This window comes from Lepus europaeus, chromosome 1 (genome assembly GCF_033115175.1).
Source record: "Lepus europaeus isolate LE1 chromosome 1, mLepTim1.pri, whole genome shotgun sequence".
Taxonomy (NCBI): Eukaryota; Metazoa; Chordata; class Mammalia; order Lagomorpha; family Leporidae; genus Lepus; species Lepus europaeus.
The window spans coordinates 114,550,585-114,694,763 of record NC_084827.1 but is presented as its reverse complement, the minus strand read 5'-3'; the positions used below and the strand labels follow the sequence as shown (position 1 = coordinate 114,694,763).

The 144,179-nt window shown below is 41.5% G+C and overlaps 1 protein-coding gene across 2 annotated transcripts; it reads right to left on the bottom strand.

Moving 5' to 3' along the window:
• Window positions 1-31,585: 31,585 nt before the first annotated feature.
• Window positions 31,586-97,121, bottom strand: DYNC1I2 (dynein cytoplasmic 1 intermediate chain 2). 2 transcript variants are annotated; one of them, XM_062187797.1, is made up of 16 exons: window positions 96,953-97,121; window positions 93,844-93,960; window positions 87,968-88,085; window positions 69,843-69,933; window positions 63,447-63,562; window positions 49,746-49,841; window positions 49,357-49,519; window positions 49,146-49,245; window positions 48,520-48,645; window positions 47,487-47,633; window positions 47,009-47,122; window positions 46,564-46,697; window positions 45,652-45,796; window positions 36,979-37,119; window positions 35,075-35,200; window positions 31,586-32,191 (listed from the first exon to the last, which is right to left on the bottom strand). In XM_062187797.1, exons 2-16 carry the CDS (start codon window positions 93,949-93,951, stop codon window positions 32,078-32,080), a joined length of 1,839 nt encoding a protein of 612 aa, XP_062043781.1. In that variant the 5' UTR covers window positions 93,952-93,960; window positions 96,953-97,121; the 3' UTR covers window positions 31,586-32,077. The 2 variants fall into 2 exon arrangements, with proteins under 2 accessions (XP_062043781.1, XP_062043780.1); XM_062187796.1 differs by lacking the exon at window positions 96,953-97,121 and adding an exon at window positions 96,709-96,852.
• Window positions 97,122-144,179: the final 47,058 nt, after the last annotated feature.

Sequence of the window (144,179 nt, the reverse complement as noted above, 5' to 3'; positions counted from 1 at the left end):
GAGCCAGGTGCTTTCTCCTGGTCTCCTATGCGGGTGCAGGTGCCCAAGGACCTGAGCCATCCTCCACTGCCCTGCCAGGCCACAGCAGAGAGCTGGACTAGAAGAGGAGAACTGGGACTAGAACCCGGCACCCATATGGGATGCTGGGGCCACAGGCAGAGGATTAACCAAGTGAGCCATGGTGCTGGCCCCCTTATTGTGGTTTTAATTAGCACAGGAAAGTATCAAATGAGACTGAATCTTTCATAATTTATTAACAATTTTGGTTTCATCTTTGGTGAATGCAGTAATGTGCTAAAACCTTTTTTAAATTTATTTTCAATTTTAATTTTTAAATTTATTTTCAAGAGAATTCTATACTACTTACCATTTTATGCCCTCTTCCCCAATGTTTTTGACATACTAACATTTAAAATTGTTGAGATACATTGGTATTTTCCATTTGGTTAGCTTAATTTTTTAAAATATTTATTCCCTAGGACAAAAAAATCATTAACATTTTCCTGTCAGATGTTTAAAATAGTTTTGCTTCTTATATTTTAGGTTTCATCCCATTTGAATCTGTCTTTGGCATATAGTACAAGATAATTGTTTTTGCTTCTTTATATGGCTAGACTATTAATGCCAGCACTGTTCATTGAAAAGACCTTCCTTTTCCTGTTGGTTTGAACACTTTGTTGTGTTAATTGATGTTATGTTTATGGACCTACTTTTGGCCTCTTTATTTTATTATATTGGTCTTTTCCTGTGCCAATATATATTCTCTTCAATAATCTATACTTCAAAAAATGTTTTGATATGTAGTGTAGCAAATCCTTTCACCTTGTTATTTTTCTTTTTTTTTTTTTTAAAGATTTATTTCATTTATTTGAAAGAGTTACAGAGAGATGTAGAGACAGAGAGAGAGGTCCTCCATCTGCTGGTTCACTCCCCAGATGGCCATATGCAATGGCTGGAGATGCGCCGATCAGGAGCCAGGAGCCTCCTCCGGGTCTCCCACGCGGGTGCAGGGGCCCAAGGACCTGGGCCATCCTCCACTGCTATCCCAGGCCACAGCAGAGAGCCAGACTGGAAGAGGAGCAGCCGGGACTAGAATTGGTGCCCATATGGGATGCTGGCGATTCAGGCCAGGGCGTTAACCCACTGCGCCACAGCGCCAGCCCTCACCTTGTTATTTTTCAAGAGTTTCTTCATTCTTTGATCTTCTACATACAAATTAGCTTATTAAATTCCACCATAAAAGTAAACAAACCAAACACACTAAAATTTTGATCAGAGTTGCAATAAATTTGTAAGCCATTTTAGGAGAATGTATATCTCTATAGTGAAACTTCTAATCTATTAGCATGATATATCTATTTAAGTCATTTTAATGTCTCAATAACATAATTATCAAAAATTATACAAAAAGATTGTATATATATTCATTCCTAGGCATATCCTATATTTGAATGCTATTATAAAAATATCATTTTTAAAATGTCATTTCTAGTATGCAGGAGCATGATTGAGTCAGTTCCCCACCACCACCATTTATTTTTAAAAACTTTGAAACCTATAGAAAGGTCTAAGTAGGTAAAATGAGTATCTTTCCACATGCTTAGAGACATTTGTGGTTCTTTTACCTATTTTTTAGTTGGACCTTGTCTTACTATTGAGTTCTAAGAGTTCTGTATACATGCTGGGTGTCGGTCCTACATCAGATTCATAATTTTTTCTCCCAGTCTGTTTTCTTAATAGTGTCTTTTTAAAAAAGATTTTATTTATTTATTTGAGAGGTAGAGTTACAGACAGTGAGGGGTAGAGAAAGAGAGAGAGGTCTTCCATCCATTGGTTCACTCCCCAAATGGCCACAATGGCCAGAGCTGCGCCGATCAGAAGCCAGGAGCCAGGTGCAGGGGCCCAGCACTTGGGCCATCTTCCACTGCTTTCTCAGATCATAGGAGAGAGCTGGATTGGAAGAAGGGCAGGCAGGACTAGAACCAGTGCCCATATGGGATGCTGGCACTGCAGGTGGAGGATTAACTGACTGTGCCACAGTGCTGGCCCACTAAAGTGTCTTTAGAAGCATAAATGTTTCAAAGTTTTATTAAGTTCAGTGTTTGTCTTACTCGTCATGCTTTTGGTGTCATCTTAAAAACTCTAATTACATTAAGGTCATGAAGATTTTCTTGAAAAATTTTTGTTTTAGCTCTTAGATTTATGATCCATTTGAGCTGATTTTTGTATGTGGTATTAAGGAGCAAAATTCATTTTTTGCATGTAGATATCCAAAGCTTTCAATATTGTTTAAGTTTTTTTTTTTCTTTAAGATTTCTTTTATTTATTTGAAAGAGTTACAGAGAGAGGGAGACACAGAGAGAGAGAGAGAGGTCTTTGATCCACTAGTTCACTTCCCTAATGGCTGCAATGGCTAGAGCTGGGCGATCCAAAGACAGGAGCCGGGAGTTTTTTCTAGGTCTCCCCATTTGGTACAGGAGCTCAAGGACTTGGACTATTTTCTGCTGATTTCCCAGGCACGTTAGAAGGAAGCTGGACTGGATGTGGAGCAGCTGGGATTCAAACTGGTATCCTTACGGGATGCCGGTGCTGTAGGCCAGGGCTTTAACCCACTCCAGCCCCTTGAGTTATGTGTTTATTCAGAGACATCCTCCTGCCCCTTCTGTTCGTTTACTTCCCAAATGACCAGGAGCCAAGAACTCAACCCAGGTCTCCTACTTGGGTGGCAGAGACCCAACTACTGAGCCATCACTGCTTTCCCAAGCCATAGCAGAGAGCTGGATCGAAAGTGGAGCAGCCGAGATTCTAACCGGTGCCCATATGGGATGCCTGCACTGCAGGCAGTGGCTTTAGCCGATAGCCACAGCGCCGGCGCCTACATTAAGTTTTGAAATAGAAAAGTGTAAATCCTTTAATTTTGTTCTTTTTCAATTGTTTTGGCTGTATTAGATCTATAAATTTAAGAATTAGCTTGTCAGTATCTTAAAAAATGCCAGCTAGTTTTTGATAGGGATTTTGTTAAGTGTTGAGATCAACTTGGGGAGAACTGATGTCTTGACAATCTTGAGTCTTCCAATCTACAAACTTGTAAACTCTGTACGATAGCATTTAAAATCTCAGGTATGTGTGTAGTTATCAGTGAATATGTGCACTTCTTTGGTAAATTTATTCCTAAATACATTATTTATGATGTTTTTATTAACATATAGCTTTAACTTCACTTTTTGTTAGTATGTAGAGATACTGTTGATTCTTATATATTGATCTTATGTCTTGCAACCCTGCTGAATTCACTGTTGGGTTTTATTTTCTGTCTCTTGTTGTTTGTCTATTCCTCCTTTATACTTAGGTCCCTTTTACAGCCTTTTTTTTTTTTTTTGTAAAATATATATTCTGTCATCTAGCATTTTTTTAAAGATTTATTTATTTATTTGAAAGGTAGAGTTACAGAGAGAGAGCGAGAAAGAGAGAGAGAGAGAGGAGTGAGAGAAGAGAAACAGAGCTCTTCCATATGCTGGTTCACTCCCCAAATGGCTGCAACAGTCAGGATTGTGCTAGGCTGAAGCCAGGAACAGGAGCTTCTGAACTCCCACATGGGTGCAGGGGCCCAAGCTTTTGGCCATCTGCTGCTTTCCCAGATGTATTAACAGGGAGCTGGATTAGAGGTGGAGCAGCTGGGTCTCAAATCGTCACCAACATGGATGCCAGCACTGCAGGCTGCAGCTTAACCCCTGCATCTACCATTTTATTTCCTTTGTTTAAACTGGTTTTGGAGTTATTTTCTTAGTAGTTGCTATGGGAGTTTTACATCTTAATTTTCATAAGATACCTGTGATTAATATTACTTCAAATAAAATATATTCCAGTAAAATGTAAAAACTTTTATATGTAAAAATAGGTCCATTTCCTTCCTTCTTTTTGCTATTGTAGCCAAAACCTCATAGTACAGTTTCAAAAGTATTATTCTTTACAATTATATTTATTTCAAATATTTATTGTTTAAAACTATTTATTTTTATTTATTTTATTTTATTTTTGACAGGCAGAGTGGACAGTGAGAGAGAGAGACAGAGAGAAAGGTCTTCCTTTGCTGTTGGTTCACCCTCCAATGGCCGGCACACCGTGCTGATCCAAAAGCAGGAGCCAGGTGCTTCTCCTGGTCTCCTCTGGAGTGCGGGGCAGTGGAGGATGGCCCAAGTATTTATTTGTTTTAACGATTTATTTATTTATTTGAAAGAGTTATGAGAGCCAGCCCTGTGGTGTAGCAGGTAAAGCCTCCACCTGTGGCACCAGCATCCCATATGGACACTGGTTTGAGACTAGCTGCTCCACTTCTGATCCAGCACCCTCCTAATGCACCTGGGAAAGCCGTGGAAGACGCCCAAGTCCTTGGGCCCCTGCACCCATATGGAAGACCCAGAAGAGGCTTCTGGCTCTTGGCTTTGGATCACCCTAGCTCTGGCCGTTATGGCCGTTTGGGGAGTGAACCATCAGATGGAAATGTTTTCTCCCTTTCTCTCCTCTCCCTCTTTCTGCCTTTCAAATAAATAAATAATTAATTTAAAAAATTAGAGATATCAATCTTTCATCCATTGGTTCACTCCCCAATTGGCTGCCAACAGCTGGGACTGGGCCAGACAGAAGCCAGGAGCCTGGAATCCATCCACATCTCCCACATGGGTGGCAGTAGCCCAAATATTTGGATCATCTGCTGCTGCTATTTCAGGCTCATTAGCAGGGAGGAAGCTGGATCAGAAGTAAAGCAGGGGCCGACACTGGTGTACCGGGTAAAGCCACTGCCTGCAATGCCAGCATCCCATATGGGCACCGGTTTGGGTCCTGGCTGTTCCACTTCTGGTCCAGCTCCCTGCTGTGGCCTGGGAGGGCAGTGGAAGATGGCCTAAGTCCTTAAGCCCCTGTGCCCACGTCGGGGACCCAGAGGAAGCTCCTGGCTTTGGATCAGCTCAGCTCCAGCTGTTGTGGCCATTTGGGGAATGAACCAGTGGATGGAAGACCTCTCTCTGTTTGTCTCTGTCTCTCTCTGTCTCTCTCTGTCTCTGTCTCTCTCTGCCTCTGCCTCTCTTAACTCTACCTTTCAAATAAGTAAGTAAATCTTGAAGATTTACTTAAAGAAGAAGAAGAAGAAGTGGAGCAGTTAGGACTCCAACCTGTGCTCATATGGGATGCCAGCATTGAAGGCAGATTAACCCACATTGCCACAACTCCAACCCATATTTATTTTTTATCTACTTGAAAGGCAGAATGAGAGAGATCTACTTTCTGCTGGTTCACTCCACAAATGCCTGCAACAGCACAGCCTAGAACTCCATCCAGTTCTCCCAAATGGGTGGCAGGGGCCCAAGAACTTGAACTGATGCCTCACGAGATGAATTAGCAGTAAGCTGGATTGGAAGTGGAACAGCCAGGACTTAAAACTGTCACATTGATATGGTATTCAGTCATTTCAAATGGCAGCTTAATCTGCACCACATGCCTGCACATATTTATTTTTATTTATTTCAAAGGCAGAGAAGCCCACTGACCATCTGTGTTCAGTCCCCAAATGCCTGCAACAGCCAGGGCTAGGCCTAGGCTAGGCAGAAGACCAGGAACCAAATTCAAACTGGGTCTCCCATGATGTGGATAGCAGGGACCCAACTAACTACATCAGTTGCTCCCAAGATGCACTGGAGCAGGAAGTGGGGACTTGTACCTAGCTACTCCAGTATAAGATGTGGATGTCCTAATCAGCATTCCCTTCCCTGCACTTGTGTTTCAAATCAAGATAAGAGAAGATAAAGCATAGTGTTTTGTACACTGTTATTTAATGCTATAACTAGTACTCCAACAGTATTTTTTCACTTTGTGTTGCTATGTGGGGGCAAACTTTTGAAATCTTTACCTAATATATACTAAACTGATCTTCTGTATATAAAGAGAATTGAAAATGAATCTTGATGTGAATGGAAGGGGAGAGGGAGCGGGAAAGGGGAGGGTTGTGGGTGGGAGGGAAGTTATGGGGGAGGAAGCCATTGTAATCCATAAGCTGTACTTTGGAAATTTATATTCATTAAATAAAAGTTAAAAAAAAAAGCATAGTGTTTTGTATTTATTTATGTAATTTATATTATTTATGTAATTGCCTTTATTGGTGCTGTTTATTTCTTCATGTGAATTTGAGTTATCATTTACTGTTAACTTCTTTTCAGATACTATTAGGACTTTCTTTAGTAATTCTTGCAAGGAGGGCTGGTTAGCAACAAATACACCGTCATAATTTGTTCCAAGATGTCACTAATTTACCTTCTGCTTTCAAGAGTAGTTTTCCTGGATATAGAATTCTTGGTTGACAGTTTTTTTCTTGCAGAACTTTGAATGTTCTCCTGGTTTATGGCATCTATTTTTCTGATGAGAAGTCATTTGTGGGTCACATTGTGGTTCCCATATAGATGGTAAGTAAGCTTTTCTCTTGCTGCTTTGAAAACCTTCTCTTTGTCTGTGGAGTATATGTCTAAATGTGACTTTTTTTTTTTCTTTCCTTTTTGCTCTTTTTGCTCTTCTGGAATTTCAGTTATGCTGAATGTTAATTCATTTTTTTCTTTCAGTTTTTCAGATTTTCAGGTTTTGATTAGTCCTCCTGAGGTCAGTTTTGTTAAATTTTAAGTTTTCCAGAAATTTGTTCATTTTATCTAAATTTTAAATTTTATTACTTCTAAATGCCTGTGGCATATCATATTCTATGTTTTTCATTTTCAATATTATTTGTGACTTCTTTCTGTATTTTAATGATTCTTACCAGAGGTTGGTCAGTTTTATTAGATTTTACAGAGACCCAAATTTAGCTTTGTTGATCTTTAAAAAAATTTTTTTAAATTTATTTAAAAGTCATTAGAGAGAGAAAACTGGGAGCCAGGTTCTCAATCCAGGTCTCCCACATGGGTGGCAGGGACTCAAGTACTTAAAGCCCATCTTGCTGCCTCCCAGAGCACACATTAATGGAAGGCTGGAATTGGAAGTGGAGTCGGGACATCTTGGTTGATTTCGAGTTTTGGCAATCACAAATAAACCTGCAATAAACATTGTGCAGGTTCTGGTGTGAACATAAGTTTTCAGCTCATTTGAGTAAATACCAAGGAACAGAGTGATTAGATTCTATGGTAAGAGTATGTGTAGTTTTGTAAGAGACTGTCAGACTATCTTCCAGAGTGGGTATACTATTTTACACTTGTACCAGCAATGAATGCGTGTTCCTCTTGCTACATGTCCTAGTGGTATTGGGTAGTGTCAACATTTTGATTTGGGCCATTCTTACCAATGTGTAGTGCTATCTCATTGTTTTAATTCACAGTTCCCTAATTACAGTGTTTTAATGAGTTTTTAAAGTTCCTGGTATATTTGGGATATACAGTCCTATATCAGATTTCTCTTTTGCAAATATTGTCTTCCTTTTTATGTCTTAACTTCTCATTTTCTTGACATTATCACAAGCAGTTCTTAATTTTAATGAAGCCTGCCTCATCAGTTATTTCATGCCTGGATCATCCCTTTAGTGTTGTATCTAAAAAGTCACTGCTGTACCCCAGGATCTCCCTATCAAAGGTTTTTTCTTCTAGGAATTTTATAGTTTTTGCTTTACATTTTGTGGGCATAAAGTTGTTCATAATATTCTTTTATTATAATTTTAATGTCTATGGATCTGAAGTGATGGCTCCTGTTTCATTTCTGATTGTGTCCTGTTTTTTTTTTTTCATTCTCTACTAACTTTCTGTTTGTAATTTCTGTTCTAATTGATTTTTGCTATAGTTTTCATTATGTTTTTTCTTCTTACTTTGGATTTTAAAAAAATAATTATTTATTTAAAAGATTTACAGAGAGAGAGAAAGGTCTTCCATTCCGCTGGTTTACTCCACAAATGACCGCAACTGCCAGAGCTGAGTTGATCCGAAGTCAGGATCCAGGAGCTTCTTCCAGGTCTCCCACACAGGTGCAGGGGTCCAAGGAGTTGGGCCATCTTCTACTGCTTTCCCAGGCCATAGCAGAGAGGTGGATTGGAAGAGGAGCAGCCAGGACTAGAACCAGAGCCCATATGGGATGCTGGCTCTGGAGGCTGGGGCTTTAACTCACTGCGCCACAGCATCGGCCCCCTTACTTTGGATTTAATTTGTTCTTTCTTTAGTTCTCTAAGGTAGAAGTTTATGTTACTGATTTTACATTTTTCTTTTCCATTATATGCATTCTTTTTTTTTTTTTTTTTTTTTTGACAGGCAGAGTTAGACAGTGAGAGAGAAAGACAGAAAGGTCTTCCTTCCGTTGGTTCACCCCTAAATGGCCGCTACGGCCGGCACACAGCATTGATCCAAAGCCAGGAGTCAGGTGCTTCCTCCTGGTTTCCCATGTGGGTGCAGGGCCCACCTCCACTGTCTTCCCGGGCCACAGCAGAGAGCTGGACTGGAAGAGGAGTAACGGAGTAACCGGGACAGAACCGGCACCCCAACTGGGACTAGAACCCCGGGGTGCTGGCGCCGCAGGTGGATGATTAGCCTAGTGAGCCTAGGCGCCAGCCCATTATACCCATTTGATGCAAAAATTTCTAAGGATTGCTTTCACTGAATCTCACAAATCTTGATAAGCTCTTATTTTCATTAACTTTAACACATTTTTAAATTTTTAAAAATTATTTATTTATTTGAAAGGCAGAGTTACAGAGAGATGGAATGACAGAGAGAGCAAGCAAGCGAGTGTGCACACGCGTGAGAGAGTGCTTCCCTCTACTAGTTCACGCCACAAATGGCTGCAGAGGCTGGGGCTGGGCCATGCTGAAGCTAGGAGCCAGGAGCTACATCCAGGTCTCCCACGTGAGTGGCAGGAGACCAAGAACCAGAGCCCTCTGCTGCTGTTTTCCCAGGTACATTAGCAGGGAGGTGGATCAGAAGTGGAGCTGCGAGGACTCAAACCAGCAGTCACATGAGATGTCGCCATTGTGGGTGGAGGCTTAACTTGCTGTGCCACAACACTGGCTGCTTAAATTTCTTTTAAGATTTCTTCTTTGACTTACATGTTTATTAGAAATATGTTGTTTATCATCAAGTATTTTGAGATTTTCACCTATTTTTTTTTTTTTGATAGGCAGAGTGGACAGTGAGAGAGAGAGACAGAGAGAAAGGTCTTCCTTTTCCGTTGGTTCACTCCCCAAAGGCCGCTGCGGCCAGCGCTGATCTAAAGCCAGGAGCCAGGTGCTTCTCCTGGCCTCCCATGCGGGTGCAGGGTCCAAGGACCTGGGCCATCCTCCACTGCACTCTCGGGCCACAGCAGAGAGCTGGACTGGAAGAGGAGCGACCGGGACAGAATCCGGCATGCCGGCACCGGCACTGCAGGCGGAGGATTAGCCTATTGAGCTTCAGCTGAGATTTTCACCAATTTGTATTACTAATTTCATTCCTTTGTTGCCTGAGAGCAGACATTGTATGGTTTCTTTTGCTTCTAGAGTGTGTTTTATGGCTCAGAATTTGTAATTGTTTCATGTGAGCTTGCAAGGAATGTACATTCTGCTGTTATTGGATGAAGTAGCCCATAGATACCCGCTATAGCCAGTTGATTAATGGTGCTGTGGAGTTCAGTAATGTCTTGCTCACTTTCTGCCTGCTGGCTCTGCCCGTGTCTGACAAAGTAGTACTGGAGTGTCTAGCCATACCAGTGGAATCATCTGTTTCTCCTTGCACAGATTGTTCTGTCTTCCTGAAGTATTCACCCTTTATCATTACATAATGCCTCTCTTTATCCTGGCAACTTTTTTGTTCTGAAGTCTTTTCTGTCTAAAATTAGTATGTCCACTCTTGCTTTCTGTTGAGTAGTGTTAGCATAACATCATTTCCCTCCCTTTACTTTTAGTCTTAAGTGTCTTTATAGTTAAAGTGGGTTTCTTGTAGGTGACATATAGTGGAGTCTTGTTTTTAATCCACTTTGACAACTTCTTTTAATTGATGTATTTAGACCGTTCAGGTTTACAGTGATTATTGATTTAGTTGGATTAATATCTACCATATTTGTTACTATTTTCTGTGTTGCCCTTTTTCTTTGTTCCCCTTTCACACTTTCTCAGTTTGTGTGTGTGTGTGTGTGCGTGTTTTAAAGTTTTTATTTGAGAGTTAGAGTTACAGAAAGTGAGAGGGAGAGACAGAGAGAAAGGTCTTCCTTCCATTGGTTCACTCCCCAAATGACCACAATGGCCAGAGCTGCACTGATCTGAAGCCAGGAGCCAGGTGCTTCTTCCTGGTCTCCAACGTGGGTGCAGGGGCCCAAGGACTCGGGCCATCTTCTACTGCTTTCCCAAGCCATAGCAGAGAGCTGGACTGGAAGTGGAGCAGCCGGGACTAGAACCGGTGCCCATATGGGATGCCAGTGCCGCAGGTGGAGGATTAACCCACTGTGCCCCCAGTTTGTGGTTTTAATTAAGCATTTTATATAATTTTCTTTTCCAGCCTTTCTTACCATATAACTTATCTGTTAGGCCAGTTAAAAATAATATAAGTTCTTTTTTTTTTTAAATAATATAAGTTCTTATCTTTACCTTCATCTATTCCTTCTCTGATTTTTTTCCTTTCTTTGTGTAGATCAGAGTTTCTGACCTATATCATTTTCCCTCTCTCTGAAGAACTTTTAACATTTCTTGCAAGGCAAATCTACTAGTAGTAAATTTTCTTAATTTTTAAAGGATAATTTCAAAGTGAAGAGTTCTAGGTTGGGGTGGGTGTGTAACATATTGGTTAAGAAATCAGTTGGAATGCCCATATTCCTATGGCGGAGTACTTGAGTTCAAGTTCTTACTCTGCTGTTGATTCTAGCTTCCTGCTAATAGGCACCCTGAGACACAGCAGGTGATGGCACAAGTGCTTGGGTCCCTGCCATCCACATGGAAGATTCCAATTGAGTTCTGGGATCCTGGCTTCAGCCTGGCCCAGTCCCAGGTGTCACGAGCATTTGAAGTGAACCAGCATATAGGAACTTTCTGTCTCTGTTTCTCTGCCTCTCAGATCAAGTTTTAAAAAAATAGGTTGGTGATTTTGTGCTTGCAACTCTTTAGATAGTTTACTACCTTTCTTCTTGTTAACATGGTTTCTCAGAACAAGTAGAGTTAAGTTTCATCTTGCTTCTTTGTGGGTAAGATATTTTTCTCCTCTACCTTCTTCTGAGATTTTTCTCTGTATGTTTGATTTTCTGAAGTTTGAATTTATTATACCTAGTTGTAATCTTGTTGGCATTTATCCTGCTTTGTGTTCTCTGAGTTTCCTGAATTTGTAGTATCTGACATTAATTCTGGGAAGTTATCAGTCATTACTTCAAATGCTGCTGTTTCTTCCCTTGTCTTTGCCTTTTGTTATTCCAGTCATTCAGATATTACACATTTTATAGATGTTCCATTCTTGGATTTTTTTTTTTTTAAGATTTATTTTATTTGAAAGGCAGAGATACAGAGAGAGAGAGGAAGAGACAGACAGAGATATCTTCTGTCTGTTGGTTTCACTCCCTAAAATGGATGTAATGGCCCAGTCTAGGCCAGGCCAGGCCAAATCCCGGAGCCTGGAACTCCATCCAGGTCTCCTGTATGGGTGGCAGGGACCTAAGTATGTGCTCCTGTGGGTTGCTGGCCTCGAAAGCAGCAGCTTAACCCACTGCACGACAACACAGGCCCTTCCCCACCCACCCCTCATCCCCCAGTCTTTTTCCTCTTTGCTTTTCACTTTTGGAAGTTTCAAACTCAAAGTTTCTTTTCTCAGCCATGTCCAGTCTAGTAATGAGCCAGCCCATCAAAGGCATTGTTCACTTCTGCTAGCATTTTTAATCTCTAGCATTCAAGATTTATTTATTTGCTATTTGAAAATCAGAGTTACAGAAAGAGAGGAAGAGACAGAGGGAGAGAGAAAAATCTTCCATCTGCTGGTTCACTCCCTAAATGTCCTCAATTGTCAGGGCTGGGCCAGGCCAAAGCTAAGAGCCAAGAGCTTCATCCAAGCCTCCCACATGGATGTAAGGGCCAAAGGACTTGGGCCATTCTCTGCTACTTTCCCAGGCCATAGCAGAGAGCTAGATCAGAAGAGGAGCAGCTGGGATTCAAACCAGCACCCATATGGGATGCCAGTGCTGCAGACGGTGGCTTAACCTGCTATACCGCAATGCAGGCCCCGATCTCTAGCATTTTTATGTTCTTAGAATTTTCATCTCTTGTTACATTTTGCATTCATCTGTTTCTGTGTGTTTTCTATTGTTTCCATTAATTCCCTTAGCATATTAATATTTTTAAAAATTCCTGTTTGATAATCCTGGCATTCTGGTATACCTGGCTCTGGTTCTGATGCTGTCTGTTTTTTTCAAATTGTGTTTGAGACCCACTTTTGGTGGCTGCTGCTTCTGCTCATCAAAGCCTGTGATGGGCCAGTGGGCTGTGCTGCCAGTATTCTGATTCTGGGGATAGGCTTCTCTTTTCCTCCTAGAAAAGTACCTCAGCCGGAACCTAGAGGTGTTTTCTGCTTCTCTAGCTCCGGTGGCTTCACCCAGCCCTATTCTAGGCTGGGTATAGACACTTCTTTAGGCCAGCTCTTGACCCATGGGTGGGGACAGAACATGCTCAATTATTTTTTATTTTTAAAAAGATTCATTGAGGGACTGGCGCTGTGGCATAGTTAAGCCATTGCCTCTGCCTATGGCACCAGTATCCCATATGGGCACTGATTTGAGTCCTGGCTGCTCTACTTGTGATCCAGCTCCATGCTGATGGCCTAGCAAAGCAGCAGAGGATGGCTCAAGTGCTTGGGCCCCTGCGTCCACGTGGGAGACCCAGAGAAAGCTCCTGGTTTTGGCCATTTGGAGAGTGAACCAGCGGATGGAAGACTGATTCTTTCTCTAAATCTTTAAAAAAAAGATTCATTTATTTATTTGAAAGGCATAGCAAAAAAGAGATAAAGGACACAGAGAGATCTTTCATCTGCTGGCACACTCCCCAAATGGCCAGGGCTGCACCAGGCTGAAGCTAGGAGCCAGGAACTCCATCTGGGTCTCCCTCATGGGTAGCAGGGGCCCAAGCACTTGAGTCATTTTCAACTACCTTGCCAAGTGCATTAGCAGGTAGCCGGGTAGGAAACGGAGCAGCCAGCACTCAAACCAGCACTCAAATATGGGATGATGGTGTCACAGGAGGCAGCTGAATCCACTGCGCCACAACAGTAGCCCCGGGACTTGCTTAACTGTTGTTTCATCCCTAATGAGTCACCCTGCCAGCACCCCAGGACACCCTCATGCTCTGTTGACTCTGGATTCCAAGCCATCCTCCTTTTGTTGTAGTAATATTTGCCTGTTTTGAGTTATGATTTCCTCGTTTTATTTTCCTATAGCTTCGATCCTGTTTTGTCTTTTTTAACGTGATACTTTAAAAATTTATTTATTTATTTGAAAGGCAGAGTTAGAGAGAGGGAGGGATGGGGAGAGAGAGAGAGAGAGAGAGAGAGAGGGAGAGAGAGAGAATGATTATCTTCCATCCTCTGATGTGCTCCCCAAGTGGCCGCAACAGCTGAGGCTGGGCCTTACCAAAGCAGGCGCCAAGAGCTGCTTCTGGGTCTCCCATGTGGGTGCTGGGTCCCAAGCACTTGAGTCATTTTCCATTGTTTTCCCAGGCACGTTAGCAAGTAGCCAGGACTCAAACCAGTGCTTATATAGGATGCCAGCATTGCAGGTGGCAGCTTAACCTGCTATGTCACAATGCCAGCCCTGATCCTTCCTGGTTTTTACCTTTCTGGAATTCCTCCAAACTTATATTCAGTTGGTAGCCCTCTCATTTTTCAGTACTGTAGCAGATTTTCTTCTGCTTTAGCATTTTATAGGATTTACGGTTGGAAGGAGCTAGTAGATACTTCTGTTTGCTATCTTAGCTCCAGTCTAATGCCACTTTAAAGCAAACAACAACAACAACAAAAAAAACACCTCTTTATCCTGTCCTAGTTAGTTTTCTTTGAAAGAACTAGTGTGTAAATGATTCCTGGGATGGTCCTATAGATACTAAGCCATTCACAGAAAGTATTATTTACTTTAAATCAAAATAGCAAGCCCCTTGTATCCTAATTGTGATGACTCTGTCAATACAAATAACCAATCTCTAGAAGGCAATAATACACTTAGGGTTCATAAAACAGTCTTCAGTGATCATTAATTTTATTTGCATTGAAAATACAACAGATTAAGGTTAGCATAGCTATCTTAAAAAAACAAACAAACAAAAAAAAACAAACCTCAGTTGACTTCAGGAGAACAGGCAAGCCCAGAACTGCCAGTAGCTGACTGACTGATTTTAGAGGACCTATTGAACCATGAACTCTGAGCCTTGGCCTTCTTGTAGTTTTGTCTTTCCCAAGGGACAGAGTCTACAGCATCAATGGGATATGGCCACCTGGAGCCAGTTTCATTTCCTTCTAGGTCATGGTCAAGGTGCCTGTGACTCAGAATTTCAGCTTCCAGGGCCTGTTCCCTATGTGCACAATCCCCAAAACTCACCCTAAGTTGAGAAGGTGGCCAAGGGGTGGCTGTTTATAGGCATGTGAACAAAACTTAGGCATGTATGCTAATGGGTCAGCAAGTGTCACTCTGAGGCCCTGCAGAGCACTGAGGGTGCTGATGTGAGCCGGCCAGAGGAGGACAGTGGGCTGCAGGCTGTTTCCCCTGGCTGCCGCCTTCTCACATGGAATTCTGAGGAGTCTGAAAACTCTAAAATCCAAGCAGAACTTGCACGTTGTTAACACGATAGCTTTTTACTAGATTTATAACATTGACATAGTTGGGCCTATTGCCTCAGTGCTTATAAACTTTAATGGAGAGCCAGGAAAGAGAAAGGTAGTGATTTCTCAGTGGGTTCAGACAATACACCTGTTAAATGAGATGCCATAACAGAGTTCTGTTTAGTTGTAGGTAAGTCACTCTGGCTACCACCGTCTTTTTTCTTTATTTTAAAGATTTACTTATTTATTTGAAAAGCAGAGTTAAGAGAGGCAGAGGCAGAGACAGACAGAGACAGAGAGAGAGAGTTCTTCCATCCACTGGTTCTCTCCCCAAATGGCCGAAACTGCTGGAACTTCGCCAATCTGAAGCCAAGGAGCCAGGAGCTTCTTCCGGATGCAGGGGCCTAAGGACTTGGGCCATCTTCTACTGTTTTCCCAGGCCATAGCAGAGAGCTGGATAAGAAGTGGAGCAGCCGGGACTTGAATTGGCACCCATATGGGATTCTGGTTGCAGACCGGGGCTTTAACCCGCTGTGCCAGTGCCGGCCCCACCACTGCCTTCTTTAGCCAGTACAAACTTATATCCTCAGATCTAGAGTTACTTTGTTCAAGTCCAGCATTATACTGGTCCTGGCTTCCACCAGCTTGGTGAGAGCCTGTTATATGTTTTATTCCCAGTTCCATGTTCACTGATACCACATGGGTAGTTTGCAGTTGGCCATTGTGAGAGCATTGTAACTATGGAAATTGGCTAAAAATAGGCCCTTGGAAATTGGTTTGAATGAGTGTTTTTTTTTTTGTTTTTGTTTTTTTTTTTACAGGCAGAGTTAGACAGTGAGAGAGAGAGAGAGAGAGAGAGAGAGAAAGGTCTTCCTTCCGTTGGTTCACCCCCCAAATGGCCAGCGTGCTGCGCTGATCCGAAGCCAGGAGCCACGTGCTTCCTCCTGGTCTCCCATGCGGGTGCAGGGCCCAAGGACTTGGGCCATCCTCCACTGCCTTCCCGGGCCACAGCAGAGAGCTGGACTGGAAGAGGAGCAAGCAGGACAGAATCCAGCACCCCAACCAGGACTAGTACCTGGGGTGCCGGTGCCACAGGTGGAGGATTAGCCTAATGAGCTGTGGTGCCGGCCTCAAATGAATTTTTTAAAAACACTTTTTAAAGAAATGTTTTGGTGAACATGTAATACTTAACATTTTTGTGGGGTCCTGTGGCTATAGCATAGACTTATCAAATTAGGTAATTAAACATTTCCATTTCCTTGTGTTTGGTACCTATGAGCTCCTGTTCTCATTTGTCATACATTTGAATAATACATTATTGTGAACTGTAGTTGCCCCACTGTGCTTTGCAACACTAGAACTTAACTACTTCTGTGTTTTGGACCCATTATGTATTCTTCCTTTATTTTTTCTCTAACTGTCCTTCCCAGCCTCTAGTCATCACTGTTGTAAGTTCAGATTGACTTTTTCCGTGTATGAGAGAGAATGTGTGGGATTTGTCTTTTCTGTGTCCAGCTTACTTAATGACCTCCAGTTCCATGCATTTTGCTGCAGGTGGTTAAGATTCCATATTGTATTTTCTTTATCCATTCATCCATCAATTAACACTAGGCTGACTTCATATCTTGGCTGTTATGGAATGTGATGAACTGGGAGTGCAAGTATCTCTTTGATATGCTGATTTCATTTCATGGGTCATAGGGTTGATATATTTTTAGCTTTTGAGGAGTTCTATCTTGTTTGTTGTTAAGATTTTATTTATTTGAGAGTTAGAGCCACAGAGAGAGGGAGAGACAGATAGAAAGGTCTTCCATCTGCTGGTTCACTCCCCAAATGGCTGTAATGGCTGGAGCTGGGCCAGTCCAAAGCCAGGAGCCAGGAGCTTCTTCTGGGTCTCCCATGTGGGTGCAGGGGCCCAAACACTTGGGCCATCTTCCACTGCTTTCCCAGGCCATAGCAGAGAGCTGGAGCGGAAGTGGAGCAGCTGGGACCTGAATTAGCACTCTTATGGGATGCCGGTGCTGCAAATAGAGGCCCAGCCCGCTATGCCACAGTGTCGGCCCCTTATACTATTCTGAGTAAAAGGTGAACTAATCTGTATTCCCACTAACAGTGTACAGTAGTTCCCTGTTCTGCGCATTCTCACCAGCACTTGTTGTCTTTTTGATAACAGCCATGCTAGCTGGGGTAAGATGACATCTCATTATGATTTTGGTTTGCATTCCCTGATACCTAATGATGCTGAGCATTTTTTTATGAATTTGTTGGTCATTTGAATTTCTTCTTTGAAAGATATTTATTCACATTGTTTGACATTTTTATTTGATTTTTTTAACTTGATTTTTCTGCTGTTGAGATTTTTGGTGCCTATGTGATCTAGATACTAACCCTTTGTAAGATGAGTAGTTTGCAAATATTTTCTTCCATTCTGCAGATTGCCTACTCATTGTTTCCTTTGCTGTGCAGAAGCTGCTTGGTGTAATTTAATCCTGTTTGTCTATTTTTTGTTTTTAGTTGCCTGTACTTTTTGTCTTACCCAAAAATCATTGCCTAATGAATGTCCTGAAATAGTTTCCCTGATTTTTTCTAGTATAGTCTTAGGTCTTGTATTTAGGTCTTTGGCCCATTTTGAATTCACTTTTGTATAGAGAGATAGCATGTGTCAAGGTGATCCATGTGGGTTGATTTTTGTAGAGTGACAGCTCGGGGTCAAGTTTCAACCTTTCGCATATGGGTGTTATTTTCCGACCGCCACTTACTGAAGAGGCTGTCCCTTTTCCCAGGAGTGTTTAGTGCCTTTTTTCAAGCTATTGATTGTAGATGTGTGGATTCATTCTGGAATCTCTGTTCATTGGTGTATATATCTTTTTTTTTTTTTTTTTTTGACAGGCAGAGTGGACAGTGAGAGAGAGACAGAGAGAAAGGTCTTCCTTTTGCCGTTGGTTCACCCTCCAATGGCCGCCATGGCCTGCGCGCTGCGGCCGGCGCATCGAACTGATCCGAAGGCAGGAGCCAGGTGCTTCTCCTGGTCTCCCATGCGGGTACAGGGCCCAAGCACGTGGGCCATCCTCCACTGCCTTCCTAGGCCACAGCAGAGAGCTGGCCTGGAAGAGGGGCAACCGGGACAGAATCCGGTGCCCCGACCGGGATTAGAACCCGGTGTGCTGGCGCCGCTAGGCGGAGGATTAGCCTATTGAGCCGTGGCACCGGCCTGTATATATCTTTTTTATGGCAGTGCCAAGCTTTTTGGGTTACTGTTACTCTGTAGTACGTCTTGAAATTAAGTATTGTGATACCTTTAGCTTTGTTGTTTTTGTTTAAGATTGTTTTGCTATTTGGGATCTGTAAAGAATGTCATTGGTATTTTAATGGGGATTGCACTGAATCTATATAAATCACTGTGGATAGTAATATTCTTCCAACCCATGAAAATGGATGGTCTTTCTTTTTTTGGTCTTGTTCAGTTGCTTTTAGTGTTTTGTAATTTTTTTTTTTTTAAAGATTTATTTATTTGAAAGGTAGAGCTGCGGGGTGGGGGGGGGGGGGGGGAGGGATGTTCCATCTATTGGTTTACCTTTCAAATGACTGCAACAGTTGGAGCTGGAACAGGCCAAAAAAGGGAGCCTGGAAGTCTAGGTCTCTCATGTGGGTTGCGGGGCCTAAGTACTCCAATTATCTTCCACTGATTTCCCAGGTGTATTAGCAGGGAGCTGCTTTGGAAGTGGAACAGCACTTATATGGCATTTATATGGGGCGCTGGCATTGCAGGTGGTGGCTTCACCCACTGTGCCACAATGCCAGGCCATGTTCTGTAATTTCCATTTTAGAGGCCCTTCACTTGGTTGAGTTTATTCCTGTTTTTTTTTTTTTTTTTCGTTGTTGTTGTTGTTGTTTTGTAGTCATTGTGAATGGGATTGTTCTTATTCATTTGTCTGTTGCAATCTGGGTTTTCCTTCATATAGAAATATGCATTTGCAACTGGATAATTCAACTCCCCTTTCCTATTTCATATGCCTTCTATTTTTTTCTCTTGCCCAGCTACTCTGATTCAACTTGCAGTACTATATATTGAATAAAAGTGGTGAGAGTGGACATCCTTGTCGGGTTCTAGATCTGAGAGAAGAAGCTTTTCCCAATTCAGTGTTTTTCTGTGGGGTCTGTCATAACTTTATTATGTTAACGATGTTCTTTCTATACCTAATTTGTCCAGGGTTTTTATTATGAATGGATGTTGAATTTTATTGAATGCATTTTCTGCATCTATTGAGATGATCATACAATTCCTACTGTCCATTCTGTTGATGTGACATGTTGATATGCATATGATCTCTGCATGCCTGGAGTAAGTCACAGTTGAATGGTCTATGTGCTGTTGCACTTGATTTTCTAGTATTTTGTTGGGAATATTTGAATTTATGTTAACAAGGGAAATTGGTATATAGTTTTACTTTATTTCTGTAGTGTTGCCTGGTTTTGGTATTAAGGTAATGCTGGCCTTATAGAATGAGTTTGGAAGGGTTCTCTCCCAATTTTTTTGGAATGCTTTGAGAATTAGTACTTTTAAAAAATTTTTATCACTTATTTTTTATTTGACAGAGTTATAGACAGTGAGAGAGAGAGACAGACAGACAGAAAGGTCTTCCTTTTGGTTCACTCCCCTAATGGCTGCTACGCTGATCCGAAGCCAGGAGCCTCCTGGTCTCCCATGCGGGTGCAGGGACCCAAGCACTTGGGCCATCCTCCACTGCCCTCCTGGGCCACAGCAGAGAGCTGGACTGGAAGAGGAGCAACCGGGACTAGAACCCAGGGTGTCGGCGCCGCAGGCAAAGGATTAGCCAAGTGAGTCACAGCGCCAGCTGAGAATTAGTACTTTCTTCAAAGCTTGGTAGAATTGTGCAGTGTCTGGTTCCAGGCTTTTCTATCTGGTTCCAGGCTTTTCTTTATTGGGAGATTTGGGATCACTGATTCATCACCTGTGATTGGTTTTCTGTGTCTTCATAGTTTAACTTTGGTAGTTTCATGTGTCTAGAAATTTATCCATTTCTTTTAGAGGTTCCTGTTTGTTGGTTGTTCATAATAGTTGCTCCTAATACTTCTTAATGATCTTTTTTTATAAAAAATAGTATCAATTGTAATTTTTCCTTTTTAACCTCTAATTTTGATTCTTTATTGATTTTATCTTTTCAAAAAACCAACTCTGTTTCAATGATCATTTGCACTTTTTTTGCTCCCTTTTATTTATGCTCTCATCTTTGTTATGTCTTTATATTAACTTTAGGTTGGCCTGTTCTTATATTTGTAGGTCTAAGATGCATCATTAGGTTGATTTTTTTTCTTTTTGCTTTCTTGATGTGGACACTTATTGCTTTAAACTTTTTTCAGTCCTGGTTTGGGTACATCACATTCTATTTGGGTACATCACATTCTATTTTCATTAGTTTCAAGAAATTTTTAAATTGCCTTTTGATTACTTCAGGAACCCATTTTTATTCAGTAGCATGTTGAGACTCCATGTATTTGTGTAATTCCTAAAGTTTCTTTTGTTTTTAGTTTTATCCCATTGTGGCCAGAAAATATACATGATATGATTTTGTCTTAATTTGTTGAGACTTATCTTGTGGCCTAAAACAATCTAACCTAGAGAGTGTTCATGTGCTAATGAAAATAATTTGGATTCTACAGCTGTTGGATGACACTTTCTGTAAATAACTGTTATGTCCATTTGGCCTTAAATGCAGTGTAACACTGATTTGTTGTTGTTGTTGTTGTTGTTCTGTCCATTGATGATGGTTGGGTGTTACAGTTCCCTGCTATTATTGTATTGGAATCTATCTCTATTTAGCTTTAATGCCAGTGCACCCAATTTTATAAGATTAATATTAAGGTGCATATATACATTTACAATTGGTATACCTTCTTGTTGAATTGATTTGTTGATATAACAACTTGGGTTCTTTTTATAATTTGTTTTAAAGTCTAATTTGTCTTAACATTAAGTATAGTTATTTCTGCTCACTTTTGGTTTCTATTTGCCAGGAAAATCTTCCCATCCTTCTACTTTGTCTATGTGTGTCTTTACTGAAGTGAGTTTCTTGTAGGTAACTGGGTCTTTTTTTTTTTTTTTTTTTAATTTTTGACAGGCAGAGTGGACAGTGAGAGAGAGACAGAGAGAAAGGTCTTCCTTTGCTGTTGGTTCACCCTCCAAAGCTGCTGCGGCTGGTGCACTGCGGCCAGCGCACTGCACTGATCCGAAGGCAGGAGCCAGGTGTTTCCTCCTGGTCTCCCATGGGGTGCAGGGCCCAAGCACTTGGGCCATCCTCCATTGCACTCCCTGGCCACAGCAGAGTGCTGGCCTGGAAGAGGGGCAACCGGGACAGAATCCGGTGCCCCGACCAGGACTAGAACCTGGTGTGCCGGCGCCGCTAGGCGGAGGATTAGCCTATTGAGCCACGGTGCCAGCCGGTAACTGGGTCTTGTTTCTTTTTCACTCAGCCAGTCTTTTTCATTGGGAAATTTTTTTCACATTTCCAATTACCAGTAGGTAAAGACTTAGTGATGTATTGATTTTCTTCTGTATGTTTGTTCTATTCTTCCTCTATTGGCAATTTTCTGTATTTATAAAGGTTTAATTTTTCCATTTCTTTTTTGTGTACCTGCTCTTCTTGTGGGCTGTATCCTTTCACATTTTCATATGGTAGTTATCTCTTTTGTTTCTGGAAGTAGTAGGACTCCTTTATAAGGTGATAAATCCTGTTTTCATCAGTCTTGAAAAGTCTGGAATTCTCTTTCATTCACAAAGGATAGCTTTGTGGGGCCTGGTATTCTTGGCAACTGTATTTCTTCAGAACTTGGAATATGTCATTCCATTCCTTTCTGTTCTACTAGATTTCTGCTGAGAACTTTGCTGTTAGGCCAGTAGGGTTCCCTTACATGGTAACTGGCACTAATGCAGTTTTTAGAATTCTCCTTGTTGTGTGGTTTTGGTAGTTTTGACTTTATTATATTATGGTGAGGATCTTTTCTGGTCATGTTTATTTAGGGTCCTATGGTCATTATGTACATAATGGACATACAAATCCTTCCAAGATTGGGGAAATTTTCAATTATTATTTCATTGACTAGGTTTTCTATGCTTCTTCTCTTCAGATATCCCCAGTTTTTAAATATTTTTAATCATGTTCCAAAGGTCTTTTTTTTTTTTTTCTATTTTAAGACCTGTCTTGAAGTTCTGATAGTTTCTTCAGCTTCATCTGGTTTGTTGAGTATTTCAGTATTTTTTTAATTTCAACTCAAGATATTTTTTGGTCCAAGAGCTCTCCTTGTTGAATTTCTCATTCACATCATGTAGTGTGTTCTTGGTTCTCTTAAACTATCTCTATGTATCTCTTTCAGTATCCTTATCAGACATTTCATCTATCTCAGTTCTCTCGGGAGTCTGTTATGGAAGCATTATTGTGTTTCTTTGGAGAAGTGATATTGCCTTGCATCTTCATATTTCTTGTGTCCCTATGTTGATATTTGTGCATCTGGTGGACTAGCTATCACTTTTAAAAAGTGGCTTTTGTGGTAAGTGGCTTTTTCCTGAAGATGTGCCTTCAAGTTGAGGTTTAGCAGGCTATTTTGGCTTTCAGCCCAGTTAAATGCTGTAGTGTAGTCTTCCATTGTAATTGGCGGTGGTGGGGGTTCTTCTCTAAGTCTTAGCTGGGACATGTAGATCCCAGTGATCAGACATGGGGTGGTACTGGGTCACAGAAGCATCAGCCCAGAGTGAGCGAGCTCATCTGAAGTCTGGCAGGGGCACAGGTGGGTCTTCGCCGCAGCCCACGGTGGTGGTGGTGGCAGGGCCAGAGTCCTGGTAGCACCAGCCCCAGGTTTCTATGAAGTTCTTGGCATCTTCCTAGCTTTTCTTCTCCCCAGTTATATTCTTTGTGCTACCTAGCATTGGGAGAGGAATGAAGTGGGTCATTTGTCTGCTGCTCAGGTGTACTTGTGACCTGAGGCCACAATATGTGATACTGGCTGGGATATAAGTCCACAGGTCTCCACCTGGCACTGAGGCAGACTCAGAGACTCTACTCACAGGTAGTCCTGGGAACAGGGACCATTAGCATCTGCCCAGTGTTGGGTTTTATCAGTATGCACTACGATCTAAGATGAAGTCCTGTGATTTTTGTGTCTATACCTCAGTAACTGGAGTCTGGTTCTTTGCTGTCTGCCCTAGGTTGGAGGAAAGGTAGTGAATATAGTCCCTAGTTCCTTGGCCACTCAAGCTCAGTAACATCAGGGTCTCAGTCACCAGGGCCTGCACAATCTCAGGCCCACATGAGGCTGGTAGTGATACTGGACAAAATGAGTCCCTCCCACCAGGGTGGTCTTCAGCCAGTGGCCAAGGCAGAGCTTGAGGCTCCCTCTGTGCACAGTGGCCTGGAAATACAAGCCTTTTCTTCTGGTGCTTTGTCTCACTATAGTGAGAGCAGCTCTAAGCTCCACAGCAGTCCTGTGTTCACCTTCCTGTCCTGCTCCCTGGGAACAGCAGCCTTCCTCCACTGTTGCAGCAGGGTGGAGGAAGGGTAGGAGACGAACCTTGGCCATCTGGCAAAGGAGGATCCAGAAGCTTAGACTGCAGATACTGGCCTGGGGAAAGGGGCTATAGGGCACTGCCTGGTGGTTGGTTTCAATGTCTAAAATTTAGACTTAATTCCATCTCCCTTGTTCTCTCTATGCTATTGCTACTTGAGAGAGGTGACATGGGCAACTCTTTTCTTACTGTATAAAACTAGGCACTGTGATCTCTCACCTGACTTTCTTTGCTGTGGTGAAGGTAGTTTGGTACGTGAAGAGGTGTTCAAATCAGTGTCTGACTGCTAGTATCTTATTTAGCTGTCATTTTGCTCTGCCCTCTCAAATCAGTTTTGTCTTTAGTAATTAATAAACCAAAGAGTTTCAACATCATAGGGAGCTAGGATAAATGGGAAAAAATATGCAACCATTTAGTAAATGCTAGCAGTTACTACTGCTTGGTCAGAATAAACATCAGGTTGGGGTTGGCGTTGTGGCATATATATTAAAGCTACTGTCTGCAATGCTGGTGTCCCATATGGGCACTGGTTCAAGTCCTGGCTGTTTCACTTTTTTTTTTTTTTAAAAGATTATTTATTTGAAAGTCAGAGTTACACAGAAAGAGAGGTCTTCCATCCACTGGTTTACTCCCCAATTGGCCGCAATGGCCAGAGCTGTGTCGATCTGAGGCCAGGAGCTTCTTCCGGGTCTCTCACGTGGGTGCAGGGACCCAACAGCTTGGGCCATCTCCTACTGCTTTCTCAGGCCATAGAAGAGAGCTGGATCAGAAGTGGAGCAGCTGGGACTCAAACTGGCACCCACATAGGATGCTGGCACTGCAGGTGGCGGCTTCACCCACTACACCACAGCGCTGGCCCCCGTTTCACTTCTGATCAAGCTCCCCTGCCAATGGCCTGGGAAAGCAGCAGCAGATGGCCCAAGTGCTTGAGCCCTGCTGGGCCCCAGCCATTGCAGCCATTCGAAGAGTGAACCAATGCATGGAAGATATCCCTCTCTCTCACCCTCTAACTCTGCCTTTCAAATAAATAAGTAAATCTTTAAGGAGAAAAAAAGAAAAGAATGTACACTGCTCTGTTCTTTGTAAGGCAGAGGATATGCTAACTCTGGAAACAGAGATAAACATTTCCATTAAGTAAGACCATTGAGTAGGTACTCATTCATTTCCCACTCTGTTTCTTTGAAACTTACCCTTTTTATTCTGCTTCCATGAAACCAGTGTAAGAAATTGTTTACAAGGGACTTGTAATGGGTCAAGGCGGCCTGTATCAGATCTCTGAATTTCTTTTAATTTAATTTATTTTTTATTTTTGACAGGCAGAGTGGACAGTGAGAGAGGTAGAGACAGAGAGAAAGGTCTTCCTTTGCTGTTGGTTCACCCTCCAATGGCCACCACGGCCGGTGCACCGCGCTGATCCGAAGCCAGGAGCCAGGTGCTTATCCTGGTCTCCCATGGGGTGCAGGGCCCAAGCACTTGGGCCGTCCTCCACTGCACTCCCGGGCCACAGCAGAGAGCTGGCCTGGAAGAGGGGCAACCGGGACAGAATCCGGCGCCCCGACCAGGACTAGAACCCGGTGTGCTGGCGCCGCTAGGCAGAGGATTAGCCTGTTGAGCCATCTCTGAATTTCTAAGAGCCTATGTTAAATCTCTTACAGCCAGGACAGAGAGTTTGTAACTTGCGGGAGCTATGGAAGATCAGTTGCTAAATCTCGTGAATGCTCTTTACTCATCACCCCCTCCCCTACTAAAATGCCTCATATTTGTATGGTGCTTTATAGCTTCTTATCCATTTTTATATATACTCTGGTTTAATATTCTTAACTGCCTGAGAACCAGCATATAAGGAAATAGGCTTAGAAGGGGTGAAGCTATTTGCCCAAAGGCATGATTAACTGTTTCAACACAAGTTGACTCTTAAGGTCCAAGGTTCTTAGCACTTTGAAATAGAAAGTTCAGGACCACCATATTTTGAAAGGGTTTATCTACAACCAAACACTGAGGGTGAGTCAAGGCTTTCCTCTAGCTGTTAAAATCCTACTGAAGGCCGGCACCGTGGCTTAACAGGCTAATCCTCCACCTTGCGGCGCCGGCACACCGGGTTCTAGTCCCGGTCGGGGCGCTGGATCCTATCCCGGTTGCCCCTCTTCCTGTCCAGCTCTCTGCTGTGGCCCGGGAAGGCACTGGAGGATGGCCCAAGTCCTTGGACCCTGCACCCGCATGGGAGACCAGAAGCACCTGGCTCCTGGCTTCGGATCGGCGTGGTACGCCGGCCGCAGTGGCCATTGGAGGGTGAACCAACGGCAAAAAGGAAGACCTTCCTCTCTGTCTCTCTCTCTCACTTATCCACTCTGCCTGTCAAAAATTAAAAAAAAAAAAAAAAAATTCCTACTGAAACATAGCATCTTGTATCAATTAACCTTTTAGAGGTTTTGGATCCATGTGGATGTATTATTCCAGTGATTCTCTTTTTATTCTGGTATTTCTACAGCATTTATTTTACACCAAAAGGATGAAGGTCTGGAGAGAAGAACTCCCCTAAGCTGAGGACCGAGAGACCCAGCCAGGGGCAGGGAAGTCTTCTTTGTATTTCACTGTGTTCCTTTTCTGCTTTCCAGCACAAAATTCAAGGCCTTTTTCTCATTTGATACACCTACGTAGCTCCTGACTTTCACGACAACAAAGGCGTTTCTTGACCCAAGCTTTTTTTTTTTTTTTTTTTTTTTTTTTGAATCATTGAAAAAACAGAGTTCTAAGCCTTCACATGTGGCAGTCCAGATACTGTCTTAGAAATATCTTGGAAATTCTGAGTGGGTCATTTGTTTTTCTATTTAGTGTAATTTGCAACTTTACAATGTAATGAGAGAAAATATTCCTAAGAAAAGCAGCTCTTTTCAAGGGCAGTTAATATTTTTTCTCTCAATTCACTATTGTAAATATCTGAAGATGCTGAAGGTTGAAACTGATATAAAGTGAAAAATGATTCCTTGAACAGCAAGCCACTTAGAAACTGAACTCTTGTAACACTGCACAGGAAGCTATAGAGAATGGCCCTCTCTATTCTTGTATTCTTTAATAAAAAATCCCTTATTTGTAAAATAGTTCTAACTAATTTACAAAGGTCTCCACATACACATTCTCTCTTATAATTGTCACCGAAAGCAAGTATTTTCCTCATTTAACAGACAATATTACTGCTCCATGTCCCAGATAACGTTACTGGGCTTGTGGAGAATCAGGAATAGAACTTGGGTCTTTGGATCCCACTGCTCTTCTCTCTTGTATACCAGGCCACACTTGAAGTCTAAGAGATTTTGTTCCGAAGCATTTCTGTTACCTTCTTTGGAGTAGAAAAAAAGTTTTTTTTTTTTTTTTTTTTTTTTTTTAAATTAGTACAAAAGTTCACAAAAGGTAAAATTACTTGCTCTCAAAGACTTACCGGTGGTATACCTGATTTCTGGAGTCACAGTGTCGGGTCTCTGCATGTTCAGCGCAATACAGGTGTATTCTACACCCCATACAATTGCTGCCCCACAGCTTTCTGACCAAATCAAGTACATTATGAGAGAGGCAGGATAATACATTACCGGAGACCTGCATAAGCGACCTCACAAAGTGAAGCAGACCTTTCAGAAAGCTTACCTGGGTGCAAGCTGTTCCACCCCTGACCGGGAACTGGTAATGGAATATTAAGAAGCCAAAACTGAGACTCCTGCTATGCAACTAACAACACAAAATACTGTCATTTTATAAAAGTTTGTAAAAGATTGCTGATTGGCTATGCTGAAACTATCAGTGGCTAGAAACTACATACTGAAAACTTAAATACCTGACATCCATTCAAACTTTTAAGAGTTAGGGAATTCTGAAAGTGGGGCAGGCAGAAAGAAAATCTAAACACCTGAAGTCTAGCAGGTCTGAGAGCACTGGCCTATTGTGAAAAGCACTGCATTGTGCTGACTATTCAAAGTCTTGCACTTGGTATTCTGGTTAGGAATGAAGGAGCTCCTAAAATGGAGTCTATAATAAGGTTCCCTACATATGAAATTAATTTCAAAGTTATAATACAGTAAAAGCAATTTATCATTTGTGGAGAGGAAGACTATAAGAAATTGATTAAAACAATGTTCCTAATTGTAATTCTGCACTTCAAAAGAAATACTGAACATGGATATTCTGATTTGGGGACGGCTTTCCAATTCTTTAGTAGCACAAGAAGACTCCAGATCTGTATACCGTATCTTAAGTAAATCATTTCTTAGCACTAGTAATTTTTAATGAGTCAAAAATCCATGCATCTATAGCCAACTGATTCTTAACCAACGAACCAAAAACATACATTGAAACATACAGTAAGTGGTGCTGGGAAAACTGGATGTCCATAGGCAGAAGACTGAAACTTAACTTCTGCCTCTCAACGTAGACAAAAATCAACACAAATGGACCAAATACCTAAAAGTAAGACTTGAAGCTCTGAAACTACTAGAAGAAAACATAGGGGAAATACTTCAAATCATTGGCATAGCGGATTGAGCTGCTGCCTGTAACACCAGCATCCCATATGGGCACTAGTTCAAGTCCCAGCTGCTCCACTTCTGATCCAGCTGCCTGCTAATGTGCCTGGGAAGACAGAGGAGGATGGCCCAAGTTGTTGGGTCCCAGCACCCAGCTGACTTTGGCCTGGCCCAGCTCCAGCCTCAGCCATTGTGGCCATTTGGGGAGTGAGCCAGCAGATGAAGGATCTCTCTCTGTCTCTCCTTCTCTGTAACTCAGCCTTTCAAAATAAATAAAATAAATTTTAAAAAAAATTGGTGTAGGTGATAACTTTTTTGGATAACACCCCAAATGCACAGGCAACTAAAAGCAAAAATAGACAAACAGGATTATATTGCATCAGGAAGTTTCTGCACAGCTGAACAGTGAAAATAACCTACCTACCCAATGGGAGAAAACATTTGCAAACCATTCATCTGGCAAATATATAAGGCAAACCTGGAAGCTCCCTTAGGTGGCTACCAATCAACAAGGTGATAGCAGGAAAGCAAGGACTCCTTAAAGCTTGGGTAAAAACAAAAATCTCAGTGGGAACTCCATCATCAAAGGAAGCAAAGCCCTTGGCTTGGTAACTGAGTTATGCCCAGGATTCAGGCAAGACACCACCAGCAGGGATGGCAACAAGCAATTGGAACTGTAATTGTAGTTTCATTACATATAATACAGCTTTTTCTGTTTAGAAAATCATTACTATGACAACACTGGAATGTTAGGGTTGTGGAAGACATTTAAAAATGTATGTTTCAATAGAAAGGAGAGAACAGCAGATCATATTTTCATCCACTCATTCAAGACCTTCCTTTCCATACATTACAGGTGCTGGAGATTGCAGTCTATCTGTAGTGCTGTGGAACACAATGGAACAACACTGAGTGACTAGGACCAGTCATTCCCAATACTACGAGTCCTCCCCCTAAATGTTAATTCATGCATTCCTTCAAGATACAGTACCTCAGTATTACTGCAACAACATGTTATATGAAGAGATTTTCCAAGCTTTGTTTGGAGCTGAATCGGTAAAAAGAAAGAAAGCTTCTAGCAATGAATATTTGGTTTAAACGGCATAAACATGATTATTCTGGGGATTTACTGCAAGTTAATTCTGCAAAAACAAAGTGTTCTTTCTCAGCACAAACAGGAGTAATCATCTTTAACTTTCCATTCAAAGGAGAGAAATACAGAAATTAGAAAGCTATAGTTTCCCACTCAGAAAAAACCTTAAATGAAAGAAGAAAATAAGGTGTAAATTCTATAACTGACTAGTTTCCAAAATTATAAGGCTTCCATTTCTAAAAATAGACACTTGTAGTTATTTTCATGTTACCAGCAAACTCCACATCAATTTTTAACAATATTTTCTGTTCTGCTATTATATTCATAGTCATCTTTAAAGACAGTTAAGTTTATGTGTTCCAAACTAAAACTGAATATAGGTCGACATTTACTTTTTTTTAAAAGACTTATTTATTTGAAAGAGAGAGTTGAGAGAGAGAGAGAGAGAGAGAGAATCTTCCATCTGGTGGTTCACTTCCCAAATGGCTCAAGCTGAAGTTGGGCTGATCTGAAGCCAGCAGCCAGCAGCTTCTTCTGGGTCTCCCACATGGGTGCAGGGGCCCAAGGAGCTGGGCCATCCTCTACTGCTATCCCAGGCCATAGCAGAGAGCTGGACTGGAAGAGGAGCAGCCAGGACTACAACCAGTGCCCATTTGGGATGCCAGCGCCTTAGGCCAGGGCATTAACCTACTGCACCACAGCGCCAGCCCCCACACTGGCATTTCTGAGGGGAGAAGTTATTTCCAGAAGGTGAAAACCCTTTGGTGTTAATTATTTTGCAAATACTTACCAATTTTGTTTTTTTCATAAGTGAATACAAAGTGAAGTCAGTATTATTATTATTTTTTTTGACAGGCAGAGTTAGACACTGAGAGAGAGACAGAGAGAAAGGTCTTCCTTCCATTGGTTCACCCCCCAAATGGTCGCTACGGCCGGAGCTACCCCGATCCGAAGCCAGGAGCCAAGTGCTTCCTCCTGGTCTCCCATGGGGTGCAGGGCCCAAGCACTTGGGCCATCCTCCACTGCACTCCTGGGCCACAGCAGAGAGCTGGACTGGAAGAGGAGCAACCGGGACAGAATCCAGCGCACCAACTGGGACTAGAACCCGGGGTGCCGGCGCCGCAGGCGGAAGATTAGCCTAGTGAGCCACGGTGCCAGCCTGAAGTCAGTATTTAATGTCATGGCTGTTGATTTCCAACCTAAGTCACCATTATGTTTTAACATTTATGTTTACCTTCTGTTTAGTCATTTTTAAACTGAGGGCAAAAATACAATAACTTTATTATAGGAAGTATATGAATTTTTTAAAAGATTTTTATTTGAAAGGCAGAGTTAGAGAAAAAGAGATACCTCTTCCATCCTCTAGCTCACTTGCCAAATGGCTGTGATGGCCGGAACTGGGCCAGGCTGAAACCAGGAGCCTGGAGCTCCATTCGAGTTTCCTACGTGAGTGGCAGGGGCCAAAGCACTTGGTCCATCATCTACTGTTTTCCCAGGTGCATTAGCAGAGCTGGATTGGAAATGGAGCAACTGGGACTCAAACTGGTCCTCATATGGGATGCTGGCATTCTAAGTGGTGGCTAAGCCCACTGTGCTACAATGCTGGCCCATGAATTTTCCTATGTATCACAGTGTGACACTGCTGAACTAGAAATTCTGACTCACAGGCATGGCTACCATGAAATGTCTTTGGTTTATAATGGGCAATTAAGGGGGCGGGGGGTGTCCATTTAGGAAAATATAGTATGTAAACGTAGAGAATTACCTGATATAGAGATAATAATTTTAGAGCTGTAAGAAATTCAGATACAACCTAATCCAAACTTAATTCCTAGATAAAAGAACAAAGCACAGATGGGCTAAAATCACATTTCTGCCAGAGCTAGAACTTGAGTTTGGGTCTACTACTCCTGGTCAATTATTCTTTACTGCAAACAGTACTCATAGTTAAGTTTTTAACAAAACAAAAATGATCAAATTCGGATTTCGAATCTTCCTAGTTCATGTTCTTTTGAATTACGATAGTTAAACTTTAGAAGGACACAACGCTCAGGAACAAGGAATGGACAACTTAAAGTGGGTAAAATCAAGATCTGGTTATGGCCTTTTCCTTTAGTCCTAAAGTCAGCTGACTTCAGTACTAATTCTTAGATATTTGTCACCTACCTTTCAGAAGTGTAGATAAGGTTGTGCTAACAGATGTCAAGATGTGGAGTTGATTCGATGGGAAACTAAAGGTTCATTTGAGCACTTTTCATGCATAGTTACTGCAGCCATGAAGTTAGCTTCTCTTAAAGGAGGTTTTACTCTGAGAGCTCACAGAAATAGTAATCTCCATCAGTGAAAATAATAGGCAGCTTTCTATTTACTCTTTAAAGCAAGCATATCTTAGGTGAAAGAAAACAAGATGGTAAAGCAAACATTACCCCAGGGTGCATTTTTTCACTGACGGATTATCTAAGTATCAGTTCATAGTGTACTGGGAGCTCTACTGGATACATGAATGGTATATTTAAAGCACAAAGCTTTACAGGGTTTCAGGTGGCTGTTCACATTCGGAGCTCAAAGAATAGCAAAGAAAGACACTGTATAAAAGAGATGGAAAACTTCAAATTACAGAAAGTAAAAATGAAAATTTGAAAAGTTAACACATATTTGTTTTTATTTATGGATAACTATCACATGAGTTATAAAGGCGAAAAAAGATGTCATAATAGAACTTGGATGGGTGTACACATGCCATGGCTAAGAATAAACAGTGCTGCTACATGTTATGGATAGTGAGAACATCAGTATTAACCAAGAATTGTGATTATTTAAAAAGTATGCAGAACTCATTTAATCTGTGCTTTAGAAGTGTTAGAAGGAGAAAAGAATGAAAAATAATACCACAGATATACCTGTGTCAAATTCAGAAAAAGCTGCATTCTGTAAAGTCAGTCAGCTGTATTAAAAATGACACAAATCCAAAACAAGGTGTGTGTTATATAAAAAGGGACATTGTTAAGAGTTCCTTGCTGAATTACATCCACGGTTTAATCCACACAATTCCCTTTTAATAATCATTTGGACAGAAGCATGCAAATAGCTTAAGAGTCTTTCCCAAACTCTCTAACGCTACACTCTTTTTCAGGAACTAAGCAGGTATTCGGGTAGCTGCTTCCTCTTCCGCATCAGCTCGATTTGCATTAATTTCTGCAAGTGTCCGGCCGAACCGTGCCCATTCATCATTGCGGGGAACGGCAATCTGCTGTTAGAAGAAAGACAATATTTGTGTACTCTGAAGTAAAAGATCATCTTACCCACTATTCAGTTGGTTTTCAAATAGTTTTCCTATCCATTAAAAAGTAATAATTGACCTGAATGGCCTTTCCATAATTACAGGGGACATCACAATGATTTACAACATTTCAAAATGAAAGACGGTGTTTGTAAAGTGTGTTTTGACAGCATCAGAAATGACTTTGCTTTTATCACCATCAGTGCAAGAGAGTATAACAATGATGCTTTGTAAATATAACTGCTGTGCACCATCACACAGATTCTGCTGGTGGGGAAGAATTCCTGAAGAAAAAGTCTTCCTTATTCTTGCACACTTCTTAGCATGAAACAGTTTTTGAAGCATGGTTCATAACAGCTGGTTTCTAAGTGCTTTTGTTTTGAACCTAAGACAAGCTCTCTGATACCTTCATTTCTTCAATAGAAGGGCATGCTGTTCTCTTCAGGGTTGTACCCTTAGCAAAAGAGGAGAAGCAGCTTAGGGGCTTTGGCTTCACAGAGGCAATCCCATGATAAAAATGGGTGATAACTGCCATTATAATATAGGAGCTGCATAGAATGGCAGATGTCCTAAATAGCACTCTGGCCTCAGAATCAGCCTTAAGGCATTCAGATGTGGCTGAAGAGCCCATGAGAGTATTTTAGGCATGGAAAGCCAAGACACTCTGAGAAAAAAAAAAAAAAAAGATGACCTAAATCAAAGATCTCTGCAAGTGAGATCCCAGTGGAAAGAACGGGGCCATCAAAGAAGGATGTACCTTTCTCTGAAGGGAGGAGAGAACTTCCACTTTGCCTATGACCCTGTTGGAATAAGATCGAAGTCCGCAAACTCAAAAGGCTTCCATAGCCTTGGCAACTCATGACTAGAGCCTAGGGAGATTACTGATGCCATAAACAAGAGTGTCAAATTGTTAAGTCAACAAGAGGAGTCACTGTGTACTTACTTCTCATGTGAGATCTGTCCTTAATATGTTGTCCAATGTGAAGTAATGCTATAACTAGTACTGAAACAGTATTTTACACTTTGTGTTTCTGTGTGGGTGCAAACTGATGAAATCTTTACTTAATATATACTAAATCGATCTTCTGTATATAAAGATAATTGAAAATGAATCTTGATGTGAATGGAATGGGAGAGGGAGTGGGAGATGGAGGGGTGCGAGTGGGAGGGAAATTACGGGGGGGAGCCATTGTAATCCATAAACTGTACTTTGGAAATTTATATTTACTAAATAAAAAAAAAAGTTAAAAAAAAATAAAGAACAGTGAAAAAAAAATATAGGAGCTGGATACTGCTTGTTAGGGCAGCAGTCACTCAAGTGTGGCAGATGCATATGCCTGCTTCTAAATCTATACTATCCATTAAGGTGGCTTACTAGCCATAAGGTGACTATTTACATGTTAATTAAAATTAAACTAAAAAATGCAATGCTTTAGTTGTCCCAATTACATTTTAAGTATTCAGCAGCCGTATGCAGCTAATGGCTACCTCATTGGATGGTGTGGATATGGAACATCTTCAGCTGTGTGGTTCTATTGGCTGTTCTAAATAATTCAATCTACTTCCCTCCAGATCCAACTGATAGAGGTTGTGGGGTATCCAGGCAAGATGAGAGATCATAAGACATCACAAAAGAAAAAGTGACTAAGGCACTAGCTAGGGTTGAAGAGGAGGAAATCAGTCTAGGCATTGTGTACAAAGTCAGAGCCCCAAACATGAGAGAGCTGTAACTTTTGCTGGATTCAGTTAATATTGATATTGGCTTTGCAACAAGGATCAAGACTCACAATTCTTTTTTGTTTTTCAAGTAAATAAATATTTAAAGAATTACAGCGAGAAAGGGAGAGACAGAGATCTTCCATCTGATGGTTTACTCCCCAAATGGCCTCAACGGCCAGGGATGGGTCAGGCTAAAGCCAAGAGCCAGGAGCTTCTTCAAGGTCTCCCACGTGGGTAGCAGGAGCCCAAGCACTTGGGCCATCTTCTGCTGTTTTCCCCAGGCCATTAGTGGGGAGCTGGATCAGAAGTAGAGAAGCCAGGACATGAACTGGTGCCCATAAGGGATGCTGGCACTGCAGATAGCAGTTTACGTGCTACGCCAGAATGCCAGCCTCAAGATTCACAGTTCAAGGGCAGGCATCTGGTGCAGCCATTCAGATGCCACTTAGGACGCCTGCCCGTCTGCCATATCAGAGTACCTAGGTTCGAGTCTTAGTTCCATTTCCGATTCCAACTTCCTGCTAATGCATACCCTAGGAGGCAGCAAGTGATGGCTCTAGCACTTGAGTCCTGTCACTTCTGTGAAAAGCCTGGAGATAGAATTCTGGGCTCTTGGTTTTGGTGGGGCAGGCATTTGGGGAGTGAACCAACAGTTCTAACATCTCTGTGTCTGGTCTCCCTCTGTGTGTCTCTGCCATTCAAATAAACAAAGTTTTTGAAAAGATTCATGAATTACATTGAACATAGTTATCAGGTAACAGAGGACAGTACTTTTGGTTTCTACCACCTGGCCCAAACAAATCTATGTATAAAGAAAAATAAAACCTCATTATCAATTATGTGAAAGCCTAAAGTCCATCTGTAACTCCCAATTTCTTCTTTTGCCTAAAGAATTGACTTCCAGCAACACAAGCTTCAAGAAACAAGGTACTTTCAACTTATTATATTACCCTCAAATCTGTCACACAGGGATGCAAGACATCTAGTGCAGAAAGAAAACTAATCTCAAGGTATGCCTCTGTGCTGGAAGGTATGGTTTACACAATTCATGAACTTCTAAGATTTAGCCACAAAGCTACTTTGACTACAATGCCACTAAACAGATGTCAAAATTAGAAGCAGCAAGCCCCATACCTCTCCCACATCATATATAACAATCTGTCCTTCGGAATCGCCCACGGCAATCTCTCTTCCCGAATGGGTCCATCTTACGCGATTAAGAGCAGGATTACCTTCCACAGAAATGCTGGCTGTTGGTACCTGAAGTCATTTAAAATATAGTGCAGTGTTAAAAGTTTCATCAAGATTTCTATAAACATGTAAAACAGTAATTCTTATTTCAATCTGGCTATGTTTTTTAAAACAAAGATGGAAACAGATAAAAAATTTTCCCAACTTCCTTGCGGTACAGTGATTTGAATGGCATTCATAGTCAATTCTTGAAAAAGGTCTGGGAAAATAACTTAAGCCCTTACATAAGAAATTCTCACATGACTGGATACATCAGCTTGAAATTTTTTCTCTTTAATACACTTTAAGAGTTGTTTTAACTTCTTTAAGAAGTCAAGCTGTTTGAAAACATGGCCAAAACTCATTTAGAAGAAAACCCGTCAAAAGCTCCCATAAACAGGTTATGTTTCAATTTCACAGGAAGGGAATTACTTTTGTACATAGTATCTCTGCCAGCTGAAATCTATATTTTATGCACACTTGCTGGAAACAGAGTGTACTGAAGGTGCATATGAGTCTTTCTAAAGCCCTTTATTCCCATGAACTGGCTGGAGGGAGGCAGGGTGATGGTGCCAACACAATGGAATAAGGCCTTTGAAATCTGATCACGCCTCTCCTATGCTCAGGGGAAGGACGTATTTGCCACACTGAAGCAAACATTCAGTGTATAATTCAGACTAAAGGTACAACAACATTAAAAAAAATTTTGAAATGAGGCAATAGTAGTCCTTAGTACTGACATCATTCAATCCCAAATGACTGAATTAACCCTCTAAAATACCAGTCCTGTTATAAAGAAAACTGTTTTGATACATTCTCTGAGTTCACTATTACCAGAATCATCCACATTTAATTGTAACCAAAAATTTCTAATACCAAAATCTAAACTAATAAAACTGGTACCATTCTAGGTGACTGGAAAATGTATAACCAAGCCAAACATCTGGCTAGGACTTCTCACCTTTTCCTGGCTATATCTGAATGTTCCTCCCCAAACTGCTACACTAGTAGTTACAATGTTAACATTCTTACATTCCAGTATGTCACTTCCTTGACCTTATAACTTATACTTTAAGGAATTTGGAGAGATGCTACCAGAAGAGACACGGGAAGAGGCACCAAGTGACTCTGTCCTCCACAACTGTTAACAATAGAAATGTTAACTTCACTCCCAATAGCAACAGGGAATTCCAAGAACATTTTAAGTCTAAGTTGGTAAAAATATACATTACTGAAAAAAATGATACTGTTAAAGTTCATTGCTAATGATTTTAGGGTAACGATTAGAAAATTTGATGGTTTCCATATTCACTTTAAAGTGATAACGCTGATTTCAATCCTTCATTGAAATAATCAAATATATTTTTCCTTCATTCAAACAAGTCAGGCTAAGCCTAATGTTTATGGATGATAAGCAATTCTATCAAGGCCAAGAGATTATTTAAAAATTCAGAATTAAAAAGAAGATACTTCCAGCAGTCTCAAAACTGCCTGTTTCCTGCTTATAAATGCAAACTGTTTCAGCTCCAGCTGCCTTACGACTGAGACTTCAGCAGGACATTAGAGATGTGACAGAGCTTGTCAGAAGGAGCAGGAAAGGCCCCAGTGCTCTTGGCAACATTATTTCTCCCATCAGCTCTACACAGCACACTGTTATTTAGGGTACAAAGCTGATTTGGTTCCTTTGTGATGAAGCTACAATCATACAGCCCTTTTACATTTCTTGGGATAAAAGGAATTTCACAAATTATTCAATAAATCTCCAATTTTCTATTTTTCAGTACAGTTTTTGTTATTTTCCTGCTCACCTCTGTATCATTATTGAGATTCCACAAATCCAATCTCCCCATGCCATCCACACAGGCAAATAGGGCTGGATGGGTGGGTGACCACATAACATCATAAACATAGTCTGAATTGTCTTCAAATGAGTATAAAGGCTTGTTATTCTGAAAGGGAAAAGTTGATTCTTAGCATAGTCAAAATATGACATACACATATAGCATTAACTTACTTATTGAAAAATATGATACACATTCAATATCTGTAACATTTTATGATATTTAATTCAGCCTAGAAGTTCCTATACTTGGTTTCAATACAGAATCACTGGGAGTTATAAACTAAGAATTAACTATTAAATTTCATTTCTTTTTAACTTACAGGTGCTTTAATGTACCAATTTTCTTTTTTTTAAAGATTTTATTTATTTGACAGGCAGAGTTACAGATAGAGATAGAGACAGTGAGAGACAGTGAGAGAGAGAGACAGAGAGACAGAGAGAAAGGTCTTCCTTCTGTTGGTTCACTCCCCATGTGGCCACAACGGCTGGAGCTATGCCAATCTGAAGCCAGGAGCCAGGAGCTTCCTCCCGGTATCCCATGCAGGTGCAGGGGCCCAAGACTTGGGCCATCCTCCACTGCTTTCCCAGGCCACAGCAGAGAGCTGGACTGGAAGAGGAGCAACTGGGACTAGAACTGGCACCCATATGGGATGCTGGCACAGCAGTTGGAGGATTAACCTAGTGCACCATGGCGCTGGCCCTACCAATTTTCTTAAGAAAAAAATAAAGCATACTTAAAGGGTCAGTGCTGTGGCTTAGCAGGCTTAGCCTCTGTCTGCAGCACCAGCATCCCATTGGGGTGCTGGTTCAAGTCCCAGCTACTCCACTTCCAATACAGCTCCTTGTCAATGTGCCTGGGAAAGCAGTGGAAGATGGCTTGGGCCCCTGCACCCATGTGGGAGACCCAGAAAAAGCTTCTGGCTCCTGGCTTCAGTATGGCTCAGCCCTGGCCTTTCTAGTCATTTGGGAAGTGAACTAGCAGATGGAGAATCTTTCCGTCTCTGCCTCTCAAATAAATAATTTTTAAAAAATACTTCAAAAAATTGTCAATGAGAGTTCTGGAAAGACAACAGTGATAGTATACTTTTTGAATCATCTGTAATTCTCTCCACACACCAGATAGAGAATACCAAAACCCAAAGATTCCCAGACAACGTCTAGAACAACATGGGGAGATAGGCCTCCAGAGGTAAACAGGTGGAAACCTCTGACAACTGTTATCAGCATCTGTGGGGGAAGAAGTGGTTAGGAAGGTAGGACTGACAGCTGGAGAACTGAAGAAGCCCACCCCCAACAAGCAGATGTTCACAGGGCAGCATAGCAGGCCAAACTCAGAACGGCAACAGAAGTTGAAGGGAGTGTGGCCCAATCCCACTTACAAACAAATGAGACAGAAGTAAGGTCTGACGATTCAGGCTGGGCTCTAAAAACTCTCAATACTGCCAAACCAAAGCTCCTGTCTAAGCCCAGGTCTCATTGAAGAGAAACGGCAAGGAGTAAAACCCAAAATGTGAAATAAAGGACCGGAGGAACAAAGGAACAAGAAGGCTTGAATAAAAGTGGTGAAGAGGAACGGAAAAGGTGTACCTCAGAAAGTATAAGGTATTTTATAGATATGTTGTCATCAGGAAGTACAACACACACACATACACACACCACCACTCTACAAGATTAATCACTGAAGAAAGAGTTTGTTAACAAAAACTCATACAAGGAAAGCCATTCTTCCCATTCTATCCTAAAAATACAGAAAAGCCTATTTCACCAGCAGACAATAAACAACAGTAAAAGATCTCAATCAAATCCGATACAAAATTAAAATTATTGTGATATCAGAAAAAGTAAATGGAGAAAGAAAAATCTTTTCAACAAATGGTACTGAAACAACTGGTATTACACATAGAAAAGAATAATGGTAGACCCCTCTTTCCTCAAACCATACACAGAAATTAAATCTATAACATCTAAAGAGAAGAGCTAAAACTATAAAACTTACAAGAAAGCAAAGAAGTAAACATTTGTGACCCTGGTCTTGGCCATGATTTCTCAGATATGAAGCTAAAAACACAAGTGACAAAAAGTAGACAAACTGGCTTAAATAAAAGAAACACTTTTGTGTTTCAAATTGTACCCTCAACAAAGTGAAAAAGCAACCTACCCAATGGGAGGAAATATTTGCAAACCATAATATATTTGATCAATGACTTGTATCCAGAACTCTAACAAAAGCCATTAAGCACATGGCAAGATGCCCAACATCACTGGTCACAAGAGGAAGGCCAATCAAAAGCACAATGAGATACCACCTCACACCACTGGGATGGCCAGAATAAGAAATAACAGTAACAAGTGGTGGTGAGGCTATGAGAAACCAGAACCCTCAGACCTTACTAGCAGGAATGTAAAATGCTACAGCTACTTTGGCAGATCCTCAAACTGCTAACTGGTTACCATAGAACCCCACAGTTCTACTCCAAGTATATACCTAAGAAACATGAAAATATACACATAAACACTTATATATGAGTGCTGATCACAGCATTATTTATAATAGCTCAAGAGTGAAGCAATCCAAATAATTCATCAACTCATAAACAAAAAGGAGTATATTTATACAACGGGATAATATTCAGCAATAAAAAGAATGAAGTTGATGTTTGCCACAATGTGGATGGCCCTTGAAAACAACATGCGAATGTAAAGTGATTCCATGAGATGTCCATGAGCTATCTGTAAAGCCTCATCTACAGAGACAGAAAGATTAGTGGTTTCTAGGAGATGTGTAAGTAGAAATTAGGAACAACTACTACTGAATATAGAATTTCTTTCTGAAATTTGAAAGTGTCCTAAAATTAGATACTGGTGACAGTGTATACATCTATGAACACAGTAAGAACAACTGAACTCTACATGTTAGAAAGGTGAGTTGTAGGGCCAGTGTAGGGGGTTAAGCCGCTGCCTACAACACAGACAATCCATATGGGTGCCAGTTTGAGTCCCAGCTGCTCCACTTCCCATCCAGCTCCCTGCTAACGGTCCTGGGAAAACAGCAGAAGATGACCCAAGTGCTTGGGCCTTGCACCCATGTGGGACAACTGGATAGATCCAGACTCCTGGCTTCAGCCTGGTCCAGCCCTGACTGTTGCAGCCGTTTGGGGAGTGAACTAGTAGGTAGAGAGCTTGCCCTCTCTGTCTTTCCCTCTCTCTCTAGCTCTGCCTTTCAAATAAATAAACTTTAAAAAAAGGTGAATAGTATATGAAAATCTCAATAAAGCATTTTTCTTAACAAAAAAAAGATGAAGTGAATTTTTAAAAAAGTGATAGAAATAATTAGCACTGACACATCTATAAAGCCACTTTAGAAAACTGCTTGGTGGTATCAACTTAAAGCTTAATATATGCATAGCCTATGACCAAGTATTTCCACATCTAGGTACATGCCAAACAGAAGTAAGTATGCATAGTGATCAAAAGACAAATACAGGGGCTGGTACTGTGGTGCAGCGGATTAACGCTCTGGCCTGAAGCGCTGGCATCCCATATGGGTGCCGGTTCTAGTCCTGGCTGTTCCTCTTCCAATCCAGCTCTTTGCTATGGCCTGGGAAAGCAGTAGAAGATGGCCCAAGACCTTGGGCCCCTGCACCTGCGTGGGAGACCCGGAAGAAGCTCCTGGCTCCTGGCTCTGGATCGGCGCAGCTTCAACCATTGCAGCCATCTGGGGAGTGAACCATCGGACAGAAGACCTCTATCTCTCTCTCTGTGTAACTCTGACTTTCAAATAAATAAATCTTAAAAAAAAAAAAAAAAAGACAAATACAAGGGTGGCACTCTGGTGCAGCGGGTTAGGCTGCCATCTGCAGTGCCGGCCATCAGTCCTGACTGCTCCACTTGTGATCCAGAGAGGCTGCAGTTGTGGCTCAAGCAATAGGGTTCCTGCCACCCACAAGGGACACCTGAATTGAGTTCCCAGCTCCCAGCTTCAGCTCCTGCTGGGGGCCATCAGTGGCACTTGAGGGACTGAACTAGCAAATGCATAAGTAATGGTTTTAAAAAGCATGGAAATACAAAGTAGTCAACTCACAAAGACAGTACCCATTCAAGCACTGTCCAGGAGAGGGGAAGTGTCAGGCAATCGCTTTGAGAATTACTATCCCAGGGCAAGGCTACGTCTATTCGAAGATGAATGAATCACGCTATCTTAGCTTGATGCTATTAAACATTCAAATTATAAAACTTCTTTTGTTCTAATTCCTTGCTCCCTAAGCAATCTTCTGATTATAATTTGCTTCCCATGTGGGTTGTCTACAGGGTAACAATGAGCTGGTCAGGTCAGCATTGAGTATCTGGGCCTTCTGGCAGTTATGTTTCTCATTGTAAATTAATAAATTGACATTCTTCAACATGTCAATGTCCTAGGAGCCTGTTAGTTCCAGTCAGCACTCCCTGTTTAATCAACTCTAGTGGACTGATGAAATTAGGCTTCTCAATATGCAAAAGAGAGGCTGGACACTGGCCAGGAGCAAGCTGCTGAGATAAGTGCTACTTTGTGGGACTGGGTCCAGTTCAGTCCCCAAGAGATACCCCAACTTCAAAGCGTTCATTTTAACTTGTCTAATAAATGTACTATTGGAATTTTACCTCTGTTTTAATGCTGGTACCCTCTAAGAGTTAAACAAGTAAGCTATTTTAGGAGGGGCTTTGAGATATCAGATTGTGGAAAATCTAAAGGTACTTATGAACTATGAAAATCTGAAAACTGCCTATTCTAAGAAATCATAACATCAACCATCTTGTCTTCTCTGAGACCAGAACATACTATATATACATTAAAAAGTTTTGTCTCCTGGCTGGCGCTGCAGCTCACTTGGCTAATCCTCTGCCTGCGGCATCAGCACACCAGGTTCTAGTCCCAGTTGCTCCTCTTCCTGTCCGGCTCTCTGCTGTGGCCTGGGAGGGCAGTGGAGGATGGCCCAAGTCCTTGGGCCCTGCACCTGCATGGGAGACCAGGAGGAGGTACCTGGCTCCTGGCTTCAGATTGGTGCAGCGCGCCGGCTGTGGTAGCCATTTGGGCGATGAGCCAACAGAGGGAGGACCTTTCTCTCTGTCTCTCTCTCACGGTCTAACTCTGCCTGTCAAAAAAAAAAAAAAAAAAAAGTTCTGTCTCCCAAATAAATAATTCCTCCATTTTAAGAGTTACCTGAAAGAAGTATGGATAAATGTAGGGGAACACTGAGCTAATTTACCAGGTCTACCTGTACTCGAGCTCTTTTAGAAGCTTCAAGGCTTTCCTGAGGAAACTTCAACTCTTCACTTTTTTGTGCTACCATTTTTCAGACCTGCTGAAGTATCTTTGTTGTGAATTTTTTAAATTTGCTATTTTGAGATGATAACAGTGTCTTAAAAAACTATTAGAAGCAATGTCTTGATTGGTATAAACTTCACCTATATGTGAAAAATAATCTATTGTTTGCTTTCTACACTAAAAATAGCTGAGCTCAATAATGTAGTGAAAATAATTTGATGAACTAGAACTGACTGTTATAAATTCCTGAGCACATAAAGATTAGAGGCTGGCCACAGAGGTAGGTTCCTTTAAATGTGAGGAAATGCCTAATCAAGATTTCTAGGGATTTTCAATGAACATGCAGAAAGGCTTTCTAGAGGCAGGTGTTGAGCCTAGCCATTAAGATGACTGGTCCCTTATCGGAGTACTTGGATTTGATGCCTGCCACTGGCTCCAGCTTCCTGCTAATGCAGACCTTGGGAGATAGCAGTGGCTCAAGTTATTGTGTTCCTGCCACCCATGTGGGAGACCTGGATTGAGTTCCCAGTGCCTGGCTTCAGCCTCCCAGGACCATCTGTGGGCATCTGAGGAGTAAAGCAGTAAATGGGAACTCTCTCTCTCAAAAAAAAAAAAAAAAAAAAAAAAAAAGTTTCCTTCTATTCATTATTACCATACAGAGTCTTCATCAGGTTTTTAGCAGGGCAGAAATAAACAACACAACTAACCAGGATGTGTAAATTCAGGAAGAATGTCAAGATGCAATGACACTGGGGGCCATGGGATAGCCAAATATGGTTACTTAGCAGACTGTTGCTGCTTTACCTACCTTTCACAGAGTAGAACTATTTGTGTACAGAAAAGTCAGAATAAAGTAAAATTCTTCTGATAAAGTTGTACAGGGAACTTGGAGCCTAATTCTAGGCTGTTCCATCCTCTAACCTCCACTGGGAAAGTGGTCAGAGGGAGCAGAGAGGCAAATTTCACAACTGAGCGAACATATGGATAAGGTTCAAGAAGAAAGCAATGCCTAGCCTAATTAGTAAGGAAAGAGATATACTTGTCTGTCATTCTTATTTGGAAGGCACTTCTATGTTGAGATACAGTAAAACACAAAGGAAAAGTATCAACCACTAATCTATTAGCTATATAGTACCACAAAAGCAAGTACTGATCAGTCTGCCAACACAGAGAAGTTATTTTCTTGATTAGGCAAGATGAACTTCAAATTTTTAAATCCTGTTGTTAATGTACATAAAGATGGATGCCGCCAATTCAAATCAAAAGGAATCTGGCAAACAAAATCCTTGACATTTTTTAAAGAAATCTACAAATAAAAAAAAAGATTCTTTTCAATTTTTGAAAAGGAAAGCTGGCCAAAAGCTAACAAAGATGCAGTGTCTCCTGTGACTATACATAGGATTGCTCAGCTGATGGCACATCCAGAAATCTAACAGGTTACATGGCTCTTTGAAGACTATCAAGAAATAGTAGGCATCGCCTTCCCAATTCTGTATCTTGCTTTGGGTTGACCAGCTGGATGGTGCATTTCTTTGACTGTAGTCCTGACAATCTTCTTCTTCCTCTACCTTTGTGAGCTATATAAATCTCACTAATTGAACAAAAAATTCAACAATCCAAGAAACAAAACAGATGATTTTCTGAATACACTTGGGCTCTGATTCTCATTAAAAGTCAAAACGGCAACTGAACATTGATAAGTCTACTATATCCTGGACACTGTTAAGTACTTTTCTACATGTCCCTTACATTAGACTTCAGGTAAGTACTGTTTTTATGCTAATGCCAAACCTGCAAATACTCAATTGTAAAAGGCAAGCTTTTAAAGGCATAGTTTGCTAACTCACTTTGTATTCGACTGAAAGGAAGCATCAAGAAAGGACAAGTCGACTGAAAGGAAGCATCAAGAAAGGACAAGAGTAAACAGTGAGCTCATCCCAGATTTCTGATGCCAATACTTGATAAATAGTAGTTCACTTTAACAGCCAAGAACATCTTTGAAGACCACTAGGTAGGTATTTTCAAAAAAACTGAAGAACTAAAGATGGTCTCTAAACTATGTTTCAAGATGACTTATTCAAAAACCCAGTATTTAGGATGAAGTAAATAAAAATAGGGGAAAAGAGAAGCTTAACATTTAACTTAATTTAAATAGAATTAAAATATACTGAGTATGTTGTTTTACCAGCAACAGTGTGATACTGCCAACAAAAAATGAAACAAAACAAACCCCTAAATAGCAAAGTTAAGGTGCTTTGACTATATAATGGAGTCAAATGAAGCCACCAAGTTTCTCATAGAGGTAATGTTCCCTACTTGGATTTGTCTGAGACTTTCAATGGGGCAAGGCAATGTCACATCTATCTGGAATTGCTAGAGAATCAGGAAGCATTTTGTATCATAAACGAGTTTTTCAAATAACTGAATTTTATTAAAACCAAAACTATTTAAATTCCTTATCACAGATTAACAATGCATCCATACCTTTACACACAATGCTTTTTTTTTTTTTTTGCCAGGCAGAGTTAGACCGTGAGAGAGAGAGACAGAAAGAAAGGTCTTCCTTTTTGCCGTTGGTTCACTCCCCTAATGGCCGCTATGGCCGGCGCTGCGCTGATTCGAAGCCAGGAGCTGGGTACTTCCTCCCTGTCTCCCATGTGGGTGCAGGGACCCAAATACTTGGGCCATCCTCCACTGCCCTCCCGGGCCACAGCAAAGAGCTGGACTGGAAGAGGAGCAAGCGGGACTAGTATCCGGCACTCCAATGGGGACTAGAACCTGGGGTGATGGCGCCGCAGGCGGAAGATTAGCCTAGTGAGCTGCGGCGCAGGCCTGCACAATGCCTTCTTAACTATTCAAATTTATTATGTATAGCTTTATTGTGCAGGACTTAAGTCAGTTTCTCTCTTTTCTCCTATTTTTCATCTGCTCTGTGAACTACTATAGTTCTGAATAAGCCCCTAAAAACTCACCCAAGAGCAAACGCATGGCTTTTGTGTTGGGCTGAATGACAACTGTACAAGGTGCTATGTGAGACTTTAGGGGCTTTTTCCCTAACATAGTTCAGGGTAAACAGTTCTGTGTTGGGAAAGCCTGAGTGGTGGGAATAATGATCTTTGATTATGTATGGACTTTTCATATTTGCCAGCATGGTTTTACAAAAACTACAACATCTAATAGCTCACCTATGTTCAGTGTAACTTCTAATCAGGTTTAATTTAACAGCGAATCATTCTAAGCTCTTTAAAAAGCTTTTTATCTTTCCTTTGAAGTATTAGAGCACCACCTTGTGTTAGAAACCCTAGCAAATGCGCAGACATCTGTATTTTTAGGTACCTTAGTTGTCCAAAGTTTTACTGTCCAGTCAAATGATGAAGTGACAAAAAGATGTGAGAAGTCTACTGCTCCAACAGCTGCATGACAATGGATGCCAGTGATTGGTCCTTGATGTCCCTCAAACATCTCACTGATTCCAGCTTTGCTGTTTCATAAAAGTGAAAACATTAGGGAAATCTGTTGTAAGTAGACCACTCACAGACACATTTTATTACAGGTTTTTATATCAGATCCTGACTTAATTTAACTTTGTGCTCACAGCACATCAGAATAACTTAAAATCATCCAATATGTGAGTGGTGGAATAGAGACAAAGGGATGCTACATGTATGAGACACAACCTGGGAAACTTTTAAATCAAAAAATCAAGAGCAGTGAAGTGAAGGTGATCTGTATGTGAGATGAAATCCAGACACTCGATTTCTTTTAAGGAAGCAATTGATAAGGTACAGCTAGACAATTTCAAAACAGATTGAACAGCAGGAGAAATGAGGTCAACTTAAAGTGTGGACGTGACATTGCTGTGCAGTTATCAGGAGAACTGAACTAAAGCTCAGGGTACAAATAAGCTGAAATGGGAAAACAGTTAAAAATCTGATTTACCAGTCTGAGGATCAGTATATGGTATGTACATATTATATGTGTCATTGCTGAATGTTCTCTTACCAGTAACCTCTGTGAGTGTGTGCACACAAAAAACCACAATATACCACAACCTACAACGTCCAGCACACATCATGAATCCAAAATGATGAAAAAAAAGTGTAAGTTTTAATTTATATGCCTGAACTCAATCTGTCACAAATAACAAGTGGCTCCAGCACAGATTTCTACTTAAATAAGGGGCAATTTGTTTCAATGAGATCACTCAAGGAAAATGTTAAATAACTATAAATTCCAGTTGGGGTTTACCTGCCATGGCGGCAAGCTGTGTACACAGAACCTTCTTCACTCCCAACAACAAAGTTGTTGACATCTCCAACAGGGAAGGACATGGATGTCACAGCTACTGCCTTTGACTGTTTATGAACCAACTCCATACTATCCTAAATGTGGAAAATATAGGAAGTCATTTTGTAAACTTGCAACCTAATTGTTGCAGAAAAACTTGTAGTTCTAAATGGTTTGTAAACAATTCTTTCATTAAACTATTTGTAGAATATCTACCTTAATTAAATGAGGCAAGTTTAAAAATAAAATATATGTATGATAAACTGTGTTTAACATGCATTTAGGTTTAATAAACTATTACAAATAAACTTATAATACTATCATAAAACATAAGCTGGAGTTTATATACACACATTTTTAAATAAAATTCTCCTCAAAGTTTGACAGTTTTCTAAGTTTAACCTACCTGTGGATGAGAAAGCATGTCCAGACTCCATGAACAAATTTTTCCATCAGTGGAGATACTAATTAGATTGTGAGCATTTTGTGTTCCAACAACATTTACACAATATACAGGGTGCTAGAAACATTAAAGAAGGTTTTCAGAAATTATTTTACCAAAAAGTAAAATAAAACTTTCAGTCTAGTCACAGGCAATCTATTCCACATCAAAACAGATTCCTAACTTAAGGACATTTTTAATGTGAAATTGCTGTTATTCTGTTGATTAACAAAAGGTAGGTCTCAGAAGACAGAGGGGTTCCTGATAAGCTCATCTGTTTTTATCTCTGAAAACACAGAAAAAAGATCCTGGTTCTTGTTTGCTAAATGGGGAATTCAGACATCAAAGGAAGCACTTTCTGAGACTACTCTGAGGACTGACACTAAGTAGTTAATGGTAAAGGTTCACAGAAGTCTGATGGAAAACAACTTTATTTACTCACTGTGTGTGCTGCAGCTGACAGTGGAGTTCTTTGCACAGGAGTCCTTTTATTGCTACGGTTATCCCAAAGCACAATTTGGCCTGAATATGTACCACCAACAACAAGATTTGGATGAAATTTTGCAAATGTAGCAGACATCACAGCTGACTGCAAGTAAGATTTGTACACTTAAGGTTCAAATGGCAAAAGTATGACAAGCTATAAATATAAATCTGTTCCCCAAAATAATGCCCTCTTCATTGTAGGATATTAGACGTTACAAAAAGAAATAAATTCATTAAGATTTTTCATTTTGTTTCAGAAATATGTATCTTAAGACAACTTTAGGCTTAAGAGTCAAATATAATGACTGTCAACATAAATTTATTTAGGCAATTTATCAAAGAAAGCAAACAATTATTTCCTTTGATTACAATATTCAAATGATACCTGAACCTGCTTTGGCCTCTGACTGTAATCTGACAGTATAGTATGTACTCGTTTTGATTCAGTTAAGTGTTTATTCAAGATTATGATACCACTTTAAAATTTTAACTTATGTAAAAAGAAAATGCTTGCAAATTCTAAGCATCTAGAAAATCCACTTAAAAAATCTGCATCTGTTTCCTACTTCAGCCATATGTTTCTACTTAAAACTATCTAATTCCAACTCCTCAGGCCATGTATAAGTAACTCAGTGGGCCAACATCTAATTGTGTATTCAGCAAATAAGTTCCTGGGAAACTCCCTGAAGAAAGGACATTTTAGAAAAGATGCCTTTTATATAATCAATCACAATAACAGAAAATCACAACTGCAAAGGACTTTAGGTGTGATTAAGCATTTTAAGAGATGTCAGAAAACCTACAAAAGACAGATCATGTTGAACTAAAAAGTTTTCGGTTTTCTGTTAACATCTGTTTGCAAATATGGAGTTGTGCAGTAAATGCCAATCCAATGAAATCATTATGTTGACAAGAAAAGAAAAAAGGCACTTGTCTAAATGCATTAATGTTTCTTAAACTTGAGAAAGACTGTTAAAAGACCATCTTACCTGGCAGTGAAACACATACTCTGGGGTAGTTTTTTTGTATTTCATATTCCACACCAGGGCCACGCCATCAGGCTCATGAGGAGCATCTTCATTGTTATTATAGGAAGCCACAAGTAACTCTGGGTACTGCTCACAAGAATTAAGGCAAAAAGAAGTGCTAAATGTAAGAACTGTTGTATGTTACTACTTGTTCAACTGTCTTTATCAGTATATTCTGAAAATGGAAATATCTAACACTTTACCAAGAAAGGATATCTCCAGACTTATGCTCATTGGTACATTGGTACAATTCTAAATTGGTCTCATGCAGTTATTTTAAATGCTTTAACATTCAAATATTTAATTGAATTACATTTTAAAATTTTACACAAAGGATGGCATATAACTGAAAATTGTAACATAAGGATTGGGCACAAATATAGTTCTAAGTTTTAAATGCAAAGAATGCTGCCAGTCCTTTTTTGCAAGTACACAAAACAAAATGAATAGGGTAACTAGAACCATCAGTCATCAGTATTTTATTTTAAATATATATTGACTTCATTACACAAAGTTCTATAATTAAAACTACCCACTAATTATAATACAAAAACAAATAAATAGTAACCAATTTTGTTATATTTTACCTGAGAAGACCAATCCAAACAACTAACCACCCGATGCTTTGACCAACGTTCATCAAAAAACTGTCGACTTAGTGATAGTTTAGCACCTGCTTGAATCTCTCTACAACAAAAGATCAAATCCAAAAAAGGTCGTGTTATAACATATATTTCAGTCTTAATCTGAAAATAATTTAACACTGCTGAAGCTATAATCTTTGCAATTAAACATTACCCTTCCTTGTCTTCCAAATCTCTCCCACTATAGTCAAAGAAGATGTTAATCTGCTCAGAAAGAGCTCTTTCTACAATTCTTGTGGAATGGTCAAAGAAACTTAAAAATTCCTCAGAGTGCAAGATTTGTTGCTTTTCTTCTTCAGTCAGTTCATGAGGGGGTGCTGGAAAACAAATGTTTTAGTTTAGTTTTTTTTTTTTTTAATCTGATTTATGTCAGTCAAATCATGTCAGCTCACTTTCAGAGATGAGATCAGGGAATGCCACTCATTCTTCTATAACCAGACTTACCTCTGATGTAAAGCATTACTACTACTTTAATACAAAAATAAGAAAAGAAATCTTGCTAGAAAGCACCATAATTTCTAGAGTTAAATTATTTAAGATAACCTTTATTATCGTTTTCTTCATCTTTCTTTACAATTTTCTCTTCCTCAGGTTCAACTGGTGGTTTAGGAGTCACTACATCATCTTCTTCCTCTTCATCTAAAAAAAAAAAAAAAAAAAAAAGATAAATTATTTTCATGAATACAACCAATAATTTGAGGTAGTATTTCGGAAGGCATCACAACTTTTAAGATAAAAGCAAAGTAAACCAGTGATAAGACACAAGCACAAATAACATGATTTTACTAACACAACTGTAAAGAAAGAATTAGGTGGAACTTCCTGGTTTGTATATACACCTATGTGGTACCTCATCAACTGTCATACTAAATTCTGTGGCTATATAAATTGAAGTAAGATACATAAACAACTAGGATGAATTCCTCATGGAAGTCTCCAAAAAGCTTGTAAGCATTCATCGCTCTAGACAGAACATTCAACTCCTGCATGGTTTCATATAGCATGCTGACACATTAGTGCTGCAGAATGAAGAAAATCAAACGTCTAAAATAGCACACAGAGCTGGCTGCTTACTTGTGATCTGACACCATCAGTGTCTAATGGGTCTTCATAGGCATAAAGACAGTGTACATTAACTCAGGTTGCTATCTGAGAGGCAGATTTTAAAGACAATAGCTATGAGCCCACATTTTCTGTTCTGTCATTTTAAATGAAAGTCTTATTAACTACCATATATGATATGGTAATATGGTAGTAAGTACGTAAAATAATGTTTTCTTAATTTGAGTAAAAATATACATTGAAATAATATACAATGTTTACAAAGGCTTTATAAATTATTAAATCTCTTACATCCCAAACCAGGCAATAACAAAATAACTTATTTTAAAGTGTCATGGAACATAAAATCCTGCTAATCTTCTCTTTCACTATATACTTAAGAGGATTTTGATGCAGACAAAAAACAAACAAAACCCAAAAACCAAGCGTGTTTTTATTGCCCACACACGTGTTATCTGTCTATAAGGGACAGGCAGCAGGCATCTGGAGCAGAGTGCACCTCAAGTAATGAGTCTATTCACTAAGGAGACTTTACTTGTTATAGTCATTTCCCCAGCCATGTTCAAAATTATCTAAAACACACATACATAGGACATACACAAAAGAATGGTCAAGGATGGGAACCAGCTGCCAAGTCATGGTCCCAGCAGCCAGGCCAGCTGACTAGACAGCAACAAGCAGATGGCACTGCTGCGACTGCGTCTTTCTGCGACAAGGTGGCAATGGGATGGCATAACATTCTTCCGCCTGACTGCTTCCAATCCTGCGTCTCTCCCCAATGGTGAGCCTGTGCAATTACCCGCACTCCAGGAGGCCTACAGACAAGTCTTTACCCTGCAAACAAAATGCAGCTTGTAGGCCACACCAGCTGCCAAACCACACACATAGTGTTAGGTTTAGAGAGCTATGAAAATCTTTCTAACTCTATAGTATAAGCAATAAAAATATAACTGTACCTGTGGAAAGAAAGCAAGCTTTAAATGACACTGTATAATGCACACAACGATACAACCTCCAACTTAATCAAAATGATAATGACGTATGCCAATCCTGCATTACTTGAAATTGAGCGATTTTTACGTTCTGACAAGTTTACAGAACTAGGATAAATGGCACGAATGATTTCAATATATGCTCATACTTTTGAACCAAATGGTGAAGGTTAAAATTTTTCCTTTCAAGGGCCTCAATCAGCCACAAAGGAAAACAGTAATCACTGTCTTTTCAGCCAGCCCAACCGCATTTGTCAGCCCTTTCTCCGTCAATGCAGCCAGAGCAATCAACCTGCCAAACATTCAGAATGGAAAAACAATCTGAAAATACAGGGTATAATGCACCTGCCAGTGAAAATGGCCATTTCAAGAAAAGCTAGTGATCTCAGTGACCCTGCTGAGGAGGCGGTGGTGCAAAGGGGAAAGAACACGTAAAAGAATTCTTGGTGTTCGCCACTCTCTTGCACATTGACACTTCCTTACAAAGCATGCCAATTACAGCTTTTGTGCTACTTAAAAAAAAATGAAAGCTTTTTGGGCAAAATAATCACATAGAGAAACAGAAAGACACTACTCCTTTTTAGATGAATTCTCATACAACGGGTTATTAATCTGAAAACAATATAACTGGTGGCAATTCTATATTGTATTGTTCAAACATTAGCATGAAATTTTGCCATAAAGTCATCTGCAGGTATAATGTAATAAAATGATTTAATGACATTTAACTTCAAAGTGGACTTTTAGAACAGGACATTTCAATTAAAACTCAGTATGAGAATATATATATATATATTTTTTTTTTTTTCTATTTTCTGCTGATACTCTGTTATCCTAATCAATTTTGTTTGCTAGTAGGGTTCACTGAACATAAATCCTAAAATCAAGGATAGATTTTGAGTCACCCTGGACAGGTCATTCTTGAACACTGTGAATTACAAATTACAGCCTCCTACCTCTTATTCCCGTTTCTTAACTTTCTTGTATTATATGGTTTCCAAGTATCACTGCCAATGACAGGTGTCAAATTCCTGTCATCATGCATATGGGTCAGTACTTTAGTGCTAAGTGACCTCATAATCTACATATTTAACAGTAAAGATCTTGTTTATAAGACAGTCTTCCTCTTAAAATTTAAAATGTAGATGAAGTAGGTAAGACAGTGATCTGCTTCTGTCTATATACAGCATTTGCTCTATTTGTACATTGAAATTATTTTAGTTGTAGGTGGATGATGAGTATCAATTATTTAAACACACGCTCAGGATTTTCTTTTAGAATATTTGTACATGGATTAAAAGTTGATTTTCAGACTATAAATGGCACTTCAGCCCAAGCTTCCTAACAGTGATTAAGGTAAGGGATATGAAAACAAATGGTATGCTTTCTTAAAAACTGCAACAGTATTTGTTATAAAGTTGACCATAAACAATTATCAACATAAACCAAATATTTGGCAAAAACGCCTAATAGCAGATTAAATAATGTTCCTCTGCAGCAAATGCACTTCTCTTATTATAAACTGATATGACAGCTACTAAGGAACTATGAACATGGCTAACACCGTACTCTCACAGTTTCAGATTTTCTAAGCTAGTCCTGATTACATGATAAGCTATAAGACATCTAAAACTGGAAAAGACTAACAGAGCAGGAAGACTGAAAAATGGGATCGCCATGTCTCTTCAGTGTATTGATACATATTCATTACAATATGCTAAGTGGTTAACTCCACGTATTTTTCTGATGGGGATTCTAAGGTTATACATTCAGCAGTAAAGAGTGCAGAAAAGTAGCAGTTAGTTTTAAATGACAAATCTCTTGTCAATGAATGCTAAGACTAGGTTTAATGAGCCATTGCATTTTTACTTTGAGTTAACCTCAAAATTGTAATGTATCTTGGTAGGATGGGAAAAAATGCTGTTCTGTAAATTAAGCTGTACCTAGATACAAAACCAAAGAATGAAATTCCAGTTGTTGGAATACTCTGCTACAATGAAGTAGGTTAATCAAAGTTAAATCATCTGTGAAATGGGTGGCTTTTGTTAAACTGAAGGAAGGAGTCTTCAGAACAAGTTTTCCCATCTATATTTCACATTACATTTAAAACACATTTATGCTAAGATTAAGTCAAGTACACTTTGAGTTATTTTACAATATTACAACACATTTAAAAGATATTGGGAGGCCGGCGCCGTGGCTTAACAGGCTAATCCTCCACCTTGCGGCGCCGGCACACCGGGTTCTAGTCCCGGTTGGGGCGCCGGACTCTATCCCGGTTGCCCCTCTTCCAGGCCAGCTCTCTGCTATGGCCTGGGAAGGCAGTGGAGGATGGCCCAAGGCCTTGGGCCCTGCACCCGCATGGGAGACCAGGAGAAGCACCTGGCTCCTGGCTTCGGATCAGCGAGATGCGCCGGCCGCAGCGGCCATTGGAGGGTGAACCAACAGCAAAAAGGAAGACCTTCCTCTCTGTCTCTTTCTCTCACTATCCACTCTGCCTGTAAAAAATAAATAAATAAATCTTTAAAAAAAAAAAAAAGATATTGGGGCTGGTGCTGTGGTACAGTGGGTTAATGCCCTGGCCTGAAGTGCCTGCAACCCATATGGGCACTGGTTCGAGACCCGGCTGCTCCACTTCTGATCCCGCTCTCTGCTATGGCCTGAGAAAGCAGTGGAAGATGGCCCAAGTCCTTGGGCCCCTGCACCCATGTGGGAGACCTGGAGGAAGCTCCTGGCTCCTGGCTTCGAATCAGCACAGCTCTGGCCGTTGCAGCCAATTGGGGAGTGAGCCATCAACTGAAAGATCTCTCTAAATAAATAAATCTTTTTTAAAAAAATTCTCACCCCATTACCTACTACTTTCTCTCTAGTTCACTCCATTGCAGTCATAAGAACTTTGTTTAAAAAAAAAAAAGATGTGCAAAGTCTTTGAAAATTCTTACTAAAATACGGCTACTTATCTCTCACATGATGTTCAATATGAAATGAAAAACAAATCACATCATTAGTGCACTGTTGTTTAGGAAATATATTTATCTATCAATTCATTATGTAGTTTTATTTTCATGGTATAGGTATCAATGTTTTAAGATAATTCAATATCTAATGAAGAATTCTTAACTTACAAAGTAGCCTGATTATTCATAATACAAAGGAAGTTGCTGCTGTGTTCTAACAATCAGGAAATTTCCTGCCATAAAAATATAATTTGAGGGGCCAGTGCTGTGGCACAGCGGGTAAAGCTGAGCCTGCCATGCTGGTGTCCCATATGGACACCAATTCAAGATCCAGCTGCTCCAGTTCCGATCCAACTCTCTGCTATGGCCTGGGAAAGCAGCGGAGGATGGCCCAAATGCTTGGGTCCCTGCACCAGCAAGGGAGACGAGGAGGAAGCTCTTGGCTCCTGGCTTTGGATCGGCCCAGTTCTGATTGTTGCAGCCATCTGGGGAGTGGACCAGTGGACGGAAGATATCTTTCTCTCTCTGCCTCTGCCTCTCAAATCAATCAATAAATCTTAAAAAAAAACATGATTTGACTTACAGAAACTCAAGTTATGAATTACTTCATGAATACCTATGAGAATATTAAGGGAAAGTGATTCAAGCATTAACTTCAAAACACTGACTGTATAGGAATTATTTTCCTTATCATCTCCCAAAACATTCTTAATCAGTCCGTTTGTCCATAACTTCATATTCTTATATTTATTCTTTAAAACCAACTGCATATTTAGGAGAATCCTCATTGTGACAGTTTTATGAACATGTCAGTGAAATCCATTCCTTTTAAGACATTTAGGATGGATGCAAAGTCATTTGGATTTCCTTAAAACGCTTTATCTTCAACAAGGAAAATTATGTAGCTGATTTTTTAATCAGGAAATATTCTGAATACAGATGTGATGCTAAATTGGAAGAAAATAAGAAAAGGATTAATAGTTTAACTGTACCACTGTTTACTTTTTATTTATTTATGACAGGCAGAGTGGACAGTGAGAGAGACAGAGAGAAAGGTCTTCCTTTTTGCCGTTGGTTCACCCTCCAATGGCCGCCTTGGCTGGCGCGCTGCGGCCAGCGCACCGCGCTGATCCAAAGCCAGGAGCTTCTCCTGGTCTCCCATGGGGTGCAGGACCCAAGCACTTGGGCCATCCTCCACTGCACTCCCGGGCCATAGCAGAGAGCTGGTCTGGAAGAGGGGCAACCGGGACAGAATCTGCTGCCCTGACTGGGACTAGAACCCAGTGTGCCGGCGCTGCAGGTGGAGGATTAGCCTAGTGAGCTACGGTGGCACCGGCACAGTTGTTTACTTTAACATGCATTTTGTCTTTCTAGTCTTCTTTATATAAAATTTGGACTTTTTTTTTTTTTTTAGCACTACTGACATTGTTTATGGATTCTGATATCTGTGATCCCATCAAATATAAAATTTTCTGAGGCCAGTTTCAGATATGCGGATCAAAAAGTCTTTCATTCAAGGGTAAGAATGAATGCTTCCATTTTTAATTATATTTATATTCTTATAGGTTTGTTTGTTTGTTTTTTTACTTTGAAAGTTGGAGTCACATTGAGAAAGGGAGAAACAGAGAGCGAGAGAGATCTGTCTACTCCCCAGACGGCTGCAAAGGCCAACACCGGGTGAAGCCAGAACCAGGAGCTGCATCCAGGTCTCCTGTGTGGGTGACAGGGGCCCAGGGACTTGGGCCATCTTCCACTGCTTTTCCAAGCCATCAGCAGGGAGCTGGATTGGAAGTGGAGCAGCTGGGACACACAGTGCCCATATGAGATGCCGGCATCACAGGCACCAGCTTTACCTGCTACACTACAATGCCAGCCCCTCTTACAGATTCTTGCAGGGTTAAAATTTATTAAATTTTTTAAAAAATATTTTTATCTACTTATTTGATAGGTAGAGTCACAGACAGTGAGAGAGAGAGACACAGAGAGAAAGGTCTTCCTTCTGTTGATTCACTCCCCAAGTAGCTACAATGACCGGAACTGTGCTGATCCAAAGCCAGGAGCCAGGTGCCTTCTCCAGGTCTCCCATGCGGGTGCAGGGACCCAAGAACGTGGGCCATCCTCCACTGTTTTCCCACGCCACAGCAGAGAGGTGGACTGGAAGAGGAGCAACCGGGACTAGCGCCGGTGCCCATATGGGATGCTGACGTCGCAGGCAGAGGGTTAACCTAGTGCACCATGACGCCGACACCTAATTTATTAAATTTTCTTCCAAAATTGTCAATCCATTTCAGACACAGGCAATACTGTATTAACTAGAAAGCCCACAAAGGTAGTTTAATTGGGAAGTGTAGATTCCAGATGATCATGCGATAAAAGATGTAAAGCTTTTTTATATATAATTTTTCCACACATTATAAATGCTAATCAACAGGTACCAAAGAAAAATTTCTGGCGACCAAGCCAACACTAATTAACACCTCCCTCATAGATAATAAAGTGGAGTTGAATAAGGAAAATGGCACCGATTGGAAACCAGTGCAGGGTTCTGGTTGTAGCTCCTGAACTTAGGCTTATCAATCAACTACCCCAAACCTCAGTTTTCTCAGATGTAAATAAGCCGATTAAATAATTTTCTTCCTTTAAAAAAAGAAAAGGAAAACCCACACCAAAGAGGTGGAGAAAAATAATGCCATTTTCAAGAGTTAAAAATTTTAAGAGGTACTGGAATAAAAGTAACTTTTCCAGGAATACATCTCTGGGCACCAGCTCTTGCCAGAAGCTGTTTACCTACTGTGAAGGAAACTGATTGAGGTCACATGGTCCTAGTCAATTTCATTCACGGTAGGTGCTTTAAGACAGCAAAGCACTTCAGTTCACAAACAGTACTACCAACTTAGAGAGTAAATGTGAAAGCAAGCAGATGGCTAGAATAGAGAAAAAGAAAAAGTGGAATAAAACTTCCTTTTAAAAGTATAGGTTTAGCCGGTTTTTGTTTTTGTTTTAAGACAATTATTTTATATTTATTTGAAAGGCAAAGCAACAGAAAGGAAGTGAGCTAAGAGATCTTCCATCCATTGGTTCACTCCCCAAATGGCTATAAGAGCCAGGAGCCAGGAATTCTATCCTGGTCTCCTTCATGTGGGCAGGGGCCCAAAAACTTGACCCACAGTCATCTTCCTTTCCAGTCACATTAGCAGGAAGCTGGATCAGAAGTGCAACAGCCAGGACTGAAACTGGCACTCTGATATGGGATGTGGGTGTAGCAAGCAGCATCTTAACCCATTATACTGCAAAGCCAGTCCTAGCCATTTTTTTAATGGAAAAAAAAAAAGCCTAAGATCAATTTTTATCTTTAATTCGGTAACTCGCATTACTTCGGCATTCATTTTACTGCCTAAGTTTAATTTACTCTGTTACACTCCAATTGTGGTTTCTCCAGTTTTTTTCTGATGAGTTTTCTGTTACACAATTCTTAAATGAGAACCAACCAGACTGACTGAAGAACTATGAGATCAAAACAATGGGTTTGAAGTGCTTTCATTACAAAAATCTTAATTTAAAGATTTTTCTTTCCCTCTTCCAAAAATTTCCACAAATTGAGAAAATAAATTGTAGAGCCCCAGATGTGAAAATAATTGCAATGATCTAGAAAGGAAATTATTTCATTTCTATAAGTAGTCAAAGATGGCCCCACAGTATCAGGATACAATTTTCATTGTCCTTTTACTTATATGTCAACCTGTAACTACCAGGACCACAAAATCAAAGAAAATATAATCTAGCACCTTCTTATTTAGCATATAATCAATACACTTGTAGACTCAGACTACTTGCTAGACTACAAATGAACATACACCGGCCTTTAAAAAATTAACATCGAAGTCCAGACTACCAGGAAAATGCAGAAGATAGTGGTGCTGACGTAGACAAACCAATTAGACACCAGGCTCTGGTCATCAACCTTATGGCTTTCCCTTCCTATCAGTGAAGAGAAGAAAAATTCCGTGATGATGTCTGTGACGTACTGCGCAGATGTAGACCTGCTCTTTTGTGTTCTCCGTGTCCCTCTGTATGCTATGAACAAAACTGAACCTACCAGCATCTGTTAACTATATTCTCTCAGCTATTTCTAACCATTCTCCAAACTTCATGTTTAAACTGGTGACCAAGAGTGCCCACTCCGCATCAGGTATATTGTGAGACAATTTATCCATAATCTTCTCACCAAAGGCCTGAAAGCTAACTCTACACATGAAGAAGCGGAACCTGACGTGCCTTATCAAGGGTCACCTAGCTAGTAGCTCTGATGCCACACCAAGCCCCTCTGGTTCCCTTTCAGCTGTGTTTCAGCAACTTTCATGCCTTTGTGGTAGGAACCTAGGACAAATCAGTAGTTCAGTTTGGATTATAGTCCTGCCCAAAGAGATGCAGATGTGTAAATGAAATACTGCATTCCCTTCTCTTAACCTGTTTTCATTTTTAAAAATGCAGATCATAGCACATTAAATTTATTGCTTTACAGCCACAGATTGAAAAACACTTCAAAAAAGAATAGCATGATTTGGTTAGCTTATTGACTGGTATATCTACATGAGGATAATACTTTTAGTGATAGTCTCATAATAATGAATAGCTAAAAAAGAATGTAACAGATGCTGGTAGGTTCAGTTTTGTTCATAGCATACAGAAGGATACAGAGAACATTAAAGAGCAGGTCTACATGTATGCAGTACATCAAGGACATCATCATGGAATTCAAGGCAGCAATAAAGTAATCTATAATGGTTTCATTTCTGAATCTGAGTAAATGATTAAGATATGTTAAAATTGGGGTCTGGCGCTGTGGCTCACTTGGTTAATCCTCTGCCTGCAGCGCCGGCATCCCATATGGGCACCGGGTTCTAGTCCCGGATGCTCTTCTTCCAGGCCAGTGCTCTGCTGTGGCCCGGGAAGGCAGTGGAGGATGGCCCAAGTGCTTGGGCCCCTGCATCCGCATGGGAGAACAGAAGGAAGCACCTGGCTCCTGGCTTCGGATCAGCATAGCTCTGGCCGTAGCGGCCATTTGGGGAGTGAACCAACGGAAGGAAGACCTTTCTCTCTTTCTGTCTGTCAAATAAATAAAAATTAAAAAAAAATATATATGTTACAATTAAAACCAAGAACTGGGGCTGGTGCTGTGTCTTAGTGGGTGAAGCCGCCACCTGCAGTGCTAGCATCCTATGTGGGTGCCGGTTCGAATCCCAGCTGCTCCAATTCCAATCCAGTTCTCTGCTGTGGCCTTGAAAGCAGTGGAAGATGGCCCAGGTCCTTGGGCCCCTGCACCCACGTCCTTGGGCCTCTGCACCCACATGGGAGACCGGGAGGAGGCTCCTGGCTCCTGGCTTCTGATTGGCACAGCTCCAGCCGTTGCGGCCAATTGGGGAGTGAACTAGTGGATGGAAGACCTCTTTCTCTCTGCCTCTCCTTCTCTCTCTGTGTAACTGATTTTCAAATAAATAAATAAATCTTAAAAAAAAAAAAAAAAAAGCAAAACCAAGAACTGAGGCTAATCATCTTTTCATCCAATTTCATCAAATTATACTGTAGCATTAATACTTGAGAATAATCTGTTTTCCCAGTAGTTCCAGAGTAAAAGCATAAGATAAATATCCTAAGTAGACAAAATCATTCTCTTGAGTAGGGAAAAGCACTTAATTTCTTCACCAAATATTTACTGAGTACTTACTAAGACTAGGCCTTAAAGCTATGAAAACCAGTCCTGATGTGCATACAAAATTTGGCAAAGATGTATGATAATGCTAAAAACCTTACTTTGGTCAATTTTAAGCCAAAAAAATCCCACAGTTTACCTTTCACTTTTGGCTTAGCAGCTTATCTAACAAATCATGATTTTTTGTTTTTAAGATTTACTTTATTTATTTGAAAGAGAGTTACAGAGAGAGCTAGAGACAGAGAGACAGAGATTCTCCATCCCCTGGCTCACTCCCCAGTGGCTGGAGCTGAGCTGATCCAAAAGGCAGGAGCCAGGAGTTTCCTCCCATTCTCCCACGTGGTTGTAGGGACCAAGGACCCAGAACATTCTCTGCTGCTTTCCTGGGCACATCAGCAGGGAGCTAGATCGGAAGTGGAGCAGCTGGGACTGGAACCTGCGTCCACATGGGATTCAGGTGCTGTAGGCTGGGGCTTTAACCCACTCTGACACAGCACCAGCCCCCAAATCATGATCTTATTAACAATTACTCACAAAATAAAAATGGGAAAACCAATTTTTTCTGAAAATGTGTCATATATATCAGCTATCCACATTCAAATTAGCTCAAAGGCAATATATTACATGCTCACATTTAAATTTTTTAGGCATCTCAAATAATAGGCAATTAAAAATGCAAATATATATATATATTTTTTTGACAGGCAGAGTTAGAGAGAGAGAGAGAGAGAGGTCTTCCTTCCATTGGTTCATCCCCCAAATGGCCGCTCCAGCCAGTGCACTGCAGCTGGCGCGCTGTGCCGATCCGAAGCCAGGAGCCAGGTGCTTCTTTCTGGTCTCCCGTGTGGGTGCAGGGCCCAAGCACTTGGGCCATCCTCCACTGCCTTCGTGGGCCACAGCAGAGAGCTGGACTGGAAGAGGAGCAACTGGGACAGAATCCGGCGCCCCAACCAGGACTAGAACCCGGGATGCTGGCACCGCAGGCGGAGGATTAGCCAAGTAAGCCTCGGTGCCGGCCAAAAATGCAAATTTCTAACAGTACATGCATAAGTACATACACACATACATACATAGGGTTTTTGAAAAAAATACATTCATTGCAAAAAAAAAATTAACAATGGGTAATGCAGAGCTGTATCAAACATTTACTCTTTGGCCTGTCTGTACTTTCTGAATTCTCTATGACATACTACTTTAACAATTAGAAAAAATTATGCAAAAAAAAGGAAAGTCATCACTGAAGCTGAATATAGGTATATCACAACAGGCATTACCTAAAATACTTTCATTTCAAACAAAACACATTTCGTGAGTATGACGGTAAAACTGAAAATACAATCTCCAAATTATTTGATGAGGAAAAAGTCCAATTTATTTTTTAAAATGAATCACTGTGCTTTCATTCTGGCTTTTTTTTTTTTTTTTTTTTTTTAAATTTTTGACAGGCAGAGTGGACAGTGAGAGAGACAGAGAGAAAGGTCTTCCCTTGCCGTTGGTTCACCCTCCAATGGCTGCCGCGGCCGGCGCACCGCGCTGATCCGAAGCCAGGAGCCAGGTGCTTCTCCTGGTCTCCCATGGGGTACAGGGCCCAAGCACTTGGGCCATCCTCCACTGCACTCCCGGGCCACAGCAGAGAGCTGGTCTGGAAGCGGGGTAACCGGGATAGAATCTGGCGCCCCAACCGGGACTAGAACCCGGTGTGCCGGTGTCGCTAGGCGGAGGATTAGCCTGTTGAGCCACGGTGCTGGCCTCATTCTGGCTATTTTGCTCACCTTCTAAGTAAACATATGTAATATTGTACCTCCAAAAGACATACTTGAATACTACTCACCAAATTAATGTATTACTTAATATTTTCTGGAAATTACAGAATTCTGCTGTATTAGTATTCTTCACATGTATAAGTAAACTTTTTTTTTCCTTCTTTGTTTTTTTTCCTTAAAAGTTGCTTAAGCTTCAAGTTTACCATCCATGGTTTTTTCCCATCAGGATAAAGAATTTTACAATGACAAAAATCTTACCAACAAACCAAAGGTGTAGCCAAAGTGAAAAAAAAAAATCCATAGAAATGAACATTTACAAAAGCAAATAAAAAAAATCACTTGGATTAAAGTATTACCCTGATTTCCTAAACATTTTCAAAGCATTTTTGTATCTGATATCAACTCCTTTTGGTAACAAATGAAAGGAAAGGATTTATTTCATTTCCATCCTTAGAGGGCAGGAAAAGGAGAGTTGTGCAAGTCATGATCTGCTATTCAATCAAAAGGTTATAAATATTTATAATTGTAATTTTCTTTTGAGGTATAAGCAAATATGAAACTTGAAAGACTGTCTTTTGTATTAGCTAGGAATTTCACTGCCCCCACCTTTTGCTTATCCATCTTTTCTTGAGTTTCCACAGTGAACATTACTTTTGTTTCTTCAATAGTAATTTAATTGAAATTTTAAAAATAAATCATTCGATAATAAAGTTTTCATGATGGGTTTTCTATAATTAAGTAGAAATAAATTTTCTTAGACAAGTAGGAAAAAAATGTTCCTTATGCACAGACTATTACAAGCCAAATTTACTATGGGCCTACAATACCTTAACTACAATTCTGAAAGTGTCAACATTTCTAAAACCCAACACTCATTTGATGGTAAACCCTGACATGACCAGAGATAAAGCTATTTATAATCATTACTTCACTTGTGTTCATATTTTTTGCTGCCAAAATCTGAATGTCCATGATGTTGAACAATTAACATATGGCACATACTTTATTATTTTTCTCATACATAAATGGCTCCAGGGATAGAAAACTGTAACAGGAATCTCATGTAAACATATTTTATGTATGATATAAACTCATTAGCCTTGTTGAGAAAGATCAGAACTATCACATTACTTTATGCTTTAATATTGCTGTATTTTAAAAATCCATCCTCAGCCTAAATGGTAAGAATCAAAGAACTCCATATTCAATAAAATGTCTGCACATACCTACCTGAATCATACACAGATTACAGGCCACTATGTAATCAACAGCATCTATACATCATAAGGTGGGAAGTTTCAGAATTAGATCTAGATTTGTTCATTCTTATGAAAAACTACAACAGCTCTTGAGAACACAGTATACTCTCCATAAAATAATTTACATTACTTACTTACTCTGGGAACACCTTCTCATTTGGGGAAGAATTATACTCAATGATAGGAATAGAACATTCTTAAGCTGTTCTACTTCTAAAAGGAATGCATAACAATAACAAAATGAAGACTGAAAGTCTTTGTATCAGCAAAATTAAACAGCATACACATAGTTTATACTGTTAACTTCTAAAGGAAAAACATTAAAACTCTAAAAAAAAAAAAAAAGGGCTCAAATACAGAAAGTATGACATTATTTTAATGTTTTCCCTAGGAAAATATGCCAAAAAAACAAAAAATTGAGAGAGAGAGAGAAAGAGAGAAGAAAGAATCCATTCATTTAACATAGAGGCTTAGCGACAATCATCATGGAGTGATACTCACCTTCTTTGGGCTGAGCCATAACTGGAGTCTGAGTTTCCTTTGTATATGTGACAATTTCTCGAGGAGGAAAGTCAACTTGTGTAATTTTGGCCATTCCAAGTTTAATAGGTCCTCGTCTAAATTAAATACAAATGTTTTAAAATATAACAAATGAAACATTTTAACTACATCAAACCATGTTATTTCTTAAAAATTAAACATTCATGTGCAGCCAATATTGTAATTTAGATCTGTTTTATTCAGATATTTTAGATAAATAATGAATTTGATTTATTTTAATGCAAGAGTTAAAGGTAGAAAAAACAAGGTATTTCTGAATCATCCAGGGTGTTTATTTTTTACTTTAAAAAGACAAATAAACAGTTTCATAGAGTAAATGCATGGGCAATAACAGAGTGAGAAGACAGAAATTTTATAACGGATTGCTAAATGAGGCTGGTGATAAGAATTGTTTTTAGCAAAAATATGACCCTGGACTTTTCATGATTTGTTTATATGGATCTCATTCAGATCACATTTAATTCCCTTCACCTTGACAGATCTTTTGAATATCATATAACCACTAAAGTCACTTCTGTTTCAGTTATATGGAGGGACTATATATGTATATATATATATATATATATATATATAATTTTTTTTTAAATAGAAGAAAACAGTCATGGCTGAGGAAACTGGACCAAAATAAGAATACCTCTTATTGGCCAGATATTTTTACTTGGCAATTGAATTAGCTATTTAAATTATAAACTAAAGTATGCTTTCAAACTTCCAAAGATGATCTGTTATGAAACAGCTTTAAGAGGATATCTAAGAAGACATTTTTACAACTTCCAGTATATCAAATAAGATATCTGAAATATATATAATTGATAATACAGTAATTTTTAAAATAAATATTATTTTCAATTATTTAGTAACTAAATCCAAATCCTGTACAAAAGAAATTATAATAAAGTTAATACATTTAAATTTTTTTCTCTAAAATTTATGGCCCTGAGTGTGGATGTAAGTTTTAATTATGTTTTCAACTTTAAAGAATACCTTAGCCATAAAGAAAAAAAAGCATAATCAAAGAATTACTGAGAAAATTTAAGTATATCTGAATCAATCAAACATTGTAAGAATAAAATCTAAAATAAGAACTACATGTTCTGGTTGTCAAAATTCAAATCATATGGAAAATAAATCACTCACATATCTGGAAAAAAATAATCAAGCCAACAATACTAGGAACAAGTTACTAACTTGTATGCATACAGAGTCTAGTAGACAAAACCACAATATTAAAATTGAATATTCTAAAATTTTAAAGGAAGAGTAAAGTAGGAAGGTAATACCTAACTTATCTAAAAGCCACTTTTACTTAAAACAAGGAAATATTGGGAGGGGTAACAGAAAGCCTCAGGACATCCAAAAGAGAGGTTTTCCTCAGTTGAAGTATAAAAAGCTCACATGTTTTTCTTATGTGCCCTAATTCAAGGCTTATTTACTCTTATTTTACATGCAGTTCCAAAATACATGATCATATGTTTTAGAAGTCAAAAATTATCAGGGGAAATGAGCAACAAAAAACATTTATATGTATTAGCATCTAGGTAAATGAATGAACCTGGGGCCATACTATAGAGATCAACATCTCCGTTTCCATCAAAATGTTAGAAATCATCAGTGAACTGAATACAGGAAAATACATTTTCACATCAAGTAAGCCAGAAAAGGCTTAATTACATGTACAGTATTAGAAAAAGTCTGAAGACTTTAAGGCATCTTAAAAAACAACAAAAGTGGAGAACTAATAAAAGGAATTGGGACACTGAAGAAAGTAGACTTAGGGTACCTAGAAAATCACATACACAGACTATTTCTTTTACTAATGATACAAGATAAAAGAGGTATCACAGTAATATAAGTCTTGTCCTAACTATGTATTACAATATTAGGAGCTTAACCAAAAGCAAATTAGGACAATTTCACATTCAATAAAATTAATTATAAAAGAGGGTAGGTAATAAATCTATTCAATACCCCAAATCGGAATCTGAGTGAAGCTGAAGAACTGATGGATCTGTATCCCAATGCAGCGTCCTAAATGGTTGTAGGACAACCATGAAGCATTAGTAAAAAAGGCCATAAGTTAGTCAAGCAAATACATTCTATGAATAGCTAAAGCTAAATTACTGTTCACAATTAAAAACCATATGTTCTGGTTAGTACAAAAAACCCACGAAAACACCAGGTATCACTCATGCATGCCATACGCACAACATGGTTAAAGATGCAAGCATATAAAACCAGAACAGTTAAATATATTTTCAGATTCTGAGAAACTAGTAGTGCATCATAATGAATATAAACTGCTAAAGCAGACAACAATCCAAATATTACTTATGGATGGTAACAAGCTTGGCTATAAAAGTGTTAACATTGCAAGATTTCTAATGAAAAAATTAGTAGAAACATCTCAGTTAACATATTCTAATCTTGCCCAAAGCATTAAATGTGCACAGGAAATTGTCATATTGGTAAAGGAAATGAGTCAACACATAAGCCTCCTAGTAAGAAAACCAAAGACTATCCCACTGGGATACAAAATAGCTAAAGTTTCTAAAATGTGACCCTTCTATAATTTGTGGGTTAAGCACTGCCTTGGGCTTACATGTCATCTGCTTTAGAAAACAACTAAAGATTTTTATCTCTAGGAAAAAATAGATTTTTTTCTGGAAAAAAATATTTTACGCTTAAAGGATTTACCTAATATTTGGAAAATATCAATCCTTATAAATAAATATTTGGTGGTGTTTTAGAATTGCCTACTGGGTAAATAACTTGTATGAGATCTTTTACACTTAAGCTATATCTAGGCATTACTAGAACAAAAGACATTTTATCACACTGGTATTAGTATAGGTTAGCAATATATAGCTATGTATAGTACTGTTATAGTCCATATAGAAACATTAAGTACAGCACTACATTTAATACTATCATATTTGTCAAATGTTTCTCATGTCATAAAGCAAAACTAGTTCTAATTACTATAATATTTTAATACAATAATTTTCTATTTCTCCTGCCCGAACAACTTAATAAACACAATCTGATTAATTCAACTTGAGAAATATCCTGTTTTAAAAATATAAAGAGCAATCTCAGAATTCAAATAGGGTTGTGTATATGGAGTGGAAAAAAAGAAGCCACAGTGAAGATCTACTCTGTACTAAGCAATGAACAGTGACAAACTTAGGCTTTGTTAACCCAAAAGGAGTTCCTATGAGATGGTCTCCAAAGAATGCTCTATCAACAGCCTTTACATTATATAAGAGCTCCAGCTGTTATCAACGACATAAAGCTCCTTGTTGAGGATATTATTTAGCCTAAAATTAAGCAAGACTTTACTTCAAAATATAGTCAGTACTTAATGCACATTACAAAACATACGTGATTATACTCATTAAAGTCATCTTCCAACATATAAAATTCCAATGTAATCCAAACCTTGAGAAATAAACTGACCAAAAAATGGGAAAAAACACCAAGAGGAACGGATTACCCTACTGAATAACTTTCACCTACATTTTAGAGCCAACACAAGTAACTGAGACAGTGAAGCACAAACTTCATGACATGCAACTTCCTAACCTACAAAGAGAAATAACATTTCTCATGGCCTTTTATATTTATTCACAAATATCCACCAGCCCCAATGGAAATTCTTGGCATTTAGAGTGACAGACATGTTTAGATATCATATTTTGTAACGCCTCCTCTATCTTATCCTGTTCCTTCAGTGTGCTAATCTTTGATTGTCTTGGCCAACTAATGGAGCTGAGTGGCCAGGATCATATGCCTTCCACACTTCCATGCATCTTCCTATGATCATTCTTATTATTCTTCCATTAGCATCATGCCTATTCAATATTAAGTTAACTTGGGCATTCTTTTTAAATGTTATGTATTTAGAAATGCATTTTTCTCATTATCAGTATCACCATCAACAGTATTAGTTCTCCACTATGGAATCTGGAGATGATAGAGTGGAATTTATAGTTTCCTATTTGTTTGTATGTGTGTATATAAAATACTCAGCCCTCTTGAAAATTAGTGTTTCAAAGTGACTCTGTAATCTCAAAGGAGACAATGTAGGTATTCAGATTAAAAAACTATAAGGTCACCTCATTCAAGGATTTTTTTTTCTCCCATTAAATTTAGAATTAATTTTGTATTCATTTTTCTAATTAGAACAAATATCCCTTGAAATACATTATGCATTTTCTTATCTTACTATTAATGATTAAAAACCAATACTTGACACCAAACATAAGTTAGCATATTAGTCTTATAGCTTTTCAATAAAGTGAGCAGTTATCTTTAAATTAGTGCACTAGACTACAAGCAACGGCCTATGGACATTTTCTTTACTGAGGTAACACAGAGTGCTCAACACAAAGTTGGTAATTTGTTGAATATTTGTTCTAAACATGAAGAGATATTTTTGTTAGCAGTTTTTAATATCCCTGTACCCATTTAAAGGTCCTCTAATAATCTCTAGATTGCCCAGGAAACTCAAGAAGGTACATCATAATTTATAATAATTTTAAAAATCAAGTAGATGTTACATAGTACTTTTGAAAGCAAATTTGCTGGCAATGCATTAAAACAATTTTTCTCCTATCAAAGTCAGCAAAAATGAATTCATAAAGTATCTATAAAAATCACATATAATGTCAAATAAAGAAACTTAATATTGTAATCTTAACTTTGGAAATGTTTTTATTATGATAATGTTTGTTATAGAAAGAAAAAGAACCCCTCACTTGAAAATACCAGTTGTTTATAAGGTATTTAAAGGAATACAAACATATCTGTATAAAAATACAAATGTAAGAAACAAATTTATCCATAACAATGGATTTAGACTAGTCTTTAATCTGTAATACACACTATCTTACAAGGTATTATTTTATTTTAATTACTTCTGAAAAGGAAGTTTTGATTTTTTTCTTAAATGAATTGTCACTTATCTACAAGGGCCATAGTGTTTAGATTGGTAATTTTGCTTCTGGGTGCAGAACACCTTTGGGAAGCACACCTTAAATTCAGACTGGCATCTTTACCGACCTTTTCATTGTTAACAATCTGATTATTCAGAAACTGGTTAGATATTGAGTTTATAGATCATCCAGTCCCCTTGTTTCTTTTTTCTTGCCTTCTCTTGTAGACACTCATTACTTATTTCTAATGTAGATCAAAGGGGTTCAAGCATGAAAAAGATAAACCTTCTAACTTCTAACCTCATGAATGTCACAAAAAAGATAATGCTTCACTCAGTGGGACTCGAGAACAAAAAAGATATGGTAACCAAAATGCTTTATGAAAAAAAGGCTGAATAGTAATTCTACATATATAAATACATACATTACCCTGGCCAGTTCTGAAATGAAAGTTCACAAAGAAAGAAAAAAAATCAAGAGGGTGATGCTATCAAATTATCACAATTAACTGGCCAGAGGCAAAATAAACCACAGTGTCTTCAAATTGGTAATTAGTTCTGAGATGGAGATGTTAATCAATATTCTCCTTAACTTCTAAGTATGTATTAGTTCTCATTAAAAGGTGTGTTAAGAGACTTTCTTGGAGAGGAAATTTTTCCTAGTCTAAACTAGCTATATTTAATTTCATTTCAGCTGTAAAGTCAAAAAGTACAATGCTGTTAAGTGAAGATTGGCTATTATTGTGTGTCTGTGAGACAGAGGGGGAGAGAGGGAAAGAGAGAGAGAGAGAGAGAAAGTAATAAAATTTTCCAATATGATCTTTGGCAGAAAACTGATTCTTATTAAATTTTTGAAAAATTTTTGAAATATAGTTTTACAATAAAGATGCAAACTCAGCATAACTTGGCAGTAAACACTCCATATTTTCTTAGCATTTAATTCTTATTCTTGGTATTTTATAAATTAATAGTTTCTATCATAATTAGCAGAACTAATGACTTAACAGAACAGAATTGGGCTATTTAATTGAAATGTTTAGACTTTCCAATTACTGTATGAGGGATTAATGACAGCAGAGAGGTTTTACATTATTTATACACAAAATATTCACACACAATAACCAATATAAAGTTTGCTTAAACAAAAAAATTAACACATTGGCACTTTCAAAAAATATAAATAATTTGTGTAAGATCATTCAACTATGTAGAACTAATGATAGTTAAAATACTGTAAAAAAAAAAAAGCCCCTCATTCAATTTACAATAGAGACTCTATGCTATTTACATTTTAAAAATGTAGGATCATGTAAACACAACTATTTACAGTCCCTCTAAAGCATCAGCAGTATACAAGCACTGACTGCATCCTACAATGAAACATTACAAGGAAATTACTGTACCTGGATCCCACGGCGCCATCTCCAGAGTCCTGGCTGCCAGCTTCACTTGGTGTGCTCACAGATTTGGAGGATGGAGACATAGGAGGAGGGACTAGATAGTGAAATAGACAGGTATCCGCTGTTACTACACGGAGAGGCTGCTCAGCTTATGACGTTTCAAAAAATAATTTACGTGAAGTAATCAACAAAAAGAAAATAATGGCAAACCAAAAAATGAAATACATGGATGAAAATGAATAGTAGAAAAAAAGGGGAAAAGACAAAGTTAACAATGCATGCTGAAGATTTGTGCAATTTCTCTGGCAAAATGCATTTGGGATCTATGTTAAAAAAAAAGAGGGGGTGCAAAATTATGGAAGGATGCATCTTTATCTCATCCATCACCAAATGTGGCCACTAATTTTCAAAGGAGAACATTCCTTTTCCCCCTTTCTAATTTCTTACTTTTAAGACCACCAGGTTACAAGCATTATTTACAACTGCTGACAAAAATTAAACCCCCAAAATATGATTCATGAAATCATTTCATCTCCAGTTTCCCAAGATTAAGTTTTAAATGTTAATTTGTCTAAAAATTTTTTCCTTCAAAAAATAATGTCTAAAATTATTTTGTTCCCCCCCCCCCCCAAACCAAAGAAACAGCAATTTAGAGAATGACCAGAGCTAAAGGAATGGCTCCTTTAAAATGCCCATTAGTTTCCAGCAATTTGGGTGAAAAATGCAAACAGGCTATAAAACAGCATGCCTTCTTGACATGATGCACAACATAAAGTGATACATGCAAATTAAACAAGGCAAGACTTATGGTAACTTCCTTACCCCAGTATTCAGAAAAAACTGAAGTGTACAGACAAAGATACAGACACCCAAAATATTCTTAATCCCTTCTTATAGAAAAATACATTTTTCATAGTATATAAAATAAACAGCAAATGCTTTCCCCTAAATTGCCAGCTTTTAATATTATAGAACAACAGCTAAACGTGCACTTTTCATGCTACGACATTTATAAAACTTTTGAGTACCGTTAACAGAGAGGATAGGAGGATCATTACTGCCATCTTCTGGTTAAATTTTATCATACGTGTCCCCAATCCCAAGTATCCTTTTAAATTAATTTCTCAATGTGCAATACTGTAACTAACAGATCTTATATTAAATTAAAATTCTTTAACAATCTACTGGAAAGAAGGTCCTAGTCATGTATGAACTGAAGAAATACACATTTAAAGTTTGTGTTTTTAGAATAATCTCATTCTAAATCCTTTAAATTATGCTTAACTGTCTATACATGCTACAGCAAAAACAATGGATTTGGTAACCTAACAAAATATACAAGTATAGTATGATGAACTGCATCTTAAATAGATACAAAACTTATCCTCATTTTTTTCAATGCCAAATTCTATTGGTAGCTAGTAAGACTAGAAGAGGAAAAAAAATCCTAGTTAGAATGTTTATTTCCTGAGAGACAGGATTTGATTGATAATGTTTTATAGTCTTGAAATTTAAACAATGTTTCTAACATTCTGATTAAATCTATCAGAAACAATAACAAGACCAAAGAGTCTCACATAGTTGCGTGGGGATGGCACTGTGCTAGCTGCTGTATGCCTAATTCAAAAGTGCCTAAAAATGACATGGATCTGAACTGGAGGAATATTAATGTCCTCTAACTTTCCTTAGCTTAAATTTCCCCATCTTCAGGTCCATGTCTCCCTATAAGGCTTCCCTTAGGCCAAGATCCAGCTATAGGAATAAAGAGTAATACCTAAGAGTGGCTTGCGTACTGTACTACAAACACAAATAAATGTATATTAAATTACAGTGAAACATCATGTTTTCATATTAAACATCTTCAAAAAGAAATTTTGGATTCTTTACATTATGTACTTCATTTTCACATTCAGAAAAATAGTTTTTCCAAGTATATATATTAGATAGGAGGAAATAGTAAAATTCCTATCAGTCTAATCATTTGTGATAAACTACAGCATTCTTCTCCAGTCTAATATTCTTTTTCCCTTTTCTGGTGACTTCAAGTACCAATAATTCCACTCAAGAAGTCAAAAGAATCTTACTTGATTAAGACAACATTAAAAAAAAAGTTTACCAAAATTCTTTAGGGAAATAGGCTAAATAATAATCATATATATATATATGATACTTTAATCTAGCCAGTTCTGAAATTAAGCTTTAAGAAAAAGATAAATCAAGAGGGTGATTTCACCAAACTATCACAGATACTCAGCCAGGAGCAAAATAAATCAACAAGATTCTAAACTTGTAATTAGGTAGATATTTCCATCCCACAACTATGCTTGTCCAAAAGATTGTTTCAAGTCAACTAATAGAGAGGACTCATAAAGAATTCTTGGTTCTGACCTACCAACTTTATCTTGCAATAGTTATATATACCACACAAGGAACAAATTCAGTAAGTGGAAATCACTATCACTGCAAAAGGAGAAACGCTAATTTTTTAAAAAAGGGACCAGTTGTGTTAGTTGGTGGCTATTGCATTTTTAACCCAATTAGTCTAGAAAAACTGAAGAATACAGCAATTACAAAGCAATGCCAGTATATATATATATATATATATACATATATATATATATATATATATCTATCTCCTAGGCTTCAACAAATCTCTAAAAACAAATGAAAGCATATATTTAGGGAAGTAAAAAAAAATGAACGACTCATGGGCTCTCAAATCTAACAAAAGATTCATTCTGAAATTAATTTTCAGAATGGTTTGAGTCCAATCAGCTTTGAAAATAACATAAGCCATTAATAGTTTTTACCAAGTATTTTAGATACGATTTGCTCAGTAAGAACAGTGATTCAAATTAACTTTACTTCACAATTCTGAATGTAAAATAGCCTAACATCAGGCTTTAAATGGTATAAAATAATGGAATTAATATAAACATAGGAGAGTATGTTAAAAAAGTTAAACCCTGTAAAGTTTAGAGCAAAGATACTTAATCCCTTGAGAACCATGGGAGAAATATGAAGCAAAAGGGCCAGGGTTGGGGGATGAAGGGCACCCTACACCACAGCATTCAGATCCTGTGAGTATGGGGTAGGAAATATCCAGCCTGCAAGTAGGCAAACATTTACCCAGCCAAGGTAAATGCTAGCAAGATTTGAAATTCAATAAATCTGTAACAGGTTAATTTTTTTAAAAGATTTATCTTTATTTATTTGAAAAACGGAGTTACAGAGAGAGGCAGAGACAGAGAGAGAGGTCTTCCATCTGCTGGTTCACTCCCCAAACGGCTGCAAAGGCTGGAGCTGCACCTATCTGAAGTCCAGAGCCAGGAGCTTCTTCCGGGTCTCCCACGTGGGTGCAGGTGCCCAAGGACTTGGGCCATCTTCTACTGCTTTCCCAGGCCATAGCAGAGAGCTGGATGGGGAGTGGAGCAGCCGGGACTTGAACCGGCGCCCATATGGGATGCTGGCGCTGCAAGCCAGGGCTTTAACCCGCTGTGCCACAGTGCCCACCCCACAGACTAATATTAAAGTTGACAATTGTGTAAGTCCCGTGAATGATGTTATAAATATCCACATGACCCTTGGCAGAAAAAAGGTTTCCCACTCCTGAATTGTCAGTAATATTGCAAGACTGATTTTAATGTTCCATGACTAAAAGCCAATCATAAAGCCCTAACCTGTCAGCTAAGATCTCGTCCTCTAAGGACATAAAATTTACATTGCTGCCTTTTGGCTTATGGTGAAACAATGATAATATTTTAAAATCAAGGCCCCAAGAATGACATAGACTCAGAATTAGCATTACATCTGGGCCAAACACTCAGAACTGCACAGAAGCCAAGGATGAAGCATGGTACAAAACCCAACTATTTTTCAGGAGCACAGGAAAGTCTCTGGCAAGAAAGGGCTTGTATCAGGAAGAAGGACCCACACGTGGCAGAGAGCCAAGGGAAAGTGAATGCAGAGAACGGAACTGCCGGTAGATGTCAGGGAGAAGGAAGGAGTGACCTTCCAGAAGACCTCAAAGTTGTGAGGTCTCTTCTAGCTCCTCAAAGACAGGCAGTGCTCACATGGCCTGTATTACAATAACGCCCCCTTGTGGAAGTAAGTGCTCCTAGCCTGGACTACTAACATTTAAATAAATAACTGTTTTGCAAATTTTACTTTTGTCCTCTTGAAAGATATTGCTCTAAATCTTAACTCCCTGAAAAATCTCTCCCTTTTCTAGGCTTTCACCAGATAATGAAGTTTAAATACCCTTCACTTATCTCCCTTAAATGTTTCCTTTATTCTCTTCTTCAATGTAATTCAGGGCATTAATTCTTTAGAGTAATAAAAATTAAATTTTATAGTATTAAAACATGACAATGGGGCCGGCGCCGCGGCTCAATAGGCTAATCCTCCGCCTTGTGGCGCCAGCACACCAGGTTCTAGTCCCAGTCGCCCCTCTTCAAGGCCAGCTCTCTGCTATTGCCCGGGAGTGCAGTGGAGGATGGCCCAAGTGCTTAGGCCCTGCACCCCATGGGAGACCAGGAGAAGCACCTGGCTCCTGGCTTCGGATCAGTGCGGTGCGCCGGCCGCAGCACGCCGGCCGCAGTGGCCATTGGAGGGTGAACCAACGGCAAAGGAAGACCTTTCTCTCTGTCTCTCTCTCTCACTGTCCACTCTGCCTGCCAAAAAAAAAAACAAAAACAAAAACAAAAAAAAAAAAAACACATGACAATGGGGGCCAGTGCTGTGGTACAGTGGATTAAGCCACTGCCTGTGAAACCAGCCATCTCATAATGGAACGTCAGTTGGCGTGTCTGCTGCCCTGCTTTGGATCTAGCTCCCCGCTAATGAGCCTGGGAAGGTAGCAGATGATAGTCCAAGTACTCAGGCCCCTGACACCCAGTGGGAGACCTGGATGGAGATCCTAGCTTCTAGCTTCCACCTTGTCTAGCCTTAGTCATTTAAGCCATCTGGGGAGTAAACCAGCAGACAAATGATTCTGTCATTCTGCCTTTTGAATTAATTAATTTTTAAAAATACTACAATGAGAGCCAGAACTGTGGCATAGAAAGTTAAGCCTCTGGCTGCAGTGCTAGCGTCTCATATGGTGCTGGTTAGAGTCCCGGCTGCTCCACTTCCAATCCAGCTCCCCGCTAATGTGCCAGGGAAGGCAGAAGATGGCCTGGATACACTGGACCCTTCGGACCCAGCTGTATCTCCTGGCTCCTGGCTTCAGTCTGAATCAGCTCCAGCTGTTGTAGCCATTTAGGGAGTAAACCAGAAGACAGAAGATCAATCTCTCTCTCTCTCTCTCTTTTTTTTTTTTTTTTAAAGAGAGCTTTTATTTAATGAGTACAAATTTCATAGGTACAGCTTTAGGAATATAACAGTTCTTCCCTCCTGATCTTTCTCTCCCTTTCTCTCTGCCTTTCAAAAAAAAATAAATAAATCTTAAAATGACAACAAGGAAAGCATTCTAGCTAAAATTCAGATTTAAAATACTCAAAATTTACAATATGGGGGAGGAGGGATGAAGCAATACATATGTTGACTAGCAAACCTATTTTTCCTTAATAACAGAAAATTCAGATAATAAGTTATCACAGTAATCAATGTATACTGCCCCACTGAGACAGACTAAAGCTACAGGGTAACTGACAGTATCTACTTTCATTTCTCCCCAAGATTGTCAAACAGTAGTTATACTAACATAAAGATATCTAACTGTAAGGAAGGCATCTTCCTTCTCCTTCCCTACTTTTCCAAAAACCAATTACTGATATTGTGAGTTACCTGTGACTAGTCTAGTGAATAGCGACATTTGCTGTAGAGGGGAGATGACTTGGAATGGCAGACTTTTGACCAAGCTCACAAAGAAGCCTCTATTCAACTGACGCTGAGCCCCATTGCCAAGAGGACTCCACCTGGCTGAGGCCCTGGACTTCTGGGGATGAGCCTGAAGGACCAGCTTCAGAACAAAGTCTGGACATCTGCATAATTATCTATTAAGTAGACTCATTATTTTATTTCTAACCTCCCCCTGAAGATACCCTTGTCCTTTAAAAATCCCTCTTTGCTGGCTTATTGTGTGGAAAGAGCACATTTTGGATCAAAAGATCTCTCTCTGCAAGATGCTGGCTTCCTGAAATAAACACTTTTCTCTTACCGACACTCCTCTCTGGAGCACTGGCTATCCCGGCAAGCAGCACCGGTCTGATTATTTGCTCGGTAACAGATACACTTTACTTTTTTTAGGTTATTTATGTGACAGAACTCCACGTTTGACATAACATATATTTAAACTTGTGCCTAAATTCACTTTCTGAAGATTGGCCACTTAGAAGTCTTATTTTAAGAAACACTGAAATTTCCATTTCTACTTTGTATTTTCTTAATATTTGAAGAAAAAGATCTGGTTGGTGGTGTTGTCTTAAAAGCAGAAGGCTTTTACGTGGCCTTAGCAGGTACAAAGACATAAAACCTAGTAATAATTACACAAACATTTGTATGTATGGCTTATGCTAGCTCCAGGGATAAAAATGTAATATATTGTCCCTGCTCCCAAGAATTTCTGACAAGAAAAGCAGTCAAATGACTAAACAGACAGGGATCTAATAATGAAGATAAGTTAAGAGGTTTTATTAGCTGCATCCTTTTTTAAACAAATTACTTCTAGTAAAATTTTAAAAGGAAAAATTTCATTTTAGGAAAACCATAGGTCGATGCTTTTAATAAATCCTTATGTTTACTACAGCAATACTGTTATACTTTACAATTTAAAATACTTAATTTCAATATAGAAATACTCTTTGTGTAAAAAAGAAAAACAAGTAGTCAACCCGGGTCATAACAAAAAGATTTTACTGTAGGTTACTGTCAAAAAAAGTTTAACAGTCATGGCATTCATTTGCATCCTGAATCCTTCAGACCAAATTATAAATAAATACTGGAGTTTCAGGCGTAATGTGTTTAAGGATTATGAAATGTACTTAGCCTAATTTTCTAACAGTTGGGGGATCATCATAAAGCCTTTAACCCTTCACAAGGTCCAAGGTAATGGTAAATCTGCCACTAACATACAGAAAATGGTGTAGAAATAAGAGCCTCAAACACAGGAAAAGACGTCTAGAAACTGACTTGGGAACTTAAATGCTAAAATCTTAAACACATTAACCTAATCCAAGCAGACCCTTTGTTTATTTCCCTAGCTTCAGGAGACTCTTAGTTCAATGTTTATTGGCTCATGCTGCTTTGATAAACATAATTCTTTTTTTTTTTTTTTTTTTGACAGGCAGAGTGGACAGTGAGAGAGAGAAACAGAGAGAAAGGTCTTCCTATGCCGTTGGTTCACCCTCCAATGGCCGCCTCGGCTGGCGCGCTGTGGCCGGCACACCGCGCTGATCCGAAGGCAGGAGCCAGGTGCTTCTCCTGGTCTCCCATGGGGTGCAGGGCCCAAGGACTTGGGCCATCCTCCACTGCACTCCCTGGCCACAGCAGAGAGCTGGCCTGGAAGAGGGGCAACCGGGACAGAATCAGGAGCCCCGACCGGGACTAGAACCCGTTGTGCCAGCGCCGCAAGGCGGAGGATTAGCCTAGTGAGCCTCGGCGCCGGCCCTGATAAACATAATCTTACATGCCTCTACATTATCTAAAACTTCAAGCTAACATCAAACTCAAAAGAAAGCAATGACATTTGGCTTTTTTTTCAAAGTACTCTTGTTCTCTATTTCCTGGCACTGTTCTATCTTGACCAGAACTGAATCTCTACTCTTAATTGCTGACAGCTGAAATCTCAAGAGTCAAACAGTTAATAACCATTAAGGTGATATTCAATTAAGAGGAAGATATTATCTCCTCCCCCAAATGCCTTTGCTGCAAACTAAACCACACGATATATTCTGTAAAAAGTTTTATTAATAACCTATATTTAGAAAATGATAGGACATGAAATATGATTTCCCCACTCCCTTTAGTAATTAATCCAAATATACAACATAGTTTAAATTACATACAAAATGTCCTTTAAAGATTTTCAATGGCTAATCACATTCACAAAATATGTATTTTAATTCAAAACTAGCTATTTGCTAAATTCTCTCTGCATAGTTTAATTTAGCAATAACATCAAGCTAACAGCTTGAGGTTTAATAATCTTCTCTTCTTTCATTCTCCCTCCCTCTCTCTCATATGTACATTCACAGACCAAGCCAATAAAACAAATGGTGGCATAAAGAAAAACAAGCGAATGATCTCCATGAGAGCATCCTTCCAAAGCAGGGGTAGGGAATGTCTGGCCTGCGGGCTGGGGTCCTACAAGGCCATTTGGTCCAGCCCTGCCAAGGCAACCATAGGTGGGACTAAAAATTCAGAAAATCGATAGCAGACTAATTTTTAAGCTAATAATTTTGTATAGCTTGTGAATGTTATAAATATCAAAATGGCCACTGATAGAACAAAGTTTCCCACCCTTGTTCTTAAGTTTAGTCTAAACAGCACATGCTATGTAAATATTAAAATGCAATATCAATACTACAATATTTACCTCAGCTAAAAATACTTTTTCTCTCCAGTTATCTTTAAGAGGAAATCAGTTTGCTATTGGCTGGAAATGGTTGAAAGACATTTTTATCTTAATCTACTTTTTTTAGATCCAACACTCAAAAATTCAGTTATCTAAATGAGATGTTTTTAAGCTATGATAATTGAAGGCTAGTTATAGCTATAATTGAACAAAACAGTTTTTAGTCTCTATAATAATTTGGTTTAATGACCCATCTAAGACATTGTGCCATTGGGGCCAGTACTGTGGCATAGCAGGTAAAGCCACTTCCTGCAGTGTTGGCATCCCACATGAGCTGCAGTTCGAGACCAGCTGCTCCACTTCAAATCTGCTCTCTGCTATGGCCTGGGAAAGCAGTGCAAGATGGCCCAAGTCCTTGGGCCCCTGCATTCGTGTGAGAGACTCAGAAGAATCTCCTGGTTCCTGGCTTTGGATTGGCCCAGCTCTGGCCTTTGTGACCATTTGGGGAGTGAACCAGCTGAAAGAAGATCTCCCTCTCTCTCTCTGTCTCTGCCTTTCAAATAAATAAATAAATACATCTTTAAAAACAACCACCACCACCACCACCACCACCACCACCTTCCACTGGCTCAGTCAAGGCTGCTGTGGCAATTTGGGGAGTGAATCAGCAGATGGAAGATCTCTTTCTCGCTCCCTCTCTGTTATCCTGCCTTTCAAATAAACAAGTAAATCTTTAAAAAACAAAAAAGCCCTCCCATTAGAACTCCTACTATTGGCTATGAGGCCCTATATAATCTGGTCTCTGCCCCATTTTTGCTCTTCTCCCTCCCACACATAAAAATGGCAACCACACCGGTCTAACTAAAATGAAGGTCTATTCCTTAGGAACAGTGTACTCACTATTTCCTCCACTTGGACTATTCTTCCTCTCAATCTTAGCATGCCTGGCTCCTTTCAATCTCACGTTATCCGTCTGCTTCTCCAAGAGGCCTTCCTGAACAGCCTCCCTAAAGCTGCTCCTCGAAATCTCATCCTGTATCACCACGATCATCTAGAAGAACGTAAGCTCCTAAACAGCAAGGCTCCTGTCTGCACTGTTCACAAACCCAAGCCTCGGTTACAGAGGTACTCAATATTTTTAACTAATGAATGGATAAGTGTTTTTTCTAAGCACTATAACTAAATAACTAAATGAGTATTAAAATGAGTTTCAGAAAGCAATGCTTCAAATTGTTCTAATTAGCTCAAAGGGAAGTCAAATTTACATGATATTTCAAATTGTATGAATTTAAATTATGTATTAATCCCATATTAACTTTATAATTAGATTACGGATATAAAAAATATCTATGCTGGGGGCTGGCGCTGTGGTGTAGCAGATTAAAGCCTTGGTCTGCAGTGTCGCCATCCCATATGGGCGCTGGTTCAAGTCCTGGCTGTTCTTCTGATCCAGCTCTCTGCTATGGCCTGGGAAAGCAGTGAAGATGGCCCAAGTTCTTGGGCCCCTGCACCCGTGTGGGAAACCCAAAAATAGCTTCTGGCTCCTACCTTCAGATCGGAATAGCTCTGGCCGTTGCAGCCATCTGGGGAGTGAACCAGTGGATGAAGACCTCTCTCTCTCTCTGCCTCTGCCTCTCTGTAACTCTACCTTTCAAATAAATAAATCTTTAAAAAAATTCTATCCCAGTCCCCATTTTTTTCTTCAAGATTTATTTTATTTGAAAGAGAGTTACAGAGAGAAGTAGAGATAGAGAGAGAGAGAGGTCTTCCATCCACTGGTTCACTCCCCAGATGGTCACAAGTTGGAGCTGCACCGATCCGAAGCCAGGAGCCAGGAGCCTCCTCCGGGTCTCCCACATGGGTGCAGGGACCCAAGGACTTGGGCCATCTTCTGCTGCTATCCCAGGTCATAGCAGAGAGCTGGATCAGAAGAGGAACAGCCAGGACTAGAACCAGTGCCCACATGGGATGGCAGCACTTCAGGCCAGGGCTTTAACCCACTGTGCCACAGCACTGGCCCCAGTCCCCATTTTTTTTTTTTTTAAACTTTTTTAAAAAATTAGTTATTTATTAGAGCCACAGACAGAGAGAGGCAGAGGCAGAGAGAGAGATCTTCCATCCACTGGTTCACTCCCCAGATGGTCACAAAGCCTGGAGCTGGGCTAATCTAAAGCCAGGAGACAGGAGCTTCTTCCAGGTCTCCCACACGAGTGCAGGGGCCCAAGGAGTTGAGCCATCTTCCACTGCTTTCCCAGGCCATAGCAGAGAGCTGGATGGGAAGAGGACATGAACCAACACCTATATGGGATGCCGACGCCACAAAAGAAGCCCGGCCCACTACATTATAATGCCAGCCCCCCCCCCTCATTTTTTTTTTTTAAAGATTTATTTATTTATTTGAAAGGCAGTGTTACAGAGGGAGCGAGAGAGCGAGAGAGCGAGCGAGCGAGCGAACGAGGTCTTCCTTCTACTGGTTCATTCCCCAAATGGCTGCAACAGCGTAGTTGGACCTATATGAAGCCAGGAGCTTCTTCTGGGTCTCCCACGTGAGTACAGGGGCCCAAGCACTTGGGTCATCTTCCACTGCTTTTCTTAGGCCATTAGCAGGGAGCTGGATTGAATAGGAAGTGGACCAGCTGGGAGCAGAACCAGCACCCATAGGATGCCAGCAATGCTACTGGCTTTGCCTACTACACCACAATGCTAGTCATTTTTTAAAACTGTAGCTAATCCTACAACTTCTTCATATGTCTGAATAACATACTTGCTATTACATATAGGAAATGTGAATTTTATTAGGATAAAGATTAAAGAAATAAAGTTATGCAAGAAAAATGCAAAAGATCAATTAGCCTCCCTTAAGATTCATTTGTCTCAACACAAAACTGGAATTTTTTAAAAAAATATTTATTTTATCTATTTATTTGAAAGACAGAGTTAGAGAGAGAGAGGTAGAGACACAGAGAGAGGTCTTCCATCCACTGGTTTACTCCCTAGATGGCTGAAACGGCCGGAGCCGAGCTGATCCGAAACCAAGAGCCAGGAGCTTCTTCTGGGTCTCCCGCATAGGTGCAGGGGCCCAAGGACTTTGGGCTATCTCGTACTGCTTTCCTAGGCCATAGCAGAAAGCTGGATTGAAGAGGAGCAGCTGGGATCAGAACTGGCACCCACATTTCTCAGGCCAGGGCTTTAACCCACTGCACCACAGCGCTGGCCCCCAAACTGCAAATTTAACATGCAACCTGAATACCAAACTCTCTGAACCAAATGTGATCTATATCCATTTTTTTAAGTTTTGGCCTTTGTCTTCTGTAAGACTTGTAATAATGTAATCTATTTGAAGTTATATTCACAAATCATTCAGTCTTTAGTACCTACTTATAAATACCTTAAGAATAAGAAATTTGTTAAGAACAAGATGTTTTAAGACATCCAAGGGTAAGTCATAAAAAGGATAGCCTTCTCCTGGTGCTCTTTTTCTCTTTGGCTACTCCTTCTAGGAGAATTCAGCAACCATGCTGCAAAGATACGCAAGCATATCTGTGGCACGGCGCATGTGGACAGGAACTCATCCTCCTCCTAACCAACATCAACTTGCCAGCCAACTGAATAAGCCACCTCGAAACCAAGTCCTCTGGCACCAGTCAACCTGTAGATGGCTACAGCTCTGACTGACGCCTTGACTTCAGCTCCATGAAAGACTGAGCCAGAACCATTCAGCTAAGCCATTACCAAACACCTAACCAGCACAAACTATGAGATATAATAAATGTTTACTATTGTTTTGGGAGAAAAAGACTGACAAAAGCAGGGGGGAAATGGGTAAAAAATGAAATAGAAAATTTGAATAAACTATAACTAGTTAAAAAAGAACCTTGAAATGGTGAAAAAAACCTTACTCTTTATTCCCTGGAGAAATTAAAAAAAAAAAAATCAAAGCAGTTGTACAGGATTCCACCAATATTTTAAAAAAACCAGGAAGTACCACCTATCTTTCACAAATTGTTCTACAAACTAGCAAAAGGGAAAGCCACTCAATTTATTTTAAAACTGTTACCATGAGGACCTCTGAACACGGACAACATAAGAAAATTACAAAAATCTTAAATATTAGCTAATCTATTTTTAAAATATGTGCAAAAACTCATCTGCCAAGCCCTGGAGGTGACTACTAGTAATTAAACATGTCTCCTGATTTTCAAGTAGGAAATACACTTAGGGTAATCAAACAGCCCCAGGTTTAAAGGAAAGTTCACTTTTACAGAAGAACTTCAGCCAGTAAACAAAAAAGGAATGAGGGAATTACAAAAGCAATTTTGCAGCTCCTAATTAAACAACTGAGTTAGATAAGGCTCATCAATGATTATTAAAACTATTAGGAAAAAGTTTGGTGGACAAATGAATGGTCATATGTTGCCAAAGTTTCACTTATCAGTTACAAGGGTAACTATAATGGAGAGACTTGTATATCACAATCATAGCCAGTAATCAATCTTAGCATCATTAATAGTTCAACATCCAGTAATATGCACTACTGATTCAATTCAATATGAAAGTATATAGCATCACTGATGAGCTATTCTTGCCAAAGATGTTCAGCCTGAAGTGAACCAAGTTTTGTTTTGTTTGTTTTTTGTTTTTGTTTTTAACAGATATTTGAAAAGCAGAGTGACAGAACAAGGAGACACACACACAATGAAAGAGAGATATCTTCCTTCTGTTTCACTCCCCACATGCTCTCAACATTCAGGACAGGCCAAAGCCAGGAACTCCATCTGCGTCTCCCACAACTGTTGCAGGGCCCAAGTACTTAGGCCATCACCCGCTGCATTCCCAGCTGCATTAGCAACTGAGCTAGATGGGAAGTGGAGCACATTTGACCTGAACTGGCACTCTGATTTGGGAAGTTGGTGTCAGCTTAATCTGCGGTACCACAATGCCAGCACCTGAATCAAGATTTTTAATCTAATTTCCAGTTTAGAGGAAACATAAGAGATAAAGGAACAAAGTTAAATGTAAAAAAGCCATCAGACAACCCTAGTAAGTGGAACATTCTATAGACCGACTGGCCTATTCTCCAACAAGTAGATATCATGAGACAAAAAGTAGTATGCATATGGAGGATGTTCTAGATTTAGAAAAAGTAAAAGCTAAGTACAATGTATAGCGCAGCAGGATTATGAGGAAACAATTAACATTTTTTGAGGACAATAAAAATGTTTGTGAAGGTAGGCTGATTTTAAAAGAGGAAAGGGGTTGGAGGGATACTGTTCTACACCAAAAATAGGATATAATACAAAGTCAAAATAATTTAAATTGGGTTTAAAATATATCTATATATATCTATAGTGCAAACAGCCCAAAATGCCCATGAATATATAGGAACATACTATATGACAAAGTTGGCAACAGACATGAAGGAAAAGACAGACTAACAGTGAGAAAATTAGTGATTTATAGGGAGAAAAATTAAGTTGGATCCCCACCTCACAGTTTTTAAAAATATTACACAAATCTAAATTCAGAGTAAAAAGATAAAACAGAAAAAATGTTGCCTCAACATAAAACTTGTTCTTAAAAAAGATCTAGAGCATTAAAAAAGGGGTTATAAATGGTCAATTTGACCATATCAAAATGAAAAATTCTGTCCAATGAAAAACACTATAAACATAATAGGTAACATACAAGAGGCTAGAAGAAAGTATTTTTTAAAGTTTAAAACAACAAAAGTCCTGCGTGCAATATCCAAAATGTAACATGAACATCTACAAATCAGCAGGATAAAGAACCTCAATAGGAGACAGGCAAGACATGATATGCAATTCATAAAAAGGAAAACCTGATTAGTTAGTAGATACATGAAAATATCTTTGTTGTAATCAAATGTGTATTAAGATATTTTGCAAAATACTGTATTTGTGGAGCTAATGTTGTGGTATAGCAGGTAAAACTGCTGCCTGCAATGCCTGTATCCCATATGGGCATCAGTTCATGTCCAGTTGCTCTGCTTCCAATCCAGCTCCCTGATAATGGCCTGGGAAAAAACAGCAGAAGATGGCCCAAGTGTCTGGGCTCCTGCCACCCATGTGGGAGACCCGGAAAAAGCTCCTGGCTTCTGGCTTCGGCCTGGCCTACCCCTGGCCATTGTGGCCATCTGGGGAATGAACCATGGGGTAGATGATCTCTCTGTCTCTCCCTATTTCTGTAGCTCTGACTTTCAAATAAATAAATATTTTTTTTTAAATACTGTATCTGTGTTCATGTATATTAAAATATTCTGGAATACAACTTTATACCCACCAGAGGGAAAAATCAGAAAGTTGGATATACACCGGTGATAAAGCAGACAAGGTGAAAAGAGCCCTCAGTTTCCCCTGGGGATTCTTCCATAGTCCTCATGGGAAAGAATATATTCTCTGTAGTGTTGTTTATGATACTAAGCAAAGAGACAAAGCAATCTAAGTGCGTAGCACTGGTGAAAACAGATATGTAAAATATAGTACATGATGGAATGTTACACATCAGTCAGGAATAAATAGATTTGTATGCAGCAACATGGAATAAACAGAATAAATGGACACAGATATATGCAATCTTGAAAAATATAAACACATGGATGATAGACTAAAAGGATGTATGTTTGTTACAAATACAAAAGAGGGTACTTAAAGCATGAATGGGAAGAATAGAATTAGAGATGGAAAATAAAAGGAAAAGCACATACCCAAACAGATACAACTAAAGAATGACATTTTAAGAATCTATGACTGGGGATGGCGTTGTGGCATAGGGGGTAAAGCCACTGCCTGCAGCGCTGGCATCCCACATGGGCGCCAGTTTGAGTCCCGGCTGCTCCACTTATGATACAGCTCTCTGCTATGGCCTGGGAAGGCAGTGGAAGACGGCCCAAGTGCTTGGGTCCCTGCACCTGTGTGGGAGACCCAGAAGAAGCTCTGGGCTCCTGGCTTTGGATAGGCTCAGCTCCAGCCGTTGTGGCCAATTTAGGGGTAAACCAGTGGGTAGAAGATCTCTCTCTCTCTGCCTCTCCTTCTCTTTGTGTGTAACTCTTTCAAGTAAATAAAAATAAATCTTAAATAATCAATGATTGAGAAACTAGCATCGTGGCACAGGGGTTAAGCTGCCACATGCAATGTCAGCATCCTATATGAGCACCAGTTCCCTTCTGATCCAGCTCCCTACAAATGCACTTGGAAAGCAGCGTACTTGGACTCCTTCCAACTGTAAGAGAGACTTGGACGGAATTTTAGGCTTCTGGATTCAGTCCGGCCCAGCCCAGGCCACTGCAGCCATTTAGGGAATGAACCAGCAGATGAAAGATTTCAATCTGTCTCCCCTCTAACATTGCCTTTTAAATAAATAAGTAAGTAAGTAAATAAAAAAATATCAATGATTGAGGCTGGGCATTAAGAAATATGAGCAAGTGAGTTCAATGAAATTGAAGTCCTAAAAAGGACCCCCCAAAAAAATCCCATAAGAGAAAAACAAAAGCCAATGGCATACAACTAATAAGCAACTTGGTTTAGTTACTAGGGTAACAAGAAAAAAGTGGGGGCTGGTGCTGTGGCATAGTAGGTAAAGCCGCTGCATGCGGTACCGGCATCCCAAATGGGTGCCAGCTGAGTCCCAGGCTGCTCCATTTCTGATCCAGCTCTTTGCTATGGCTTAGGAAAACAACGGAAGATGGCCCAAGTCCTTAGGCACCTGCACCCATGTGGAAGACCTGGAAGAAGCTCCTGGCTTCGGATCAGCCTAGCTCTGGCTATTGCAGTCATTTGGGGAGTGAACCAGCATATGGAAGACCTCTGTCTCCCTCTGTCTCTCTCTCTCTCTCTGCCTCTGTGTAACTCTGCCTTTCAAATAAATAAATCAATCTTTTAAAAAGAAAAAAGGTTTTCTGATTCACTTACTTTTTAAATTGCAATATACAGGGGCTGGTGCTATGGTGTAGTAGGTTAAGCCTCTGTGGCACTGGCATCCTACGTGGGGGCCAGTTTGAGTCCTGGTTCCACCATTTCTGATCCAGCTCCCTGCTGATGGCTTGGGAAAGCAAAGGAAGATGGTCCACATGTTTGGGCCCCTGCACCCACAAGGGAGACCTGGGAGAAGCTCCTGGCATCGGATTGGCTCAGCTCCAGTCATTGCAGCCATTTGGGGAGTGAACCAGCATATGGAAGACCTCTCTATCTCTTCCTCTGCAACTCTGCCTCTCAAGTAAATAAATAAATCTTTTAAAACAAAATAAATTGCAATATACAACATTAAATAAAGACATAAAATTTAGTATGTCAGTCTTCAAATTCTACCAACAAGAAAAAGGAAAAGGAACTGAAATAAATAACAAAGGGAACCAGTGGTGTGATGCAGCGGGTAAAGCTGCTGCCTCCATTGCTGGCATCCCATTATGGACGCTGATTTGAGTCCTGGCTGCTGCACTTTGGATCCAGCTCTCTGCTAATGGCCTGGAGAAGAAATAGAAGATAGCCCAAATCCTTGGGCCCCAGTACCCGTGTGGGAGACCCAGAAGAAGCTCCTGGCTCCTGGCTTCAGATCAGCTCAGCTCTGCCGGTTGTGGCCATTTCGGGAGTTAACCAGTGGATGGAAGGTATGTCTCTCTCTGCCTCTGCCTCTCTGTAATTCTGTCTTTCAAATAAATAAATGAATCTTAAAAAAAATTTCCCCTCACTACTAGTTTAAAAAAAAAAACAGGATGCAAGCAAACATTGCGCACTACATTTGGTGTTTTGTTTTGTTTTTTAAAAAAGATGTAACAATGAAGCAGACTATGAGAGTGACTAGCTCTTTCATCTTGAAACCTTTTGGATATATTAGTGGTAAAGGCAGACAACGGGTGTACAAGAGTTACCATCTCTAGTATTTGTCCCTTGGACTAAGTGGAATTAGCCCACAAACTATGAAATTTTATGTCTCTAAAAGACAAACTAAAATACTGTAACAGCACAGAACTATTTTAACTAAACATTTAACGTTTTCTCATATGTAACTAAATTGCCCTGAACCTCTACTGTATCAGCTTTTTGGTTAGTACAACTATCAAAATGAATAACCCAGAAAATAAAATGCAATTAAGTCAAATCACTGTCAAAATAAGGTACCAATAATATCTCCCTTATTGGTATTGGGAGCAGGTTATATGCATCCCCTTCCACTCTAATACCTTTCAAATACTAACAATGTAACTGATTCATTACATATCTCTCTAACCTACAGAAAGCAATATAGAGTTAAGGAACCACAGTCATCTTAAGGCTTAACACAGTATGACTCATAAAACTCACTTATGTTTAATAAAATTAATTACTGATTTAAAAAGAAGTCAATTGGTGGTTTGGTATATGTTAATAGTATTAATCTTGCAGTTCTTTTCAACAAATAAAGTAACCATGCACCAGCACATCTGAAAACAAGACAATTCCGAATAACTTATAAGGTTAATGATTTTAAGAGATGCAAATAAGGAAAATAGGAAAATATGCAAATATGCAAATATCAAATCAACTCATTCATCTCAGCTATGTCTGAGCTGACCAGACAGATGCCTATCTTCTGTAAGTGGACATATTCTTCTCCTTACCAATGGGGGATTCTGGAGTTAGTCCCATGCTTTGAAGCAGTGCTTCAGCTTCTCTTCTCTTCTTTTCAAGATCTGATTCTTCTTGCACAGGAGCAACAGCTTCCTTCTTCTGATCCGTCTAAAATTTTTAAATGAAAAACTTAACTTTAGGAACAGGCATTTGGCCTAGCAGTTAAGATGCTGGTTACCATGGGCCTATACCAGAGTGTTCGAGTTTGATTCCCAGCTCCAACCTCAATTCCAGCTTCCTGCCAATGCTGACACTGGGAGGCAGAAGAAGACAACTCAAATACCTGAGACTCCATCACCCACATGGGAAATGGGACATGTGAGGAGTGAACTGGTGATGGGAACACACTTGTGCACACTCACTTGTATTTGCTCTCTAACTCTCAAATTTAAAAAAGTTAATATGTGGTTTGAAAATTTTGCAAAAAAAAATTTTTTTTTTTTTTTGACAGGCAGAGTGGATAGTGAGAGAGAGAGAGACAGAGAGAAAGGTCCTCCTTTTTGCCGCTGGTTCACCCTCCAATGGCCGCTGCGGCCGGCACATCTCGCTGATCCGAAGCCAGGAGCCAGGTGCTTCTCCTGGTCTCCCATGCGGGTGCAGGGCCCAAGGCCTTGGGCCATCCTCCACTGCCTTCCCGGGCCATAGCAGAGAGCTGGCCTGGAAGAGGGGCAACCGGGATAGAATCCGGCGCCCCAACCGGGACTAGAACCCGGAGTGCCGGCGCCGCAAGGCGGAGGATTAGCCTGTTAAGCCTCAGCGCAGGCCGCAAAAAATCTTTCAAATAATATTCTAACACGATATTTTTAGGAGGTACACTTAATTTTTAATCTAAATTAAAGTCCTTTTAATAGTAAGTAAATGAAAAAATGTTTTTAATAGAGTTCTAGTAAATATTCTCCATATGATATAGTACCAAACTAATCCATCTTTACAGGTAATCAAAGAGGTTCCACAAAATTTTCCTAACATTAGGGCTGGTATTGTGGCACAGTGGGTTAAGCTACACTCCGTGATGCTGGCATCCCATATTGGAGGCCTAGTTTTGAGTCCCAGATGCTCCACTTCCAATCCAGTTCCCTGCTAATGCACCAGAGAAGAGAGTGATGACAGCCGAAGTGCTTGGGCCCCTGCACCCACGTCAGAGACCTAGAAGAAGCTCCTGGCTCCTGGCTTCAGCCTGGCCCAGCCCCAGTCCCAGCCATTGTGGCCATTTAAGGAATGAACAAGCTGATGGAAGATCTCTCTCTAATTCTGTCTTTCAAATAAATAAATATTTTTAAAAAAACTTCTGAAAGCCAACTTCAAATTATCTACGGTGGGCCCACCACTGTGGCATACGAAGTTAAGCCTCTGCCTGTGATACCATCATTCCACATGGCACTGGTTCATGTCCCATGTCCCTCTTCCAATCCAGTTCTGTGCTATGGCCTAGGAAAGCAGTGGAAGATGACCCAAGTGCTTGGGCCCCTGCACCCATGTGGGAGACCCGGAAGAAGCTCCTGGCTCCTGGCTTCAGATCAGCACAGCTCCAGCCTTTGTGGCCATTTGGGGAGTGAACCAGTGGATGGCAGATCTGTCTTTCCCTCTCTCTGTAACTCCACCTCTCAAATAAATAAATAAAATCTGAGAAAAATTATTTACAGTATAAAATTGCCGTCCATGGTAAATTAAGTAGAGGTTGTCAGCCTTTTAGCACAGCAGGTTAAGCTGCTGCCTGTGATGCCAGCATCCTATATGAGTACAGGTTTGAGTCCCCGCTGCTCCACTTCCAATCCAGCTCCCTGCTTATGTGCCTAGAGGAGCTGCAGAAGATGGCCCAAAGACCTGCACCCCTGCCAGCCACATGGGAGACCCAGATGGAGTCCCTGGCTATTGGCTTTGGCCTGGCTTAGTCCCAGCTGTGTAGGCATTTGGGGAGTGAACCAGCAGACAGATTTCTCTCTCTCTCTCTCTCTGTAACTCTGCTTTTCAAATAAATCAACCTTTTATTATTTTTTTTAAATAAAATGGCAATCTCCCCCAATGTGGCAAAAAAGCACAAATACTACTAAATAATTTGACAATTTTTGCCTTATTAAAAAAGTATGGAGTACCTCTAATATCTGTATAAAGTCTTCATTTTATTTACACAATTTTATGCAGAGAATATAAAAAATTCATGTAAAGATTTTTATTTTTTTACATTACAAGTTATTTACTTTTTTATTTGAGAGACAAAGACAGAGAAACAGAGCTCCCATCCACTGGTTCACTCCCCAAATGCCAACAACAGTGAGAACCACCAGAAACTCAATCCAGGCCTCCCATGTAAGTAGAGGAACCAGATTACTTGAGCCATGACCAGATCTGCACCAGCAGGAAACTGCAATCAGGAGCCAGAGCCAGAATTTAACCAAGAACTCCCAGTGGGTCACAGGAATACCAATCACTAGGCCCAATGCTCTCCCACCGGTCTTTTTTATGATAATAAAAACATATGATTGTATTTGGTAAAATTAAAACTCTCTTTTACATAGCACAAAACATTGTTATGAAAATTTCTGACAGCTGTTATTTCAGCTATGTATAATTCTAGCAAAACCTTCTAATTAAACTAGATAAACTTTAAAACAGGTTGAGTATCCTTTACTTGAAAAGACTGAGACCAGAAATGTTTTAGATTTTGAATTTTAAATTTTGGAATATTTGCATGTAAATATTGAAGTATCTAGGGGAGGGGATCCAATTCTAAACATGAAATTCATTCACATTTCATACATACTTTAACACAGGGCCTGAATGTAATTTTATACATTTTTAGTGTGCATGTGTTTCAACTGCAACTGTTACATAAGGTCAGGTACAGAATTTTCCACTCATGAAGCAGGCCACACAGCAGACTTACAGAATGACAAATGCCCTAAACAGCACTTTGGCCTCAGAATCAGCCCTTAAGGCATTTGGATCTGGCTAAAAAGCCCATGAGAGCATTTCAGGCATGGAAAGCCAAGACACTGTGGCAAAAAATGGCCTACATGAAAGATCTCTGTGAGTGAGATCCCAGTGGAAACAAGGGGCCATCAAAGAAGGTACCTTTCTCTGAAGGGAGGAGAGAACTTCCACTTTGACTATGACCTTGTCTAAATAATGATGGGGTTTGTGGACTCAAATGGCTTCCATAGCCTTGGCAGCTCATGACAAGAGCCTTGGGTGATCACTGACATCATAAATAAAGAGTGTGGGGCTGGCGCCATGGCACAGTAGGTTAATCCACCACCTGCAGCACCAGCATCCCATATGGGTGCCAGTTCTAGTCCTGGCTGCTCCTCTTCCAATCCAGCTCTCTGCTGTGGCCTGGGAAAGCAGTGGAAGATAACCCAAGTCCTTGGGTCCCTGTACCCATGTGGGAGACCAGGAAGAAGCACCTGGCTCCTGGCTTCGGATCGGCACAACTCTGGCCATTGCAGCCATTTGGAGAGTGAACCAATGGACAGAAAACCTTTCTGTCTCTCCCTCTCACTGTCTGTAACTCTACCTCTCAAATAAGTAAAATAAAATATATATATATATAAATAAATAAGAGTGTCAATTATTAAATCAGCAATAAGAGTCACTGTGCAATTGCTCCTCATGTAGGACCTCTGTCCTTAATGAGTTGTACTATGAGAATTAACGGTAAAACTAGTCTTCAAACAGTACTTTATACTTTGTGTGTCTGTGTGGGTGCAAACTGTTGAAATCTTTACTTAGTACAGAGTTGATCTGTATATAAAGATAATTAAAAATGAATCTTAATGAAGAATGGGATGAGAGAGAGAGAAGGAAGTGGGACAGGAGTTGGAGGTGGGAGGGTGGGTATGGGGGGAGAGAACCACTATATTCCAAAAGCTGTATCTGTGAAATTTGTATTTATTAAATAAGAGCTTTCTATTTAAAAAAAAAAAAAAGAATTTTCCATTTATGGTATCATGTTGGTACTCAAAAAGTTCCTTCTTTTTTTGAGCATTTCAGATTTTGGGTTTCAAGATTACAGATCCTCAAGCCTATATACTCAGATCATTCACAACATTTTAAGAAAAATTTAAGCTTTTGAGGGAAAAGCTTCATGTATACACCTTAATACATGTGGCAGTATATTTGAGTCAACCCCATTACTCATATATTGTCAGGAGTAAATTTTGTTACTCACAATAGTCTATGATACCTTTTTAACTTAAAGTCAGAAAATTTCATCAAAATAGCAAAACTGACTATTTTACCAAACAAACTTTAATGCATGTTAACAGTTTATCAGCAGACTCCTGAATTAGAAAACAATCAAATTCACTCTCAGAATTGAGGAGTTGAAGACTATAGAGACTATTCTGGAATGGGTCTGTCTGCTAATCTAAAGCATGTTTTCACCAGTTAGCTTTTAATCAAGTAGCTAATATAAAGTTCTAACCCTTTTATGAAAGTGTAACAAAAACTGTTCAGCATTAACTAGCAAATTCTTCAGTATTAGGCCTTAACAGCATCACAACAATGCTGCATATAAACTGTCCCTTCATTTTTTCTGCTAATGATTTTTCTCTTACTGCCTAAGAGACTTCTAGAGGTCTAAGCTATTATTTAGGCTATCACATTGCAAAAAAACAAAACAAAACTTGGTACTAAAGTCACACTTAGGACCAACTACCATACACTGGCCATTTAAAACACATCTGTGGTAAAAGTATACATATCTATCCAAAGCGTTTCCATAGGAGTAAATGTGTATCTCATGCAGGAATAAGTAAAATATCTCCAGCTCAGGGTCAATGAATATTTTCTGCATTTGATAAAACAAGTGATGTCAAAACTCAGAAGACAGAAGTATCTGGTCTAACTTTATTACCTCATCAAACCTATAACTCAATAAAAATATAGCCTTTCAATAAGTAACTCATGATAAAATACATAAGAACAAGTCCTCTAATCAATTATGTCATCTATTATATATTTGTTTGCCATTAATATTACCAATTCTGACAAATTATTAGCAGTTCAGACTAGCAAAATGTTTAGAAATAAAACTTCATAAGTCCAAACTATGCTAAAAGTGTCATCTTACGAGCTAATAATATAGATTTTTACATAAAATTATTTTTTGAAAAGGATTATTTATGTATTTTATTTTAAAGGCAGAACAACAGAGAGACAGGGAAACACAAAAAAAGATATTCCATCCACTGGTTCACTCCCCAAATGGCTGTAAGTCAGCTACAGCTCAGGCCAAAGACAGGAGCTAAGAACTCTATCCTGGTCTCCCACATGGGTACAGGGGCCTCAGTACTTGGGCCAACTTCCATTGCCTTCCGAGGCACATTAGCAGGAGCTGGACTGGAAGTAGAGCAGCCAGACTCAAACTGCCACTCTGATATGCGATGCTAGTGTCGCAGGTAGTGGCTTAATCCACTGTGCCACAACACTAGTTCTGCAACACAGATAAGGGGTGGAGGAGGCCTTCAAAAAGCTTATGAATAAAGTATATTGTGAAATAGTTATATATTGATTTCAAAAATTATACCAAAATAAACTTACCTTCTAATTCATTTTTCTACAAATTTTTTGAAATACCCTCATATAACAAATACATTCTTAGATTAAATATGTAAATTGAACTTCTTAATCAAATCTTAGAAATGCAATCTATATGCAACATTTTCATTTAGTTAAAAATAATCACATTTTAATTTACCAGTTGTGTAATTTTCACATATTAGCCTGCTTTCTTTAGTAGGAGCTGATTATAATACATCTACAGTCGTAAGTGCTAGACTTTTTCTATTTTGGAATTATTACATAAAAATATGTACTAGGAATAAACTCTACTTATATTGTTATTCTTTAAAAAAATTAAACATACTTCTTTCTTTTTCCTTTCTTCTTCTTTTCTCTTCTTCTCCTCTCTGATTTGCGCCAACCGCTGTTTCTTTCGTTCCAATTCAGCCTTTAGTTCACTTTTGTCCGACATGTTTGTGACCTTAACAAGCATACAATGAATTCCAATAATCAATACATTGGCAAAAGTAGCACACTTAAAAAAAAATCAGTTCTTACAAAGATAACCATCCCAAGAGGCCCTGCAGTTCAATACTATATAAAGAGAGCATGTAATCTCCACTTTAAAAACGTAAGCATAGGGGCTGACATTATGGTGTAATGGGTTAAGCTGCTGCTGCAGTGCCAGCATATCATATGGGCACTGGTTCAACTCATGGCTGCTACACTTAGGATCCAGCTCCCTGCTAACACACCTGGGGAAACAGCAGAAGATAGGCCAAATGCTTTGGTCCCAATGTGGGAGACTCAGATAATGTTTCATTGGCTCCTGGATTTGGCTTGGCCCAACCCTGACCATTGCAGCCATTCCGGGAGTGAACCAGGAGAGCATGTAGTAAGTTCTTTTTTTTTTTTTCCATTGGGGGCATGTAAACAATAAAGATTTACTTATTTGAAAGGCACAGTTGCAAAGAGAGGGAGAGACAGCGAGATCTTCCATCTGTTGGTTCACTCCCCAGGCACAGTTGCTGGGGTTGGGCCAGTCTGAAGCCAGGAGCCTAGAACTCCACTGGGGTCTCCCATGTGGGTGCAGGGCCTCAAGAACTTGGGCCATCTTCTGCTGCTTTCCCAAGAGCATTAGCAGGGAGCTGGACCAGAAGCAGAGCAGCTGGGACTCAAATAGGCCCTCATACGGTATACATTGCAGGCGGTAGCTTAACCCACTGCACCACAACAATGTCCTCCCCACCACAACTTTTTGAAAACTTTATTACTTTAAAAAAATTAAATTTATTTATTTTCATTTTATTTGAAAGGTGCAGGGAATGTGGGGGGTGCGGATCTTCCATTTATCAATTTATTCCTCAAATGCCCCCAACAGCCAGGGCTGGCAAGGCTGAAGCCAGGAGTGGGAAACCATGTGGGTGGCAAGAACCCAAATACTCAAACCATCACTTGGTGCCTCCCAGGATGTGCATTAGCAAGAAGTTGGTGCCAGAAACAAATCCAGACATTCCTATACAAGATGCAGGTATCCCAAATGGGGTCCTAACCACTGTGCCAGATGTGTACTCCCACATGCCCAGATTTTCTATGACAATATATTCCTACTACAGCAATGAAGATAAAGGTAAAGATGGTTCTTAAGATATGCGCTGGCATTAAGAACTCTCAAGTAATGAGACACAAATCCAAACTACTACCAGAGTGTTGCACTCATTCCTAGAAACTTGCTAAAAACCATGAGGACAAAGAAAATTTCTGCAAATTTGCAAATTGTAGAGGGGCCATGGTAGCAGTAATATTAAAGACAGCATAGTGCAAAAGGCACCATCGTTATCAGTCCGATCAACTTCTTTGTTTCTCCACTCACACCTTACCTTAGACCTGTTAGGACACTTTTTATACAATTACTTGTAAACACACTTGAAATGTTTTAGATTAGACTGTAATCTACTTGAAATCAAGGCCTGTGTTTTAGTCATTTTTGTCTCCACAGTCTACAGCACAGTGACCTTAACATTGCATTGATACTGGCTAAATGAATAATGAATAAGGTAGATAACATTACAAACAGAGGTTTAAAAACAATTACATGAACATTACTTTCTCCTCAGTTTTAGGAAAAAGTAATGATTTGAGTTTTTTTTTTTTAATTGAAAAAGTATCATAGGGACAAAGCAAAAGGTAACTTATTATCATCTTCATATTTTGACTTATAATGATCAACGTCTCTGCGTGTACAACTTAAGTATCAAATTATGCTTCAGACCAAGAAAATTGGGAAAATCAACTTCTGGAAAACTGTATGTGGGAAGAATCTCCAAAAAAGCTCAATTATTACATCAAAATAAAGATCGTTAGAGGGGGGAAAAAGAAAAACCCCTATCGTCAAATAAACACATAAAGGAAATTTCTCTTATAAAATAGTCCAGAGACACTGACATTGCAAATCGATACATTCCAAGTGTACAAAAACGGTGACAAGCTGCCTCCACCGACCCTTAAAACGACTCACTCTATCCACCGGGACAAACGCCGCCCTTGCTACCCAGCTAGCTGCACACGGTATTAGAGAACTTCCACACCTAACTCTGCAGGTGCAGCTAACCGCGTTATTTTTGCTCAGTGTCAACCGTAAAATGGAGGTACTACCGCGAAGGGACATTAGAGTAAGCATATTTTTAGGCAAAGCCCAACAACACAGCTTGACCGGCTCTTACTACAGCTGACCTGCCCGTGTCTCTCTCATCCTGAGGCCAGAGCCTCCATGACGGATCGGTTCCTTTTCTGAAAACTCCGGGGAAGAGAAGTCTGCAGAGTTTGGCGCTACAAGCCCCGCGTAGGGGCCTTCCCAACACACACGAGGTGCGGGGAAACGCTGGCAATGACCTACATTTGTAAAACGGAGCAAGCAGACAAGCAATCACTTTCTCCCCGGACCCGGGGTCACCGCCAAGAAGGCGCGGTCCGGGTCTGGGAATCCGGAGGAAGGGGCCGGCGGGCGCTGGCCGAGCCTCACGGCTCCACAGGCCGCCTCCCGAGGGCCAAGAAGGGAAGGGAGTGGACTCCGCTGGGCCGGCTGCCCCGAGCCACGGCACCCGGTGCCCCCCGCCTCCTCTCCCCAGAGCCGCGGGGCGCTGTCAGCAGGACCTGCCGGGCCGCCCTTCGCGTCCCGACGCGGGACACAGCAGGCAGGGGGGCCTTCGAGGCAGAGCGGCCAACCCACCTGTGAGGCGGCGGGACGGGGAAAGAGTCTTCCCGCCGGCAACGTCCCGGTAAGGCCCCTCGCCTAAGCCCTCAACGACAACCGTCGCCGCCACCAGCTCAGCGGCTTCCCGAAGCACACAAAGAGGGATGGGCGGCGGCTGCTACGGCGAGAGCTCGGGGACACAAGTCTTCACCAGCCCAAGCTCGCGCTCAGGAACCCAGGGTGGGGCCCTGCGACGCAGAGTAGCTCCTCCACGACTTACCCCGTTGCAAAGCAGATAAGACAGCCCGGCTCGCCCTGAGGCCCCAAGTCTTTTCGCTTTGCCAACCGCTGGAAAATTACGCCTAATATCTTGGGGCTCAGTCCGTAAGCTCCGCCTCGTGGTTCAAATTGACACCACCTGGGAGAACTACAAGACCCAGCACGGATGGAAACCTGCGTGCGGGGAGCAGTGCATTTTGGGAGTTGTGGTCGCTGGTAGTCGCAAGGTCTTCTGGGAGACGTAGTATTGCGAGCCTTTGGGGAGCCTACTTGGACGGCTTCTTCCTGGAAGATGCCGGTGAGGGGGTCTATGCTCTTCACCTTTTGGCGTATTCCCGTCGTTGTCCGGGGCGCCTGACGTTGAGTGTGTTGGATCTTCAGATGTCTGACTCAACAGTGGCAGAATTTTAAGGAGGGTTATTTTCCAGTAGATAACACTGCACTTTAGGATATATGAAGAATATAGTTTTATTTTTTTTTCCAGTATTTACTTATTTATTTGAAAAACAGAGTTACAGAGAGCGAAACACACACACACACACCACAGAGAGAGAGAGAGAGAGAGAGAGAGAGAGAGGATCTTGCACTGGTTCACTCCCCAAACGGCCACAACAGCCAATGCTGAGCCAGACTGAAGCCAGGAACCCGGAGCAGTTCTCCCACATGGGCGCAGGGCCTCAAGCACTTGGGCCATCTTCTACTGCCTTCCCAGGTACATTAGCAGGAAGTTGGATTGCAAGTGGAGCAACCAGAACTGGAACAGGTGCCATATGGGATGCTGGCATCACAGATGGAGGCTTAACCTGCTTTGCCAAAACGCCAGCCCCAAAAGTATATAGTTTTAGAAAACAAAGCCTTGCTGAGGAATCATATGACATCTTGGGCAGAATCTAAATAAAGATATGTTAATCATAATAAGTAATTCTATTTTGTTGCAGTGTGGGAGCATTTTGGTTTTCTCTGAATTTTTGGTGAGAAAGCATTTGATACTGTTGAAATCTAAATAAAGCAAGAATAGTTTCCACAGTTGTTAGATATATTTTTTTTTTTGACAGGCAGAGTGGACAGTGAGAGAGAGAGACAGAGAGAAAGGTCTTCCTTTTGCCGTTGGTTCACCCTCCAATGGCCGCCGCGGTAGCGCGCTGCGGCCGCCGCACCGCGCTGATCCGATGGCAGGAGCCAGGTGCTTCTCCTGGTCTCCCATGGGGTGCAGGACCCAAGGACTTGGGCCATCCTCCACTGCACTCCCTAGCCACAGCAGAGAGCTGGCCTGGAAGAGGGGCAACCGGGACAGGATCGGTGCCCCGACCGGGACTAGAACCCGGTGTGCCGGCGCCGCAAGGCGGAGGATTAGCCTAGTGAGCCGCGGCGCCGGCCTAGATATTTTTAATATACAAATAAAGCAAAAATTGTCAAAACATGAAGTTTCCAGAAATGCCTGGGTTGATATACATGTTTTGAAAATAAGAATTTAGGGGCCAGCGCTGTGGCATGGTGGGCTAAGCCTCCACTTGCCTGGCACTGACATCCCATATGGGCCACGGTTTGGATCCCAGCCGCTCTTCTTCCAATCCAGCTCTCTGCTATAGCCTGGGAAAAGCAGTAGAAGATGGCCCAAGTCCTTGAACCCCTGGACCCACATGAAAGACCCAAAAGAAGCTCTGGGCTCCTGGCTTCGGATTGGTCCAGCTCCGGCCGTTATGGCCATCTGGGGAGTGAACCAGTGGATGGAAGACCTCTCTCTCTCTGTCTCTACCGCTCTCTGTCTATAACTCTACCTCTCAAATAAATAAATAAATCTTTAAAAAAAAGAATTTAAAACAATAGCAAGATTTAAAGCTAACACCAAAGCAATATCTTTCCCATGTTCTAGAAAATTGATAGAAAACACATTGCCCAAGTTTAGGATTAACCTTTAGTGTTCAAATTCTAAGTCCTTGGGCCATGGTCTTCTCTGTATCTTTGTCTGCCTATAAATAAAATAAATGTAACAGAAATGAATTGAAAAAGAAAACCCTTTAGATTCTGAGACTTTCCCCCATAACCTAAAATTTCCAAGAGCTTTATTGCAATACTGTTTTCTTGCCTCTTTCCTAATATTTAGTTTCCATTTATTTATTTGAAAAATGCTTACTGATTACAGCATCGTGCCAGGAATGGTGCTCTGTGTTACATAGGAGAGTTAAAATGCACGTGCCCTTTCTCAAGGGTAAAAGGGCACTCGGTTCAACTAAGTACTATGATGAAGTTAAACAAGGAAGTAATGGGAATACTCTGGAACAGACAACTTTCAGTATGAGTTAATTCTACAGCTACATTTTGTTTTTTGTTGTTTTTTGAGAGGCTGAAAGAGAGAGAGAGAGAAAGAGAGAGACGGGGGGGGGGGGGCGGGGGAGAGAAAGAAAACACTCCCATCTACTGGATCATGATCTACTCCCCAACTGCATATGACAGCAGCCAGGGCTAGGCTAGGGCCAAAGCCAGGAGACAGGATCTTAGCCCAGGTCCCAGGAACTCACCCACTTGAGCCATCTCCTTCTGCCCTAAAGAGGACACATTAGCAGGAAGCTAGAATGGGGAGCAGAGGCAGGACTCAAATGCAGATACTCTGATATGAGATGTGGACATCTTAATCACTTGGCCAAATGCTCTCCTCCAGAGTTAAGTTTTTAAATTTGCACTTATTTTTATTTGAAAGGCAGAGAGACAGACAGAGACATACAGGCAGAGATCTTCCCCATGCTCATTTACTCCCCAAATGCCTGCAGCAGCGGGGCTGGGCCAGGCTGAAGCCAAGAGCCTAAAACTCAGTCTGCGTCTCCCACAGGTATGGCAGGAACCCGAGTCCCTAAGCCATCACTTGCTGCCTCCCAGGTGCGCATTAACAGGAAGCTGGAATTGGATGCCGAGACAGGACTTAACTCCAGGAGCTGTGAGATGGGGTGTAGGCATCCCAAGCAGTGGGATATTGACTGTTTCCCTCTGCACAAATGCCCACCCCAGAGCTAAGTTTTTAATTCTGAAAGGTTGAGTGGAAGTTGACCAAGCAAGGAGGATGCAGAAAGATGGCCTGGGAAGAAGGAATATGGATGGCCAAAGTACAAAGTTGTGAGAGCATGGGATGCTGGGAATCCTGGAAATGGTGTAGAATGGTTGTAGACCAAGACAAGAACTGGGGACTGAAGCTATAATCAGGTCAACATTAAACATCCTGGTTTAGGTTTAGTCCTACAAGATTCTGCAGATCTACTGGCAGGTTTTAAGTCAGAGGATGGCATGATATGGTTTGTTTTTGATATTGAACTTAGGAGGTAGTCTGGAAAAAGACTGATGTGCTGGTTATTTTCTCTCTCTTCCCCCGATTATTTCCTGCCCTTCTCTGCCGGGCTCCACGATGCTAGGGGTTGACCTTGCCTTTTTTAAGGACTGCCTTGTTGTGTGGTGTGACCGAAGGCGGGCCGAGGCAAGGATGTCAGAAGGCAGGTGCAAAGTGAAGACTGAACATCTCTTCCCTACTCCTTCCCTCTTTTGATGCTGCGTCTCCAGGGACAGCTCTATCCCTCCATGACCCTAGTTCCTGCCCGGTGCTCTTCTTCCATGGCTCTAGTCTCCATGGCCCTGGGAACTTCACTTTCTTCCTTTGTCTCCTTACCCCCTCCTGCATAGCTAGTTTGTGTTCTGCGTCTTTTATTTGCTCCCTGCTACTACTCTCGTCTCTGTAACTGGTCTTTCGATGAAAGTATTTTCACATATCTTGGGTGAATTCTGTTTCTTTCTGAGACCCTTACTGATGTAACTTGCTTAGGGGGATGGGAAATGGAGAGAAGAAACAGCAAGTAGAGATAGAAAACAGGAATGTAGCTGGAAGGCTTTTGAATGGAGCCAGAAAGTATAAGTGCATGAACTAATGCATTATCTGTGGGAATTAAGTAAAGTACATGGAGAAATGTTAAGACTCTGTATGATTTTTACAGTATAAAACAGACTGGGTGCCCACTGACATTCCCAATGAAAATTACTAAAAATGCTGGATAAAACACCTTCCTTCTTGCTACAAGGAGCTGGCAAGAAAGTAAGGAATACTTAGGACAAAAGAAAATGGGCACCAAGGGATCATTTGCTACCTGGTGAACTTTCACAGCCTTAAGAGGTCAGAGCACAAGAGACAAAGCCCAAAGCCTATCCTGAACTGGATTTTGCAGCATGGTGTGGAGTTGAAGGTAGAAGGTGAGGGGTTTAGTGATGAAGTTAGAAATCAGCTCTCCTTATGCCATGGTATGAGTATTGCAGGGCAGAGCTTCAGGTATCTGAAAATTTTTAAATTGAGATCTGGCCTTTGTCAAGGTAAGAGGATGAAACGTATTTTATTTAATTCTGTCTCAGCTTGATCTCTAACATTAATATATTTATTTTCCATTTTGTATTTTCCATTTGTACTCTGTCCCAGTGTCCTAGAAATAATAGAGGCAGGCATAGAAAAGAAAATTTGTATTTTGGAAGGTCATATTAAAGAAATTATCTAGAACATTATATAAAGAGAATGAAAGATAATATGCAAGAAATGTTTAGAGAGCTGGAGCATAGGAGGAGAAGGTCTAATAAGAATCTAATCCCATGTTAGAAGGGAAGAGGAGAGAGAATGGAGCAAAGGCAATATCTGAAAAGCCACTTTCCCACCACTGATAAAAATCACCAATCCATATATTCAAGAATTCCAATTAGTTTGCAAATAAGATAGATGAGAAGATATCTAGACCTTGACACAGCAGAATGAAGCAAAGGAAAACTAAACAAAAACTCTGGAAATAACCCAAATGCCTACCAACTAGTGAATGACTAAAATTGAAATATATCTATACAATGGATAATAGCAGAGAGAAATGAGCAATAGTATGAATTAATCTTGAAAATCCCATGCTAAGTAAAAGAGACCAGGCATAAATGACTACACACTGTATGACTGCATTTATCTGAAATCCTAGAAAAGGCAGACCATAATGACATAAAGCAGATCAGTAGTTGCCTGGGGCTGGAACGGAGAGGGGGATGGACTGCCAATGGGAATTTTTTGGAGTGAAAGAAGTTGTTTGATTACTGTGGCTTTGCAGGTTTTTTTTTTTTAAGCTTTATTTTATTTATTTGAAAGAAAGAGTTACAGAGAGAGGTAGAGACAGAGAGGTCTTCCATCTGCTGGTTCTCTCCCCAAATGGCCACAATGGCCGGAGCTGAGCCTATCCGAAGCCAGGAGCCAGGAACTTCCCCCAGGCTTCCCACGTGTGTGCAGAGGCCCAAGGACTTGGGCCATCCTCCACTGCTTTCCCAGGCGCATCAGCAGGAAGCTTGATTGGAAATGGAGCAGCTGAGACTTGAACCAATGCCCTTGTGGGATGCCAATGCTACAGGCTGGGGCTTAAACCCACTGTGCCGCAGCACCTGCCCATTTATTTATTTATTTAAGATTTATTTTGTTCATTTGAAAGGCAGAGCAACAGAGAGAGAGGGAGAGACCGAAACAGAGCCAGATCTTCCATCCACTGGTTCACTCCCCAAATGGCTACAACAGCCAGGGCAGGGACAGACTGAAGCCAAGAGCTGGAACTCCACTAGGTTCTCTCACGTGGGTGGCAGGGACCCCATAGTTGGGCCAACTTTCATTGCTTTCCCAGGCACATTAGCAGGGAGTTGGATTGTAAGTGGAACAGCTGGTGCTTGAACCAGTGTTCATGTGGGAATGCTGGCGTCACAGGTGGCAGCTTAATGAGCTGTGCTACAACACTAACCCCATCCCGTGTCTTTCTTACTTCTTAAGTTGGCAGGGGAGTCATGGCAAGCATTAGTGCTGAAGGTTTTTGGGGGTGTGAGTGAATTTGCATCTTTTAGAATGGTTTGTAGGAGAGGGTAGAAATAGATACAATGGTATTTTTTGAACAAATTCATATCTAGAATTACACTTGAAATCAATATGCCAACCTACACAAAATTTGATAGACATAAAATATTGACATACTGCAGGATTAACCAGGTGCTCCTCAACTTCCGAAGCTGTCACATTCTGATTAATCCATCATAAATTGAAAATATCAGAAGTCAAACATGCACCTAGTGCCCTAACCTCCCCAGCATCCTCACTTAGCAACAGGGCTCACCGGAGAGCATGGGCTGCTTCCCCTCGTGCTCAGGGGCTGCATGGGTGTTGCTGCCACTCACATCACGACAGATGATCCTACTGCATGTTGGAAGCCTGGAAAGGATCGAAATTCAAAATTCCAAGTGCAGTGTTTGTTTTTTTTTTAATTTTTTTTTTTAATTTTTGACAGGCAGAGTGGATAGTGAGAGAGAGAGACAGAGAGAAAGGTCTTCCTTTTTGCCGCTGGTTCACTCTCCAATGGCCGCTGCGGCCAGCGCATCTTGCTGATCCGAAGCCAGGAGCCAGGTGCTTCTCCTGGTCTCCCATGCGGGTGCAGGGCCCAAGCACTTGGGCCATCCTCCACTGCCTTCCCGGGCCATAGCAGAGAGCTGGAAGAGGGGCAACCGGGATAGAATCCAGCGCCCCAACCAGGACTAGAACCCGGTGTGCCGGCGCCGCAAGGCGGAGGATTAGCCTGTTAAGCCACTGCACCGGCCCCCAAGTGCAGTTTTTACAGCACACGTATTGCTTCCACAGCATTGTAAAGTCAAACCATCATAAGTTAGGGAGTAGATCAAAAGCAGGCAGAATCAGTCTAATGACAGGTCAGACTAGGAGCTAGGAAAGGATTAGGACTACTGAGTGGAAAGGGACATGGGGAAGTTTCCTGTTGAGAGTGCTCCACCTCTTGATCTGATGAGGATTACACAAATTTACATTTCCATAAGAAACTCATTGTACTCTCCTTAAATGGGTTCTCCTTACTGGGTATATGTTACATTCAATAAAGAACTTAAGAAAAAATAAGTAAATTTAAGTAAACACACAAAGCATCAGAAAAAATGTAATACACACTCAAATCAGAAAAGGAAAGAATCTGTAAGGGTTAAAATGAGTTCTGGAGCTGGCACTGTGGTGTAGTGGGTAAAGCCACTGCCTGTAGTGCTGACATCTCATATGGGCACTGATTTGAGTCCCGGCTGCTCCACTTCTGATCCAGCTCTCTGCTATGGCCTGGGAAAGCAGTGGAGGATGGCCCAGGTCCTTGGGCCCATGCGCCCACGTAGGAGACCCGGAAGAAGCTCCTGGCTCCTGGCTTCAGATCAGTGCAACTCCAGCCGTTGCAGCAGCCGTTACAGCCAGTTGAGGAGTGGACCAGTGGATGGAACACCTCTCTCTCTCTCTCTCTCTCTCTGTGTGTGTGTGTAACTGACTTTCAAATAAATAGATAAATCTTTAAAAAAAATGAGCTATCTTACCCAAGTAGTTGGCTATAGCATTTGTGTTTGTTTACAACCTTGTGAAATGCACCCTCCTCAAAGTTTGCCATGAATTTACATTGTTAAAAAAAAGTTGCAGCCCCTTAGCAATGTATGAAGCTTCTACTAATTCTACTTTTAATATCCTGTAACTGTCACTTGATTGGTTATATCTTTAGTACCATGAAATATACTAAAATCCAAAATATACACTCCTTTCCAGTCAAAGAACATATTTCTCAGGACCTTCTCATAAATAGCAGATCTCTCTTATTTTTTTTTCATGTGTTAATCAGAGATTTTCTCAGAATTCACTTCGGTTATCTGAGTTTCATGAGATTCCTAACACCTGCCTCTGGGCCCTCAGATTGTTCATCCTTTGTCTGTTAACAGCTCCTTTGAAACCACTTGGTTTTTTAAAAATTCATTCTAAACATTTCCACTTCACCTTCAGGAAATGTATTTGGCTCTTACAAACATGGGCACAAGGAAATATTTTCTTCCAACTTTGAGAACTATCTTAACTTTCCCATTTCTTCTCTTGTCTAAGAGAAGCTCCTGAAGAACCAATCTTCACTCAGGGGAGTGTTCATGAGCTGACCAGCAAATCTCTCATAATTTAACAGCATTACTTCTCTATTATCCTTATTATTGTTCTAGTCTGTATTTTTCCCTTTGGAGTGTTTGCTGCATTGTTAACTTAATATAGGTTTTTTTTTTCATTATTTCCTCTACTTGTCTTGATGCACATATTTTCTCTCTCAGTGTCAAAATAAGGTGATGGTGAATTATGAGTCCCTTCTGAGCCAAGAATAGTTTTGTAATCTGGTAACCTTTGGCATGAAGCACATATCCTAGTGAATGATGGAGCACTTAAGAGTGATTCACCACTGAACATTACAGAAAATAGGCTGAGGGGCTCAAAAATCCAAGGCAAGTTCCTTCTACTCAGCGTGGTGTATATACTGTACTCTCACTTTTCTACCCCCTATTATGTGGTTAAGAGAGAGGAGATAATGATGGCTTCTTAAAGTTACCTATAATGCACTCAAAAAACTCTGTTAGGTGTAATGGTTTTAAAAGGTAGAATGAAAACACAGCTAGGAGATCAACACAAAAGGAATCATTTTCTGATAGAGACAGTGAGCTTGTACGCCTCTGATATACACACACAGAACTTCCATTAACTATAATGGGAATTATGAGTGGTCCATTAAAGGAGCATATAAACCCTTCCCCAGTGTGGTAGGGGCATCATCTTTCTCCCCCAGAGTTTCTTCTGTTGATTTAGCTTCTTGTGGTAGAATAAAATCTCATTGTTTTTTAAAGATTACTCCTGGGCATTATTCCTGTGTATATTGTCTTTTGAATGTGAGGGTATAAAACATCAGTTACTAATTGCCAGGTGAACTATAGTTAACCGCAAACCCTATGTCAAGTCCAAATCAGACTCGGATTGATTAGCTTTCAGGTTAGAAGCACTGACCTGTACTATTCATCTTTGAATAAATATTTGTTCAACATTTGACCTTACTGACTTCAGATAAATTTCAGGATGGTTAGGATTTTCTACATTAACATGGAAATGAGCTTCTAATTATATAGATCTGTTGATGAACAAAATGTACAGATTTGCATAATGGGGAACCAACTGTGGTTTGCTCTATGTTCTTTCTAGCTATTCATAAATAGAGCAACCTTGATCCCTGGCAGATGTTGAGCTTTGTCTGTGTGTCTGAATCTATGCCTACGTATGTGTATACACACATATGTTTACAACTCTGAGAAATAGTTACACAAATGTAACACTGTATCCTGAACTTCCAACTGCATATGGAACGCTCCACCATATAGCTCCTGGAAATCCTACAGGCACCTCAAATCCAACACACCCAGAACTGAAATGTCATCTTCCCCAGCAAGACTGCTCCGCCCTTCTTCCCAGTCTCACTGATTGACACCATTATTCTCCCCTCCCCTCATCAGAGCCACAATCCTGCACCTCCTCCTTCTCTAGACTCCCTGTCCCCATCTATCAGTATTGATGCCATCTCCGAACCAGTTTCCCCAGGCACAGGCAGATGTGTTGTGGGGTGCCGAGTGGGCAAGTTGCAGCAGGCATGAGTCTAGCATCAGATCCAAGTAGATGGTCTCCCTGAGACCATGGGAGCAGGAAATGAGATGTCGACCACAGGGACTGATGGTCAACCCAGATGGCCCAATACCCTGAGGGCTAATAGGTAAGGGGGAGGATGAGGATGGAGTGAGAGGATGTCAGGAGTAGAGATGCAAGATAAGGGTGTGATCCTGGAATTGGGGTGGGAGGTAGGAACTTGGTCACACATGGCCTAAAAAAGAGTCCATTTCTAGAGGACAGAGGTCAGAGCTGGACCAGCAGTAAACACCTTTACCAGCAGAGTCACAGAGCCGTGGAGTCTGTAGTTCTCACATTCCCCTGTCCTTGCAGCCAAGTTAACCTTAGAGGCTGGAACAGAACGCAGAAGCCTGCAGCAGTTAAATGGTCCCAACTGTCATTTTCTAGGGCCTTGGGGCCAAAGAGGTAATCACATCTATCACTGCGTGCCGGGCATGAATCTGTCCCCAGGAACCCTTTCAGACTGGCGCTGTGGCGTAGTGGGTAAAGCTGCCACCTGCAACGCTGGCATTCCATAGGAGCGCCAGCCTGTGTCCCACCTGCCCCACTTCCAGTCCAGCTTTCTGCTGATGTGACTGGGAAATCAGCAGAAGATGGCCCAAGGGGTTGGACCCTTGCTCTCACATTTGGAAACCTGGATGGAGTCCCAGGCACCTGGCTCTGGCCTGGCCCAGCCCCAGCTGTTGCAGCCATTTGAGGAGTGAATGGACGATCTCTTTCTGTTTCTCCCTCCCTGTCTGTCACTCTGTTTTTCAAATAAATAGTAAATCTTAAAAAAAAATCAATGCATGTACTACTTATTAATTACTTTTTGACCTTCATAGAACTCATGTAAATCATGAAAAAATATGAATACACTAGGAAATAAATACACAAAGGAAAAGATAGTTTACAACAGAGTAAGTACAAATGACTAATATGTGTGAAAAATGTTCAATCTCTTCCCTGTAAATACAGGTAGATTTAAACAAGGAAATATGACTTTGTAACAATTTAGTTAAAACTCCTAATCAGGTGCTGCAGTAAGTGTGAACATTGTTGTCAGTATTTAGGAAAATAATTTGCAAGACCTGAAAAATGTTCCCATCGTTAAACAGTTTGTTCAACAACTGAGAGCCCATCCAAGAAAATACATTGTTAAAGGATATTTGCAAAGATTTATTGCACCATTATTTATCATTGTAGATAATTAGAAGCAATCTGAATGTCTGACTGTATTGGAATATCTGACTATAGAGGAAAGCTGTAGTCAATTAGGATACAGGAAGGCTGGTGGAAACTTACCCCTGCTAAAAATTATATTTCTGAAGATTTTGATGTAACAAAAATCTTTGTTATAAAGGTAAATTAAAAAATAAGAACGTGCATTTGTATATAGAGCCTGATTTAAATTATTTGTAAACTTACTAGGGGGTCTTCCAAAAGTTCGTGGAAAATACATGTTAGGAAAAAGTTATGCATGGATTTCAAAAATATTTTGCAGCAGAATAAACTTCATTTCATCTTCCCACAAACTCCTATTGAAGAACCCTCATAGAAAACACACCAGAGGGAAATTCACCAGGATGTCAGTAGTGAGTGCCCTTAGGTGGAGAGAAACGAGTGCCCAGAAAATTAGATGGTCCGTTCATCGAGCCCAGCATGGGGATAGAAAGCCAGGTCTGGGAGATCCACACCTCAGGTCCCGTGGTGTAACATCTGCTGCAGAACCAGCGAGCACAGCATCTGCAGCAGCCTGTGAACCGCTGAGGCTGAGAAAGGCCCTCCTCGGGGGAAGCGCTTGCAGAACCCCAAGCATCCTGTGCAAGCAACTCAGAGAGCTGAGCCTATGACTCAGATGCTTCCCATGTTTAAATTGCTGTGACGGCTACAGTGGCCACCTATTACCCCCAGCTTTAAATATAGGTGTTTATCAAAATTGTGCGTTGGATAAATGTTAGAAAGCTGAATAAAACCCAGGCTGATCAAATTCTGGTCTTACCTGTTTTCCGTATTGGGATTTGAAAGACAATTTTATTTCAAAGAGGAAAACAAAACCGGTTCCGATGGTCAAGAACAAAAGTGAACACAGTTCCCTTTGGTTTCTCAGGCCCCCCTGCCCACAGTGCACGTCTGGAGCTGCCCAGCATGCATGCCTGAGCGCTGCCCTGCAGCCTGAGCCTGTGCAGCTGTCTCACCATTGAGTTCCTCTGCTAATGCCAGTGCCTCCCAGCTGCCTCACCTCCAAAGCTTTTCTCTCCATATTCTCTGCACGGCTGGCCTTGGCTCCCACGCCTTAGCTTTTCCCCTCACTCTCTTGCTATATGTTCAGCCATACATGAAGGAAGGGGGAGCTGTGAATGACTGTCAATTTAAAACCTGGGTTTTCTTCATAAGATTTTTCATTCAAAAACATTATAAAAGCATTTATTAAGTAATAGGCACTAGGGTACACAGAGAGATTAAAATCTAGTGGGAGTGTAAACCAAATAGCATGAAAAGATAAAGTGCTTTGAGTGTGGAAAAGCTAAGAATGATTTCTAAAAGTCCATGGCACCTGAGCTATGTCCTACAGGATTACCTGGAGTTAGGTGAACAAGTGAGAAGGAAGTGCTCCTAGCAACAAGCAGAGTTGGGTGTAACATGTGCTAAGGAGGCGGAAGTTGAGGCCAGTATTGTGGCACAGAGGGTTAAGCCACTGTGACACCAGCATCCTGTATGAGCGCTGGTACAAGTTCTGGCTGTTCAACTTCCAATCCAGCTCCCTGCTAATGTGCCTGGAAAGGCAGTGAAAGATGGCCCAAGTACTTGGGCCCCTGCTGCCCCACATGTGAGGCTTGGATGGAGTTCCAGGCTCTTGGCTTCAGCCTGGCCTAACCCTGGCCATTGCAGCCATTTAGGGAGTAAACCAGCAGATGGAAGATATCTCTCTTTCTCTGCCTTTCAAATAATTAAAAATTTGTTTTTAAAAAGTGGCAGAAGTTGGGGCCGGCGCTGTGGCACAGTAGGTTAATCCTCTGCCTGCAGCGCCTGCATCCCATATTGGCGCCGGTTGTAGTCCCAGCTGTTTCTCTTCCGATCCAGCTCTCTGCTATGGCCTGGGAAGCAGTAAAAGATGGCTCAAGTCCTCAGGCTCCTGCACCCATGTGGGAGACGGAAAGAAGTTCTTGGCTCCTGGCCTCGGATCGGCACAACTCCAACCATTGCAGCCATTTGGGGAGTGAACCAGCAGATGGAAGACCTTTCTCTCTGTCTCTCCCTCTTACTGTCTGTAACTCTACCTCTCAAATAAATAAATAAAAATCTTAAAAAAAAAAGTGGCAGAAGTTGAATCAGAGTCCCAGTTGCACTTGCTAATGAGTGGATTGTATCTTGATGGTACTAATGCATTTTATTTTATTTTTCCCAAAGATTTATTAATTTATCTGAAAGGCAGATTTAGAGAGACAGAGACAGACACAGAGAGATCTTCCATCTGCTGGTTCATTCATCAAATGACTGCAACAGCTAGGGCTGGGCCAGGCAGAAACCAGGAGCCAGGACCTTCTTCCAGGTCTCCCACATAGGTGGCAAGGGCCCAAGTACTTGGGCCATCTTCTGCTGCCCTCTTAGCTACACCAGCATGTAACTGGCAGAAGTGGAGCAGCCAGGACTCAAATAGGCACCACATGGGATGCTGAGGTACGGCAGTGGCCCAAGCCACTGCACTAAGGTGCCGGCCCCACTAATGCATTTTAAAGTAGAATGGTTACATGTTCTAATTTAGATTTTTTAAAGATTTATCTTTTTATTTAAAATGCAGAGTTACAGAGAGAGGGAGAGACACTGATGAGAGATCTTCCATCTGCTGGTTCACTCCCCAAATGGCCACAATGGCCATTGCTGGGCCAGATCAAAGCCAGGAGCCAGGAGGTACTTACGGGTCTTCCACATGGGTGCAGGGATCCAAGGACTTGGGCCATCTTCTGCTGCTTTCCCAGGCACATTAGTAGGGAGCTGGATCAGAAGTGGAGCAGGCAGGGTGGGATGAGGTTGGGGGGAATTGGTGCCGTGGTGTAGTAGGCTAAGCCTCCGCCTGTCGTGCCAGCATCCCATATGGGTGCTGGTTCAAGTTCTGGCTTCTCTTCTTCCAATCCAGCTCTCTGCTATGGCCTGGGAAAGCAGTGGAAGATGGCCCAGGTCCTTGAGTCCCTGCATACACATGGGAAACCTGGAAGAAGCTCCTGGCTCCTGGCTTCGGATCAGTCCAGCTCCAGCCACTGCAGTATTTTAGGGTATGAACCAGTGGATGGAAGACTTCTCTCTGTCTCTCCTTCTCTCTATCTGTAACTCTGCCTCTCAAAATAATAGTAAAAAAAAAAGTGGAGCAGCCAGGACTCAAACCAACACCCATATGGGATGTCAGCATCACAGGTGGGACCTTTACCTGCTAGGCCACAATGCCAGCTCATAATTTATATTCTAAAAAATATTTTTGGTAGTTGTATGTAAGTTAGGTGGGAGGGAAACCTAGAGCAGGGATAGGGAGACTAGTTAGTAATTTAAGTGAGAAATGATGGGATCAAAGAAGACAATTGGCAAGTTGGGACTGGATTTGAGAAATACTTGTAAGTAGAAGCAGTAGGATTCCATGACTAATTTAGGGTATGGCACACGTGAGAGTTATGAGCAGTATGACAATTTGGTTCAACATTTATTCAATGGATTTAGGAACAAAACGATTTTCTATTAATACAATTTGAATATAGAAACAGTTTAAAACAGAAATTCACACACTAATTAACTCTGATTGATTAAATCAGAGGCAATAGGCTAAAAGAGATGGCATACTCAAATTAGGTGATTCAAGGAGAGCTTCTTTACCCAAAGGTCTGTAATATCCCATGGGAGGGATGTGGGAGAACCATAAGGGACACTGCAGGGACCATCTCAGGGCCCAGAGCTGCAGAATTGTCACCACTCCCAGGCCTGAAAGATGAAGTTATGAAGAGTAACAGAAATCCAGGAGCAGAAAAAAATCCTACACAATGAGTTAGGCTGTCTTAAACCCAGGCAGCTCAACATGATCTCACAGGAAGGAAATCAGGGGAATAAAAGTCAGTACTCTCTCTAATTTCCTACAAGGGCTCCTGAATGGCCAAACCAACCCAACCAGCAGCCAGAGGGCACAGGAACTATACAGGGAAGTCAGCCTCCTGAGACATGGAGCAGCATGGAGAAGGGCAGAAAAGCATTTGCAGAGGGATTTTGGATTTCAACTGATTATACCTGCTTCAGGTGCATAGTACCTCATGCAAAGGTAGTTGCATGTTACAAAACACTTAATGGAGATTAGATCAATGCCTGTAAGGAATGTGTGTGTTTTACTATTCAAAGGCAATATTTTCCAGAAGTGAGACCAATGTATACTTTGCTGCCTAAATAAGAAATTGCATGAGAAAAGCTGAGTTAATTGTACTGTATTTCTCATTAATTCTAATAGTAGTGAGGATCCCTTATTGGGCATCCTGATCAATGGATCAACATCACCCATTGTTTTAAACTACATCAGTTGGAGGACTTCAGAATTTTTTAAAGGCATTGCAGTTGATAGGGTAGATACATAACACTGCTTTTTCTCTGCCCAAATTTAAATTATTTGAGAGGGACAGAGAAATAAACAAATAAAATAAATAAAGCCCGGCAAGTCTCTTTGCGGGGCCTGCTTCTGTAAAAGTCATGGCAGAGTGGAATAGAGAGGAAAGCAGATGTGCTTTCTCCAGCACACAGATGCCGACAGAAAGAAGGAAAGTAAGAGGAAAGAAGAAGCTGCCTATACCCATGTTTTTTCTCCCAAACTCACCAACAAATAATTCTTGCAGGGAGGAAAGAGGGAGGGGATGGAGTGAGACCAAGGGTGATATTCTGGAAGAGATCTCACTACAAGAAAGCACGAGGTGAGGAGAAAGGAAGTACTTCTCTAATAGAGGACAGTATCTTGGGTAATTGGATGCTCTGAGGGAATACAGGAGGGAGAGTACAGTGACTTAGTTTGGAAAGTGATTGACTTGAGAAACCCCTGGCATCAAGAAAGGGATATCCAGTAACCATTGCATATATGGATGTCGAGTCCAAGAGCGATGCTGGGCTGGAAATGTACAGATCAATGATAGTTGAAGATGGATACAGGTAATAGTGCTTTCGGTTTAATGTACATAAAGAGAAAGAAAGGGCTCTATCTGGAACCCTGGAGAACACTAGCATTCAAGAGCAGGTGTTATGGTTGGGTAATAGTTTGGGTGTACCTCGAGAGGCCAAATATTGAAGGATTGCCCCCTAAAGTCTTATGTTAATGGTTGACAGCTCAGTGTTAATAGTCAATGGGCTAGGGGTAGAGACTTGATGCAATTATAGTGTCTGGAAGGTGGGTGCATGCCCTCAGAAGGTAGTTATCATGGGAGGGTTGGTTATATAAGCCAAGGTCAGCCCAGCTGTCCTCTCTTTGCTTACTGGTCCACCATGTGATCCTCTCTCTACATACGCTCCACCACCCACCGCCTTCGTCAGATGCCAGATTGATGGCGCCACCTGTTCTTGACCTATGAACTTCAAAAACCATGAGCAAAAACAGACCGTCTCCTCTACAGGTTAAATCCTCTCAGACATTTAGTTAAAGCGATGAAAAATTGACTAATACATGGTGGAAGAAAGTGATTATTAAAGTAATAGAGAAAGGTAAGTTAAAGAAAAACTAAGAGAAAATGGTGTTCTGTAACTATGTACTCCTGAAGAAGGAAGCCACTATATGCTAAACAAGGCAGCTGAATGCTGTGAGGCCATCTTAGACTATACTGTTTTTTGTTTTTTTTGTTTTTTTAAATTTGACAGATAGTTAGATAGTGAGAGAGAGACAGAGAGAAAGGTCTTCCTTCCTTCCACCCCCGAAATGGCCACCACGGCCGGTGCGCTGCGCCGATCTGAAACTAGGAGCCAAGTGCTTCCTCCTGGTCTCCCACGCAGGTGCAGGGGCCCAAGCACCTGGGCCATCCTCCACTGCCTTCCCAGGCCACAGCAGAGAGCTGGACTGGAAGAGGAGCAACCAGGACTGGAACCCGGTGTCCATATGGGATGCCGGCGCCACAGGCGGAGGATTAACCAAGTGAGCCATGGCGCCGGTCCCCAGACTATACTGTTTGTATCTAACTTGAACAAAGTTACCTTACTGAGCTAGTTTTTTTTTTTTTTATGATCTATTTATTTGAAAGGCAGAATTACGGAGAGAGAGAGAGGGAGGGAGAGACAGAGAGAGGTGTCATCCATCCTCTGGTTCACTTCCCAGATGGCCACAACAGCTGGAGCTGCACTGATCCAAACCCAGGAGCCTGGAGCTTCTTCCAGGTCTCCCAAGCAGGTGCAGGGGCCCAAGCACTTGGGCCATCTTCCATTGCTTTCCCAGGCCATACGCAGAGAGCTGGATCAGAAGAGGAGCAGATGGGACATGAACTGCAGCCCATATGGGATGTCAGTGCTGCAGACGGAGGCTTAGCCTATTATGCCACAGCACCAGCCCCGTCAATGTTCTCTAAATAATAATGTGTGTCCGGACCTATGTTGAATTTATGGAAAGCACAAATCTGTAAGAGAGGGGCCTGGCCATCTGTGTCCCAGATTCTTGTCACAGAGAAGTACTAGATGAGAGTTATGGTCCCAAATCCAAAAGTGCAGGACTGGGAGCTGGCTTGCTGGCAGTGGAAAGTAGCTAGGCTCATTATGGTGAAGTTGATGGTGAATTAAAAACATTTACTGAGATGCTGCAGTCAATAGAAGCGCCAGTAAGGCACCATTAAGGCACTTAATGGTGTAATGGCAGAGAGCCATTCATTAAAGGGTTAATGACCCCAGATCCCAGAGTGGAAAGCCATGGTCATTAATGCCACTTCTGGATCAGAGTTATAAAGCAGTCTATAAGAAAACATTTGGCATGTCATACCACCTAAGATGATAACATTTTATTTGTAATGGGGAGCAAGATATACCTTTCCAAAGGCATTTTTAACCCTCATGTTTTCTACTTTTCAAACACAGACTGAGGGTTCATGCACGGTGATTTACCACACAGTGCCCACAACGTGGTAGGCACCCACGCAGGAGGGATGCTGTAGATATTAGTTCCTTTCTGTGCTTTGTAGCATTTCCTTGAATTAAATAGAATCTTCAACAGTTAGGAAGATAATACACAACCCATGCTTTTCATTTAAAGTGCTGAATTAAAATAATGTAGATTACATTGTTTTCTGAGGTCAGATAATAATCATGAAAAGTTCCTTTTTCTTATAAACATCCCCTAAGGAGTTGTAACCATTCACTCAGTTCACTCTAGAAAAGTTAAAAATCAAGGGGGCAAGAGGCAGGCACTGTGGCATAGAAGGTTGAGCTGCCGCCTGCTGCACCAGCATCCCAGTTCGAGTCCCGGCTGCTCCACTTCTGATCCAGCTCCCTGCTGATGTGCCTGGGAAAACAATGGAAGAGGGCCCAAGGGGTTGGGCCCCTGCACCCATGTGGGAGACCCAGAAGAACCTCCTGGCTCCTGGCTTTGACCTGGCCCAGCTCTGGCTATTGCGGCCATTTGGGGAGTGAACCAGTGGACGAAACACCTCTCTCTCTCTCTCTCTCTCTCTCTCTCTCTCTCGCTCCCTCTCCCTCTCTGTAACTCTGCCTTTCAAATAAAATAAAATAAATTGAAAAAAAAAATCAAGGGGCAGATGTTTGGAGTAGTGGTGGACTCTCGTTATGACAGCTGCATCTCCCACCTGGAGTGCCTGGGTTGGATTCCTGGCTCCTATGAAGGCAGACCCTGGGAGGCAGCATGTGATGGCTCAGGTAGTTCTGTTCCTGCCATTAGACCTGGACTGATTTCCTGGCTCCTGGCTCCTGGCTTCAGCCCCAACCTCTCCCTGGCTGTGAATCATGGGTGCTCTTTTTTATTTTTTTAAGATTTATTTGAAAGACAGAGTTACAGAGAGAGGCAGAGAAAGAGAGAGAGAGAGAGAGAGATATCTTCCATCTGCTGGTTCACTCCCCAAATGGCCGCAATGGCCCGAGCTGAGCCCATCCAAAGCCAGGAGCCAGGAGCTTCTTCTGGGTCTCCCACGTGGGTGGGGGGACCCAGTGGCTTGGGCCATCCTCTGCTGTTTTCCCAGGCACATTAGCGGGGAGCTGGATAGGAAGCAGAGCAGCCAGGACTCGAACTGGCGCTCAGGAGGCTGGCATTGCAGGCCAACGGCTCTAACCCACTGCATCACAGCACTGGCCTTCCCATGGGAGCTCTTTCAGTTAGCTTGTCTCTGATTCATTCTCTCTCTCTCTCTCTCTCTCTCTCTCTCTCTACCTCTCAAATAAACAAATACTTTAAAATAAAAAAAATTAATTCCTATATTCTGATACTGTTGTAGTGCCTCTGGTAATGAGAATACTCAACACAGCTCTGGTTAGAGCCTTGAGTGAAAGCATTATCACAACTTCCCACAGAGGGAAGGAAAGTACCTTTTGTTGCATCTAAACACAAACGTGACAAATAGTTAACCACTGAAGAATATCCTTATGGAAAACCAGGCCCTTACAGGCACTTCTTGGCATGTTTGCCTTGCTATTCCAATCACAAACAATAGTTTAGTTTCTCAGAGAAAACATCACCTGTGAAGACCATAGGCAAGACATAGCCACTACATAGAGAAGAAATGCATAGATGAGCCTTGCTGTGGCCTTTTCATGTTGGTCTTTTTAAAAATTTTTTTAAAATTTTTTACAGGCAGAGTGGACAGTGAGAGAGAGAGAGAGAGAGAGAGAGAGAGAAAGGTCTTCCTTTACCGTTGGTTCACCCTCCAATGGCCGCTGCGGCTGGCGCACCGCGCTGATCCAAAGCCAGGAGCCAGGTGCTTCTCCTGGTCCCCCATGCAGGTGCAGGGCCCAAGGACTTGGGCCATCCTCCACTGCACTCCCGAGCCACAGCAGAGAGCTGGACTGGAAGGGGGCAATTGGGACAGAATCTGGCGCCCCAACTGGGACTAGAACCTGGTGTGCTGGCGCCGCAAGGTGGAGGATTAGCCTATTAAGCCACGGCACCGGCCTCTCATGTTGGTCTTTTTTTTTTTGGACAGGCAGAGTGGATAGTGAGAGAGAGACAGAGAGAAAGGTCTTCCTTTTTGCTGTTGGTTCACCCTCCAATGGCCGCTGCGGCCGGCGCACCGCACTGATCTGAAGCCAGGAGCCAGGTGCTTCTCCTGGTCTCCCATGCAGGTGCAGGGCCCAAGGACTTGGGCCATCCTCCACTGCATTCCCGGGCCACAGCAGAGAGCTGGCCTGGAAGAGGGGAAACCGGGATAGAATCCGGCGCCCCAACCGGGACTAGAACCCGGTGTGCCGGCGCCGCAAGGTGGAGGATTAGCCTATTAAGCCACGGCACCGGCCTCTCATGTTGGTCTTAACATGTAATTGTTTTAGGAGGATTGTTTAAAAGATTTATTTATTTCATTTGAAAATCAGAGTTACAGAGAGGGAGAGAGATCTTTCATCTGCTGTTTTACTCCCCAGATGGCCACAACAGCCAGGAGCCAAGATCTTCCAGGTCTCCTACATGGGCGGCAGAGGCACAAGCACTTGGGCCATCCTCTGCTGTTTTTCCCAGGCCATCAGCAGAGAGCTGGATCACAAGTGGAGCAACTGAGACATGAAGCAGTGCCCATATGGGACGCAGCATCAAAGGTGGCGGCTTAACCCACTACACTGCAACACCAGTTCCATTTTAGGAGGATTTCAGCAAGTCACTGTTAAAAGCATCTGGTCCTTGTATGGTTAATCTTGTCAAATAGGGAGGAATGAATGCATGGTCCAGTTCTTTGTTGTAGGTTTTGTACCCAAATAAATGAATGATTTCTAAATTTCTGAGACTAATTTTAGATAATGAGAGCAAATAAAACCACTGATCAACAAAGAGATTCATTTAAGGGACTTGAGTAATTAATCTTGTCCCTTTTAATATAGGCTTTGTCTGGTATGCATTAATGGCTAAGAGAAGATATGCTGGCATCAAGAGCTATAGAGGTATTTGTTCACATACTTAAAGCAACCAAGGGCAAGTATTGTGGTACAGTGGGTTAAGTCACCATTTGTGATGCCTGCATCCCATACTGAAGTATTGTTCCAAACCTCAGCTCTTCTGCTTATGCTCCATCTCCATGATAATGCATTCTGGAAAGCAGTGGATGATTGACCAAGTGCTTGGGCCCCTGCCACCCATATGAGAGACCTGGATGGAATTCCTGGCTCCTGGCTCTGGCCTGGCTCAGCCCTGGCTGTTGTAGGCATTTGGGGAGTGAACCAGTGGATGGTAGAATGCCTGGGTTCAAGTTCTGATTCCTAATTCCAACTTGCTACCACTGCACACCCTTCAGAGGTAGCAGGTGAAGGCTCAAGTTGTTCGGTTCTGGCCACCCACATGGGAGACCCAGATCGTGCCCCAGCTTCTTGCTTCAGCCTGGCCCAGTCCTGGCTATTGCAGGAACTGAGAGAATGAAACAAAAGATGGGGAATCTCTCTCTCTCTCTCTCAAATAATTATTAACAGTAGACCAAGACTAGAATTGGGGGCCAGTATTGTGGTGCAGCAAGTAAAGCTACCACTTGGGATGCTGGCATCCCATATCAGAATGCTGGTTTGAGTCCATGATGCTCTCCAGTGTCCTGCTAATGTGCCTGGGGAGGCAGCAGAAAATGCCCTAAGCGCTTGGGGAAGGAAAGAGAGATCTTCCATCTACTGATTCATTTCCCCTGCAACAATTGGAGCTAGGACAGGCAGAAGCCAGGAACCAGGAATTCTAGCCAGTTCTCCCATGTGGATGGCAGGAACCCAAAGACTTGGGCCATCATCCGCTGCTCCCAGGGTGAGAGTTAGCAGGAAGCTAGACTGGAAATGGAGTAGCAGATACTCAAACAGACTCTCCGATATGGGATGCAGTGGCCCAACCCACTGTGCCACAATGCCTACCCTGATTTTCTTTGAAAGAGCCAAATTTTGGGGGCAAGATTATGGATTCACAGATTATTTTTTTTTCCTTGGTTTCTGGGTGAAGAGGCCATAGTCCTCATTATCCTTTTCCCCATGAAGTTGCGTGGTTTGATTCATTGGTTCCAGAAAAGAAAGCAGAGGAGCTGGAGCAGGCAGGCCAAGGAAGCCTGTCAAAGAACAGGGAGGTTGTTGATACAACCTGCAGCAAAGCCACAGCTTCGCTCCTAGAGTGAACACTGACAATGGCCCTGTTCTGCTGCCGTCTGTTCTGCAACCTGTATTGAGCATCCTCGTGCCTGGCACTGCTCTAAATGCTGGGGACACAGCTGTGGACATGGTGACATACTTTGTAAGAAGCAACCATGGAGAGGAAGGGTACAGTTGAGTTTTCTACTCCCTAGTCAAAATCCTAGCCAGAGCTCCTCCTTGGCAGCCCTTGACCAAAGTTTCACAGGAAAGAGACTCTTGGGAAGTTTGTGATCTTCCTCGGCTCTGATCCTTCCGGGAAAACAAGCTTTACTGCTGCAGTAGTTGGCCCTCTCCGCATTCCCGGCCCCCACCTCACCCATAAAGTAGTAAATTCCACAAAAAGCCACGACTCCCTTGTAGTAGAAATCAGTCCCTAATGACATTACACTTGCACAAATTGAAATGGGGTTAAAAGCTCAGATTGTGGATTCTTAGATTTCTTGCTAAGCTGGAAGCTTTTATGGGACTCCCTTTAAATTGAGAGGCAGAGTTTAGACGCTTTTGTTACTTAAGAGACTGAGCAAATTAGCAAGTCGGAGGCAAATCTTTTTTGATTACTGAACTATTACAAATGCCTCCTGGCCAAAGAATAACCTCTCTCCAGAGAGAAATGTGCAGCAGGACCTTTTGCTTAAATTCATAAAATCTGTTAAAGCAAATCTCTCACATTTCCATTAAGTCAGTAAATTACTTCCAGGGGAAGAGGATAAAATGCCGGCAACGAAATGGCTGGACCATATTAATGATGGGAGGTGGGGCTGCAGAGGTGGCAGAATGGATGCCACATTTACAGTGCACAGAATTTCAACCTTTTTCACGCGTTGGGCTAAATGTAAATGATGTCACCTTCTCCTCCCTGAGCGAGAGGCAAAGTTATCAGGCCGCAGAGCCTTCGCAGAATGCGTTTTGTGGCTGACATTAAAATGACTACGAGGTTATTTCTTTCCATATCTATTCTCTTGGAAATTTTTTCAAGATTTTATTGTAGATGGGGAAAATGCATAATGCTACGGGTACTGGATTATTGCCATTCTATCTCGATGCTGATTGAAATCCAAGACTTTGTATCGAAGCCTTAATGAGATGCTGGCAAATATCTTTCTGCCCCACTGGAAATGTAATCTTTCTATTGAACACTTTGTCCCAGTGAATTTCATCTGCAGGAGCATTTTGCATTTGAATCAGAGAGGTCACTGCTTGAGAGCAGAACGTGTGGTGCTGGCTCTGTTCACTTTTGGGTGAAATTGATCCCCCAAGGTGTGGAAAGTATAGCAGTGAGGCATGATAGATAATTAGCTCATTGTTTCCTTCAGATGGTCAGAGTCATAATACCACTGTCCAATTTGTTATGTTTCTAAATATTCGGTTTTTCTAGAAAACAACATGTCAGTTTTCATGTCCACCATCTGCCCAAGTATATTCAATTAGTGCGTTGTCTCAGCGCACCTCCTGTACTTGTGTTACATTTACTTACAAAAACTTGTGCAGGTCCCAACAGTTGTTCTTAAAAAGGCCGTGTTTTTCTATATTTTTCTCAGATTTGTGCAAAAGAAGTAGTGCATGCTGTGATTCTAGGCTAAAATTGGGAGTTGAAATACTCTCTTCCTTACCTAACCATTAGCATCTTCTGAGCTTTTGAACAGAATTAATCATCAAGCATGTGCTAAATTGTACTCTTGTTTGCTAGGGTTGGGATAATAGAAAAGGCAACATCCTGCTAGTGTCCTTTATACAGATAAGAAGCCAACACGAAACACATTTGCAAATATTTGGTCCAGTAGTTAAATAATTCATTTCATGTCTGTAAGCAGCAAAGCATATCACAGTAGGAAACGTACATATGCACACACACGGACACATGAAGGGTTTTCAAAAAGTTGATGGAAAATGCATATAAAGAGAAAACTATGCATGGATTTCAAAAATGTTTTGCACCAATAAATTTATCTTTTGTTTCCATTTTCCATCAACTTTAAAAACTGTCTCTGAGTGTAAGCATGTTTTTAAAGTAAATGTATGCTACCAAAATATAAAAACTGTTGCTTTCATGCTGTGCTAATATCAAAAGACTGGGCATTTAACTGCTATCTGGACATAGCTTTTATGAGCAAATTTGTAAATCAAAAAGGCCTACCATAGGCTACTTTGAATTCACTTAAATAGAGGCAGCTTACTGTTCTATGAAATATGATCAATTTAATCAAAAGATTATGAATAGAGCTGTTCAAAAGATGAATAGAACTACTAGAAACATTTACTTATGTTAATAGGCTAGAAAATTGGGCTGCAAGCCCAATTATTTGAGATTCCAAGTGTGGAAGAAATTCAAGAAAGTGAGTAGCTAGTAAATAATGGAAGAATTGTAACTTTGAGTGAAAATAAGAACCTATTACAATTTTAGAAAAGCAAGTTCACTACCATCATAATGAACATTGTTATGATGCTGCAAAGTATAGAGAAAGAAAGTGAAAATTTTGGTGTGATCATTTAGAAAGCCAATAGAATCTTTTGTCAGTAGAAAATATCATTTATAAAATATTTAAATGTGACAACTGAAATGTTTAAAACTTAACATTCATTAAACAAGTCTACTTTTCAGAAATTATACTAATGAAAATAAGGAGTTTGCTAAGAACCTTAAAGGAATTTATTTACAATGATCATAGTGCTTTAATTATAACAAGAAAAACATTGGACAAGCCAAAGAAATCCATATTAATAGTTTGGTTGTTAAGATATAGAACAAATAAATTCTATATAATGGAGTACCATGTAGTTATTTAAAATTATGCTGCAGAAATATAATTGCAGAAATATATTTATTGACACAGAAACATATTTGCAAGTTATGTTATGTAAAGAAAAAGCACAGTTTACATAATAATAGAGTATGACCCCACATATATAAATAGGTATGGTGTGTATCTGTATTTTCAGGGGGAGTCACCAAAATATTAAGAATGGTGGATGGGTGTTGTGGCTCAATGGATTAAGCCACCAGCATCCCGTATCAGAGTGCCTGGGATTGAGTCCTGCCTCTGCTTCCAAGCCAACTTCCTGTTAATGTGCCTGGGAGGCAGCAGATGATGGTCCAAATACTTGAGGCCTTGACACCCATTTCAGAGACCCAGTGTAGTTTCTGGCTCCTGATTTTGGCCTGACACAACCCTTGCTCTTGCAGGTATTTGGGGAATGAATCAGCAGATGGAAGATCGATCTCTCTCTCTCTCTCTCTCTCTCTTGCTCTTGCTCTACCTTTCAAGTAAATAAGAATAAACAAACATATAAATAAATATTAAGTAGTGATCTCTTAGTGGTAGATATGTGTGATTTTTATTTTCATTTACTTTTCTAGTTTTGGTTTGCATAATTTAAAAGATTATAAGAACAAGGGGCTGGCATTACGATATGCCCACATCCCATATCAGAGCACTGGTTCTCACTCTCAGTTATTTCACTTTTGATCCAGTTCCCTGATAATGTACCTGAGAAGCAGTAGATGATGGCTCAAATATTTGAGCCCCTGCCACCCATGTGGGAGAACTGGATGGAGTTCCTGGCTCCTAGCTTTGGCCTGGCCCAGCCCTTGCTGTTGTGTCCTTTTGGGAGAGTGAATTAGTAGGTGGAAGATAAATCTGTCTCTGTCTCTCTCTTACATCTTCTTCCCTTCCCCTCTCCTTTCCTCCTTCTCTGTAACTCTGCCTTTCAAACACATAAATAAATAAATTTTCAAAAATTGGTAATAACAGGAATTAATTGCTCCATAGAGCCAGAAATGATATATAATGTATTATTCTAACTAGAATTAATCTGACTCCGTAATTTTCAATCCCCTTCATTTTCTTGAGACGCTAAAGGAACTCCCAGGGAACTGGCGAGGGGCCTCTGCTCTTCTGTTAGCTGTGGCTGGCACTCCTGATCATCCTCGCCAAGGCAGCACCATCCATCAGAGGGTGGACGGCTCTGCTGGTGGCCATGTGCTCTGCGGCCGTGGGAATCTATAGAGGTTTCGTGCTGTGACTTTAGTCTCCTGACACCCACTCATGCCTTCACCTTGGTGTTACTGATGCAGGCTTGAGAAAGACAATGTCTTCCTCCTTTTCTAATTTAACTGTATTGAATGATGGCAACAAAAACCAAAAATATTAGCTAGCATTTAAATTTTTAAAATTTTTGATTGACACATAATTATATATATTTATGGGGGTAATATGTAATGTCCCCATACGTGTATATATTGTGTAATGATCAAATTACAGCAATTAGCATATCTATTACCTCAAACATTTAATATTTCTTTGTGGTGAGAACACTACAGGTTCTCTCTTCTACCTACTTTGAACTATATAATACATTATTGTTAAGTATAGTCACTCCACTTTGCAATAGGCCACCAGAACTTGGTTCTCTCATGTAACTGTCACACTACGCACATTGACCTGCCTCTCCCCCCTTCCTCTCTTCAGCCTATGGGAATCACTATTCTACTCTAAACTATTATGAAGTCAATGTTTTTAGATCCCACATATGAGTGATATCATGCAGTATTTGTCTTTCGGCACCTGGCTTATTTTCAGTTAACGGAATGTCTTCTAGGTTCATCCATGTTGTTGTAAATGAAGAATTCTAATTATTATTTATAAGGCAAGAGACACAGAGAGACAGAGAAAGAGTTCCCATAGGCTGTTCACTCCCACAAATGCCTGTAACAGTCAGGACTGGACAAAGAAGAAGCCAGGAGCTGAAAATACAATCCAAGTCTTATATGGCGGAGGCAAGTACCCAACTCCCTGAGCCGTTACTCTTACCTCCGAAGGTCTGCCTTAGCAGGAAGCTGGATTCCAATACAGGACACAGGCATCTTAACTAGTGTCTTAACTACCAGGCCAAATGCCTACCCCAAAACTTTTTTTTTAACAGATGAAAGGTATCCCCATTTGGACACTTAGGTTGATTTCATATGTTTGCTAATGTGAATGGTATTGCAATATACAGGGGGAGTGCAAGTATATTTTTGATAGACTGATTTTATTTCCCTAGGATGTACACCAAATAGTGAAATCACTAGATCGCAAGGTAGATTTATTTTTTTAAAGACTGTTAAACAATTTTATACCAACAATTTTGGCAACATGTACAATACACATATTTCTTCAAAAACACAAATTCAGAAAGCTGACATGAAAGAAAAAATGTTAAATGTCTCAATTATATTTAAGAAATTAAATTCAAAGTATCTTTCCCTAAGGAGAACTAAAGGCCTAAATAATTTCACTGGTGAATTCTACTTAAAATCTAAGGAAGAAATAATAATACAATAAGATGTTCTTCAGAACATACTGAAAAATCAAACACTTTCCAACTCATTTTAAGAGTTTTAAAACTCATTTTAATGAGTTTCCAAATCATTTTAAGTCCTGGCATCAAAACCTAATGAGTTGGCCAGTGCCATGGCTCACTAGGCTAATCCTCCGCCTGCAGCGCCGGTACCCTGGGTTCTAGTCCCGGTTGGGGTGCCTGTTCTGTCCCGGTTGTTCCTCTTCCAGTCCAGCTTTCTGCTGTGGCCAGGGAATGCAGTGGAGGGTGGCCCAAGTGCTTGGGCTCTGCACCCCATGGGAAATCAGGAGAGGCACCTGGCTCCTGGCTTCGGATCAGTGCAATGCACTGGCCACAGTGCGCTGGCCGCGGCGGCGATTGGAGGGTGAACCAACGGCAAAAGGAAGACCTTTCTCTCTGTCTCTCTATCTCTCTGCCTCTCTCTCTCTCTCACTGTCTAACTCTGCCTGTCAAAAACAAAACAAAACAAACAAAACAAAACAAAACAAAACCTAATGAGTGGGCTGGCACTGTGGCGCAGCAGGTTAAAGCCCTGGCCTGAAGTACCAGCATCCCATATGGGTGCCAGTTGGAATCCTGGCTGCTCCTCTTCTGATCCAGCTCTCTGCTATGGCCTGGGATAGCAGTGGAAGATGGCCCAAGTCCTTGGGTCCCTGCACCCACATGGGAGACCTGGAGGATACTCTTGGCTCCTGGCTTCGGATCAGCACAGCTTTGCCATTGCGGCCATCTGGGGAGTGAACCAGTGGATGGAAGACCTCTCTCTCTGTCTCTACCTCTCTCTCTAACTCTTTCAAATAAATAAAAATAAATATTTTTTTTAAAAAAACCTAATGAGTAAAAGAAAAAAATATTGCAGAACTATATTCCTGATTAACACAGAAATATATTAACAAACCAATTCTAGAAAAAAATATTTCTTTCATTTCTGTGTATCTGCTCTCCTGTTGAGACTTATAATTTCATGTGTTTTAATGACGGCAGTTATCATGCTTCCACTTCCAACGTAGGACTCCCTTGTTCATTTCCTGTGTTGCTCGTCTGTTGGTGATAAATTTCTTCAGGTTTTGTTTGACATGAAAAGTCTTTATTTCTCCTCCATTTCAGCGGATGGCCTTTTTGGGTATAATGTTCCTGGCTGGCAATTTTCTTTCTCTTTTCAGGACTTTGAATATTTCATTCTGTTCTCTCCTGGCCTGTAGGGTTTCAGCCAAAAAGCCTGCCATTAATTTCATGGGGATTCTCTTGTAAGTGGCTTGATGTTTTTCTCTTGCTGTTTTAGCATTCGTTGTTTTTTATACTTTTGACAGCTTGACTGTGCTGTCTTGAGGAGGAATTTTTTTTTTTTTTTTTTTTGTCAAATCTATTAGGAGTCCTCTGGGCATACGGGACCTGGATGTACATTTCTTTCTCAAGCTTTGTAAAGTTTTAAGTCTTGTTTAATTCCATTGAATATGGTTTTCTATGCCTTTTCCCTGCTCATCTCCTTGAACATTCATCATGTGATACCTGATTCCTTAATGGTGTTCCATACGTCTCAGGGCCTTTCTTTGTTCTTTTACATGTTGTCTTCAAATCTTTTTTTGTCTGTGTGGATTATTTCAAAAGACTTGTGTTCAGGTTCAGAAATTCTTCTAGTGCTGAATTCTGCTGTAGAGGTTCTCTGCTAAACTTTTTGTGTTCATTAGCTCCAAGACTTCTGATTCTCTTTTCTCATCTCTGTCCCTCTGCTGAATTTCTCATTGTGAATTGTTTTCCTAATGTTGAGCTCCCTGTATTCTCTTGTATTTCATTAGGTTTCATTAAAATCATCATTTTGGGGACTGGCGCTGTGGCATATAGGTTAAGCCTCTGCCTGTGGAGGAAGCTCCTGGCTCCTGGCTTCGGATTGGCTCAGCTCCGGCCATTGCAGCCAACTGGGAAGTAAACCAGCAGACCAAAGAACTTTCTCTCTAGGTCTCTCCCTCTCACTGTGTGTAACTCTGCCTCTCAAATACATACATCTTTTAAAAGAGCATCATTTTGAATTCTTTGTCAGGGAAAGGATTGAGGATGTCTGCAGGTGTCTCGGTGGCCCAGGCTATAAGGGTTTGTGGGACTGCATCACTAGTTGGGAAGCAGTTCCTTCAGGTAGTGCAAGTTCTATGGCAACTCTGGACATAGTGCATCCAACTGCAGAGGTGAGATACAGGTGAGTGCAACAATGCATGCCCAGTGCAACATCCCATGTGGTGGGGTGCCTGTCAGTGCCTGAAGCCTGAACAGGGGCCAAACTGACCCAGTAAGCACAGACAGGGCACCTATGTGTTTGAGGCTTGCATTGGTAACTTCAGAGGATCTCAGGGAGCTAACTGGTTCACAGTTTTGCCTTCCTACTTCCTGGGATGAAGGTGGGCGGGTGAGGACAAGCGGCTACTTCCCGGGACCTAAGTGGGTTGAGCTTCTAAGAAAGGGCAGCTCAATTGCTTCTTGGAACCACAGGAAAGTAGATGAGGCTGCCTGGATCCTTCTCTGTGCGGGGCATGAGCGTGGCCATGGCGCGGCCAGGCCAGGCCCGGGGGCTCTGCATACGCAGCTGCCCCCGGGTGCCCCAGCCCGAGCTGCACGGAACGGAGCCGCGCGGAGCCGAGCCAGCGAACTAACCCGAGTCAGGCCCCGCGGAGCCAGCGGGCAGGTGTCCCGGGGATGGCAGCGCAGGGAGGGACCCGGCATGCACACACGTGGCCCAGGCCACCGCCATAGCGGACAGCGACCCCACGGGGTGCGCGTTGGCGGCGGCTCCGGTCCCCAGACCGGGCGGCGCCAAGGAGGGGTCAACATGGAGCTCACCGAGCTCCAGGAGACGCAGGACCTGCTGCAACGCCTGCAGGAGGACTTCATCTGCAGCCTGCAGGCACTGGAGGAGCGGGACTGTGAGCTGGAGTGTGTGCACAGCTGCTGCCATGATGCCGCTGTGCCCAGGGCCGGCCATGGACAGGCTGCTGTCCAGCGAGGAGGGGGAGTGGATCCTGGAGCAGCTAGCGGGGCCCCACAGCCCCCCTCCCGCCAACAAGAGGACTGTTGGGAACCACACGGAGAGGGCCCAGGCTGCCAACCATGATGCCAGCGGCCTCCTCTCCAGCGGGCCCTGCGAGAGGGGCAAAGATGGTGCCCAGGGGAAGTAAGATGGGCGGAACTCAAAAGCTAATTGGCTACGCAACATCAGGGGAGGTCACAAAACTAGTAACAAGTGTATAGACATATGGCTAGTCCTATAGAAATCCCCCCATAAAGTGATCTTTTAAGTGATTGGTTGGTCCTTAGCCCTGCCCCAATGACTCTGCAGTTTTGTGCTATAAAAGGTTCTGTTATGCTCAAAATAATCGAGACCCTGCTTCGACTGGGCTCTACACCGCGCCTGATTGTCCCCTGGGTTTGGGCAAGGCTGAGTGGCGGGTGGCGCACTTTCCCCTCCTCCGTTAAGGCAAGCTGCAGGCAGCCTGTCTAATTCTCCGGCGGTGGTGAGAAACAGTCACCGCCTGGATCCTTCTCTGGATATACATGCTCTGGGTTCCTCAGGATTGGTTGGTTGGTTGCTTTCCAGAGTGTGTGCTTTCCAGAGAGTGTGTGGGTGTGGCCACTGGGGTAGCAGGAGGATGGGTAGGGCTGCACAGTGGTCTTCCAGGTGCATCTGCAGGCCAACCTGCTCAGGGAGCTCTACTCAGCTTCTCAGGAAGGTGGGTGGTGCCTCCAGCTGTCTCACAAAGCTGTCTGTGGAGCATCCGGAAGCAGCTGTGTCACGGGCTCCATGCAGCTTTCTCTGGGGCAATGCAGCAGTATAGTAACCTGACAGCATTCAACCTGGGCTCAGGGCCTGTAAGGGCCGCAGGGTTCTCCAGCAGTAAATGCCTCAGGTGTCTATGGCTCGAGTGGGGCAGCCAGGGGCCTCCTGTTCACCCCTTTCCCACTGAGCAAAATCCCTCTTGGTCCAGCACTGATCTCAAGAGACAGAAAGGCTCTGTGCTTTGTATCTCCACGCTCTGCAACATCTAGTCCTGTGCTCACTTTCCTGCCCCACTCCCCAGTGGGTGGGGTCTTTCTCCACACTGGGCTGCCCAAGGTCAGGGGAGGGGTGGTGGAGGCAGTCCCTTGGCCTCCACAATGTAGTCTGTGGGTTCTGGCTTGGGGCAGGGGCCATGGGGCACTTCCTGACACTGGTGGACTTGGTACCAGGACTGGTACTGAGGCCTGGAGTTAATCCCCTCTCCCAAACCAGAGATACCTGGGGGGTGGAATGGCATAGGCAATGCTTTTCTTCCTGCCTTCTTTAATGCCTCTTCTCCTGTTATACCAAAACCAGGCACTGTGCTCTCTTACCGGCTCCCCCAGCTCTTATGAGTGGCACATGAATAGCTGTTCCAGTCGGTGCCTCTGTGGGGAGATGATCTGGGCAGGATCTCACTTAGGCATCATCTGAGCCAATTTTTAAAATAATTTTTATTTATTAATTTGAAAGCAGAGAGACAGAGAAAGATCTTCCATTTGCTGGTTCATTCCCCAATGCTCACCACAGCTGAAGCTAGGCCAGGCCAAAGCCAAGAACTGAGAACTCCTTGTGGGTCTCCCATGTGGGTGTCAGGAACCCAAGTACTTGAGCCATTACCTGAGCTATCACCTGGTTCCCAAGGTTTGCACTTTTAGCAGGAAGCTGGAATTGGGAGCAGAGCCAGGATTTGAACCCAGGCCCTCTTGATAAGGGATGTGAACTTCTCAAGTGGTATCATAACTGCTGCACCAAATGCCTGTTCCTCACCAATTTTTGAAAGAATAAATTATCTTGTTATACCCTTTATTTTAAAAATGTGCTTATTTGTTTATTTATTTGAGAGATAGAGAGACAGGGAGAGATCAAATCCACCAGATCACTCTAAAAATTTCCTCAACACTTGGGGCTGGGCTGGGGCTGGGCTGGGGCTGGAACCAAGAACTGAGAACTCTCAAGGTTCCCATATAGGTAATCAGGAACCCAAGTACTTGAGTTATCACCTGCTGCCTCCCAGGGTCGGCATTAGCAGAAAACTGAAGTCAGCAGCCAGAGCTCTGATGTGTCTATCCTAACTGGCATCTTACCTGCTAGTCTACATGCCCACCCCAATGCTTTCACTTTATTTGCTTCAAAGGTACGGCTTCTAAATTTTATTTTCAAATGTGCAAGAATAATAATAGCAACTATTCTTAATACTTTTATATAGGGGCTAGCGCTGTGCCATAGTGGTAAAGCCACCGCCTGCAGTGCCAGCATCCCATATGGGCACCGGTTCGAGTCCCAGCTGCTCCACTTCCAATCCAGCTCTCTGCTGTGGCCTGGGAAAGCCTCTCTGTAACTCTTTCAAATAAATAAATAAATATTTTTTAAAAGATTTATTTATTTATTTGAAACTCAGAGTTACACAGAGAGAAAAGGAGAGGCAGAGAGGCAGAGAGAGAGAGAGAGAGAGGTCTTCCATCCGTTGGTTCACTCCCCAATGACTGCAATGGCTGGAGTGGCACCAATCTGAAGCCAGGAGCCGGGACCTTGTTCTGGGTCTCCTACCCTAGTACAAGGGCCCAAGGACTTGGACCATCTTCCACTGCTTTCCCAGACCATAGCAGAGAGCTGGATTGGAAGTGGAGCAGCTGGGACTCGAACCGGCAGCCATAAGGGATATTTTAGCACTGCAGGTGGTGGCTTAACCCACTACGCCACAGCACTGGCCCCTCAAATAAATAAATAAATCTTTAAAAAATACTTTTATATAACAAATATTACCAAAGAAACCATCTTTATTTCCCAGAAACATAATTAAATTAGCCTCTTTATTATTATTGCTTCCTAGAGAAAGATAAAAAGAAAAGATGAGAGACTGGTTCAGGGGAGTCAGTTAAATTCTTCCTGTAGCCCCCACATCTTCCCTCAGCCTTGCTGCCCCTTTCTGATGGCCTGGTAGTCAGCTTCTCCCTATAACCATAGAAGAGATCCTTTTATTTATTTATTTTTTTAATTTTTTGACAGGCAGAGTGGACAGTGAGAGAGAGAGAGAGTCAGAGAAAAAGGTCTTTTGCCGTTGGTTCACCCTCCAATGGCCGCCGTGGCTGGCGCGCTGCAGCCAGCACACCACGCTGATCCAAAGCCAGGAGCCAGGTGCTTCTCCTGGTCTCCCATGCAGGTGCAGGGCCCAAGCACCTGGGCCATCGTCCACTGCACCCCCTGGGCCATAGCAGAGAGCTGGCCTGGAAGAGGGGCAACCGGGACAGAATCTGGCGCCCCAACTGGGACTAGAACCCAGGGTGCCAGCGCCGCAGGTGGAGGATTAGCCTATTGAGCAATGGCGCTGGCCAAGGAGATCCTTGTCTAGCCAACTGGTCAGGGTCTAATCTGGGCAGACGCAGACTTTGGGCTGGGCTGGCGATGATCTAGTGACACATCATCATGGGTCTGCAGAAACAAGCCAACCAATTGCTATGGTTTGAGCAAGATTTGGCTCCAAAGCTCATGCAGGACTTTAAACCTCAAGATCATGAGTGAATGATACTGAGAAGGCAGAAACGTAATCCAATTCCTAGGGAAGGTCCTTCGATCACTGGGAGCATTCTCTTGGAAGGGAGTTCTCCCCAGAGGGTTCCAGAGGCCTGAGTCAGGCCCAGTCATTCTGTCTGCTTCCTGGCTCACTACATGATCTTCTGCACTCCGTGCTGCACCATTGCCACCCTCATCAGAGGCCAAACCAATGGGGCTGCTTGCTCTTATCTTGCAACTTCCAAACCTGTGAAGTAAATAAGCGTTTTCTGTCTGTAAATTTAGTTTCTTCGCGTATTTCGTTACCGTGACAAAAGGCTGACTGCTGCATCAGCATTTCCCGAGTGTTTTCAAGGACTGACTGTAAAGGATTTGGTTCTGCAGCACCCGAAGGAAGGAACCTTTACACCAAAGGCTTCTGGCATGGAAAGCACCTGCCAGCCCTCTGCAGAGGTAAGGAGACTGTCCCTGGGAGGAGCTGACCCAGAAAGGACCATCTTGGTGACCGTTTGCTTGGACACTTGGTGCCACTGAACCCCACTCTTGTCACTCTACTGTCTCCCTTCAGTCAGAGGATAAGTTAATGGAACAAAGGTCCATTTGCTTCTATTTTTGGTTATAGAGATTTACTGTAGTTGAGATGAACAAATCTGACACAATGTGCAATAGTCTGTTTTACAACAAAAGTGGTCAGCTGTCTCCCACAGCAAGAGCAGATTGAGAGCCTGAATTATGCCTGAGAAAGTTCAGTTGTCACTCCAGAGCCAGTCACTTGTGTATTGATTATCTGTGTTTTCCCTCAATGTCACGTCTTCTCTTTATCAAGTGTCACTATGTATCAGCTTCCGGCCTTAACATTTTAAGTGCAATTTTCTTCCACTAGATTTTTAAACCAATGAATCTGTCATCTGCTTTTTACTTATCTATACTGAATTTTAATAAAACTAACAGATGGGCCTAAAGCAATGCAGAGAGCACAGAATCTGGTCAACCCTTGAAAGACCAGGACCCTCTACTGATGGGTTTTGTGGGTACCTCTATCGTGAAATGGCAGATCACATCAAAAGAAGCTAATGTCAGGTTAGGACTTACTCAAAACAAAAGAAAACTTCCAGGACAAATTGTGAGTTCCTCTTCTAAACCCTTGGGATCCACCATTCCCAAATGAGGCCCAGGGTGGTCAGTTTGAGGCACTGCGGGATCCAAGCATGCTCACTGTACCCCACTTAGGAGAGAAAGCTTCTGGCACACCATTGATGTGCAATGAATGCTTAATTAAATACATTGAGAGAGTGACTAATTTTCTCCTTCGGGTTTCAGGCTGGCTTCTCAGCGAAGCCCACTTGGAAGAACCAGTCACCAGGGAAGGGGAGGGGGCAGGAGAGAGGCCTGAGTTCTACTGCTCACTGTGGAGCCCTGGGACAGAAGCCGTCTGGCAGTGTCGTTCCAGGTTGTCCCCAGGTTCAGCTGCGGGCTGAACTCGGACAAGGCGGCTTCTTTCAGCAGAGGCAGTGCCCAGGGAGGGCTGACGGGCAGCTCTCCCAGCAGCCGAGGGAATGAGTCCGCATGGTGGACCTCAAAAAGCTATGCCTCCAGTCTAACCCCCAGAATCTACAAATGTGGTCTCCTTTGGTAAAAGGATCTTTGCAGATATAATTAAGTTAATCATCTTGGATTACCCAGGTGTCTCCCAGGCCCATTGACAAGTGTCCTTACAAGAGACAGAAGGGGAGGGGCAGGCACTGTGGCACACAAGGTTAAACCACTATTGCAGTTGCCTGCATCCCATATTGGAGTTCTGGTTTCGGTCCTGGCTATGCCGCTTCTGATCTAACTTTCTGGGAGGTAGAAGATGACACATCAAGTACCTGGGCCCCTTCCACTCTTGTGGGAGACCGATGGAGTTCAGGCTCCTGGCTTCAGCCTGCCCTACCTCTGGCTGTTGTTGGCATCTGGAGAATGAACCAGAGGATGGAAGACCTTGCCTCCACCCCCTCACCTTTTTTTTTTTAAAGATTTATTTTATTGGGGCCAGTGTTGTCATGCAGTGGGTTAACGCTTTGGCCCAAAGCACCTGCATCCCATACGGGCACCGGTTCTAGTCCCGGCTGCTCCACTTCCAATCCAGCTCTCTGCTATGGCCTGGGATAGCAGTGGAAGATGGTCCAAGTCTTTGGGCCCCTGCACCCACGTGGGAGACCCGCAGCGCCGGTCCCCACCCCTCACCTTTTAAAGCAATAAAATAAATGAAACTTTAAGACACAGAAAGGCCGGTGCCGCAGCTCACTAGGCTAATCCTCTGCCTGCGGTGCCAGCACACCGGGTTCTAGTCCCAGTCGGGGCGCCGGATTCTGTCCTGGTTGCCCCTCTTCCAGGCCAGCTCTCTGCTATGGCCCGGGAGTGCAGTGGAGGATGGCCCAAGTGCTTGGGCCATGCACCCCATGGGAGACCAGGAGAAGCACCTGGCTCCTGCCGGATCAGCGCGGTGCACTGGCCGCAACACACCAGCCGCGGCGGCCATTGGAGGGTGAACCAACGGCAAAAGGAAGACCTTTCTCTCTCTCTCACTGTCCACTCTGCCTATCAAAAAAAAAAAAAAAGACACAGAAAGATAGAAGAGGAGAAGACACAGAGAAGAACCCCCTGTGAAGACGAAGACAGAGGTTAGAGTTACAGGGTCACTGGCCAAGGAATGCCTGGAACCCCCAGAAGCTGGAAGAAACAAGGAAGCTTCTCCCTGCAACCTGCAGATGGCGCACAGCCTGCCTCTAGCTTAACCTTTTTTTTACCCCTACAAAAGATTTGCTTATTTATTTAAAAGTCAGAGTTATAGAGAGACAAGGAGAAACACACACACACAAACACACACACACAGAGAGAGAGCACTTCATCTGCTGGTTCACACTCCGGATGGCTGCAACAGCTAGGGTTGAGCCTGCTCAAAGCCAGAAGCCAGGAGCTTCATCGGGGTCTCCCACAAAGGTGGTAGGGACCCAAAACACTTGGGCCATCTTCTGCTGCTTTTCCCAGGCCATCAGCAGGGAGCTGGGTCAAAAGTGGAGCCTCTGGGACACAAACTGGTGCCTGTGTGGGATGCCAGTGTCCTTACTTGCTACACCACAATGCTTGCCCCTCTACCTTAACTTTGTTTTTTTTTTTCCCCTTTTTTTTTATTAAACTTTTATTTAATGAATATAAATTTCCAAAGTACAGCTCATGGGTTACAATGGCTTCCCCCTCCCAAAACTTCCCTCCCACCCACAACCCTCCCCTTTCCCGCTCCCTCTCCCCTTCCAATCACATCATGATTCATTTTCAATTCTCTTTATATACAAAAGATCAGTTTAATATAAATTAGGTAACGATTTCAACAGTTTGCCCCCATATAGCAACATAAAGTGAAAAAAAAATACTGTTGGAGTACTAGTTATAGCATTAAATAAGAGTGTACAGCACATTAAAGGCAGAGATCCTACATAATATTTTTTTTTAAAAAATTAATTAATTTTCTATGCCATTTCCAATTTAACACCAGGGTTTTTTTTTTTTCATTTCCAATTATCTTTATATACAGAAGATCGATTCAGTATATAATTAGTAAAGAGCTCATCAGTTTGTACCCACGCAGAAACACAAAGTGTAAAAATACTGTTTCAGTACTAGTTATAGCATCACTGCACATTAGACAACACATTAAGGACAGATCCCACATGGGATGTAAGTACACAGTGACTCCTGTTGCTGACTTAACAATTTGACACTCCTGTTCATGGCGTCAGTAATCTCCCTAGGCTCTAGTCATGAGTTGCCAGGGCTATGGAAGCCTTTAGGGTTCGCTGACTTTGATCTTATTCCGATAGGGTTACAGTCAAAGTGGAAGTTCTCTCCTCCCTTCAGAGAAAGGTACCTCCTTCTTTGATGGCCCCGTTCTTTCCACTGGGATCTCACTAACAGAGATCTTTCATTTAGGCTTTCTACCTTAACTTTGAATTTAGCCTCCTCAACTATGGAAAAAATAAGTTTCTGTTGTTTTCAGCCATTCCATTTGTGATGATTTTTCTGCAGCAGCCTAGGAAACAAATACAGACTCCAAGCTGGTAGGTGGACATCTGGCTAACTCACTACAGTCTACCAACTCTGGGAGGGAGAAAAATGGGACTTGTGGCCAAAGCTAAGAAAATTCAGAAATCTCTCTTTTGAAATATTCTCATTCAGTTGGTTTGCTATTATTGTTGTTTTGTGGTAGGAGAGGAGGCTGCTCACAAGAAGTGACACAAAATGGATGCTAACAATGTCAACAATCACTGTTACTGGCCCCAGAGTTAATCAAGAATCTGAGCTTGTGTCTGTTCTCATTGCAAAATGAACTCACTAGCTGGCAGGACCTCTGCAGAATCCCATAGAGGCAGGGCTTAATTGGGGTTCTTTCAGAAAGACCTACCCTACTCACTTTATATTCTACCTAAACATTATATTAAAGTATAAGTGTGCTAAAGTAAACCACATTTCCAAAAAGAATGTCTTGATGCTAATGTAGTGGCTGTGTATGTACAAACTTTTTAAAGTCTCCTAATTATACACATTATGTGACTCTAATTGCTTCTAAACTATTTATTATGTAATTTAATTATATTTTGAAAAAGAGATTTGGGTTTTATAAAGTACATTGGGTATTTAATCACTAAGTCACTAGAAGAAAAGAAATCATACTGATATGGAGGGTTTTTAAATATTTACATTTCAACTAAAATAAGGGGAGAAATGTCCCAGGTTCTTCTTACAAAGAATTAAAGTAATCTTTCCTATTCAGAAATAATGCTCCATCAAGAAAATTGCATTGTGCTATTTGAAAGGAGAGGATATCTGTGAACTATAAAGCATAGAACTGAAGGTTTACAGAACAAGTTGGAAAATCATCATCGCTTATTTGTGAAAAGGCTCTTGCTCCCTTGAAATTCTGATGTGTTCTTTACAGAGACGAATTGTTTCCTTCATTGCTGAGTGTCACAAGGCAGAGGTCTGGAATTACCATGTTATGAATGTACCTGAATTGGTTTCACAAATATTTCAAAATAGGTGGTTAGGAACAGAGCATTGAAATTCTCATTGAACAATCAGTGTTATTTTAAATGACGGTGAGATTTTTTTTTTTTTTTGACATCTAGGCAGTATTAATTAGCTATACTAAACACAAAGAAATGTTATATTTGGGAATGTTAAAAAGATGGATTAGAATAACAATGCTGACGCCTGGGCCTCTGCCTAATATTTTTGAAGTCTAAAGGGCTCTGAATGCTGGTGGAGAAAAGGAAAGAGAATGTGAAGGAGACAGGAGAGACCGGACAGAGAGGGAGCGAGGAGGAGGAGATGTGGGAGAGGAAGACTGAAACTGCAGGAGGGAGAAACAGAGATTTCCAGCCTTAACCTCTCCTAGGGAGTAGGAAGATAAAGAACACTACTTAATTCATGTTATGAAGCTAGTATGGCCTGATCCTAAAAACGGACAAGGGCAGTATAAGAAAGAAAATTTACAGGACAAATTTTCTCATGGGCATGGATGCACAAATCACAGATAAAATATTGGCAACCTTGATTCTGCTATGTATAAAAAAAAAGACAACAAGCCATGATGAGGCTAGGGTTATTTTAGGAAGGCAGAGTTGGTTTAACATCAGAAAATCTTTTTCTCATGACCCTATTAACAAAAGAAAGGAGAAAAAGCATATGGATATTTTGCTCAGTGTCACAAAAGAGTTTTATATAATGATTTATATAATGATTTTTAAAATGTATGTATTCGAAAGGCAGAGAGAGACCCATAGAGAGAAAGCTCCTATCTGCCAGTTTATGCCCCAAATGCCCACAATAGCTAAGGATGAGCCCAGGCCAGAGCTAGGAGTCAGAGATTCAATCCAGGTCTCCCACATGGGTGATAGGGCCCCAACTACTTGAGCCCATCACCTACTGCCTCCCAGGGTATTCAATAGAAGGAAGCTAGCATCAGATGTAGAGCCAGGACTCAGACCCAGGCACTCCAATATGAGATGCGGGCATCCTAAATGGCATCTTAACCAAACACCTGCCCCTGAATTCATGATTTTAAAGATGCTTAGCAAACCAGGATGGATAAGTACTTTTCAACTTGATAAAAAGTCCACTAACATAATGTGAAATGCTACCATTCTCTCTTTTTTTAAGATTTACTTTATTTATTTGAAAGGCAGAGTGATGGGGTGGGTGGCTTGTGGAGAGATCTTCCATCCACTGATTCATTCCCTAAATGGCCACAAGTCCTAGGGCTGGGCCAGGCCAGAACCAGGAGCCTAGAGCTCCATCCCACATGGGTAGCAGGGGCCCAAGCACTTGGGCTACCATCTGCTAGCTTCTAAGGCACATTAACAGGGAACTGGTCATAAGTGGAGCAGTCAGGACTCTAACTAACACCCTACTATGGGATGCTGGCACTGCAGGCAGTAGCATAGCTCACTGCACCACAGTAAAGGCCCCTATTATTTCTAGATTGTACTAGAGTGGCCAGCACTGTTGCTCAGCAGGTTAAAACTGTGGCCTGCAGTGCTAGCATCCCATATTGGTGTTGGTTCAAGTCCTGGCTGTTCCACTTCCAATCCAGCTCCCTGCTAATGTGCCTGAGAAAGCAACAGAAAATGGCCCAAGTCCTTGGGCCCCTGCACCTACATGGGATTCCCAGAGGAAGCTCCTGGTTTTGGCCTGGCCCTGCCCAGTTCATTGGAGCCATTTGGGGAGTAAACCAACAGATGCAAGATCTCTCTCTCTCTCTCTATCCCTATGTCTCTATAACTCTGCCTCTCAAATAAATAAATAAACAAATTCTAAAAAAAAATGTACTAGAGGTACACTGGGGGTAAGGAAGGGGAAAAAAGAGTGGAACTCTGTGTTTTCTAGTGACATGATTGTCTTCATACAAAATCCAAGAATATGCAGATAGTCTAGAAATCCAAGCCTATAAAGTCAACACATTTCTAGAATCTGGGGACAAATACAAAATGCAATTTTAAAAATATTTATCATAAAATACTGTCAGAAATAAATCAAACGAACACTGTGTAAGTCTTGTATAGAGACAATCATAAAATGTAATCAAACGTGGTGTAGTGGGTTAACCTGCCATCTGCAGTGCTGGCATTCCATGCTGACGTCTGTTTGAGTCCTGGCTATTCAACTTCTGACTCAGTTCCCTGCCAATATGCCTGGGAAAGCAGTGGAAAATAGGCCAAGCCCTTGGGCTCCTGCACCCACGTGGGAGACCCAGACTGAGTTCTAATGTTCGGCTTGGCCCAGCCCTCACTGTTGCAACCATTTGGAGAGTGAACCAGAGGATAGAAGATCTCTCTCTCATTCTCTGTTTCTCCTCCCTATCATTCTGCCTTTCAAGCAAGCAAGCAAATAAATAAATCTTTAAAAAAAGAATTCTCATAAAAAGGCATTAAAGATGACTTAAATAGATGAAGAAATGTACCATGCTCATATGTCAGAAGGCTCAAATTTATAAACTGTTTACTGTACAAAGATTAGATTAACAGAATATCATGGTTTTTCAATATCAGGAAAAATCATAGCATATCAGCAGACGGAAAATTCAATAAAATTCAGCATTCATGTATGAGTTAAATAAATAAATCTCTCAGCAAACTAGGAACAGAAGGAGGGGCAGGTATTTTGCACAGTAGTTAAGACTCCTCTTGGGGCTCCCACTTGCCATACCAGAGCACCTGAGTTCAAATCCCTGCAGCTTCTGACCCTGTTCTCCCGCTAATATGCACCTGGAAGGTATCAGCAGTGGCTCAGGTGGCTGGGTTCCTGCCACCTACATGGGAGGTCCAGGTTGAATTCAGGCCTCCCAGCTTAGGTCTGGTCCAGCCAGGCTGTTGCGGGCATTTGGGGAGTGAGCCAGCAGACTGAAGATCTCTCTGTGTCTTTCTCTACCTCTCTCTCTGTCTCCTTGCCTTTCAAAAAAATTTTTTTATGAATACAAGGAATCTTCTTTAATACATGGCAAACCCTCTACTCAGTAGTGAACTTCAAGTTGAGTGCATACCTAATATAAAAATCCAAAATTCAGAATGCACCAAAATCCAAAGTTCTGGAGCAGATGTTTAGCCTGCTGATTTAGATACCCACCTTCCACATCAGGTGTGATTTCCAGTTCTGGCTTCTGATTCCAGCTTCCTACCAATATAGACCCTGGGAGGCAGCAGTGATGGCTGAAATGCTTGGGTCCCTGCCACCATGCAAGAGACCTGGACTGCTCCTAATTTTGGCGCTGGCCCAGCCTTGGCTGTTGCAGGCATTTGGGCACTTATCCAGTAAATAAGAGCATCTCTTTCCCTCTCCTTCTGCCTCTCCCTCTCCCTCTCCCTCTCCCTCTCCCTCTCCCTCTCCCTCTCCCTCTCCCTCACCCTCACCCTCTCCCTCTCCCTCCCTCTATCCCTCTCTATCTCTCCACTCACATATACAGAACCATGTCTCATGCCCACTGAAAAACTAATCACTATCAAAGGACATGGATTACCATGACTTGATGTAGACTAATCAAGACTTTTTTTAAAAGCTTTTTTTTAAAATTTGAAAGTTACACACACACACACACACAGAGCTGAATGAGATGAATGAGAGAGATGGAGAGCTCTTCCATCTCCCCAAATGCCCACAACTGCCCAAGCTGGGCCAGGCTGGGCTGAAGCCAGGAACTCCATCTGGGTCTTCCATGTGGGTGGCAGGAACCAGAGGACTCAAGCCATCATCTTCTGCCTTCCCAGGTGCATTATCAGGAAACTGGATGTTGAACCAGGCACTCCAATATGGGATGTGGGCATAACCCCCCGTGCCACAATGCCACTCCAGGATTTGTTCTTGAGTCAGGCTAGGAAGAGGAGGTAGACAAACAAAACCAGGCTGCAATTATGTAAGAAGGGAGGAATGGTGAGTAAGAAGGCCACCAGCAGTGTCTGCTACATCAAAGAATTTACAGTTTGAGAGTTGTTAGGGCAGAATTAATTTGTCTAAAGACAAAGGACTCTTGTCCTCATAGATAGAAACTTCTAGTGGCACCCTCACAGGAAGGAAGGGGCCAATGATCTAACTTGATAGTCTTTTATAAGGGCACAAACCCCATTCATGAGGGCTTGGTCCACATCGTCTAATCACCTCCCAGAGGCCACATCTATTAATATTATCACATTGGATATTAGGTGACACAAATATTCAGACTGCAGCACTAGTTTACTAAGCATGTTACAAATTAGGCACATGGGCTGGCGCCGTGGCTCACTAGGCTAATCCTCTGCCTGCGGCGCCAGCACCCCAGGTTCTAGTCCCAGTTGGGGTGCCGGATTCTGTCCCAGTTGCTCCTCTTCCAGTCCAGCTCTCTGCTGTGGCCCGGGAGTGCAGTGGAGGATGGCCCAAGTCCTTGGGCCCTGCACCCGCATGGGAGACCAGGAGAAGCACCTGGTTCCTGGCTTCGGATCGGCGCAGTGCGCCAGCTGCAGCGTGCTGGCCGTGGTGGCCATTTAGGGGGTGAACCAATGGAAGGAAGACCTTTCTCTCTGCCTCTCTCTCACTGTTTAGCTCTTCTTGTAAAAAAAAAATTAGGCACATGATAAAAAAAGTAATATTTTATAAAGGGAACAAATATAGAAACAAAAACCTTGGGCCAGTGCTGTGGCATAGTGGGCTAAGCCACCGCCTGCGGTGCCAGAATCCCATATGGGCGCTGGTTCTAGTCCTGACTGCTCCTCTTCTGATCCAGCTCACTGCTATGGCCTGGGAAAGCCGTAGAAGATGGCCCAAGTCCTTGGGCCCCTGCATCCACATGTGAGACCAGGAAGAAGCTCACAGCTTTGGATCGACCCAGTTCTAGCCATTGTGACCATTTGGGGAGTGAACCAGTGGATAGAAGACCTTTCTATGTCTCTCCCTTTCTCTGTCTATAACTCTACTTCTCAAATAAATAAATAAAATCTTAAAAACAAAAACCTTGTATTCAGTTATGGAATATCAGGTGGCATGGCTTTGGGTTAGACCAATTGATAGTCTATTTGGGCTCATAATAAAGAAAATTGTAGGTGTGTTTATAAAGCAGAATATGTGAAATCATCTGGACTTGAAAAGTGGATATGTGGTTGCTACAATTACCCAAGATTGATGACATACTACCTAGAATAGTGCTTCTCAAAATTTAGTACATGTAAGAATTATCTGGGGGGGGGGTGGCATTGTGATGCACACAGCAGGTTAAGCTGCTTCTTCTGATGCCAGCGACCATATGGGCACCAGTTCGAGTCCTTTTTGCTCCTCTTCCCATCCAGCTCCCTGTTAATGCACCTGGGAAGGCGGGGGGAAGATGGCCAAGTACGGGGGTCCTTCCTGGCTCCTATGGCTGTTCTAGCCATTTAGGGAGTGAACTACAATGCCTTTCAAATAAATAAATAAATCTTAAAGAAAAGAATTATCTGGGTAATGTTTTGAAAATACAGATTTCAGGCCGAATCCTAGAAAGCCTATTTGAATGGGTATAAAAGGAAGGCCAAGGATCTGAAACATCTGCATCCCAATGGACCTCTGTGTTACTGTTACATAGACTTGCAGGAAAGGGCATAGACAGTTGTACACGTGACTCTGTCATGTACTGAACTCCAGAAAGTTCTGCAAACCAATTCCTTTGGAGCACCTTTTTTTTTTTTTAAGATTTATTTATTTATTTGAAAGTCAGAGTTACAGAGAGAGAGGGAGAGACAGAGAGAGCTCTTCCGTACACTAGTTCACTCCCCAGATGGCTGCCACAGCCAGCGCTGGGCCAGTCCAAAGCCAGGAGCCAGGAATTCCATCCAAGTCTCCCACGTGGGTGGCACATCGCAAGTACCTGGGCCATCTTTCACTTTTCCAAGAATATTAGCAGGAAGCTGGATCAGAAGCAGGGCAGCTGGGATACAAACTGGCACCCAAAATGGATGCTAGCATGCAGGTGGTAGTTTTACCAGCTATTCACAATGCCAGCCCCTTGAACATTTTTAAGTACTGTAAAATACAGGCCAATCTTAAAACAGTCTGGAACATTTTCTATCTGAGCCACTTCATTAAATTGTCAGCCACTGACCCATTAATAAGCCCCAAACAGAAATACTCTTATTTTACGTGACAAAACACAAAAATGGAATTGGATATGGCATCTGGGTTTCTTTTTAGCCACACTCAACATTACTTTATTAAATACTCATAATTTTGAAGATTGCAAGAAAAAACATCTATAATGAGTTCTAGAATTGAATAAGTTATTAGAATAAATTTTACAAAGCCACTCTGGGGTGCTTTTGCAATTTTTTTAAGAAACTCTGGCCCTCCAACTAGGTAAAAATAAAACCTGGCAATGTAGATCCATGATTAATGTGAATAAAATGAACTCAGCTTTCATTGTCAAAAGAATTAGAATAAGCCTTTAAAAAAAACCCACATCCAATAAGATTGTCTAAAGCTGAAATGCATTTTGGCAAGAATAAACATCAACTGAAAATCTATGTAGAACTCTGTGATACTGTGGTTTGGGTAGTGGCCTGTTTCACCAGCTACCCTTAAGGCAGAAATGTCTGTTCCATTAACAAAATCCGGGACCACAGTTGAATAATTGATGAGTAATCTCTGAAGTCATCCTCCGGTAAGGGTGAGTGACCTGGCCCTCAGTTATGGTAGCCAGCATTCATCTCCTGCGAAGCCACACACTGCCGAGCGGTCTGCTCTTACTGCGCAATGGCTGCAGTGCACACAAAAGGACCAACACAGAAGCCCTACAGAGGGCGTGGCCCGAATACATCTGGGTAGTTTGGAGGCTCTCACACATGGCCAAAGGATAGAATTCTAACAGTTTTATTTGTTATTCTAGAACCAGCCAGCGCCTCATTCCATAACATGGATGAAATAGTTCCATGAGCCAAGTAGAGGGCATTGGTTTTAGAATCAGAAAGGTTCAAGAAAGCAAAAGCAAAGAACAAAAGACAATTACTTGTTTCAAACTTTACTTGTAAGGTAAAAACAAGAAAACGATAAAAAAGTAACAGTGGGGCCTGCACCATGGCATAGCTGGGTAAGCTGCCGCCTGCAACCCAGCATCCCATCTGAGCACCTCCTCACCACTCCACTTCCTGACTGGCAGCAGAAGATGGAACTTGGGCCCCTGCCACCCATGTGGGAGACCCCAAAAGGGTGCCACAGGATCAGCCCTGGTAGTGGTGGGATGGAAAGTATCTTCTGTAACTTTGCCATTCATATTAGAAATACATAAATCTTTTTAAAAATAACAGTAGCAATAGAAAGTATTGGTTATTGTCACATTACTTCAGGTTACCTTTATAAGGTAAGGATTAAAGTAGAGAAAACCTCATTATTATACCAGTTGAAATTTCCCTGTGGGGCTGGTGCTGCAGCCTAGCAGGTTAGGACGCTGTCTGTGGTGCTGGCATCGCATATGGTTGCCTTGGTCGAGTCCCAGCTGCTCCACTTCCTATCTGGCTTCCTGCTACTGTGCCTGGGAAAGCAGCAAAAGATGGTCCAAGTGCTTGGACCCCTGCACCCAAGTGGGAGGCCCAGATAAAGCTCCCGGCTCCTGGCTTCCCCTTGGCCCAGCCCCAGCCATTGTGGCCATTTGGGGAGTGAACCATCAGATGGAAGAATCTGTCTCTCTCTCTGTATATTTGACTTTTTAAAAAGTATTTATTTATTTGAGAGGTAGAGTTACAGTGAGAGAGAGAGATACAGAGAAAAAAGCCTTCTATCCGCTGGTTCATTCCCTAGATGGCAGCAACTCCTGGAGCTGGGCTGATTTGAAGCCAGGAGCCAGGAGCTTCTTCTGGGTCTCCCATGCAGGTGCAGGGGCCCAAGTGCTTGGGCCATCTTCTGCTGCTTTCCCAGGCCATAGCAGAGAGCTGGATCAGAAGTGGAGCAGCCAGGACTAGAACCAGCGCCCATATGGGACGCCAGCACTGCAGGCAGAGGAATAAACTACTGTGCCACAGCGCTGGCCCCTATTTGACTTTCAAATACATAAATAAGTCATTAAAACAATTTTATCTGTTTGAGTAATGTGTCTATTATCTCTCATTTCTCCTGTTTTTTGTTTGTTTAGAAGGTCAGATAAACAGCTTAGTTTTGTTTTGGTGACATGGAACTTTGGAATGGGTGACTCCACTTTTTATTTTTAGTGTGGTCTCTGGGGGCTCAGCACAGAAGCCTAGTTCAAAGACAATGGCCTCTTACAATGTTTTACAAATCCTTAAACCAGATGGGTGTCCTGGCACTAGAGGGCAGCCGGAAGCACAGCCCAACAAACAGAACTGGAAGAGCCAGGCACCACTTGAGTCTGTGCGCAGGTTTAAGCTCTATGCTTGGCAATGTTTCCAGCACCAACTCCAACGCCTCACGGGACTGTGACTTCAGGTGAGACGGCAGGGTTTTCTCGGGCTGCTCAGTTACTGCCTGGTATGTCGATGAGTGCTCATTTTTGGTTCCAGACAACAT

What these genes read in the sequence shown, in the direction of transcription:
- DYNC1I2 (XM_062187797.1), bottom strand. Translation starts at nt 93,951, where the DNA reads ATGTCGGACAAAAGTGAACTAAAGGCTGAATTGGAACGAAAGAAACAG. An exon ending in AAGAAAGGAAAAAGAAAGAA is followed by an intron (nt 88,086 to 93,843) that starts GTATGTTTAATT and finishes TAAAAATTTTAG; the next exon opens with ACGGATCAGAAGAAGGAAGC. An exon ending in TAAAACTTTGGACAACTAAG is followed by an intron (nt 37,120 to 45,651) that starts GTACCTAAAAAT and finishes TTTCCCTTTCAG; the next exon opens with AATAACAAGCCTTTATACTC.